The sequence below is a fragment of the Pseudorca crassidens genome, chromosome X, assembly GCF_039906515.1.
Source record: "Pseudorca crassidens isolate mPseCra1 chromosome X, mPseCra1.hap1, whole genome shotgun sequence".
NCBI classification, from domain to species: Eukaryota; Metazoa; Chordata; class Mammalia; order Artiodactyla; family Delphinidae; genus Pseudorca; species Pseudorca crassidens.
In genome coordinates this window covers 100,311,645-100,455,823 of record NC_090317.1, presented here as the reverse complement: position 1 = coordinate 100,455,823, position 144,179 = coordinate 100,311,645, and the positions used below count along the sequence as shown (strand labels likewise).

General features: G+C 41.9%; 1 protein-coding gene and 1 non-coding gene across 2 annotated transcripts; one reads left to right on the top strand and one right to left on the bottom strand.

Moving 5' to 3' along the window:
* Positions 1-47,172: 47,172 nt before the first annotated feature.
* Positions 47,173-143,950, top strand: LANCL3 (LanC like family member 3). The gene is made up of 5 exons (XM_067724638.1): positions 47,173-48,069; positions 124,291-124,414; positions 125,340-125,537; positions 133,424-133,631; positions 140,394-143,950. Exons 1-5 carry the CDS (start codon positions 47,497-47,499, stop codon positions 140,551-140,553), a joined length of 1,263 nt encoding a protein of 420 aa, XP_067580739.1. The 5' UTR covers positions 47,173-47,496; the 3' UTR covers positions 140,554-143,950.
* Positions 61,952-62,024, bottom strand: TRNAA-UGC (transfer RNA alanine (anticodon UGC)). The gene has a single exon. It is a non-coding gene; the product is annotated as a tRNA-Ala (tRNA).
* Positions 143,951-144,179: the final 229 nt, after the last annotated feature.

Sequence of the window (144,179 nt, the reverse complement as noted above, 5' to 3'; positions counted from 1 at the left end):
GACCTCCATTAACCAGTTTCAAATTGGTTAATAATTAATGCTGAGCCTCTAAGATCCAAGAGGGTATAGCACAATGGGATGATAAGCAAGCACCATGTCAATCAAGAAAGAACGTTTTTTGGAGAGAAATTTTCAAGTGTGCGGATGAACCACATTTGAAAAGACACTTTCTATATTTGCAAATGAAGCAACTGACAAAAGATTAATCTCCAAAATACACAAGCAGCTCAATATCAAAAACACAAACAACCCAATCCAAAAATGGGTGGAAAACCTAAACAGACATTTCTCCAAAGAAGGCATAGAGATTGTCAGCAAACACATGAAAAGATGCTCAACATCACTAATCACTAGAGAAATGCAAATCAAAACCACAATGAGGTATCACCTCACACCCGTCAGAATGGCCATCACCAAAAAATCTACGAAACAATAAATGCTGGAGAGGGTGTGGAGAAAGGGGAACCCTCCTGCACTGTTGGTGGGAATGAAAATTGATACAGCCACTATGGAGAACAGTATGGAGGTTCCTTAAAAAACTAAAAATAGAACTACCGTATGACCCAGCAATGCCACTACTGGGCATATACCCTGAGAAAACCATAATTCAAAAAGAGATATGGACCACAATGTTCACTGCAGCACTATTTACAATGGCCAGGACATGGAAGCAACCTAAATGTCCATCGACAGATGAATGGATAAAGAAGATGTGGCACATGTATACAATGGAATATTACTCAGCCATAAAAAGAAACGAAATTGAGTTAATTTGTAGTGAGGTGGACGGATCTAGAGTCTGTCATACAGAGTGAAGTCAGTCAGAAAGAGAAAAACAAATACCATACGCTAAAGCATATATATGGAATCTAAAACAACGGTACTGATGAACGTAGTGGCAGGGCAGGAATAAAGATGCAGACGTAGAGAATGGACTTGAGGACACAGCAGAGGAAGGGGAAGCTGGGACGAAGTGAGAGAATAGCATGGACATATATACACTACCAAATGTAAAATGGATGGCTAGTGGGAAGCTGCTGCATAGCACAGGGAGATCAGTTCGGTGCTTTGTGACCACCTAGAGGGGTGGGATAGGGAGGGTGGGAGGGAGGCTCAAGAAGGAGGGGATATGGGGATACATGTATACATATAGCTGATTCACTCTGTTGTACAGCAGAAACTAACACAACATTGTAAAGCAATTATACTCCAATAAAGATGTGAAAAAATACATAACATAAAAATGGTTTTATCTTTGTACAAAACAAAAACGTAAAATAAAATCAAAGACACTTTCTCAATACTCCTTTCTAGCCCATGCCCTCCTGCTCATTTTTACTCTAGAATTCTCAAGACATGATTCTGGACATGCTATAACCAAACACTGGGACAAACTGAGAGGGTGGTGATCAGTCTGGATTTCAGGCTGAGCTGCTGCCATTTGGTGAGAAGCCACTGGTCCAAGTTCTGACCCTCGTCTTTACAAATACATGGCTTGCTTTTTCTCAGTGAACCCAAATGTGAACAGTTCTACATGAGGGATCAGCAGGCTTTTTCTCTAAGGCGTAAATATTTTAGAATTTACAGACCTATGGTCTTAGTCACAGCTATCCAACCCTGTTACTGTAGTGTGAAAGCCACAAAGAATATGTAAATGAATGGGTGTCGCTGCAGTCCCAATAAAACTTTACTTATAGAACTAGCTGGCTGGTCAGATTTGACACACAGGTTGTAGTTTGCCAATCCCTGTTCTAGAAGATTGACTTACACCAACAGTATTTCCAAGAGTCACTCATCAGCCAGATAAGACTCACTTATGACCAGGACAGATTACCTCCCAAGAACGTCCTACCAGGAATTAGCCATTAATGTAACTCTACTACACATCAAAAGGCTGCTTAGTAAGCAGTGGGTCAGGCAAATTTTCTTGGTTTTTGTTCTTCCAGAAGTGACGCTGAGAAAACGGTTTAAATGCCAAGTATTTACTTGGCAGAAAATCCCTGGAAATACCAGTAACAAGTAGAAGTGTAAAAAGCAGGGAAGGGAAGGAAGCCAGTAAAATTTGCATCGATGACAAGGATCACTAAGGGCAACTTCCTGATAGAACAGGCCTCAGATTTATTCTACTCCTGAGGCAAGGGAGTGGGGATATTTACCCAGTAACTCCATCGGCCATTGGGTGAGGGTTGCTTCTGGGAGGGCAGAGGGCAGACAGGGCTCCAGTGTCCAGACAGAGGATTCAGGCAAAGAGTGGCAGGTGCTGGCAGCTGGAAGTTGGGCAGCATGGATGGACATGGGAGATGTCAAGGCGATATGAGTGGGGCATCAACAGCATCTGCTACTCCTTTTTTCTCCCAAGTGATAGTCACAATAAGGTAATATGAATTAATGAGTAAATTTTCTACTGTAGGAATTTTTCTGAATAAGTGGACTGGTCCTGTAGAAACCAACCAACCTTCCTCTCCATGGTGTTGGATGCGTACTAATACATATTTTAAACAGCTAACCTCTTTTCTGAAGTACGCCTCATGAGGCAACCATACTTTATGGAATCCTAACATGGAACATGTTAGAATTGTCATGATGATAGCTTACTTTTGTTGGCTTATATTTTGTTCAATGGTTTCCTTTTTGAGAATTAAGGAAACATGGAGCTTCATACAACTCAACAACAACAAAACAAACAACCCAATCCAAAAATGGGCAGAAGACCTAAGTAGACATTTCTCCAAAGAAGACATACAGATGGCCGAGAGCCTCATGAAAAGCTGCTCAACATCACTAATTGTTAGAGAAATGCAAATCAAAACTACAGTGAGGTACCACCTCACACCAGTCAGAATGGCCATCATTAAAAAGTCTACAAATAACAAATGCTGAAGAGGGTGTGGAGAAAAGGGCACCCTCCTACACTGTTGGTGGGAATGTAAGTTGGTGCAGCCACTATGGAGAACAGTATGGAGGTTCCTCAGAAAACCAAAAATAGAATTACCACATGATCCAGCAATCCCACTCCTGGGCATATATAATCAAAACTATAATGGAAAAAGATACATGCACCCCTATGTTCATAGCAACACTATTTACAATAGCCAAGACATGGAAACAACCTAAATTTCCATCGGCAGACGAATGGATAAAGAAGAGGTGGTCCATATATACAATAGAATACAACTCAGCCATAAAAAAGAATGAAATAATGCCATTTGCAGCGTCATGGATGCAACTAGAGATTATCATACTAAGTGAAGTAAGTCAGGAAGAGAAAGACAAATACCATATGATATCACTTATATGTGGAATCTAAAGTAGGACACAAAGGAACCTATGTATGAAACAGAAACAGAATCTCGGATGTAGAAAACAGACTCGTGGTTGCCAAGGGGGAGGGGGTGGGGAAGGGATGGAGTGGGAGGCTGGGATTAGCAGATGTAAGCTTTCATATATAGGATGGATAAACAACGAGGTCCTACTGCATAGCACAGAGAACTATATTCAATATCCTATAATAAACCATAATGGAAAAGAATGTAAAGAAAAAGAATATATATATATATATATATGTGTATATATATATATAATGTATAGCTGAATCACTTGGCTATACTGCAGAAATTAACACAACACTGTAAATCAACTATACTGCAATTTTAAAATATATATATATGTATATATAAAAAATAAAAAGGAAACATGGGGCTTGCTCACCAGAGGTGAGGTCAATACTTGTCCTGTTCTTGTTTGGCCTCTGTCTGTGGCAGTTCAGTACACTACGTGCTCTGTGCTGCCATGTTTATTGTAAGAGGAGACCAAAGGCTGGCCTATGGAAGAGGAGAAAGTGGACTAGCGGCGGAAGAAGAAAAGTGGGCAATGAGGCCAGGGGATGAGGACCGGAGAGAATCAGAAGCAGCGGGGTTTGGACAGAAGCAGGGCGAGCAATAGTCACTGCAGCCTAGGGGAAAAGGAAGAGATAGAAACAGACCTTTTCTGACTCCTCCAACTGATCTGTTATTAGTCATAACAATAGTGGCGGTGATGGGAGGATTGGAGGGTATTCATTTTCTATATCCAGGATCTGTGCGTTTAGCTTCTCTCCGTTGCTCTTCACCAGAGACTGCATCTTCTTTCCTTTGCTTTGGCTGTTTGGCCTTGTAGTTCCGCCCAGAGGGACTGCTTCTGATCACCTGTAACCTGTTCCAGGGGGGACCCAGGAGAAACTCCACGGTAACGGCTGAATGCAACGATAGGAAGGATCACGGCTATCTTCTTTGGCAAGTCACGTCAACCCTTGGGGGTTGACTAACCAGGCAGAGTTACTCTGGAGCAACTATGGAAAACGAAGAGTGTGTCTCTACTCTCTGGGTCCACACCCCGGGTTTTGGAACACAAGCCCATTAGAGAAGGAACTCCACAATTCTGGCATATTCAGGGCAAAAGAATGTTTAAGCTGTTCCGCTGACTTTGTGAACCACTGCCACCCTCCTTGGAAGCCAACCAACAGCAGTATAAGCTGAGCAGTTGAGAGCATAGGTTTGGGCATCACGCAGACCTAAGGTAGACTGTGTCTCAGCTACTCAGTTCTGTTGCGTGGTCTATTCCTCCAGGCATACATGTCAATACCTCATCGAGGATCCTGTGAAGAATCCACTCGCACAAGGGCAGCTGAGGGCAATGTAGCCCTTCTTAAGATTCCACAGTGGAGATCAAGAAGGAATTGATATCATGCTACCCAAAGTAATCAACTTTAATATCTCTGACATTTATCTTCTCCCAAATCCCTTCTTAGCCTTCTTTGATACAATGATTTTCTCTCTGTCCTTCCTCCATACAGTGCCCAGCGTCATTGGCTCCATTCTTGTCATCCTCACCCCTACTTATTTTCTCTTTCCTCTTGCTACGCAGAGTCCCCTCCAGATCTCTAGCTCGGCAACATAAAAAGTTCTCCAGTTAACAGGACCTTTTGAGAAGGCAAGTGGGATGACATGGTATTGGTTGCAAGAAGCAGAGGGAATTATTTCTTATGTCTCACGTTTGTGTAAAGGACCTTTCCTTAACTGGTATTTCTTTCTGTGTTTCCACTTCATCCCTTGAGAAAGAAACACATGGGAGCAACATAGCTAGCTTCTCTCTGCTCCCTTGTCCATTCCTCTTCAGGGATGAAAGAGTAACTTTTCTAATCAGAGACAGTAGGAAAAGGAACACAGTAGGTCTGTGTGGCAGCCCTGGAGGGGTGCCACTCAGATCCCCCTTCAAGAAAGAACTTGACAGTGAGTTGCAACGAGTGAAGTTAGTTGACAGCCTCCAGATTTTGAAAGCCATGTTCTTCTTGGGCAGCCCCAACCAATGACTGAACGTAGCAGGAGTGCCAAGGCCTGGCATTTCAGCCCAAGGTGGTACCCCTTTAATAGACAGTGCTTGCTGTGGAGCTCCCCAATGGGTTGGCAGACGTCCTGTCAAATGTGCATTGAGATCCCAGGCTCTCCTGCCCAATTGTGCTTTCTCCTTCTTTTATCTTTCAAAACTTTACCTCTCAATAAAATGTTTGCACTCCTGTGTCTCAGAGTGGGCCTCTCAGGAGACCCAACAAACACAGTGTGGCTCTGTAGCTTTACCCCTTCTCTGTCCGTCTGTCTGTCTGTCTCTCTCTCTCTCTCTCCTCTGCCACCCCAAAGATTCACCCTCTCTCACAAACTCCCTGTGGTAAGTTCCCCAGGAATGATTTCCCCCTGCAAGTGGGAGGCTGCATTCTCAGACATGCTGTCAGGAAGGGAGGCTCTGGGGGACTCATTATGGCCATATGTTCCGTTTCATTGTACAATTCAATCTTAGAGTGACAAAGCTGATATTTTTCCCACTTATCTGTTTGATTCTTGTGTCTTATGTCTCAACTGGTTTTTGGCTCAAGAGGGAAACAAAGAGCGGATTTATTTATTCCCTCGACTCCAGCATGAATAGAAAAAACAATTCTTACCTGTAATTTGGAATACTTGAATGATTTCCTGGAGGCCATATGGGGCATTTCTTCTACTCTTTTGTAATGAAGTCATTAAAAAAAAACCTCATCAAAGGCATGGTCTTAAAAGGTGATGAATATTTAGCAGGGTAACAGACGGAACGAGGACATCCCCAGTTTCCTCACTCTCTTGGAGGGACGATTCTGCAGCATGATCCTCCGTCTCTCAGAGGGTCCCTCGGAGAACTGAGCTCCATAGCAATAACTCACGTATTAACTCCTCTTTTATTGAATTTCCTCCCTTTCCACCGCTCTTCCCTCTCTCTGCCTCCTGTCTTCACTCCAAAAGCAGACTACTTGCATCCAACACTTTTCTTAGCATATTCTTTGGGTAGAACTCAAACTGAGACACCACCCCGATCCTACCAGACTTTCTTCAGGAAATGAGAAGAACGAGCAAGTTGATGAGAAAACAGGAAGAAGCAGACATGCGGAGTGCAGCCAAATCACAGAAATTGTGCAGCTTCCAGGGAAGGGCCAGAAACTCCTATAGTGACTGTTTCCAGAAAGGCCTTGACGACAGAACCCCTCTCTAGTTCCAGCTCCCATGAGGCTCATTGCCATGTCTGTGAGTTCGACTGCTGCTAATTTAAGTATGTTTCTGTTCCTTGCAGGTTAAATAGCTTTGACTCAACTGCAAGGCCACATAAATTCAAGCTTGCTCCAAATATGTCTCTTCAGATCAGGTTATTCTCATGTGCAGTGCAGAAACTGAGGTTGCCAGCAGGTCCCTCATAAATGACGGTCCTTTTTAACCATCACATTCTAAAATGTCGGAGAAGCTCCAGTCTCAACAGCAACTCATTATTAAATTATTTTGAAGTTGGGAAGGTAGGCCTGGAAACATGTCTGCAGAGAGCTGCTTGGTTATTTTGTTTTGATTACTGTTAGTTTCTTTTCTTTTTTTTTTTTCTTGTTTTTTTTTTTTTTTTTTTTTGTGGTACGCGGGCCTCTCACTGTTGCGGCCTCTCCCGCTGCGGAGCACAGGCTCCGGACGCGCAGGCTCAGCGGCCATGGCTCACGGCCCAGCCGCTCCGCGGCATGTGGGATCCTCCCGGATCCGGGCACGAACCCACGTCCCCTGCATCGGCAGGCGGACTCCCAACCACTGCACCACCAGGGAAGCCCTACTGTTACTTTCTGATCAGCCCCTCAAGAGGGAGAGTATCCGATTTGAAGGTCCACAGTCCCATATAACATCACCTTTCTTAGACAGCCCAGTGATCACTGACCAAGAATGAATATTTCTTGATAAAATATTCACGTCAAAACCTCTTAAACGTTATTCCAGCTTAGTAAGAGGAAGGGCAGGGCATAGGCGTGGCTAGCAGGTAGGGCCTACATCACAGAGAGGATGCTCGTCTGCGGAAGAGAAATCACAACCGTGTTTGTGAAGATTGAGTGGGGAAAGGAGGTCCCTGCAACCACAGGCACAGCTTTGGGAAACACATTCCTTTTGGTCGTTATCATTGCCCATTTCATAAATAAGCCCAAGGAGATAAAGTCAGCCTTGGTAACCAAACATCTCTACAACCAATCAATAAAGGGCTCAGGTGATGCAGACCATATGGTTTCACCCAGCTCGTGTAGTTTTGGATTTTGACATCATGCTTTGTGAGTTCCCTTCCGCTAAAGAGATATCTATGTAGTGTGGCTTCCTAGGAAAGAGACTCAGCAGGCCCCATCAGGGGTTGCCATGTTAGTGCTGCAGACTGTAGGGTTTGGCAGAAGGAGGCCTGGAGAAACTATACAAGTTGAGACCTTTGGTGAGGTCCCTCGGCTGCAGGGCTAAATCACACCGGCCAGCACTACAAGGAACCATACTTAACCCCAGCTCTTGCCAAGTTTTTATCGAGTCCAGGTCACAGAGGGATTTTAGGTACCTCCTGCTGTGCAAACTTTCTTGATCCTCCTGCTGTGCTGAAAATATCCTGCTAAGAAAACTGGAAGACCCCACTTAACCAAGCATCAAAGATGTTATTACCAGCAGCAGATAAACCAACATCGTGTGCCTCCTGATGTGACGCTCGAAGGACACAAAGCTACTTATGTAGCGTTTCTGCCAGAAGAGTACATAAACCAAATCTAATCACGCGGAAACATCAGACAAACCCAAACTGAGAGACTCCTCCACAACAGCCCGCCTATATTCTCTAAGCATATCTGTGTCATGACAGACAGAGGCCAAGAGCCAGTCCACATTAAAGGAGATGAGAGAGACAGGACAGTTAAATGCAATATACATAAACCTGGATTAGATCTAGGGGGAAAAAAGAGAATTGCCAGGAGGGCATCGTCGGGACAACTGGTGAAAATTGAACGTGGACTCTGTATGAAAAATAGCATTGTATCAAAGTTAGATTTCCTGAATTTGATACTTATACTATGGTTTTGCAAGAGAACTGCTTGTTCTTAGGTGATATTAGCTATACCCAAGTGCCTCTTCAACTTGAAATAATTAAGTATGTGTGTACACACACACATACGATGTGGAAAAATGTTAACAACCGACATATCTAGATAAAAGGTAAAGTTAGGGAGTTATGTGTATGATACATGCGATTCTTCTGTAAGTTTTAAGTTATTTCTCAATACAAAATTTTAAAGGCCAACTTTATGAATATTCTTTTATTAAAAATAAATAACATAGAGAAAGGTTTTTTAAATACCTTGATGCCACAGTAAAGTGGAAAGAGAATGGGCCTGAGAAGCCGGAGAATTCATTACTCTGAGCTCCACCGACAAATAACCGAGCATTTTGGTAGAAAGTCACTAAATCGTTCTGAGACTCAGTTTTCTAGAAAATGAAAGAGCTGGTCTAGATATTCTCTAGGATGAGTTCTTGCCCTCACACTTTGCAGGACTCCTCTTTCCACATCTTCCCTCTAACAACACCACGTCAGGAACTCTTTTGCGAGTATATTTATTCTTTATTGATTCCTTTAAGTATAGCAGCCTTCTTCCTGAAAGCAAAGCCACAAACCGGCAACACTGATTGGTTTCAATATAAATGGTCTGCAAATGCAATTTCAGGCATATTTAAATAGAATGCACTCACAGGCAGTATAATTAATTCAGAGGCATTCTTCCCCAGGATTTTGGTATAGGTTCCTTTCATCCATAGACTCAAGAGAACATAACTGAGGTATATAGAGCGTCAGCACATCTGACACATTTTAAGAGGGAAGATACAGTTGGTATCCTAAGTAAATAAAGAAATGACAAAAGAAATGAATAGTCTCATCAACAGATTATGACATTATCTGCTGGCAGTATTAGTCTGACTCCTACTGATGCAATAGAAGCCTGACGGCCAGCTATAAGAGTAATGAATCGGAGCAAAAACTGATGGCGAAATGTTCTTGGCTTAAACCTGGAGTAACCATCCTGCTGACCTAAGAGAAATCCATGCAGTAAATCGCTTCAGGAGGCATAAGGATCCAGAAAACTCTGCCTGTAAAGGGTAAAGCAGCATTTTCATTTTGAGACCTACTTTTAGGTACTAAATTCAATTTTAGATGGCCTCAGCTTTTTTCTTCCTGTCTCCAAAAGACCCAACTCACAAATTTGTCATGCTTTCAGTTTCGGAAAGCTGGCAATGGTAGTCTTTTCTCAGATGAACTTCAAGGCTTGTTCAGCTTGGTTAGTTAATTACAGTCCATTATGAAAAATACTAGGTCACCTTACTTCCATTTTTTGCAGAAGAGAGCAACGTGTGAATGTTTAGCCCGGTCATTTAGTATTCAGCAACTAACGCTTGCTTGGCGGTGACATTGGTAGAGGTCAACTGCAAAGCACTGAGCAGGCAGGACAGAGTAACATGTCAGGAATGTGACAACTGCATAGTGTTACAGCAGTGTCTTTTCCCTCAACACAAATGCACTGAGCCACTGCCTCACCCCCAATGCTGTCATCTTGGAAAAATGACCTGACTTCTCTGTCCCCAAAATGTTCTATCTGTAAAATGGGGATATGATTCTATTTCTTGAAGATCAAGGACTGCACTCTCTCCTTAGGAGAACAAAGAGGTCCTACTTCAGAAGGAACTTTGAAGCTGGTAATCTAGGACCTTCCTTTGTTCCTTCCCAAAGCTCCACTGAAACAACAGGAAATGGAATTTTTTAAAGATGGAAACCTGAAAGGATAAGTACAATAGAAGATAAGACAACAGTTCCCGAACAAAATTCGGAAACTGGAAAGCAGTAAATGATTTAGAAAACCTGGGAAATCTGAATCCTAAACTGGCAGCAGGGAAAGCTGAGAACCGATCTGATATACCCAGCCAGCACCTTGAAAAGCTTGAGACTGGGGGTGAGGGTGGGCCTAAAAGCAGGAGGATCTGGTGAAATTCTTTCTAGGAAGACTTTAGATTCCAGATCCCCTACTTCACCAGGTGCAGCATCTGATTGCACCGTCTATACTCTGGCAGTGACTGGGGTTGGTCTTTGGAGAGCATAGGAGACTTCTGGCCTGGAGAACACCAGCTACAGGTGAACTCAGGAGTACCGTATGAAACATAGGGGATTAAGTCAAAAAGTATACACTGAATTTGATACGCTACTTCTCTTAGCCGCCTTCTTCCACTCAGACCCTGTAGCGATGGCAGCCAGACTTGTGCCTCCCAGGCAGGTTACTGGATAATACTTCTTTGTGGATGTAGACATCAGAGGTCCCCCAAGGGAATATGCCAGTCGTGTCACCACGTTACCATGTCACCCACGTTCAACAAGACCCACCTACTCCCATAGAGCTTCCAGTCAGCTTCTAAGTACTTCATTCTCAAGTATGAACTGAAGAGAGCAATCTTCTAAGGAGAGCCTCTAACCTGAAAGACTGAAGTCAAACAGAACAAAATGAAACCTACAAACAGAAAAAGGAGTGTGGTGGGGGAACTGAAATTGCAGGGAGAAGAAAACTTTAAAGAAGAGAATTCCGTTAATATCCCTAAAGAGAAAAGAGAATACTGCATCCATGAAATAAGAAGAGGGTGCTAGTAAAGGAACATTCAGAGAACAACAACAAAAAAAAACGGGTATTATAGAGACGAAAATCATGATAGAGAAATAAAATGTTTGGCGTATAAAGTTGAAGGAATCTTCCATAAAGTAAAGCAAGAAGACAAAGAGATAGTATGGAAAAGATAAGAAAATTAAAGGACCAGTCCAGATGGTCCAACAGCCAATGAATAAGAATCACAGAAAAACAGAACACAGAAAATGGAGAGAAATAAATTATTAAAGAACTAGTAATAAAATGCCCCACAAGTGAAGGACCAAAGGTTTTAAAGGGCCTATTAAGCACTCAGCAAAATTTATAGAAATAGACCTACACCAACACATATCCTCACGAATGTTCAGAACCTAGGGAAAAGAGAGACGACCCTACTTGCTGCCACAGAGAGGAATAAACTGTTTCTATTCAAAAGGCCAAAGATTAGAATGACTTCAGTCCTCTCAACAACAGCACAGGAGCCAAGAAAGCAATGGGGCGATGTCTTCAAGATTCTGAAGGAAGATGACTCTCAAGCTAGAATTCTATGTAATTACCAATGAAGTTTGAGAGGGCAATGAAAATATTTTTGAACAAGTAAAGTCCCCCCAGATTGGCTTCTTTAAAGCCCCTTCCCAGGAACCTACTAGAGATGAGCTTCATCAAAATGAGGGACTAAATAAAGGAAAAGGGAGGTAAGGAAGCCAGGCAACTGTGGATGCAACTAAAGAAGCCACAGAAACTCACAGGCTGAAGGGTGAGGGGAGATCACAGCATGGCAGCTGTGCCCAGGAGTAGAGACCCAGCAGTCCAGGTTGGAGGTGGTCAGAAGACTTTAGCTTTACTCTTCAAGATGTTGAAATGGAGAGAATACCTGATGTATCAAAATTGTTAAGAGGAGATTTAGACAACTAATGGAGAGTTGGGGGGTTGAATTGGTAATACGAATGTAGAAAATTCAACAAGCAAATAAACATTGGTGATCATCAACTCCAGGTAAAAGAAAAAGTTGTGCAAAAATAGAAAAATAACCATAGTATTGTACGGGGCTCAGCTGTGAATAGAATTTACATAGTCAATGAAAATACAATACTGAACTCACCATAATTATGCTATAACTAGATGAAGATCTCTATTAGCAATGGGAAGTCTCTTCTCTCTGAAGATCTTCTGTTAGCAATGGGAAGTCAATAGATAAGGCTGAAAACTGAAAACAAGAAAGGGGGAAGCAAGTTATTTAAAGATATCAAACTAATAAGCTAAAATAATTGAAAACTGTTGCCATTGGAAGGGGAAATGCGGAAGTGATTTGACTTTTTATACCCTGTGCAAACAGAGCTTTGCTATAAATAAAAACTCAATTATAAGAAAGACGATATCAATAAGAAAAGCAACAATAATTAAAGCACATCAAATATGTTTAAAATTATGTAAGGAAAACAATTTTTTTTTTACTTTTATATATGTTGGAAATTTTCTATAGTAAAAGAAAGCTGGTAAGTTTTGAAAGCCGGAAAATAGCCTTTCCTATACACACTGTATGGCAAAGTAACCAAACGGTTGATGGAAGACATTTTCTGTTTGAGAAGTATCCCAGCAAGAAATGAAGAAATGATAGAGTTAGAATATTACCATTTTGTGACTCTAGTGAAATAATGCATCTGCAATGTGATCATCTGTGTCTTCTAACTACACAAAAAGCAAGAAAATATTATGAGCCTCATGATGGAAGTACACAACTCACATATGATGTATTGCCAAAAATTCAAATTAAACAAAACAAACCTTTAGAGAAATTTGAACACTGACTGATGATATGAAAGAATTGTTATTTAATCACGTCAATGATATTGAGATTACTTTTCCTAAGTGTTCTTATGTTTTAGTAGAGGGGTTCTCAAACTTGAATGTACATCAGCAGGATTAATTAAAAAGCAGGAGGTGAATTAAAAAACAGACGGCTGAGGCCCCATCCCCAGAGTTTTTGATTCGGTGGATCTTTGGGAGAGCCTCAGAATTTGCATTTATGACTAGTGCCCAGATGATGCTGAAGCTGCTGATATGGGGACCACAAATTGAGAACCACTGTTTCACAGATACATGGTAAAGTATTTACAGATGTAATTATATAGTGTTTGAGATCTGTTTCAAATAATCTGGGAAGGAGAGAAAGGAGTAGGTAGGGGGTAGTGCACTGTAAATATTAACCATGAGTTGGCAATTGTGGATACTGGAAGATTAAAACATGAAGGTTCATTATACTTTTCTGTTCAGTTTCATTTACGTTGGAAATTTTTAGAGTAAAAGTGTTTTTTTTTTTAAAGGAAGGAAGAAAGAAAGGTAAGAAGACAACCAAAATGAAATAAACTAAATAAGGCAAAATGTTTACAAGGATTTCCTTCAGGTGCTTTCAGATTTTTTAAAGAATGACCATGTACTACATTTAGTATTCAGAAAAATTATTAAAATTTATTCACACCTAAAAAATGTTATTGATCTGACATATTATTAGAATGAATAAAAGAGAGTTCAGCAAGGTTTCTGGATGTATAGGCAATACACAAAAATCAACTGCATTCTTACCCACCAGCAATAAAGAGTTAGAAAAGGTAATTTCCAAGAAGGACGATCAATATTACTATTAAAATATAAAGTTCCTTGGGAGGGATAAATCTACCGGAAGTTGAGTAAAACTTCTATGCCAAAAATTTAAAAAACTATTCAAAGATGATAAAGGTCTAAGTAAATGTAGAGATAAATCATATCAATGGATAAGAACACTCAATATTTTAAAGATATCCAGTCCAATATTAATCAATAAATTCTATGCAATTCCAATGAGAATTTCAACCACATTCTCTTGGGACTTTAGAAGCTGATTTTAAAATTAACATGGAAGAACAAAGGACCAAGAATAGCCAGTCTTATTTTGAAAAGAGCTAGAGAGAAGACCTTGCTTTGTCAGATATCAAGGCTTATTAGAAAGCTATAGTATCTAATACACAGTGGCATTGGTTCAGAGATAGATAGACAAATGAAACCGAGAAGAAAGAGTTCAGAAACAGACCTGTGTGTCTATAGAAACCTTAGATATGATAGAAGTAGTATTGCAATTCAGTAGGGATAGGATAAATGGCTTAATAAATGGTATGGGGCAATAGGTTAACAACAGATAAAAAATGGAATCCATACCCCATGGCATACACCAAAAACAATTTTGGGAGATTGTGGTATTTAAATGTAAAAAGTAAAACTTTAAAATTTTTAGAAGGAAACTAGAAGATAATAATGTTTTATGATTTGAGGGAAGGGGTTCTTAAACAGACATTAAAAGTATCAACCATCATGGAAAAGATTGATAAGTTGGAAAAGTTTAACTATATTAAAATTAAAAATGCCTATGCATTGAAAGATACCACTAAACAATGACCAGACAAGACCCAGATTGTGAGAAGATTTTTATAATTACATATAACTGACAGGATTAGTTATCAGAAGATATAAAAAGCTACTATAAAGAAATATGAGAAAGACAGCTCAATCAAAAGTGGGCAAAAGATGTGAACAAGCAATTCATAGACTAGGAAAACTCATTGACCAATGAATAGAGTAATGATGCAATAATGTGGGAGATCATGAGATACCATTTTATACCCATCATACTGACAAAAATTAAAAAGTCTGATAATACCATGGGTTGCTGAGGATGTAAACCACTGCAACCTCTGTTATTGCTTATAAAGATTATAAGTTGCCTCAACCATTTTGTTTAACATTAGGCATTATCTAGTAAAATATATGACTTGCGTATCTTATGACCCAGCAATTCCAACCCTACGTATAGTCCCTAAAGAAACTCTCACACATAGAAATGATTAGACATTTACAGCATTCTTTTAGTAGGAAAAAGAGTGAAACATCTCTAATATTCATCAGTGTAAAATGGATAACTATATTATGGTATAGCATGGTCATACAATGAAATATCAATAGCATACAGCAATGAAAATCAATGGACTAGAACTACATGTATCAATATAGATCTCAAAAACCTATGTTGATCAAAAAAGTAAGGTACAGGGCTTCCCTGGTGGCGCAGTGGTTGAGAGTCCGCCTACCGATACAGGGGACACGGCTTTGTGCCCCGGTCCGGGAGGGTCCGACATGCCGCGGAGCGGCTGGGCCCGTGGGCCATGGCCGCTGGGCTCCGCAACGGGAGAGGCCACAACAGTGAGAGGCCCACGTACCGCAAAAAAAAAAAAAAAAAAAAAAAAAAAAAAAAAAAAAGTAAGGTACAGAGGGTATGTACAAAATGATACCATCTGTGTACAGTTTATCAACATGTATATATACATATATAAATTATATATAGGGCATAAAGTATACAAAGATATGAATAAAAAAAAGCAAATTTAGGATTGTGGTAACCTCTAGAGTGGGAGGATACATAGTGTCCAATACGGATATAGTTTTAATATCATCCAACTAAAAATAATAGTAACAGAATGATTATAATACCATTTTCAAAATCTCACCACTGATTACTTTATGTACATGAAGTATTCAGGGAATTTTAATTAAGTGATAAAGTCACCAAGTTCTAGCCTGAGTAAAATTGTAAAAAGCCATCCCTAGCGCCCTATGAAACTAAACAATGAGAATTACTGTTCAATCTTTGCTACAATAAGAAAGATGACGATTCCTCCTTCAGACAACTCAGAGCAAAGCTGATTGCACCTTCTCTGCCAAGGCTATTTCCATCGGTTGGCTTGACCTATTTTAAGTATCTGTCCAGTCTTGAGCAATTTCTGCGTATCTCTTTGGCAGCAATCCCAACATCCAAATTAGCAACTAGATGTGTGCATAACCAAGCAAGATAAGAAATTGCTGTGTGCTAAGCCCCATTTGTCCAAAGGGAAAGTAAAATCCAACCCATTAACAATAACAAAAAGTATCCCTGTATCATAACTTAGTTGTGCTGCCATTTAGAGAGTTATATCATTTTCACATTGAGACTTCACTATAGGTCTGTGCTTTTAGAAATGAGTGTGAAAAACTAAATAAACTAGAAATGAGAGAGTATAACAGGCTAGTATAACATTTAACTTAGTTATTTAAGTTCTGCTGTGATCTATACTATGATGAACCACTCTGCCAAATAAGGGGAAAGGATATTATGTCCCATACTGACTTACAAAAAGTCATTAAACACTAGAGAAACAATAGTCTATGAATGTAGCCATTAAAATTATATTTTAAGGTACTTTTAATAGAAAATACAGCACTTTCACACTTTAAAACAATCAAGACACCTGTGTAAATGCATACAATTTATGAAAGGAATATATGAAAATGTTATAGTTCCCTAGGTGTTGGGTTATGGGTTATATTTTTCAAATTTCCTGCCATGAGCACATATTGCTTTTCTAAATGGAAAAATATTTTTACTGAGAATTCAGTATTATAATGTATGTAAGTATTTAAAGGACATACTTTCAATCCTAATTGCTGAGTTATTAATAGAAAGCCTGAATGATTGACTATTGCAATATGAAACTTCATTTGCATGTCCTGGTAATTTTTGTTCTATTATGTTAAGTGTTCTATTCCGACCAGAAGCAATGGTTCTTCCGTTTTCCAAAATCATCTCTTAACAAATGTTTTTCTCCTCTGAAAGGTACTTCCTCTACGTGCCAGAAGTTCCCCTTAGTCATTTGCCTGTGCATTTATAACTAACTGTGGTGGCTCTCAATTTGTGCTGCTTATTGGAACCGCCTTGGGAATTCTGAAACAATTCTAATGCTCAGGCCACACCCCTGACACATTCAATCAGAATTTATGTGCGTGGAATCCAGGCAGTAGTAGTTTGAAGAGCTTCCCAAGTAATTCCAAGGTACAGCCACTGCTGAGAATTAGTGAACTGGCCTTACTACTCAAAGTATGGTCCATGGACCAGAAGCATTGGCATTACCTAAGAACTTTTTTTTTTTTTTTTTTAATTTTTGGCCGCCTTGGGTCTTCGTTGCTGTGCGCGGGCACCCGCGCCCTCACCCCAAATTTTGCCTATAAAAATTTCTACGTCCAAACCATCAGGGAGTTCAGAGGTTTTTCAGCATGAGCCACCCCTTTCCTTGCGTGGCCCTGCCATAAACCTTTCTGTGCTCCAAACTCCAGTGTTTCGGTTTGTTTGGCCTCACTGTGCGTCGGGCACATGGACTTGCGTTCACTGACAACAGGAAATCAATGATTTAATTACTCTGACAACATTTATGAACCTCATCACACAAGACGTTTCACAATCAGATTCTACCTCCTCAGTTACATTCCTGCTGGACCCCAAACTCTTTCACCATGTTGATTTACAGTGCTAGGCACAGAGGAAGCCCTCAATAAACGTGAGCTAGATATTATTGTTATTCCTGCCTTCACGTGGCCAACATCCCTGACTAGAATGTCCACTTCCCTCCTTCCTCTCCTGGTATATGCAAACTTAGCATACAAATACCAACACAGACATCCTGTGTAGCATCCCCCTAACACCTCTAGTAAAGAGACGCTCCTGTGTGTGTGGCCTTCTGCGATTATAATTCATCTGCAGTGAGGCTGTAGCTCCTCGTACCCCCTGTGCTCCTTCAGGGGCGGGACCAGATGTCCTTGAACTCCTAGGGTTCCTAGGCCTGTAACCAAGCAGGACCCCATGCAGGCCTTCCTGGGACAGGCCTTCCCCCATATCCTCTGCTTTAGCTCCTCTCTGAAGTACCTAGATAATTGTATTTCATGCACATTTCCTGAGTTGTTTTGCAGATGTAAAAAAAAAAACAAGCCCTTCTCTCCAACAAATGGAAGATGTTAACTACTTGACAACCAAGAGCACATAGCCCCAGGCCTCCTGGAGCCTAAGGACTGATAATGTTAACCACTGTGACACCACCCTGCTGCCTCACCATCAGCCCGTCAGAGAACTGTGCACAAGCTGATCCCATACCCTGCGACCCTCCCCTCCCTCACCTGGCTTTTAAAAGTGCTCTGCAGAAACCCTTAGGGGATTTCGGGGCTTTCAGGGCAGGAGCCGCCCGGCTCCTCGCATGGCCCTGCAGTAAACCCTTCTCTGCTCCAAACTCCGATGTTTCAGTTTGTATGGCTTCACTGTGCGTCGGGCACACGAACTTGTGTTAACAGGCCCTCCACAAATACGTACATAATGAATCAATAATTAAAAGGTAGAACCATCTTCCCTCACAGAGATTTGCCAAGTGCATGGCAGAGGTTCTATGCAGGCAGAATAGAAAAGCAGTAGAAAGCATCTGGTTTTGAAAATGACAGGCTTATGAGATGTATTTTTTATGAGGTATTTATTGCTTAAAGGAAAAATTTTACATATTGCATTCTTTAAGTCTTGAACAATCAATAGTCTCTTATTTCATGTACAGGGCTTCAAAGGAAGCCTGCAAGTTTTCCAAGGAAAATTTTATGTTATGAGAATTGGATTTTTACCTGCTCCTTGTCCATTGATTCATTCACTCATTCATTCAACAGTAAGTCATTTTAAATATCTACTCTAAAGCATTATATGTTTTAATTGTCTACAGAAGGGCATCACAATATGAACGTATCACCCCTTAGCAGGATTAAGTATAGTATCATCATATCATAATGTCTTACAATAGCAGATGATGTCTATTTCACAGCTAGGCAAAACATCCCACACTTCCTGTATTAAGGCACAAGGATCCCTTTTTATGGATTTCTGTGTGGCCCTGACTCAACTTTGGTGTGCTTTCAACAGCCAGGCCAATACCTGCAGCTCTTCTTCTGGAAGGAGACTCCCCTCAGGCTACTGGAACTGCTTTGCAATGATTGTGGATGTGGAAGTATGAAAACAATCAAGTTGGCATGATTCTGAAGTGTAACTTACACTCCAGAGTTCCTTCATGAAAACACGTTGAAGCTACCCTCTATGAAATTTGGCCTAAAATGGAACCCTTACTTGGCTTTCTCGCTTTTCCCTTTCTACTTCTCCCACTCCCATTATTGGAGCCTTCCCCCAGCTCCCCTACTTCATCCCCCACTCTGCCATGGGAACAGGTCCTTAATAAATCACTTGCACGCAAATCCTCTTCTCAGGGTCTGCTTCTGTGAATCATGACCTAAGGCAGTTTTCTTACGCTGTATTCCTATATAAACACACACACACAGAGCTTAATACACTCAGCACTCTTTAGCCTATATTTTATTCTGCCTTTATCAATTAGTCATTTCTATTATTTATATATCTGTACTTCTCTCTGAGTCCTTGAGAATGTGAAATGCTTTATTCCCTGTGTCCCTTTATCTCTTCCCTCCCTACCCCGACAATACATCACAGACCACCCATACAGAATACGTGCTCACTAATGCTGTTTGTGTTTTTTCAAACCAGACGGGATACACATACGTTTCCTAGACATGTACGTGAAGAATAGTCCAAAAAACCTTAAACCATATGTTATTAAAGGATTCTTTTTCTAGGCAGGCAGAACATATATTTTTAAAAGTCTTATGACTTAAAAATAACCAAGTGAATTTTTCTTTAAAATGAATTCATCATCAAAAGGGATTTAAAGTCAGAAATGGTGAAAATAATTACACCACTACAGAATCTGTCTTTTGGACCATTTTATGATTAATTCCTGCTAAAATTACTCACATATAATCTGACACAAATTTTTCAAAAAGCCATAATTAGAAACGAAAGAGGGGATAAAAGGTTTCGTCTAGTCTCTTTTGCCATCCAATCCAGTCCTACCCAATGCCTTTTCCCTAACACCCTTCAGCTAAGCCCATTTGGGACACTCACATGCAAAATCCTCCCAGCAGGCAAATGAGCTCAGCAACCTGGCTGCCCTGCAAAACACCCCTTCTTGTCATCTCCCAGAAATGACAGTCCCCAGGACGAGGGAAGCGGCCCTTCCTAAGTCTGTTTGCTTTAACTCAGTTACCTGTAATGCCTTGGAATGGTCCTTCCATCAAGCAGTTGTACATTAAATTTCAGAAGTTTTCTTATTAGAGAGAAAATTGATCTCCACCTTCAACCAATTTCCATGCAAATTAGGCTTGGCTAAACATGTAGCCTGGAAAAAAAAGCTGTTGCAGAAATTCCGAAAACCTGAGGTATTTTTCATCACTTTGGCACGTGTAATAAAGAAAAGTCATTTTTCCAAGGGCTTCCCCATGGCTGAGTTGCTGCCTCATGCCAGCTCTTTACAAAAGTGCACAATTATTTCAACGTGGCTGTTGTTATTTTAATTCTGTAGTTCTTCATTCATTGTCATGGTTGGCCCTTACTGCCAAAGTTCCAGAAAGTGTTGCTGGAGGAGAACATATTTCCTAGCATTAGGGCATGTGGATAGAGGTATGAAATTCTAAGCCAAGGCCAAAAATGACGGTGCCTCTGTGCCGACAAAAGTGTTTCTCAATTTCTTTCAAGGATATCCCATGCTCTTGGAATGGAAGAATTAATACTGTTAAAATGGCCATACTACCCAAAGCAATCTACAGATTTAACGTGATCCCTACCAAGTTACCCATGACCTTTTTCACAGAACTAGAACAGATAATCCTAAAATTCATATGGAACCAGAAAAGACCAAGAATTGCCAAAGCAATCCTGAGGAAACAGAACAAAGCAGGAGGCATAATCCCTTCAGACTTCACACAATACTACAAAGCTACAGTAATCAAAGCAGTGTGGTATTGGCACAAAAACAGACATATGGATCAACGGAACAGAATAGAGAGCCCAGAAGTAAACCCACACACCTATGGTCAATGAATCTTCAACAAAGGAGGCAAGAATATAAAACAGGAAAAAGACAGTCTCGTCAGCAAGTGGTGTTGGGAAAGCTGGACAGCTGTCTGTAAATCAGTGAAGTTAGAACACACTCACACCATGCACAAAAAAAACCTCAAAATGACTTCAAGACTTAAATATAAGACAAGACACCATACAACTCCTAGAAGAGAACATAGGCAAAACATTCTCTGACATAAATCGTACCAATGTTTTCTTAGGTCGGTCTCCCAAGGCAACGGAAATAAAAACAAAAATAAACAAATGGGACCTAATAAAACCTACAAGCTTTTGCACAGCAAAGGAAACCATAAGAAATACGAAAAGACAACCTGTGGAATGGAAGAAAATGTTGGCAAATGATGCGACCGACAAGGACTTAACTTCCAAAATATACAAACAGCTCATAAAACTCAACATCAACAAAAAAACAAACAACCCAATTGAAAAATGGGCAGCAGACCTAAATAGGCATTTCTCTAAAGAAGACATACAGATGGCCAATAGGCACATGAAAAGATGCTCAACATTGCCAATTATTAGAGAAATGCAAATCAAAACTACAATGAGGTACCACCTTACACTGATCGGAATGGCCATTATCAAAAAGTCTACAAATAACAAATGCTGGAGAGGGTGGTGTGGAGAAAAGCAAACCCTCCTACACTGTTCGTGGACATGTAAGTTAGTGCATCCACTGCAGAAAACAGTATGGAGGTTCCTCAGAAAACTAAAACTAGAGCTACCATATGATCCAGCAATCCCACTCCTGGGCATATATCTAGACAAAATTATAATTCAAAAAGATACATGCACCCCTATGTTCACAGCAGCACTATTCACAATAGCCAAGACATGGAACAACCTAAATGTCCATCGACAGACGAATGGATAAAGAAGATGTGGTACATATATACAATGGAATACTACACAGCCATAAAAAGAATGAAATCATGCCATTTGCAGTAATATGGATGCAACTAGAGATTATCATACTAAGTGAAGTCAGTCAGACAGAGAAAGACAAATACCATACAGTATCACTTATATGGGGAATGTAAAAAAAATGATAAAAATCAACTTATTTACAAAACATAAACAGAGTCACAGACATAGAGAACAGACTTGTGGTTACCAAGGGGGAGGGTGGTAGGGAAAGGATGGACTGGGAGTTTGGAGTGAGTAGATGCAAACTATTACATATAGAGTGGATAAACAACAAGGTCCTACTGTATAGCCTCGGGGACTATATTCAATATCCTGGGATAAACCATAATGGAAAAGAATATTTTAAAAGATTGTATGTATTTGGATATCTGAGTCACTTTGCTGTGCGTCAGAAATTAACACAACACTGTAAATCAACTATACTTCAATAAAAAATAAATTTTAAAGAAAGAACCACCTAAATCAGAATCAGTTGGTAAGGCATATTGAAAATGCAAATTTCCAGGATCCACCTTTTGAATCCTAACTTCTAGAGATAGGGCCCTCCCTTTTATCAAGCTCCACCTGACCAACACTGATTGGCCCAGGAGTGAGCCCATCACTCAGAGCCAATCAGAGCTCTTCCTCAGAATGTTAAATTTATGGCGCCTGGACTAGAAGTTCCATGAGGAGCAGAAGCTGTTTTGTTCTCTGATGTATACCGAGCATTTCAAATACTGTTGCTTACATAGTAGGAGCTTATTAAGAGTCTCAGTTTCCCTTTGATGGTGAACATTGTGAGCTGTGAGGTTGCCATATTCCCCTAAGTTTGGAAGAAGTATAGAGACAGAATGAGATTGTTCTAGAAATACTCAAGTCCCTAATTCCAGTTGTCCCTGAAGTCTAACTGTCTCCCTGTCCTTCCCCTGGTTTTGTGAGCCAATACATTGCCTGAATTTATTGTCCAAATTTGCTTGATTTGGGTTTCTGTCACTTGCAACCAAAAGTATTCTAAGAAGTACAACCAGGATCTTAGAGTCTATTAATTTCATTTTAATTATTTTTATTATCGGTGGAGTTGGGTCTTCGTTGCTGTGCGCGGGCTTTCTCTAGTTGTGGCCAGCAGGGCCTACTCTTCGTTGCGGTGCGCGGGCTTCTCCTTGCAGTGGCTTCTCTTGTTGCAAAGCACAGGCTCTAGGCGTGCGGGCTTCAGTAGTTGTGGTGCATGCGCTCAGTAGTTGTGGCTCACAGGATCTGAAGCTCAGGCTCAGTAGTTGTGGCACACGGGGTTAGTTGCTCCGCGGCATGTGGGATCTTCCCGGACCAGGGATCAAACCCGTGTCCCCTGCATCGGCAGGCGGATTCATATCCACTGTGCCACCAGGGAAGTCCCTAGAGTCTCTTATTTGTAAATTATTTTATGATATTTTACCACACTTTAGTCTAAAGCAACCTCTGAAATACATTTTAAAAATTGAGATACAAAGAGGTTGAGAAGACTCACCTAAGGTTATATGCTAGTGTGTGGCAAAACCAGGACTAAGATTTGTATTGATGCTTCCTTCCTGGTGGAAAAGAAGAGATAAAACTTGGGAGCGATTGAGAGTTTTGAATTGTTTTTACCTCTAATGCTTTCCAATTAACTTAATATTATAGCATAACTGGTTCAGTGAAGAGGGAGGGTTTCAGCCACCAGGTACTTTCAGAAATCTCATTCTACGACACATGAAATGTTGGATAAATTCTTATTTAGCCCCAGTGGAAGTTTCATCTGTCAATGGAGAGTGAGGGTAACAAGGGAACTGTTACTTTTAATTCTAATCACAAGGAAGAATTGGCTGGTGATGGTGGTGCTATAGAAGTGTTAGGAATCTGAAGAATATTGCCTTGTTGTTTTAGAAATTGTCTGACTTAGATGACCCTGGATATATCTGTCTAGATATGTGGTGAGCAGAGATTTCAAAATTTTAACAGAAGAAAAACAGGAATAAACTCTTTTGACAGTTGTGTTATATGTGTGGGGGTGAAAGACTAAGAGATTGGGATGGATTTTTTGGCCCGGCATCCCTCTTCCTTTGCTGTGGCATCAACAAACACCCTATCATATATATATATATATATATATATATATATATATATATATATATATATATATACACACACATAAATACATATTATTTGGTCATACATATGACCAAAGTGTGGACAATCAGATTTGTTCTGGAATGTGACCCAAATCAGGCCAAAGAGAGCCAAAACCTTGAGAGAAGCACTTCTTTTTTTGGCTGAGCCACACGGCTTGTGGGATCTTAGTTCCCTGACCAGGGATCGAACCTGGGCCCCCTGCAGTGGAAGCATGGAGTCCTAACCACTGGACTGCCAGGGAAGTCCCCAGGAAGCACGTTTATTAGGGCGTTAATTTGGAGCACTTAAGCCTGTCTCCACCGTCTGATGGTGGCTATTTTGTCAGTATAAGAGCCTGCTTAAGAAGGGATCCAACATGGGGAGTGGAGAGGGTGAGAGAGGGGGAGGGAGGGGGAGGGAGGGGGAGGAAGGGGCAGAGAGAGAGGAGATATCTTAACATCATTATTTTAGCACTTGGTTCCAGCCATGCCAGGATATTTTGGTTCTGAGCCTTTTGGCAAGGCCCAGGTAGAAAGGTTGAGCTGAGTTCTGCCTAATTCAGAGGCATCTAAAGAATCCAATGGAGTTGCACAGTGCATTTGCTGAGCAACGAATATTTTAGAAAGACAAAGACACGATGGAGCAACTAACCAAACATGAATACGGAGGAGTAGCATGAAGGTCTAAGGGAGGCATCAGGAAGACGCAGAGAGAGTTTAGGTCATTAAGTAAGTGTGCAAAAATAAGATACAATGCTTTTTTAAAAATTCTTTTCTCAGCAAGAAGATATAGGAAACTATAGGAGTATGTGTTGGGTCATAACAGATGATAGAAGGAAAGTTAAAACTATTCCACTTCTGTTTCTATTGTTTTTCCATTGAGGACAATTATTCTCAAATTGAAAATGTCAGAACAACAAAGATCAGGAGAAAATGGAAACCAGGAACACTTACAGAGACTGGAGGTTATTTCAGTCGAAAACAACTTTGGCTGATTTGAACAGAAAAGTGATTTATTAACAGGAAATTGGGTAGCTCATAGAAACTCTGGAACGGGTGGAAAGCTAGGCTCAGAGACTAAAGGCAGGGACACTCACCTAAATGACCCGACAGAACAGCCTACTGAGGACTCAGCTGTCACAATCTCTGGGCAGTGGATACTACAGTTTGTGCCACAGCTACCACAGTATCGGACATTACATGCTGCCACTAGGATCCTGTCTCTGCTGCCCTGAGAACTCTATCTTGACACAACCATACTTTCCACCCAAGATGAATCTCCACAGCTATGGATTTTGTGCATGGCTGACTTCAATCCAAAGTCTGAATGGACTGACAAATGTATCTGAGTAACAGAATGTAGTTATGTACTTACATCCTAGCTGCAAGGGATGCTGGGAAAAATCTGAGTGTGGTATTTTTTTATTCTTATAAGAGGAGGTAGATTCTGCCTCTCACTAAAGCTCACAAAATGTGAATTCCTCAAGCTTTTCATATATAGCTGTTAATGTGTTGAGGTAAATTCCTTCTATACTTACCTTGTTCATAGTTTTTAATCACGAAAGGGTGTTGTATTCGGTAAAATGCTTTTTCGGCATATGTTGAGGTAACCATGTGATTTCTATCCTTAAGTCTGTTAATGCTGTATCACATTTAAGGATTTGGGTATGTTGGACCATCCTTACATCCCAGGGATAAATACCACCTGATCAGAGTGTGTGATCCTTTTAATGTGCTGTTGAATTCAGTTTGCTAGTATTTTGTTGAGAATTTTTGAATCTATGTTCATCACGGATATTGACCTGTAGTTTTCTTGAACTGTCTTTTTCTGGTTTTGTTAGCAGGGTAATGCTGGTCTCATAAAAAGAGTTTGGAAGTCTCCCCTCCTCTTCAAGTTTCTGGAGGCGTTGGAGAAGGATTGGCATTATTTGTTCTTTAAATTGTTTGGCAGAATTCACTCATGAAGCCATCTGATCCTGGGCTTTTCTTTATTAGGAAGTTTTTGATTACTCATTTAATCTTCTTACTAGTTGTAGGTTTATTCAGATTTTTTATTTCTTCGTAATTCAGTTTTTTGTAAGTTATATGTTTCTAGGAATTTATCCATTTCTTCCAGGTTATCCAATTTCTTGGTGTATACTTGTTCTCAGTAGTCTCATAACCCATTTTATTTCTGTGGCATTGGTTCTAAGGTCTTCTCTTGAATTTCTGATTTTGAGTCCTCTCTGTTTCTTAGTTTAGCTAAAGGTTTGTCAATTTTGTTGTTCTTTTCAAAAGACCAAACCTTATATTGTTTTTTCTATTCGTTTTCTATTCTCTGTTTGATTTATTTTTGCCCTAACCTTTATAATTTCCTTCCTTTTGGTATTTTTGGGCTTAGTTTCATAACTAAGCAGGACTCCATGGGGCATTCCTCGGAAAGAACTCCCCATGTCCTCTGCCTGCCTCTTGTTTGTAGAAAAACTTTACCCCCTAGGCCTTCCCCGAATTCCAACAGATAAATTTAATCAGCGGAGTAAGAAAGTACAGAAACAAAGGAAAACAAACAAGACAAAATAATAATTTAGCCATTAAACTAAGTCAAGGACCTTTAGTTCCTCCTCAAGGGCTATAGATAATATTCTGAGCCAAATCCTTTGAGCTGTTATGTTTTTTGTTTTGGGGTTGTTTTTTTTGAGGGTATGCGAACCTCTCACTGTTGTGGCCTCTCCCGTTGCAGAGCACAGACTCTGGACGCGCAGGCTCAGCGGCCATGGCTCACAAGCCCAGCCGCTCCGCGGCATGTGGGATCTTCCTGGACCGGGGCACGAACTCGTGTCTCCTGCATCGGTAGGCGGACTCTCAACCACTGCACCACCAGGGAAGCCCTGAGCTGTTTTGAAGATACTGAAACCCCCACCAGGTGGAAGAAGTTAACTATGTGCTGACCACAAGCACATAGACTTTAGACCAGTTGGAACCAGAAGGTTGATGATGTTGACTCCTGATTACCTCACCAACAACCAATCAGAAGAATGTCCACAAACTGATTATACACCCTGAAACTCTCCCCCTTCCCCCTTTTTTTAAAAAAATTATTTATTTTCGGCTGCATTGGGTTTTCCCTGTTGCACATGGGCTTTCTCTAGTTGCTGCGAGCAGGGGCTACTCTTTGTTGCGGTGTACGGGCTACTCATTGCAGTGGCTTCTCTTGTTGCAGGGCTCTAGGTGTGTGGGCTTCAGTAGTTGTGGCACGTGGGTTCAGTAGTTGTGGCTGGCTGGCTCTAGAGCACAGGCTCAGTAGTTGTGGCACACAGGCTTAGCTGATCCGTGGCATGTGGGATCTTCCCCGACCAGGGTTTGAACCCATGTCCCCTACATTGGCAAGTGGATTCTTAAGCACTGCGTCACCAGGGAAGCCCCTCCACCATCTTTTAAAACCTTTCCCTGAAGGACTTCAGGGAGTTCAGGCCTTTAAGCATTAGTCACCTTTACTCCTTGCTTGGTGCCCCATAGTAAATGTTGCACTTTCCTTCACCACAACCCGGTGTTAGTAAATTGACTTTACTGCATGTAGGCAAACTGACATTTGTTATTTGTAGACCTTTTGTTTGATAGCCATTCTGACAGGTATGAGGTGATACCTCATTGTAGTTTCCATTTGCATTTCTCTAATAATTAGTGATGTTGGGCATCTTTTCAAGTGCCTGTTAGCTGTCTGTATGTCTATTTTGGAAAAATGTTTTTGCTCGTCTTCTGCCCATTTTTTGATTGGGTTGTTTTCTGATATTGATTTGTATGAGCTATTTATATATTTTGGATATTAACCCCTTGTCAGTTATATCATTTGCAAATATTTTCTCCCATTCCGTGGGTTGTCTTTTCATTCTCTCAACAGTTTACCGTACAAAAGATTTGAAGTTTAATAAGGTCCCATTTGTTTATTTTTGCTTTTATTTCTTTTGCCTTAGGAGACAGATCTGAAAAAAAATATTGCTGTGATTTATGTCAGTGTTCTGCCTATCTTCTCTTCTAGGATTTTTACAGTTTCAAGCCTTACATTTAGAACTTTAATCCGTTTTGAGTTTATTTTTGTATATGATGTGAGGAAATATTCTAATCTCATTATTTTACAGGTAGCTGTCATTTTCCCAGCACCACTTGTTGAAAAGACTGTCTTTTCTACATTGTATACTCCTGCCTCCTTTGTCATAGATTAATTGACCATAATGCGCATTTCTGGGCTCTGAATTCTGTTCCATTGATCTATGTGTCTGTTTTTGTGCTAGTACCATAATGTCTTAATTACTGTAGTTTTGTAGTATAGTCTGAAGTCTGGGAGGGACAAATCTAGCTTTGTCCTTTTCTCTCAAGACCGCTTTGGAAATTTGGGGAGTTTTGTGGTTCCATATATATTTGGATTATTTGTTCCAGTTCTGTGAAAAATGTCATCGGTATTTTGATAGGAATTGGATTAAATCCCTATCAAAATAGATTAGATTGCTTTGGGTGGTAATGCCAGTTTAATAATATTAATTCCTCCAATTCAAGAGCTAGAGGTATCTTTCCATTTCTTTTTATCATCGTTAATTTCCTTCAGTAATTTTTTTTTTTTTGCGATATGCGGGCCTCTCACTGTTGTGGCCTCTCCCGTTGTGGAGCACAGGCTCCAGACGCGCAGGCTCAGCGGCCATGGGTCACGGGCCCAGCCGCTCCGTGGCATGTGGGATCTTCCCGAACCGGGGCATGAACCCATGTCCTCTGCATCGGCAGGCAGACTCTCAACCACTGTGCCACCAGGGAAGCCCCTCCTTCAGTAATGTTTTATAGTTTTCAGAGTATAGGTCTTTCACCACTTTGGTTAAGTTTATTCCTAGGGTTTTTTTTTGTTTTTTGGGGGGGGCCATGCCACAAGGCTTGGGGGATCTTAGTTTCCCAACCAGGGATTGAACCCATGCCCCCTACAGTGGAAGTGCGAGTCCTATCCACTGAACTGCCAGGAAATTCCCCCTAGGTATTTTTCCCCCCTGGGTATTTTAGTTTTACTTTTTGATGTGATTTTAAACAGAATTTTTTTTTTTTTACTTTCTAAGAGTTCATTGTTAGTATACAGAAAAATAACATATTTCTGCATATTAATCTTGTATCCTGCAGCTTTGCTGAATTCATTTATTAATTCTAATAGTTTTTGTGTAAAGACTTTAGGGCTTTCTATGTAATGTATCATGTCATTTGCAAATAGTGACAGTTTTACCTCTTCCTTTCCAATTTGGATGCCTTTCATTTCTTTTTCTTGTCTGACTATACAGGGAAGTATAACCATCATTTCTTTAAATTAGCTTTCTGCCTCTTTCTCTCTCCTCCTTCTGGGACTCTCATAATGCATATATTGGTCCTCTTTTTGATGTCCCATAATTTCCTTGCGCTTTTGTCACTATTTTTCCATCTTTTGTCTTTTTATTCCTTTGAGTAGATAAACTCAAATGGCCTTTTCTTCAACTTTGCTGATTCTTTCTTATGCTTGTTCATGTCTGGTTCCTCTAAGGAATTTTTTAATCCAGTTATTGCATTCTCCAGCACCAAAATTTGTTTTTTTCTTTTTTATATTTTCTCTTTGTTGAAATTCTCATTTTGTTCATAAATATTTTTCCTGAGATCCTTGAGCATCTTTATGATAGTTATCTTGAATTCTTTGCCAGGTAATTCATATACCCCTGTTTCTTCAAGGTTGATTTCTGGAGATTTATTTGTTCCTATGACTGGGCCATTTTCCCTTGTTTGTGTTCTTTGCAATTTTGTGTTGGTATCTGCACAATTGAAAAAACACTCAACTCTCCCAGGCTTTATGGACCGACATCATACAGGGAAAAACTTTCACCAATCAGCCCAGTTAGAGATTCTGGGGGCCTCTCAAACCTTTTCTGTGGATGTCTCTTCTCTAAACTTGGGCATGTAAACCGCTAATTAGAGGGATTTGCTGGTTTCTTTTTTCAGTAGTTTGTAATCTCTTGCTCCCTCTGTTGTCTGTCTGCTGTACTGCGGGCTCTTTGAAGCAGCAGCATGCTGGCCAGCTCTTTTTTTGTTCTCAGCGGCTCCCCAAGCAGTACAGAATGCCAGTTCCTGTTTATGCTCTGAGACAGGTGAGACAGAAGCTAGTCCTTGCATAGCCCCCTGAAAAGCCAGAATGTTGGATGCACACTTCACTCCTGTCCGCTGAGGGAGAGGCCACCAAGCTGTATCAGTCTTTGTCTACTGTGGTTCCCCTGGAGCTCTAGCATGCCATCCAGCTCAGCAACTCCAGGCATCTAGAGTGTGCTAGTTCACATAAGTGTTCCAAGACAGGTGAAACAGAAACCAGTACTTTGGGCAGCCCCCTAAAAGTCAGAACATCGAAAGTAAGGTCTAGTCTTCTCTTTCACTCCCCAGGGAAAAGGCAGGAGCTAGAAGTTTGATCCAAGATTGCATAGCACCATAGCAGGGAAAGAGACTACAGCAAGAGATTGTCACAGATTTTCCTATGGACTTCAGTGTGACCGGATGCATGCTTGAATCAGTATTTCCTTGGGAGGAAGGAAGCTCTGCGGCTTCTATTCTGCCATATTGCTGACATTACTCTCTATACCATTGACTTTTTTTTTTTCAACAGGACAGAGAAATAAACTTCTACTGTACTTAGAATTTTCTCAAATATATTTTTTCTTTATAAGCAGCTAAATATAATTTGAATGGATGCAGATAGATGCCTGCTTTGGATGGTAGATAAAACTAGATGAAGTCTTAAAACTTTACAAATCTAGGATGATCCAAATGTAAGATTCAAATTATTCTTCTTCTCCCAAATATTTTATGAAAAAGAGGAAATTTTAAGAAATGATGAAAATGAGAACAAACAAAACCTAAAGTCAACAGAAGGAAGGAAATAGTAAAGATCAGCGAGGAAATAAATTAAAAAAGAGATTAAAAACCAATAGATAAAGTTAATAAAACCAAGATCTGGGTCTTTGAAAAAATAAATAAGATTGACAAGCCTCTGGCCAGGCTCTCCAAGAAGAAAAGAGAGAGAACCCAAATAAACAAAATAAGAAATGAAAAAGGAGACATATCAGCTGATACTACAGAAATACAAAAAACCATAAGGGAATACTATGAACAATTATATGCCAACAAATTTGACAACCTAGAAGAAATGGACAAGTTTCTAGAAACATACCGCCCACCAAAATTGAATCAAAAAGAAACAAAGTTTGAACAGACCAATCGCTAGAACTGAAATAGAATTTGTAATTTAAAAACTCCCTACAAAAAAAAGTCCAGGACCAGATGGCTTCACGGGTGAATTCTACTAAACATAACTTATACCAATCCTTCTCAAACTCATTCAAACAACTGAAGAGGAGGGAACACTCCCATGGACATTCTATGAAGCCACCATCACCCTGACACCAAAACCAGACAGACACCACCAAAAAATATTAGGAAACTGGACCCAACAACCCATAATAAAGATCACACACCAAGACCAATGGGATTCATCCCAAGTTCACAAGGATGGTTCAACATATGCAAATCGATCAATGTGATACACCACATAAACAAAAGAAAGGACAAAAACCACATGATCATCTCGATAGATGCAGAAAAATCATTTGAAAAAATTCAATATCCATTCATGATAAACTCTTACCAGAGTGGGTATAGAGGGAACATATATCAAAATAGTAAAAGCTATTTATGACAAATCCACAGCCAATAAAATACTCAATGGTGAAAAGTTGAAAGCCTTCCCACTAAAATCTGGAACAAGACAAGGATTCCCACTCTCACAACTTCTCTTCAACATAGAATTGGAAGTCCTAGCCACAGCAATCAGACAAGGAAAAGAAATAAAAGGTAACCAAATTGGAAGGGAAGAGGTAAAACTGTCATTATATGCAGATGATAAGATACTATACATAGAAAACCCTAAAGACTCCACACAAAAACTACTAGAACTGATAAACAAATTCTGCATGGCATCAGGATACAAGGTTTACAGAAATTGGCTGCATTTCTTTACACCAACAATGAAATATCAGAAAGGGAATGTAAAAAAACAATACCTTTTAAAATCACAACCCCCAAAATAAAATACTTAAGAATAAACCTCACCAAGGAGGTGAAAGACTTATATGCTGAGAACTGTAAGATATTAATAAAGGAAACTGAAGGTGATTCAAAGAAATGGAAAGATACCCCATGCTCTTGGATTGGGAAAATTAATATTGTTAAAATGGCCATACTACCCAAAGCAATCTACAGATTTAATGTGATCCCTATCGAATTACCCATGACCTTTTTCACAGAACTAGAACAAATAATCCTCAAATTTATATGGAACCAGAAAAGACCCAGAATTGACAAAGCAATCCTGAAGAAAAAGAACAAAGGAGGAGGCATAACCATCCCAGACTTCAGACAATACTACAAAGCTACAGTAATCAAAGCAGCATGATATTGGCACAAAAACAGACATATAGATCAATGGAACAGAATAGAGAGCCCACAAATAAACCCACACACCCACGGTCAATTAATCTTCAACAAAGGAGACAAGAATATACAATGGGTAAAAGACAGTCTCTTCAGCAAGTGCTGTTGGGAAAGTTGGACAGCTGCATGTAAATCAATGAAGTTAGAACATGCCCTCTTACCATAGAGAACAATAAACTCAAAATGGCTTAAAGACTTAAACTAAGAAATGGCACCATAAAACTCCTAGAAGAGAACATAGGCAAAACATTCTCTGACATAAATCACACCAATATTTTCTTAGGTCAGTCTCTCAAGGCAATAGAAATAAAAACAAAAATAAACAGATTAGACCTAATCAAACTTACAAGCTTTTGCACAGCAAAGCAAACCATAAAAAACACGAAAAGACTACCTATGAAATGGGAGAAAATATTTGCAAACGATGCGACCGACAAGGGCTTAACTTCCAAAATACACAAACAGCTCACACAACTCAACAACAACAAAACAAACAACCCAATCAAAAAACGGGCAGAATACCTAAATAGACATTTCTCCAAGGAAGAAATACAGATGGCCAATAGGTACATGAAAAGATGCTCAACATCACTAATTATTAGAGAAATGCAAATCAAAACTACAATGAGGTACCACCTCACACCAGTCAGAATGGCCATCATTAAAAAATCTACAAACAACAAATGCTAGAGAGGGAGTGGAGAGAAGGGAACCCTCCTACACTGTTGGTGGAAATGTAAGTTAGTGCAGCTACTGTGGAAAACAGTATGGAGGTTCCTCAGAAAACTGAAAATAGAATTACTATATGTTCCAGCAATCCCATTCTTGGACATATATCCAGAGAAAACTATAATTCAAAAAGATACATGCACCCCTATGTTCATAGCAGCACTATTCACAATAGCCAAGACATGAAAACAACCTAAATGTCCATCAACAGATGAATGGAAGAAGAAGAGGTGGTACATATATACAGTGGAATACTACTCAGCCATAAAAAAGAAGGAAATCATGCCATTTGCAGCACCATGATGCAACTAGAGATTGCACCAATGCAACTAGAGATTATCATACTAAGTGACGTAAGTCTGGAAGAGAAAGACAAATACCACATGATATCACTAATATATGTAATCTAAAATATGACACAGATGAACCTATCTATGAAACAGAAACAGGGACATACAGAATAGACTGGTGGTTGCCAAGGGCAAGGGGGGCGAGAGAGGGTTGGATTGGGAGTTTGGGATTAGCAGATGCAAACTGGTATATATAGAATTGATAAACAACAAGGTCCTACTGTATAGCACAGGAAACTGTGCTATTCAATATCCTGTGATAAACCATAAGGGAAAAGAATATGAAAAAGAATGCATATATATGTACGACTGAATCACTTTGCTACACAGCAGTAATTAACACAACATTGTAATTCAACTATACTTCAATAAAAAATTTTTAAAAAGAAATGTTGTAAACGCATAAAAGTGTAGTTCCCAGGGAAGCAATTCCTCCTCTTTGATTTTTTTGTTGTTTTTACCCATAGGAAAATAATGGCTTTCATGCTGTTTTGGTTAATTAGGAAGAACAGGACAGACATCCAGATGTTAATCCCTCCTACTCCACATCTTTCTTTGGTCTGGAAACTAAGTCTGCATCAGAAACCCAAGTCAGCTTGTATTAAAAAAACGGTCTGATTTTGTTTATACTTAACCACTTGGTAAATGAAATAAAGCCATTAGAAGAGATAATAGACCTCAGATTTAAAAATAAATGTTGAGACGAGATAAATATCTCTGCTTTTCCATGACATTTATCTGGCAGCAGGAACCTATTAGACTGTCATGATATTCTATTCCACTGACTTATTGCCAGGCTCCCTTTTACAGAAGGCCAATCTTTCAGGTGCCTTTACACTCCTCATTTATATATACTTACCTATTTATCTCTTTTGCATTTGCTAGTACTCGGTATCTGAATTCCAATTTTGTACATCTCATGCGAAACTTAAAGTCCAAATGTACGGTGTTCTTGACAGAAAAAAGGCTAAATGTCCCCATCTGAGTAAACACCCATTTTACTGAGTAGTGGTGGCCTGAAGGTTCAGTTACGTGGAGGTTCTAATTGTGAATTTCAAGTGACCATGTAGGAGCCACTCTCACCCGCACGTTCAATAGAAAGAGAATATTGACGGTTTTCTAGAACATTTAATTGAAAGAGAAAATATAATTAAAGACTGAAAATACTGATTTCTTTTCTTAACTAAGTTTGTCTTGTACAACTTCCAGCCAATAATAAAAGGAAATTTCTCTATCAATCTTTCCAGAAGCAGCTCAAATAACCAAAAAACCAAAGATATCTTGCAGGTTTTCTTTTAAAAGTTGTGAGACAGTGATAAAGTAAGGAGAAATGGTGGAAATCTTCCATTGTATTTAAAAGATTGAAAACCACTGAGTCAAATATCCCCCTCATGTAGTGCCCGCCTACCCCTCTTTGCAGACATGCTCACCAGCATGGCTTTATGTCACATATTTTTACTTTCCTGCCCACTCGTACCACTGTAGAACCAGAAAACCTCAAAAAGGATTTGTATTCTGTCTTATGCATTAGCAACAAAATTTGTCAACTTGAATCTTTATTACCGGCGATCACATCAAAGCTGAAAAACACGGCATAATCTCTCTTTTCACCTTAGAAGTTGAATTTGTCACACTAAAAAAAACCACATTCTTTAAGCTTGTAAATGGAACATGTTTGATTTAGGAATCATTGAGAAAGAATAAGCAAAACAACCCCCAACCGCTGCCCCATGACTCTCTTCTAAGGAGAACCAATTTAGAACAAGACAAAGATACAAGAGGTTAGGTGGTAAGCAGGCAGTGGGAATTCACTTTTTGAAGCAACTACATGCAGAATAATGATGACTGTGGACAAATGCTAACATGTATTCAGTGTTAGACAACAAGTTATACCCTTTATAAGCTTTATCCTAACCGTTTTGTGAGGCAGATTCTATTATCACTGCCAATTTCTAGATGAGAAAACTGAGGTTTAGGAAGGTTAAATAACTTTCCCAAGGTCACACAGTTAGATTTGGCGGAGCAGGAATTTGACATCAGGTCTGAATGCAACACCTCCACTGATTCATTTCTCAAGAGCTGTTCTCAAAAAGCTCTTATTCTCAATCATCTCCTCCAACATGACTTCTACAACTGTTCCAAACATTTTCCCTTGCTCCTCTCCCTACCTCCCCAGCTTCTCTAAACAAATCACGGCAAACTACTTTAAATGATCAAAAACCCGAATCAGTCCAGACCCTTTCTTTTGCAAATGACAGTCACCCACTTGAGCAAAAGAAAAAAATGTACTGGGCCTTATAACTGAATAGTCCTTCAGATAAGGCCAGGTACAGGCATGCCAACAATGTCATCAGGTCACACTTTTTGTCCTTTACTCAGTTCTGCTTCCCACTGTGTGGCTTTATCCTCGGCTTGGTAGGATGGCCACCAGAAGCAGCAAGTTTAATCCTTTTACTTTAGCAATCCCAGCTTTCCCAATGTTTCTAGCGGAGAAAGCTCAGAATTACTTCTCCTAGAGCAGGCCTGGGATATATGCTTCCCCTTGGGGACATGGAAATCGTTTAGCTCCACTCAAATCACACGTTATGGTAATAGGGGATGGTTGTCTTTCAAAGGAAACTCAAGATATTATTGATAGAATGTAATGGAAGCTGGGTTGGCGAGCACAACAGACCTCGTTCTGACGTCTAGCTGCACGCCTTTTCCCATATTGTCACTATATTATCCCATTTCCAAAGCTTACCTCCATCAGCCTCCTTTAGTCAGGCTTACTGAATTTTGAGTGCATCTTCAGGACTTAAGTGCTGACATTTTATATCTATATATGTCCCATAATAAGACTATAAAGTCATACTCAACAGTTTCAAAACTGTATTCGCCATTGTCCTTCCCCTCCTGCCCCATGCCTATTCTACTACCTGTACCCTTTGGCTTGGTGTAGAGCACCTCCATTGGCCCAATTGTCCAGAGCAGAAAACAGCCATAATCTTTGACTCTTATCCTACATTACGCCCACATCTAGTTGGTCATCAAACCCTGTAAATCCTATCTGCATAATATCTCTTGACTCCTTCTAAGTCCCTCCATATTTCCTGCTACACACCTAGCTCAGATTTCCTCATTTCTTGACTCTTCTACTTACCATCCCAATACATCTTACTCCTTTCAAATATATTGTCCAATTTTCCAGAAAAATAATCTTTCTAAATCACAGATATGATCCCATCACTCTCCTCTTTACAACCATTCAGTGACTCCCTGTTGTACGACTGCCAGGGATCTCAGTTTCCTTATTGTTAAAGGAAAGGATTCAATTAATGATCTCTTGGATCCTTCCAGCTCCATAATTCTTTTCATCTTTGCCAACCTAAAGCAGTTATTTTTCTTTGGCCATCTGGCAATGGCTTTTTCTGCCTTTTGGATTATGGGCTAAGACTCAGGTTCTTTCTGGGTATCACTCCTTACTGTACCTCATAGGAACGCTGGGTCAAGCTATCTTGAGAAGTCATCTCACATTGAGAACAGCTGGAAAAGTGTAAGCATGGGCAGTGCAGAGTCAAAATCAATATAAATTATTTGAGACATATCTGATTCTTAACGACCACCACTTACATTCATGAAACTGTCTACAGATTGACTGTCTAAGAGAATAAACTATGTTATATTTCTGATATTGGAACTTCTTCCAACAATGAGAACTATATCGATGCAGAAGTAGAAATATTGGTTTATCATAAGATGAAGAGCAGAAATGTTAATGCATTATTCATTACTACGTTATTATTTGACATCTGTTGAACTATACCACCATAGAGATCTTTAATCACTCCTTTCCTCCTAATATCCTGAATATTGGAGAAAACCTTGGAAATGACTACATGTAGGAAACTGTTATAACTTTCAAGTTAAAAGAATTTATTCTAACCAAATGAACACCTCCATCTCCACTTGCCGATTTAAGGTAACAACACAGATTCATCAATTTAAAATAGAGGCATACAGGGCCTTCCCTCATGGTCCAATGGTTAAGATTTTGCCTTCCAATGCAGGGGGGGTGGGTTTGATCCCTGGTCGGGGAGCTAAGATCCCACATGCCTCGTGGCCAGAAAACCAAAACATACAATAAAAGCAATATTGTAACAAATTCAATAAAGACTTAAAAAAATAATAGAGGCATAAATTTGCTGTACACCTGAAACCAACAAAACACTGTAAATCAACTATACTCTAACATAAAATAGAAATTAAAAATAAAATAGAGGCATACCTGTTTCAGCACTGCCCCATACAGCAATGATTTACTATAGTACATTCAAATCTTATATACATACACACACATTATAGTACCCATAGAAAAATAGTGAACATATTTTTCTCACGTCCAGTACAGTAGGGTGTGCATTATTACTTGCTCTTGGCCAATATGACTGATCAAACTGGGCTGCCCCTCCTTCAGATGGAGCAATGAGCGCCAGTCCACGTACTTATTGCACCTGGTTTCTGATTCTGCCATTCCAGTGTGTGATTATGTTTGACTTATAACGGCTAAAAACAGCTTCAAATTGATAATACTGGAGCTACAGAAAAAGAGACAAGAATCAAATCCTATGTTAAAAATGCACGTTTTTATGGCCGCCTGTGCAGAGGAGCACAATCAGGAAACCGGTCAAGAAAGCAGGCAACAAAGCTCAGCCATCAGTCAGGGATCGGTGGAAGTTTGTGATATTATCAAGGGTACCACAGACATCAATAAATATCTACTGAGCAAATACTCTGTGCCAGGCATTAATCTAGATGCTGGGGATAAAGCAGGGAACAAGACAGATGAAAACTCCTGCCCTCATGGGGATGACATTCTAGTGCCGGGAGACAGAAAAGAAAAAACATAAATCAGTAAAAATGTTTGGACACTAAGTAAATACCTTTTAGACACTAATGGTTGGGGGAAGGGTTGTAATTTAAAATAAGAAGTCCGGGGACTTCCCTGGTGGCACAGTGGATAGGAATCTGCCTGCCAATGCAGGGGACACGGGTTTGATCCCTGGTCCGGGAATATTCCACATGTCACAGAGCAACTAAGCCCGTGAGCCACAACTACTGAGCCTGCACTCTACAGCCCGTGAGCCACAACTACTGAAGCCCACGTGCCTAGAGCCCGTGCTCCGCGACAAGAGAAGCCACTGCAAGGAGAAGCCCATGCACCGCAACAAAGATTAGCTCCCACTCACCACAACTAGAGAAAGCCTGTGCACAGCAATGAAGACCCAATACAGACAAAAATAAAAGTTTTTAAAAATGATAATTATCCATTCTGTGTAACAAAATTTTTTTAAATAAATAAAATAAAATAGGAAGTCGGGGAATACTTCATTGAGAGAGATTTGAAGGGGCAAGACATGAGTATAGCTTTTGAAGAGTATATCAGGAAGAGAAAACTGCAAAGGAAACTCTCTAAGTTAAGGCTATGACTAATACGTTTGAGGAACATCAAGGCAGCCAGTGTGGCTAGAACTGAAAGAGCAAGGGGAAGAGGAAAAAGAGGAGAAGTTGGGGAAGTGATGAGGCCATCCTATGGACTCTGAATTTAGGCCATCCTATGGACTCTGAAATTTACTTTGAGGGACATGTGAAACGTTGATATCATCAGTTAGAAGATGATATGGCTTATATCATTCTGGCTGCTACTTTGAAAAGAGCCTAAAGAGGATGAAAGAGCAGAAGCAGGGGAAATCTCCAATTAGGTTGCTGAGCTAAAAGATCAGAGATGTGGCCCCCGGTTTGGGCTGGGAGGCAGCCCCAAGGCCCCAGCTGGGCTGTCCCAGGCGGCAGCTGTCGGTGTGCCATGGAAGAACTGAGAACGGTAAGGTGGCTGCACCACGCTCCATGGCTCTTAGACGCCAGAAGACGCAGATCTGAACAAACCACTTGACCGGAGGGTGGAGACAAGATGCGGAGTGAGCTCATCCCCCATCATGAAAACACCAATATCACTACTAACTGCTGAACAAGCATTGATTAAAAAAAAAGGCTGAAACCTATCAAAAAAGATATCCTACATCCAAAGACAAAGAATGAAACAGTAGGAGGGGTGCAACCTGATAAAATCAAATCTCATACCTGCTGGGTGGGCAACTCACAAACTGGAAAATAATTATATTGCAGAGGTTCTCCCACAGGAGTAAAAGTTCTGAGCCCCACGTCAGGCTCCCCAGCCTGGGGGTCTGGCATTGGGAGGAGGAGGCCACAGAGCATCTGGCTTTGAAGATAAGTGGGGTTTGATCACAGGAATTCCACAGGACTGGGGGAAACAGAAACTCCACTCTTGGAGGGCACATACAAGGTCTTGTGCGCACCAGGACACAGGGGAAAAAACAGCTGCCTCCTAAGAGCCTGGGCCGGACCTACCTGTTGGTATTGAAAGGTCTCCTGCAGAGGCGGCGGTGGCTGTGGCTCACTGCAGGGGCAAGTAAACTGGCAGCAGCACTTCTGATGAGTACTCATGAGAGTGAGCCCTCTTAGAGGCTGCCATTTTCTCCCCAAGACCTGGCCCTACCAGACAGCCTGTAGGCTCCAGTGCTGGGACACCTCAGGCCAAACAACCAACAGCTCCACCCATCAGCAGACAGGCTGTTTAAAGTCTTCTGAACAAACAGCTGCCCGATAAACACATTCCCTGACATGGCCCTGCCCATCAGAGGGACAAGACCCAGTTCCACCCACCAGTGGGCAGGAACAGGTCCCTCCCACCAGGAAGCCTACACAAGTCTCTTAGACCAGCCTCACCCACCAGGTGGCAGACAGCAAAAGCAAGATGATTACAATCACAGAAAGTTAGACAAGACGGCAGAAGAATACGTACTAGATGAAGGAACAAGATAAAACCCCAGAAGAACAGCTAAGTGAAGTGGAGAGAGGCAATCTACCTCAAAAAGAACTCAGGGGCTTCCCTGGTGGCGCAGTGGTTGAGAGTCCGCCTGCCGATGCAGGGGACACGGGTTCGTGCCCCAGTCCGGGAAGATCCCACGTGCCACGGAGAGGCTGGGCTCATGAGCCATGGCTGCAGGGCCTGCGCGTCTGGAGCCTGTGCTCCACAGCGGGAGAGGCCGCAACAGTGGGAGGCCTGCGTACCGCAAAAAAAAAAACAAAAAAACAAAAAAAACAAAAGAAAGAACTCAGAGTAATGATAATAAAGATGATCCAAGATCTCGGAAAAAGAATGGAGACACAGACCGAGAAGATACAAGAAATGCTTAAGAAAGAGCTAGAAGATCTAAAGAACAAACAGAGATGAACAATACAATAACTGAAATGAAAAACACACTAGAGGGAATCAATCGCAGAAAAAATGACGCAGAAGAACGGATAAGTGAGCTGGAAGACAGAATGGTGGAAATCACTGCCACAGAACAGAAGAAAGAAAAAAGAATGAAAAGAAACGAGGACAGTCACAGAGAACTCTGGGACAATATTAAACACACCAACGTTTGCATTATATGGGTCCCAGAAGGAGAAGAGAGAGAGAAAGGACCTGAGAAAATATTTGAAGAGACAATAGCTGAAAAATGCCCTAACCTGGGAAAGGAAACAGTCACTCAAGTCCAGGAAGCCCAGAGAGTCCCATACATGGTAACACCAAGCAGGAACATGCTGAGACACATATTAATCAAACTGACAAAAAGTAAATACAAAGAAAAAATATTAAAAGCAACAAGGGGAAAGCAACAATTAACATACAAGGGAACCGCCATAAAGTTATCAGCTGATTTTTCAGCAGAAATTCTGCAGGCCAGTAGGGAGTGGTATAATACATTTAAAGTGATGAAAGGGAAGAACCTACAAGAATACTCTACCCAGCAACGCTCTCATTCAGATACGATGGAGAAATCAAAAGCTTTACAGACAAGCAAAAGTTAACAGAATTCCGCACCACCAGACCAGCTTGCCAACAAATGCTAAAGGAACTTCTCTAGATGGAAAAGAAAAGACCACAACTAGAAGCAAGAAAATTATGAATTGAAAAGCTCAGCAATAAAGGCAAACATAAAGTAAAGGTAGGAAATCATCCACACACAAATATGATATCAAAACCAGGAATCGTGAGAAGAGGAGAGTACAAATGCAGGATACTGGAAATGCATTTGAAATGAAAAGACCAGCAACTTAAAACAATCTTGTTTATTTATAGACTACTATGTCAAAACCGCATGGTAACCACAAACCAAAAATCTACAATAGATACACACACAAAAAAGAAAAAGGAATCCAAACACAACAGTAAAGTTAGTCGTCAAATCACAAGAAAACAAAAGATGAAGGGAAGAAAACAAGACCTTGAAAAACAAATCCAAAACAATTAACAAAATGGCGGGAATTCCCTGGTAGTCCAGTGGTTAGGACTCTGCACTTTCACTGCTAAGGGCATAGGTTCGATCCCTGGGCCTTTGCACAGCAAAGGAAACCATAAACAAAACGAAAAGACAGCCCACAGAATAGGAGAAAATATGTGCACACGATGTGACCAACAAGGGATTCATCTCCAAAATATACAAACAGCTCATGCAGCTCAATATCAAAAAAATAAACAACCCAATCAAAAAATGGGCAGAAGACCTATATAGACATTTCGCCAAAGAAGACACACAGATGGCCAAAAAGCACATGAAAAGATGCTCAACATCACAAATTATCAGAGAAATGCAAATCAAAACTACAGTGAGCTATCACCTCACACCAGTCAGAATGTCCATCAACAAAATGTCTACAAACAATAAATGCTAGAGAGGGTGTGGAGAAAAGAGGACCCTCCTACACTGTTGGTGGGAATGTGAACTGGTGCAGTCACCATGGAGAACAGTACAGAGGTTCCTTAAAAAACTAAAAACAGAACTACAATATGATAAAGCAATCCCACTCTTGGGCATATATCCAGAGAAAACCATGGTTCGAAAGGATACATGCATCCCCAATGTTCACTGCAGTGCTGTTTACAATAGCCAAGACGTGGAAGCAACCTAAATGTCCATCGCCAGATGAATGGAAAAAGCAGATGTGGTACATATATACCATGAAATATTACTCAGCCATAAAAATGAATGAAATAATGCCATTTGCAGCAACATGGTTTGACCTGGTGATTATCATACTAAGTGAAGTAAGTCAGACAAATATCATATGATATCCCTTATAAGCGGAATCTAAAAAAATGATACAAATGGAACTATTTATAAAATAGAAACAGACTCGCAGACCTAAAACACAAACTTATGGTTACCAAAGGGGAAAGGTGGGGGGAGGGATAAATTGGCAGTTTGAGATTGACATATACACACTACTATATTTACAATAAATAACCAACAAAGATCTACTGTATAGCACAGTGAATTCTGCTTGATATTCTGTAATAACCTAAATGGGAAAAGAATTTGAAAAAGAATATATATATATGTAACTGAGTCACTTTGCTGTAAACCTGAAACTAATACAATATTGTAAATCAATTATACTCTAATATAAAGTAAACATTTTTTAAAAGTCAGAGATGCATCTCCAAAGAGAATGTGCTATAAGGACTGGACATAGCACTGATTCAGCTATCTAAACCATCTTCAAAATGCACGCTTTGAGCAAAACTTTGGAAAACTTTCTGAAGGTAATTTTAAGATGGTTTATCCCATAAAATGTACTAAACCTTACATGTTGAGGTTTGACAGTTATACAAAGACTTTTTTTTCATATTCACCCTTAGATAGCAATGATTTTCATACGAGAAGCCCTTTAATCTTAATATGTTTTTCCTGGATAGTTTTGCATAATTTTTACATGATTTCCTTGATGAACCCACTAAAACTATTTTCCACCCATAGTTTTGCATAATCCATATACTAAGGAAATACTGAGGAAGAGCTAGGAACTGGGCAGTTCAGCAGGATCACAGAAACCACGTGCTGGGAGCTGCCTGTCAGCAAATGCTGCTAGAGATTCTGTAAATATCAGGAAAAATCCTGCAGGTAAGGGCAAAATAAATGGCTTTGGCAAGTTTTGTATAGGCTGCATATTTCTTGTGGGGTCAGTGCTGCTTCTAAAGAGTCCAAGTAGACTATTTTGGAACACAACTTTCTGTGTGCCTGCATACTTGCTGTCTCCCTGCCTAGATTCCTCCATAAAAAGCCTCTTGAGTGCACTGTTGATTACAGGGATTTTATGGCATTGGATGATGGGAAGCTAGCAGGATGTTCTAGTTACCATTGCTGAAAAACAAATTATCTTAAAACTTAGTAGCTCAAAACAACTATTTTATTTTGTTCATGATATTGTGGGTCAGGAATTCTGGAAGGGTTTGGGATGGGGTTCTCATGCAGCTGTAGTCATCTGAAGGCTCAACTGGGCTGTATATCCAAGGTGGCTCACTCACATAACTGTCAGTTGATTCTTGCAGCTGGGCTGTTGATCCAAGCACCTACAAATGGCCTCCTCACGTTGTCTGCGCTTCCTCACAAAATGGCAGCCTCTCTTAGATTCTTACAAGGTGGCTCAGTGCTCCAAATATGAGAGTTGCAGCATGTAACCCGGAAGCTGTATCTTTTTTTATGACCTAGCCTTGCATGACATGCAGTGTCATTTTGATCACATTCCATCGGTTACAAGTAAGTCATAAGCCCACTCAGATTCTGGAGTCATAAGCCCACTCAGATTCCCACTCAGATTCTCAGCCCACTCAGGGGGCACATACCTTACCTCCTGATGAGAGGAGTGTCAAGGTCACATTGTAGAGGACCATGTGGCAGAGCAGATATTGTTGGGGCCGTAGTTGGAAAATATAATCTCCCACACAGGGTTAGTTATTAAAAATAGAATGTGTGAAGTCACTGAATTCAAGGTAGAGTATAGAGGTCACCAGACTTCGTGGAGAAACAAAGTAAGGAGGCAGAAACTGCAGAATGTTTACATCCTCACATTCAAAAGAGCAAAAGGATCCAAGAAAACAGTGGGAGTTTAATCAAGTCAGGCTAAAGTTTCAATAAAGGCTTCACTGCATGCTACACCCCAGGTGACCTTGCTAACGGTTCTCTTACGGCAATTCATTCATCATTTCACAGACTTTTAGTGAGTGCCTACTCCATGTGCCAGGGACTATTCCAGGCTCTTGGTACACATCAGTAAATTAACGTGGCAAAAAGCCCTACCTTCACGGAGAGTATATTCCAGTGGAGTCATGATATTAAAATCAACAACACTGCTTGCCAATTAAGTAAATGACGATTAGAGGCGAGGCTTCACGTGGTCTGACTAGCTAACTTTGCCCTGAAGAATGTTCTGTGCCGAGAATTTGCCAGGTAACTGTGCAACAAAGTGGCAAGGTCTTTGGGAAAGACGTTTACAGGTAAAAGGGTTAATTTCTCCTGTGAGTTTAAGAGGGCTTCTAGATACCACTAATTTCTTGCTTCTCCCACCCCAGGCTGTTTCTCATCCATCTTGTGACCTTTGTTCTACTTGTGGGCATCACTGCAGAAAAGAAACCCCTAGGAACCCTAATACTTCACCCCACCCTGTCTACACACCCTTTGTCATGTAGCTTTGGAATTACATAAAGACACCTTGTATTTCCTGAGGTAATTTGCCAATAGAATAAGGCAGACAAGAGCGTGTCAGCTCTGAGACCAGACCTAAAGAAGTCTTGCATGTTTCCTCTTGTGCTCTGGCCCCTCTGCCATTGCCATGCAGTCATGCCAGCGTTGAACTGCTGCAGGATGAGACACGTGGACCACAGCCCAGTCAACCCAGTCTCCCCAAGCAACAGCCAGCCCACCCCCAGAGCGCAGCCAAGATCCCAGACGCGTGAGCAATAAACTTATTATGATACGCTACAAGATGTTGTGATTGCTTGTCATGCAGCATTTTTTGGCGAGAGGTGGGAGGGGAACACAACTTGGAAAAAAGCAGAGCTCCTTCTCTCGGACACCTGCTTCCATTTTATTTTGAAGGCAATCAGCCCAAGTCCCTTTCATTGCTGCTGCTGCTGCTGCTGCTACCTTGGTGCTGGGCTGTGTGGAAGGATAATCAGAGCCAGAATGAACAGAGTTGCCTCTAGATTCATGACGAGGGTGAGGTGGGGAGGAATAAAGTAGAATAAGGCTTCATTTCTGCTTATGCAGGTTTGCAGTTGATGACTCCTTGCCCAAAGGGGCAAAAATCACTCCTAATGCCTACTACGACTGAGGGATGAGCAAGAAGCCCCAAGGAGAAATAGAACATTCCAGATGCTCCTTTGATACCGTTAGCCCATCACACTCCCTGCCTAAAAGTGGACTTAGCTTTTTATTATTATAATGAAAAATGAACCTGTTTCGGCACGTTACAGGAGAACGGAGGCCATGCCATCCGCTCTATGGATGTGTCAGTCCTGGCGGTCACCTTGGCAAACTGAACTTCTCCAGAATACATCAAGCAAGGACAGAGGGGCAGCCTATTTAATCTCTGCTTCCAAATCATTGCGACAATTAACACTTTTCAGGAAAACAATTACCTCCAAGCAAAACTGGCCTTTCAAGTAAGTGGAGTTGCTGCTCTCCCAACAAAGTGTCAGAAACTTTTCCAGGAGTCACTCATTCTTTTGGGTCTTGCACCGTCCCTATCAAAATGCAAACACCCCTGCGAAAGGTGAGCTCTTTGGCCTTCACTAGTCAACACTTTGGGAAAGGAAGAATTCTTTCAAAACAGCTGACCAAAAGAAAGGCAATTCATGTGTTTAATTGTTCATTTTCTGTCTTTCCCACTGGACTGTAAGCTCCAAGAGGTCTAGGACCATGTCTATTTTGTTTATCCATCTATTTTCAGGGTCCAGGACCCATACGAGACACTCAATACGCCTGCGGCGGGTGGGGGGGGCGGAGGAGCAGACGGGAAGAAACATGGGAAGGAAGGAAAGGAGGGAAGGAAGTAACTAAGGACACACAGAAAAGGGTCAAAACGCCTAATTAAAATTCTCAGCAGCGTTTACCCTTATATTCACTAGTTAATGGCCTCAAGACATTCATGGGGCGCTCACTACGCATGAATGGGGGTCGGGGGCGGTCTCTAGAGTAGGAGAAAGACCCCCATCCCTTACCTTATCCTGGTGTGGGTCTTTGAACTTTTACTCCTGGATAGTCCAAGAAAAACAACACGACGGCCAAGGCCGAGAACAAATTACCCTATGGGGCATTTCACCGTTTTACTGCACGAAACGTGCGTGATGCATTCAAATCCCTCAGCCTTGGGGATGAAACACTCAGAATGAGAAAGCCAAGTTGACCAAGACGAAAAACAAGTTTCAGGAGGGCGCTCAGTTTTTTCCCAGTAGCCTCTACTAGTTGCGTGGCTTCTCGACCTTTACTGTGCATGAGAATCACCTGGGGATCTTGCTAAACATGCTGATTTTGATTCACTAATCAAAGACTGCTGGGGTGAAGTCTGAGCTGCTGCATTTTTAACATGCTCCCAGGTGATGCTGATCTGCTGACTCGAGGAGGGCCACGCTGGAGTACACGAGGGATTCGAGGTCTTCACCTCCGCCGCCAGGTGTGCGTATACCCAGCCTCAGCGTTCCGGATCGGTGTCCCGCGCGTTCCTGGCCTTCCGCCGAGAGGGGAGGAGCCGGGGGCGGAGCGAGAGGAGTGGCGCGGCCCCCGCGTGGGTCCTGCCGGAGATCACCTCGGCCCCTAGGAGAGGCGGCCGAGCTGCGGCGGCGCAGGAGGGGGCGGGTTCGGCAAGGGCGCGGCCTCTGTGAGGGGAGCGCGAGACGCGCATCCCCCGCGCTCGCCGGGGCCACTCGGGAGCCTCGCGGCGATCCGGTGCCCCACTTGGCAATCCGCTCCGCGCTCCTTCCTCGCGCCCGCCTCCTCTTGTCACCTCCCGTCTCAGCCTCCTCGCTCCATTCCGGCCGCATCCACCGCCATCCGAGTGCCTCAAAGAGCGAGAGGTGGTGCGCGGGACCGCAGGGCGCGCCCTCCGGCAGACCCCAGCCCGGCCTTGGCGGGCACGGGCGGCAGCATGGACACCAAGCGCTGCTTCGCCAACCGCTTCGATGACTACCAGGGCAGTCTGCTGGCGGGCCAGTGCGAGGAGGCGGTGGCGCCCTTGGTCACCGCCACCATCGAGCGCATCCTCCAGGAGCTGCCCCCGCTGGGGGGCGGCGCTGAGGGCCGGGGGGCGGCGGCCGCGGCCAGCAGTTGCCAGGGAGGGCTGTACGGCGGCGTGGCCGGGGTGGCCTACATGCTCTACCACGTCTCTCAGAGCCCGCTCTTCGCCGGGGCCCGGGAGCGCTACCTGCGCTCGGCCAAGCGCCTCATCGACGCGTGCGCCCGCGCCGAGGAGTGGGGCGAGCCGGACGCCGACACCCGCGCCGCCTTCCTGCTCGGGGGCGCGGGCGTGTACGCCGTGGCCACGCTTGTGTACCACGCCCTGGGCCGGTCCGACTACGTGCAGCCGCTGGGCAAGTTCCGGTCTCTGTGCGCCGTCTGCGCGCCGGTTTCCTTCCTCGAGTGCGGCTCCGACGAGCTGTTCGTGGGCCGCGCGGGCTACCTGTGCGCCGCGCTCGTGCTCAAGCAGAAACTCGCCCAGGAGGTAAGAGGCAGCCCCGGCCGCGAGGCGGCGCTCGCCGCCTGCCCGGCCCTGCCCCGCCTCCCTGCCCCGGACTCGCGGCTCCGGGAACAGCGTCCCTGGCTGTTCTCCACCTCTCTTTGTTACTCTTTGTCTGACACTGTCGTTTCTTGAGTCCCTTCAGGTTTATCTCCTGGCCTTTTCCCTCTCCCTCTTCTCCCCCCACCCACGCTCAGTCTCTCGGTTGGGATTCTGAGCCTTCGCGCTTTGCTCGTGTTTTACGGCGGACGCGGCACCTCCCCAAAAGCCTCTTTGCCCAGTAATTTTCTGGAGGCCCTTTCAAGTGAGATATTTTTTAATCCCAAATGAAAGAGATTTCCTTTCCTTTGACCCTCCTGTCAAAAGCTGAAGCACCCTCGAATGTTAGAGTACTAGAAAATAATAGAAGTTTGGGGGGCTGATTATGCTATTATTGTTTCCATCATTAAGGTGAAGGTAAGTGGCTTCTGCGACCCCCAGGTCTGTAACCCAGAATAACTGCCCAGCTATAGGTCTGATGTGCTTCCTGTGTTGCTTTCTATTCAGTTCATTTTATGGCTCTCATAAAATGCATATCTGATGGGGTGTCCTCTTTTAAATAAATGTAGGCAGAATTTTACCCCATTGGAATCGAATGTGTTTTGTTTTTCTCATTTTCAAATGCGTCTTTAGGATTGTCAAGACGACAGCATACTTGACAGGGCAGGTTTTCTTAATGAATAGCTTTCCAGTGGCTCCTTGAAGTGAATTGGATTTCACAACTACATATGGGGTGTTTTTTTTTTGTTTCGGATTCACTTTGAATACAGCCTGTGGATATTAGAAGAGAATGTGCCAGTTCCTATAGAGTAGGAAAAAAAAATCCTCCAAAGGATCATAGTAACTAGAACTGAAAGAGAGGTACTTTCATTCATAACCCACTGGAGCCAAATATTGTTCTAGGGAGGAAGTGACACATTTAACTTGGCTCTGTTTGGGCGAGAGCGGCGTTTGAAGAAAAATTAAAGGCACACAGTGTTTTTAAAGTGTAATTAACTTAGATAACTTCTACGGAGGCAGGCTTGATTTTTGTTTTAATTTATAGCAGGTTAATTCAAGTGAGAAAAAAGATTACTAAAGACTGCACTGTGCTAGCAGGGAAGCAAAGGGCTGTGTGACAAAGTTGTCTTGAAATAGTTCACTCTGCTTCTGAGTCATTGTTATCTGCTGGCGGTTTCCCAAGGGCCCTTCCAGTTGTATAAAACCTTTGAGAAGGCCACAGGGCGATTTACATATCATTTACATTATATTTGCATCTGCTTCTCAGACCTTGCTGTCTGGCGGCAGGCAATTTTCAAATTGTGCGGGTTCCCCCCCCCCCCAGTTGTTTTCCTTAAACTTGCTGCTTTCCCTTTCTTTGCTTTTCTCTGGAATGGAATGGCAGAGTGGGAGACCCATCAGGCTACGCAGGTGGCAACAGATCAGAAGGACTCCTTGCCCCAAGACTGGTGGCCCAGGGCCAGTCTGCAGTGCTGATCCACAAAGACATTTATTAAGACCTCTCTTTTGCCCTGCTGCCAAACCAGATCTCTCTTCTTATACTAATCAAGTTGAGGTGCTCTGGCCTCTGCTCCCAGGACATAGAACAAGCGCTGAGAGTAAAACAAAACAAAACCCATCTCTTAGCCTGAGCAAATCAGCTAGTCTCAGTGCCAGCCTCAGCTGTGGTAACCCCAAAAGTTCAGGCTTGAAAGGCGCAGGGCAGAGGCTAAGCACGCCAGGCTGGAAGCCCTTTGAGGGGAAAATACAAGTTTTCTGCACCATCCCCACCCCCACGTCCTAGCCTGCATATGGCTTTGCCCTCAGTAGATGACCCATAAGCCTTGAGTAAATTGAATTGTGAACTTCTCTCATTTCTCTATAATGTGTCATTCTGTCCTGGGTTTCTTTTCCTCCAATGTCATTTATATTGACTTTCCTCTGGCTCGGTTACCACCCTAGTCTAGCTCGGCCCTACCGTACTAGGCACATCTTTGCCACCTCATAAGTAGCTGAATGAATGAATCACCCTATAGTGGGATCAGTGCAATGTATGTACTCTGAGCTGGCTTCTCTCACTCAAGCCGTTCCACGTATCTCTGAGACCCTAGGTTTCTTTAAAACACTTTTCATTATGTCACTACCCTGCTCAACATCCTGCAGTGGCTCCCTATTACCTTTTCTCTAGTGGCTGCTCATCTCACTCGCCGTTAGACCTAAGATCCTTAAAATGGCTGACGAAGCCCCATGTGACCCGGCCCCTGCTTACCTATTCTACTTTTTGCTCACTCGGCTTCAAGCAGACCAGCCTTCTTGCTGTTTCAGGTATTTATTGTCTCAGAGTGTTTGTACTCTCTGTTCCCTCTGCTTGGAATACTCTTCCTCTAGCTATTTTTATGGTTAGCTCCCTGACCTTGTCCAAGTTAGCTCCTCAATGAGGCCTTCCCTATCCACCCTATTTGAAACTGCCACCTGTCCCCTGACTTATGCCCCTTTCTTACTGCATTTTACTTATTTTGTTTATGTCGTTTTTTAAAATAACAGAACATACTTTATTTTTTAAATTTATTTATTTTTGGCTGTGTTGGGTCTTCGTTGTGGTGCGTGGGCTTCTCACTGCGGTGGCTTCTCTTGTTGCAGAGCACAGGCTCTAGGCGCCCAGGCTGCAGTAGTTGTGGCACGTGGACTCAGTAGTTGTGGCTCGCAGACTCTAGAGTGCAGGCTCAGTAGTTGTGGCGCACGGGCTTAATTGCTCTGTGGCATGTAGGATCTTCAGGACCGGGGCTCAAACCCGTGTCCCCTGCATTGGCAGGTGGATTTTTAAGCACTGCACCACCAGGGAAGTCCCTGTTTATGTCTTCTTAATTAGAATGTAAGTTCCATAAGAGTAGAGAGTTTTTGTTTGATTTCTGTACTTAAGCATTAAGACAGTGCCTGGTATATATCTGGGTACTCAACTTGCCTTGTTTTGGTGGTGCAAATATTATCTACTCTGTGGCTTGCTTCATCACTCAGTTTTAATGGCGTCCCATTTATCAATATCTTCCTTTATGGTGGTGCTTTTGGTGTTAATGTTTAAACAAATCCTTTCCTATTTCAATAAAACTTTAAAAAAATCCTTTCCTACTGCCAAGATAACAGTAAATATTGGTTGAATGCGTGAATAAATGAATACTAGTTTCGTACAAACTTGACCTCAAATCAAACTTAACCACTAGACCAGTGTTTGTTCAACTTTAACATTATAGGCCTCACCTGCAGATCTTGTTAATAAAATACAGATTCTGATTGAGCAGGGCTGGGATCGGGCCTGAGATGCCGCATTTCTGACAAGTTCCCGGTGATGCTGATGCTGCTGGTCCAGGGACCACACTTTGACCAGCAAGGCAATACAGTGCTGCATAGATTTCGGCATTATACCAGCCACGTCTATTAAGACACCGTTTTGTGAAGCTTGATATATTTATTTATAAGGTTTTAGTTTAGAATACTGATCACTATATCCTACCATGCTTTCATTATAAGGATCCGCAAGAGGAATTTCTGTCAGGGCTTCGAAACAGGAAGAGTTGAGCTCCTCCTGGAAATGGATTGAATTTTTTAAATCTCCAGGATAAACTGTGTAACTGATTGTGTTTCTCACTTTATGGTGGCTACTAGGAAGCATATGGTAGAATCGTGGTCCAGGTAGCTTATGTACAATACCTTATCACGTGTATTTTTGCATACTAGACTTTGCCCTGGGTTTATCTCATTTTTTTCGTCTTTCATTTACAGTTTTCTGAATTTTCTTCCTTACATTTGATTTTATTATTTTTGTTTATAAGATTCATACATTAAAGAAAGTGTGTGTATGTAGAGAGAGAGACAGACAGACAGAACGAACCACTCTCTCCAGGTAACATACTTTTGGTTAATTTGGCCCTCCTGGAAATACTCAAGGGAAATAGCTTAGCGGGTTTGTTGGGCAGATAGCCTTGAGCAACACAGCACTAAAGTCTTAAGAAATCACACCATAAATACTTGCATTGGGTCTATTCTGCTTTCCAGATTGGTGGAAATGTTGCAGGGAAAAGGAAGTTAGAAAGTATGGTGGAGGGATTAAGGGGGAGGCCTAGGGACCACAGTTAAAATAATAACTTTTGCCCCCTGGTGACCTTGGACAAATAATTTAACATCTTGGAGCCTTAATTTCCTCGCTTGTAAAATGGATTAATAATAGCTTCCTCCTTCGCTTAGTCGGTCATTCATTCATTCAGTGAATGTCAGGTTTCCACGTGTGCCAGGCACCTTGCTAGGTGCCAGGATTGAGCAGTGAACAAAAATCAATATATAGTTATGTTGTCAGAAGGGCTTGGAAGGAGGTAAACAGGAAATAAGTGCAGGTGGGGCGGGAGAGGGGAGGGCTGCCGCCTGGCATACATTAGCAGGGAAGCGTTCTCTGCGGAGGTGATGTCCTAGCTCACCACTGAAGCATGAGAATGAAGTGGCTGCCTTAAGGGCAGGCATTCCAGGCCTTGCTGTTCCTAGGGGACAGCAAGGACAAAGCCCCTGAGGTGGGAAAGTGCTTAGAGATTTCGAAGAAAAGGAAGGTGGCCTGCCCAGCTGGAGCAGAGTGCGCAAGGGCTAGAGGGCTGGAGACCAGGTAGGAGCTGTGAGCAGGGGAAAAGCAGATCCTGCAGGGCCGGGGCAGTCCAAGTTAGGAGTTCGCATTTGTTTCAGGTTGAAGCGGGAATGTCTTCATCTTATTCACCTTTCAAAAGAAGATTTCCCTGGTTTTCTGTGTAGATAATGGGTTGACCAGTATTAAGAAGGGTCACAAGGGGGGCTGATTAGAGGGGGTCTAAACCCCTTTTGTGCCAAGGACTCCTTTGTAAATCTTGTGAAACCTACAATACCTCTTTTTCAAGGACATTTTTAGATGCATAAAATACACAGGATTACAAAGGAAGCTAATTATATTAACATTCGGTTACCAAAACATTTAAAAAATGTGTGATGCAGTAGCATACGTGCTGCTTGATTAACACATTCAATAAGGTTTTGCAGCGGGGTCTAAGGATGATTGTACACTTGTATCATGAGGGTCAATGATATTTCAAGATATCTTCAACAACTGCAGCGTGACATGAATATATCTGTGATTTCTATAGGTGGCAAAGTCACAAGTACTCCTGGGTGGTTCGTGGTCTGCATTCATAATGAAAGGAAATGTCAAGTTGTTTAAATAAGATTGGAGAAAATATAGATGTGATTTTCTTTTCCCAAAGGGGACTGTTCTGGAAGTTGCTGCAATGACTCACCCTAGATAAAGTGCCTAGTGTAGTGCTTGACACAAAGTACCTGCTTAATGAGATCAATGGTATTTCCCTTTGCACTACTAACAAAAAATCAAAAGTGATTCTGAACATCACATAGAAAATTATACCCAATACAAGGAATCTATCTTACTGCCATGATTAAAGGAAAACACCTTTTGCCAGATTGTTAGTTGTGTCCTTAGCTCATTGCTAAGGCAGGTGGTTGGCAGCTGTCTAAGCGGGGATGCCTTTAGCTGCAAATAATGGAATGTCCAGTGGAAAATGATCTAAATCAGGTAACCGGGCCACACAGCAGGGGGTGAGCGGCGGGCAGACGAGAGAGCGAAGCTTCATCTGCTGCTCTCCATCGCTCACATTACCACCTGAACCATTCCCCCCCTCTCCCCCCCACCCCCGTCCATGGAGAAATCGCATTCCACGAAACTGGTCCCTGGCGCCAAAAAGGTTGGGGACTGCTGATCTAAATAATGGGAACAGTATTACCTCACTTGACAAGGAGTGTAGAGCTAGGTCATTCCAGGATTGGTTCAGCAACTCAGGAAAATCATGAGAACCCAAGCCCTTTCTGACCTTTTTCTCTGCTATTCTGGGTGTCTGAGCTGTATCACTCTTCAAAATTGCAAGATGGCTGCTGCCATTCCAAGCATTGTGTTCCCATACAACTGGGTCTGAGGTTTTTTTCTTTGAATTTTTTTTCTTATCGTATGGAACATTCTATCCTTGAAGAATTTCCCTTCTGCCTCATTGCCCAGCAGTTGGTCAACAACCCAGCAATGGCCACTTCTGGTTTCTGGGGATGCCGAAAAGGCTAATATCCTTCATTTCTAACCTCTGACCTCTAGTGGATGCAGGTTCTGACAAGAAGAAAGGGGAGGGCAATGGCTGTTGGGTCGTTACCAAAGTGTCTGCCCCTTGGCTCCCTTACCCAGGTCTGTCTCATGACCTCCCACTTGGCTATTGTCAATAATGCTGCAATGAACATGGAGACGCAGATATCTCCTCCAGATCCTGTTTTCATTTCATTTGGATAAATGCCCAGAAGTGGGAATTCTGGATCATATGGTAGTTCTAGTTTTACTTTTTTGAGGAACATCCATACTGTTGTCCGTAGTTGTCGTAGCAACTTACATTCCTGCCAACAGTGTACAACAGTTCTCTTTCTGCATCCTCACCAGTACTTGTTATCTCTTGCCTTTTTGCTGATAGTCATTCTGACAGGTGTGAGGAGATACCTCATCGTGGTTTTGATTTGCATTTCCCTGATAGTGATACTGAACACCTTTTCATCCAACTGCTGGCTGTTTGTATGTCTTCTTTGGAGAGATGTCTGTGCAGTTCCTCTGCCCATTTTTTTAATTGAGTTGTTTGTTTTGCTATAGAGTTGTATGAGTTCTTTATATATTTTGAATATTAACCTCTTATGGTTCACAAATATTTGCTCCTATTCCATAGGTTGCCTTTCCTTTTTGTTAGTAGTTTCTCTTTGCTGTGCAGAAGCTTTTTAGTTTGATGTAGTTCCACTTATTTTTGATTTTGTTGCTTGTGCTCTTGGTGTCATATCCAGAAAATCACGGCCAAGACCAGTGTCAAGGAGCTTTTCCCCTATGTTTTTTCCCAGGAGTTTTACATTTTCAGGTCTTATGTTTAAGCCTTTAATCCATTTCAAGCTAATTTTTGTAAGTGGTGTAAGATAGGGGTCCAGTTTCATTTTTCTGCATGTGGTTATCCAGTTTTCTCAATGCCATTTATTATTGAGACTATCATTTCCCCGTTGAGTATTCTTGGCTCCCATATCAAGTATTAGTTGACCATATATGTGAGGGTTTATTTATGGGCTTTTGATTCTGTTCCATTGGTCTGTGTGTCTGTTTTTATGTCAGTATGATACCATTTTGATTACTATAGCATTGTAATATAGTTTGAAATCAGGAACTATGATGCCTCTAGCCCTGTTCTTTTTTCTCAAGATTGCTTTGGCTATTCGGGGTCTTTTGTGGTTCTGTATGAATTTTAGGACTGTGTTTCTCTTTCTGTGAAAATGCCATTGGAATTTTGATAGCAATTGGATTGAATCTATAGATAGCTTTGGGTAGTATGGACATCTTAATATCATTCCTGATCCACAAACACAGGATCTCTTTCCATTTATTTATCTTTAATTTCTTTCATCCAAGTCTTAACAGTTTTCAGTGTATAGATCTTTCACCTCCTTGGTTAAATTTATTCAGAAGTATTTTATTTTGATATTATTATTATAATGGGATTTCTTTATTTTTCAGATAGTTTTTTTAGTGTACAGAAGCACAACTGATTTTTGTATGTTGATGCTGTAACCTGCAACTTTACTGAATTCATTTATTCTAGCACTTTTTTGGTAGACTCTTTAGGACTTTCTATATATATGATTATGATTATATCATCTGCAAACAGACAATTTTACTTCTTCCTTTCTGATTTGGATACCTTTTATTTCTTTTTATTGCCTAATTGCTCTGGCTAAAACTTCAGTACTATGTTGAATAAGAGTGAGAGTGGGCAGCCTTGTGTTGTTCCTGATCTTAGAGTAAAAGCTTTCAACCTTTCACCATTGAGTATGATGTTAGCTGTGGGCTTGTCATATATGGTATTTATTATGTTGAGGTATATCCTGTCTATACCCAATTTGTTCACTTTTTATCATTAAAAGTTGTTGAATTTTGTCAGATTCTTTCTTTATCTGCATCTATTGAGATGATCATTATTTTTATCTTTCATTATATTAATGTGATGTATCACGTTTTCAGAGGAAAACATTTTTTTATTTACTCATTCAGTTACTTATTGAACAGACTGTGTGCCATGCAGTGTCCTTTGTACTATGTATTCATTTTTATTTTCATTTTTTCAGCTGTACTGAGGTATAATTGACAAACAGAATTGTAAGATGTTTAAAGCGTACATCATGGTGACTTGATATATGTAAACATTGTAAAAGGATGCTTACCATATAGTTAATTAACACATCCATCACCTCACATATTTGCATTTGTTAAACCATCCTTGCATCCCAAGGATCAATCCTACTTGGTCCTTGGGTATGATCCTATTAATGTGCTCCTGAATTCAGTTTGCTAGTATTTTGTTGAGAATTTTTACATCTCTATTCATCAGGAATATTGGCCTGTAGTATTCTTTTCTTGTAGTGTTCCTATCTGGCTTTAGTATGAGAGTAATGCTGGGCTCATAAAATGAAGTCGGACATGTTCCCTCCTTCTTTTGGAAGAGTTTGAGAAGGACTGACATTAATTTTCCTTTCAATGTTTGGTAGTGTTCACTAGTGAAACCATCTTGTCCTGGACTTTTCTTTGTTGAGAGGTTTTTGATTACTGATTCAATATCCTTAGTCATTATTGGTCTGTTTAGACTTCTATTTCTTCATGATTCAGTCTTCGTAAGTTGTATGTTTCTAGGAATTTATCCATTTCTTCTAGCTTGTCCAATTTTTTGGCATATAATTGTTTATAGTAGTCTCTTATATTTTGTATTTCTGTGATATCAGTTTTAGTGTCTCTTTAATTTCTGATTTTGGGTCTTCTCTCTCTTTTTGTCTTAGTCTAGCTAAAAGTTTGTCAATTTTGTTTGTCTTTTCAAAGAACCAATTCTTAATTTCATTGATTCTTTTCTCGTATTACTCCTCTTCTCCATTTCATTTATTTTGGCTCTAATGTTTGTTTATAATTTCCTTCCTTCTGCTAACTTTGGGCTTGTTTTTTTTTTTTTCTTTTTCTGGTTCCTAGAAGTGTAAATGTTAGGTTGTTTGAGAGTTTTTTTCCTGAGTTTTTCTTAAAAATTATTACTGTCATACTCACAAGGTAAACACAAACAATAAGAGGATACAGAAAGATATACAGGCATACCTCAAAGATATTGTGGGTTCAGTTCCAAACCACTGCAATGAAGCGAATGTCTCAGTGAAGCAAGTCACATGAAGTTTTTGATTTCCCAGTGCAGATAAGTTATGTTTACTCTTATATTGTAGTCTGTTAAGTGTGCAATAGCATTATGTCTAAAAAAACAGTGTACACACCCTAGTTAAAAAATGCATTATTGCTAAAAAATGCTAACCATCTCAGCCTAACATTAGCGAATCATGATAGTAACATCAGAGATCACAGACCATCATATCAAATATAATAATAATGAAAAAGTTTGAAATAGGGGGAGAATTACCAAAATGTGACTCAGAGGCACAAAGTGAACAAATGGTGCTAGAAAAATGGCTCTGATACATTTGCTTGACACAGTGCTGCCACAAACCTTCAATTTGTAAAGCAAGAAAAAAAAGGCAATGTCTGTGAAGCACAATGAAGTGCATAAAACAAGGTATGCATGTTTAAAAAAATGTCTTCTTTGAACATTTTTAAAGAAATATTCTGGATATATAAAATACCTATATTTTTATCCATTTATGTGATATTCTGTATGTGTGTGTGTGTGTGTATGTATGTGAGTGTGTGTGTGTATTGGGTTGGCCAAAAAGTTAGTTTGGGTTTTTCCATAAGATCTGATGGAAAAACCAAACGAACTTTCTGGCCAACCCAATATATACATACACACGCTACAGCTTGTTCTCTTATGTGCCTTGTGCACCTTTGCACATTACTGTGTAGAGAGATCTCATTCTTTATACTGGTTTGATTTAATAGCTGTACCATAATTTAACTATTATTGATGGACATTAAGTTGATTCAAACTTTTTTCCTTTTTCGCTATCAAAATTAATGCTGTAAAGTATACACACTACTACATATAATGTGCATATATACGTATACAACATTTACATATACATACATACATATGTCTGTATATGTATCTTTGCCTTCTGTTGCAAGTATATATGTAGGATAAATTTTTAAAACCCAATTGCTGAGTCAAAGTTTATAGATATTTTTCTCTTGATGGAGATTATCAAACTGTTCTCCAAAAAGGTTACATCAATTTCCATTCCCTTCATGAGCATTTGGGGGTGCCTGTTTTCCCACATTATTTTCTCTTTTCTTTTTTTTTTTTACATTTTATAATCTAAACTGTTTTTTTGAATATTATTTAATTTTTATGCAGCAGGTTCTTATTATCTATTTTATACATATTAGTGTATACATGTCAATCCCAATCGCCCAATTCATCCCACCCCCACCGCTTTCCCCCCTTGGTGTCCATACGTTTGTTCTCTACATCTGTGTCTCTATTTCTGCCTTGCAAACCAGTTCATCTGTGCTGTTTTTCTAGATTCCACATATATGCGTTAATATATGATTTTTTTTTTCTCTTTCTGACTTCACTCTGTATGACAGACACTAGGTCCATCCACCTCACTACAAATAACTCAATTTCGTTCCTTTTTATGGCTAATACTCCATTTTATATATGTGCCACATCTTCTTTGTCCCTTTGTCTGTCAATGGGCATTTAGGTTGCTTCCATGTCCTGGCTATTGGAAACAGTGCTGCAGTGAACATTGGGGTGCGTGTGTCTTTTTTTTTTTTTTTTTTTTTTGTGCGGTACGCAGGCCTCTCACTGTTGTGGCCTCTCCCGTTGTGGAGCACAGGCTCCGGATGCGCAGGCTCAGTGGCCATGGCTCACAGGCCTAGGCACTCCGCGGCATGTGGGATCTTCCCAGACCGGGGCACGAACCCGTGTCCCCTGCATCGGCAGGTGGACTCTCAACCACTGCGCCACCAGGGAAGCCCACATGTGTCTTTTTGAATTATGGTTTTCTCTGGGTATATGCCCAGTAGTGGGATTGCTGGATCATATGGTAATTCTATTTTTAGTTTTTTAAGGAACCATCATACTGTTCTTCATAGTGGCTGTATCAATTTACATTCCCACCAACAGTGCAAGAGGGTTCCCTTTTCTCCACACCCTCTCCAGCATTTGTTGTTTGTAGATTTTCTGATGATGCCCATTCTAACTGGTGTGAGGAGATACCTCATTGTAGTTTTGATTTGCATTTCTCTAATAATAGTGATGTTGAGCAGCTTTTCATCTGCCTGTTGGCCATCTGTATGTCTTCTTTGGAGAAATGTATATTTAGGTCTTCTGCCCATTTTTTGATTGGGTTGTTTGTTTTTTTAATATTGAGCTGCATGAGCTGTTTATATATTTTGGAGATTAATCCTTTGTCTGTTGATTTGTTTGCAAATATTTTCTCCCATTCTGAGGGTTGTCTTTTCCTCTTGTTTGTTGTTTCCTTTGCTGTGCAAAAGCTTTTAAGCTTTATTAGGTCCCATTTGTTTATTTTTGTTTTTATTTCCATTACTCTAGGAGGTGGATCAAAAAAGATCTTGCTGTGATTTATGTCAAAGAGTGTTCTTCCTATGTTTTCCTCTAAGAGTTTTATAGTGTCCGGTCTTACATTTAGGTCTTTAATCCATTTTGAGTTTATTTTTGTGTATGGTGTTAGGGAGTGTTCTAATTTCATTCTTTTACATGTAGCTGTCCAGTTTTCCCAGCACCACTTATTGAAGAGACTGTCTTTTCTCCATTGTATATCCTTGCCTCCTTTGTCATAGATTAGTTGACCATAGGTGTGTGGGCTTATCTCTGGGCTTTCTATCCTGTTCCATTGATCTATATTTCTGTTTGGGGGCCAGTACCATATTGTCTTGATGACTAGCTTTGTAGTATAGTCTGAAGTCAGGAAGTCTGATTCCTCCAGCTCCGTTTTTTTCCCTCAAGACTGCTTTGGCTATTTGGGGTCTTTTGTGTCTCCATGCAAATTTTAAGATTTTTTGTTCTAGTTCTGTAAAAAATGCCCTTGGTAATTTGCTAGGGATTGCATTGAATCTGTAGATTGCTTTGCGTGGTATAGTCATTTTCACAATATTGATTCTTCCAGTTCAAGAACGCGGTATATCTCTCCGTTTGTGTCATCTTTGATTTCTTTCATCAGTGTCTTATAGTTTTCTGAATACGGCTCTTTCACCTCCTCAGGTAGGTTTATTCCTAGGTATTTTATTCTTTTGGTTGCAATCCCACATTAGCTTCAGTACTAGGTTTCATGAGACTTTTTAGTATATGACAAACTGATGGGTAAAAAATGAGGATGGAAATTTCTCAGATAGGAAATGTGTCCTCTTTTCGTTCCATTCAGCATTCACTGAACAAAATGCATATGCAAGATTTCACGCAGTCTGAATTTGAGTGGTCCCTGGTTTGTAAGCAGCAGTGTGTTGTTCATTGCATAAGTAAACCCTGCAGTTTGGCTTGAAATGACAGCAGGTTGGGGAAACTGGACCTTTGTAAGCTGAATCCAGTTCATAATTGCTCGATTATAGACCTATCAGGGAATGGGGCACTTCTGTGGGCTGCATCTTAGATCCTTTGTTACTCTTGATCCAGAACCCTGTGATGGCTGAAAGGACATAAGAGCTAGCACTGCTTGATCCCTTGTTGTGCACACTGTTGTAAGCACTTTACAGATATTATGTCATTTAATACTTATGACCTAGGCACCAGTACTATCTCCATCCTCCCCAGTGAAGGAACCGAGGCACAGAGAGGCTGTGGAACTTGTTCCAGGTTACACAGCTAGTCAGCGGCAGAGGGGGGTTCCATCCCCACAGGCTGGTCGCCAAATCTGTGCTTTCAGTGCGCGCTCTTCACACTTTAACGTGCACGCAGATCTCCTGGGGATCCTGGTAAAAATCAGGTTTTGATTCAGCAGGTCTGGGGTGAGGCCCAAGATACTGCATCTCTAGCAAGCTCCCAAGTGACGCTGCTGCTGCTGGTTCATTGAGAAGATTTGAGTAAAAAGCTTGAAGTCACTATTTTTTTTTCAATTTTATGGGATTGCCTGTCAACAGATTTGACTGATCCCCCCCCCCCGCCTCCGCCAAACTTCATGATTTTCATCGTTTGTCCTTTGTACTGAAAATGATTTCTTCCACAAATGCCAGAATATCAGCTTTCCAATTCGTGGGTGACGCTGAAGGAAAGAATCCCTGCCTGGCACATCTTCTTGCAGGTTTAAGGACTCTGAGTGACTACATGGATTTCTTTTTTTCTGATAAATATAATTTTGCACTATATACACAAGGATTTTGTTGTTGTTTGTTTTCTACATTTCTTTAAAGGCCCAAATAGACCATGCTCCAGCAGTTTTAAATCCTTTCATAATAAGAGACACTATCATTCCCAGATCAGATCGAAAACATGATGCTCATAGAACTACTCCCATTTTAGAATCATTCACTTAAATTTACCTGTGTGACATAAATTAAATTGAAGATGCGTAGACTTTTTTCCTTTTTTTTCTTCTGATACAGTAATATAACACAGAATAATGTGGATTTCCTTGGAGATAACTTGTTTACCCCTTTTAATTAATCTACTAATATACATTCCACTAAAACCTAAACTTATCATTTGTATTGTAATTACTTGGAGAGAGCATAGTTCATAATTTTCTTATTACTGAAGAAGTAAATTGGGGAAATGTGCATAGTAAAAATTATTTTTTTGCTGCACCTCGTGGCACGTGGAACTTCCCCAACCAGGGATTGAACCTGTGCCCCCTGCATTGCAAGTGCAGAGTCTTAACCACTGGACCACCAGGGAAGTCCCAAAATTATTTTAAATGTACTGAATTATTTGTTTTGCCAATAACCTGACCTCCCAGTGTTCCATAAGAAGGTGGTTTTAATGGAATTTCACTATATTTATTGACTTCTGAATGTGAAAATGATAGATTGTATTAATTTTTTATTAACTTGGCTAATTTCCTCTTTGCTGGTTAATGAGAGATGTTTGTCACTCGACTGACTCCTACACAACACACAGTGGATTTCCTCCATGTGTGGAGGGGGTCCTTTAATATCCCCATGCGGTGATGGTCTCTTGGTAAACTTGCCATGATGTGTCCAAATAAGCATTTCTCTTCGTGATTCACTTTTACTGATTACTGTCTGACCTACATTCACTAATTAAGTACAGTGCCTTGGACGTTGGATGTTTGGTTTGTCTCAAAAACATGTTGTTCTCATGCGTTATTTATATATATCTAAGTACCTCTTATCGTTTCCTAGTTACTTTCTTTATGGATTTAGCTACTAAGGAAGCCTACCAAGTTAACAGACTCATTATTCTTGGGGTGCTAGCCACTTGGACAAATGGAATTTTCAAGAAGTCATTTGATCCATTCTTTGTTTTTTTTTTGTTTTTTTTTTGCGGTACGTGGGCCTCTCACCGTTGCGGAGCACAGGCTCCGGACGCGCAGGCTCAGCAGCCATGGCTCACGGGCCCAGCCGCTCTGCGGCACGTGGGATCTTCCCGGACCGAGTCACGAACCCGTGTCCCCTGCATCGGCAGGCGGACTCTCAACCACTGCGCCACCAGCGAAGCCCCTGATCCATTCTTTCTTTTAGCAAGCTGAACAAAGAAGTGTTTTGTGTAAGGTCACATTTCCTTTTCTGAATAGCTTTACACATTCAACAACCCAGACAAATGAATGCCTTTGACACTGTGAATTGTGAGCATTGCCTCCTGGGCCATAAAGAAGCTGTTTCCCAGATGAGAGGCAGTGTTACAGACTTCATGGGTGAGAACATCATCTGAATGAGAGGTGGCAAAACAAATATTGGTCATAGCGTTATGTGAAGTTAGCTGTTACTGTACCCATCTACTGGCTCCATTGCTTTGCATAGAATGGATTCCCCCTGCTCAGTGGTGTATTGAAGTCTGGTGTCCATGGCAACCGAAGCATCACCAGTCTCAAAGCAAATACTATGGGGACCAGCTGAATCTCCACTCCTACAGTGACTTTAGGAGGGAGCCACATTCCTAACAAACTTTGCGGCTATCTAAGGCTGAAGAGAACCAGTGCTCAACCAGAAAGGAGGTATTGTTCTCATGCACATTTCAGTAACATAATTTTGCTATTTAAAATGTTTCCTCTTTCCTTGTAAGACAAAGAGAATTGCGCGTGTGTCAGTTGCAGCTGTTGAAATAGGTTAGCGTCTCAATGAAGGTATTAAAAGGTGATGGTTAAGAATAGGGCTTTTGGGACTTCCCTGGTGGTCCAGTGGGTAAGACTCTGCACTCCCAATGCAGGAGGCCTGGGTTCCATCTCTGGTCCGGGAACTAGATCCTGCACACATGCCGCAAATAAGAAGTCCACAGGCAGCAGCTAATGAAGCCCAGGGCCGCGTACCGCAACTAAAGATCTGTGTGCTGCAACTGAGACCCAGTGCAGCCGAAATTAAATAAATAAATTAGTATTTTTTTTAAAAAAGAGATTACTTAAAAAGAACAGGGCTTTCAGTCATATAGCCTTGGGATTGAATCGTGGCTCCATCACAGTAGCAGGTTGACCTCAGCCATGTTACTTAGCATCTTTGAGGCTTGATTTCCTCATCTGCAAAATGTAACACAAGCTATTAAATGCACCCACTTCATAGGTGTGGTATGAAGATCCACTGAGAATGTGCGTGTAACATGCTTAGCAGAGGGTCTGCTAGGCACAGAGTAAAGACTCTGTATAAGTCAGTCCTTGTTTTATTAGTATTTTGAGTATTATTGTCATTAATGTAAGTGAGACCCTGTGTTAACTAAATAATACAAGTATGCTTTTTGGACATTCAGCCCGTCTAATATTCCCTGTGGTGTTAGTCAGAGCTGCTATGCCCCTGATCACATAAGCAAGGCTTTGAGATCTTCAAACAGAGGCCATAAAGGGCTGGAGGGAAATATCCTCTGCTCTGCCACACAGGAGATTAAGCTGAGCAGCTCACAGAGATTGTGTCAAAGTAAATTGAGTGGCTGGTCATCACGCCCGAAACCTGAAGCCATGCAAGTTACCCTTTGCACTTTGCTTCCTCCAGGAGGGTGTTCTTTTCTCTTTTTAAAATTTCAGGCTCCTTGAAGACTTAATCTAGGAATTGGCTTTCCTGTGTCTGATTTGTACTTCTCAGAGTAAATCACCTAATTGGCTTTATCGGCAGTAAATTGCTATGCAGGTGATGTTGGAATGTTTGTTTTTTGCTCTCTTCCCCCAGAACCTGAGTGGTAGATTCAAGGACCTCTTTCCTGCTCTTTAAGTTCTCTTCTTTGCTTCTAAAGATCATTTGCTTGCATGGCGCTAATTCAGAATTTCAGACAAATTTCAGTAGTTGTGTCTCTGGCGAAATGACAACTTCAAATGAGTTTTCCTCAGCAAATGTTCCCGATCATGTACAGTTGGTAGCTTGTTTCAGAAAAGGATTAATACAATTAAGGATTCTTCCAAGTGTTTCTTCAGCTTCTGGGCCCAGAAATTATGTTTTTCTTGCATTAATGCACTTTTCTATTTGCATTTCAAGGCTATGTCATATGGACTCACTGTCAATTTTACAAACTTAAATCTATGTTTTACTCTTCAGCTGCTATTCATATTCATTTATGACATGATGATCTTGATATGTATAAACTATACTACTCTATTAGTAGAGGCATCATTGAGTTCTTATCCCTAATCATTGAGGTGTCATGTATAATCATTAGTTCTGCTTACAATCTTCAATACCATACCAAGTGGTTCTAGGTCTGTGGCCTTCATCTCCACGGGGGTCTATTATATCTTTCTCTGACCTGTGGCCTTAGGTCAGTGTTTCGCACACTTGAGGGTGTATTAGAGTCCCTTGGAGGGCTTGTTCCATCCCCAGAGTTTCTGATTCCGTAGGTCTGGAGTCGGGCCTGAGACTTTGCGCTGTTAACAAGTTCCACTGATGCTGCTGCTCGCCTGGAGACTACTTTTTTAGAACCACTGCCTTAGACCATACCCTTAACCTTGGCCGAGCGTGTCTGACATGTGGGAACTGGGTGAAGGCATGTGGTGGTAGTACCACAAACTTATCACCACCACCAGAAAAGAACTCAAAAGACAGGACTCAGATTTTCCTGGTGGTGCAGTGGTTAAGAATCCGCCTGCCAATGCAGGGGACACGGGTTCGAGCCCTGGTCCGGGAAGATCCCACATGCCGCAGAGCAACTAAGCCCGTGCACCACAACTACTGAGCCTGCGCTCTAGAGCCCGCGAGCCACCAACTACTGAGCCCGTTCGCCACAACTAGTGAAGCCCGTGCGCCTAGAGCCCGTGCTCCGCAGCAAGAGAAGCCACTGCAATGAGAAGCCCATGCACCACAACGAAGAGTAGCCCCCAGTCGCTGCAATGAAGGCCCAACGCAGCCAAAAATAAAATGTAAATAAATAAATATATATATATATATATATATATATATATATAAAGATAGGACTCACTATATTACAGGCACTGTGGTTAACATATTATATCCATTTCAGGGGAGAAAACTGGGACTTAGGTTCAGTAACTTGCCTGTCATCACACAGCGGGTCAAGCAGTTAAAGCCACAGTTTTCAGACTACAGAGCTTCTTTTAGAGATTTAAGTCAGGTTAGATTTCTGCATGTTTTTCTAGTAATGTATACACTGCCAAGAGGAGAGTGAGTTGTACCCCAAGCCACATGGAAGGATAGTTTTAACTTGGCTCTCTGAACCTCAGGGTGTTTCTGAAGTTCAACTTAAGATTGAATAAAAATGGCAGTACAGGAGAGGGCTCTACATTGGTCCCAAAGTTCCAGAAGCCTGTAAGACTCAACTTCAACTTTGTCATTTACAAGTTTGATAGAGTGGTTAGACTCCGGGATCCTTTCCCAAACTCGAGCAGCTAGATGATGGTCTTAGGCCAGGTTCTCCAAAACCTGACTCAGATATGGGCACGCTCCATTAAGGAAGAGTTCTCAGGAGAAACCAGTATGGGAGTGGGGGAAACAGTGAAGGGTCAGAAGCCAAAACAAAGGTGTGATTTTAGGCTAAGCCCCAGCTTTCTGTCTCATTCTGTAGGGGAGCTCCAGAGTGTAAATCACATCTCAGAATTTGTCCTGACTGGAGGTATCGCTCGCCCACCAGTAATTCACTACAGCTGCGTGTGTGTGGGCGTGATCCTCCAGGTACTTCAAGGCTTCTGGAACCGTGGGGCAAATGTGAAGCCACATGAGTTGCTGGATTTAAGGGGCCCACCAGCATGTTGGATGGAAAAAGAATAAAAAGAGATTCTAAAGGCTTCTAAGAAGAAAAACAAAACTGCTTCCTTAAAAGGATTTGCACTGGACTTTGAATAGCAACTTAAGAAGCTACAGGAGAACGGAGCAAGGCCCCCAAAGTTCACTAAGAAAATTCTCAACTAGAATTCTATAGCAGCCAAAATTATCAAATGTGAGAGTAGAAAAAAATCTTTGCAAGTTCTCAGAAAAACAGAACATTTTTTTTCTTTCAAAAGCATGAGGCAGAGGTAATCTAGCTTCACAGAATGTGTTAAAAAAAACTTAGGGGCCAGACGTTCCAAATGAACCAGCCACCATGTGGAACACTGCAAGAGCTGGTAAAACATTTTTAAGGGGGGTCCAATGCGATGGGAGAATGAACCAAGAAATAGGAAAATATGAGATCTCAAAACCTGGAGCTCCAATGCAGGTGGGATCAGAAAACTTCGAGAGTGATGGTAAGGGACAGCCCGAGATGACAGCTCGGTATCAGGCCTTGAAGGCAGCTGGTAAGTACTGAAGCAGAGCTACAGCCTGGATGATGCTAAGAGAAAAAACAAAAAATAGAATAGGCAGCTTACCTGATATGTTTGGCTGTACCTAGGGGAGTTTTGCAAATTTGTTGGAAAGTTTGGGCATGAATTTGGTGTAGACAAAATAGAAAACTGAACAATATTATAAGAAAAGGAAATTGGGCTTCCCTGGTGGCACAGTGGTTAAGAATCTGCCTGCCAACGCAGGGGACATGGGTTTGAGCCCTGGTCTGGGAAGATCCCACATGCCACGGAGCAACTAAGCCCGTGTGCCACAACTACTGAGCCTGTGCTCTAGAGCCCGCGAGCCACAACTACTGAGCCTACGTGCCACAACTACTGAAGCCCACGTGCCTAGAGCAACAAGAGAAGCCACCGCAATGAGAAGCCCATGCACCACAACAAAGAGTAGCCCCCGCTCGCCGCAACTAGAGAAAGCCCGTACAGCAACGAACACCCAATGCAGCCAAAAATAAATAAAAATAAAATAATTTTTTTTAAAAAAGGAAATTATTAACTTGTGCGGGGGGCACGGGGAGAAAGGAAATGGTAATCACTGCAAATGGCTTTGTTTAATGGATATTGATTTAACCTCATATTGTTTGGGAAAAAAAGTGATATAACTGTTTTGGGTATTTGGGAAAGGAAATGTATGTGTGGAGAGATTATAAGAGAGCTAAGTCTTCATCTTCCATGTTAGGAGATTAATAGATAACACCTTTGATGGAAAAGTCAAGAAATAGCTGTACAAGCATCTCATCTAGAAATATGAAGATAAGTAGCTAGACAAAAATGCCCAAAACAATGTTTTCAGTTTTTGCCTTGGAGGAGTCAGAATGTGGATGGGGAGGGGTGGGGCGGGAGCCTGCTATTATTTTAAATAACTCTTCACTTTTTAAGTTATGCACATGTATTTCTTTGAGAAATATAAATGCCAAGAAAATAAGAACTATTTTTCTTAATCTCACCTGTGCTTTTTAGCTGTGATTTCTCCATATTCTCTTCTTCACATATATCTTATTCCTGCTCGATGATTGTTCTCAGAGAACATCTATGGAATGTTCCTAATAATAGAATTGATGTCACATATAGATAAATTTTGTCAACAGATATTTCCCCATCAAAAATATAGCTGGATATATGCGTTTTATTCTTATAAATAATACTAAATTAGGATTTAGTGATGACATTGTATTAGTTTGAATGGTCGAATAGCTCTGTGTCAATTAAAATCTTCATATGGTTTAATTTAAATAGTTGTGCCTTCCTTAATAAAGTATTGAGTAAAATCATGAGGATCAGAGCTATATTTATTAAGCTGCTACCCAAGAAGAAGGAGGAGAGAGCCCAGTTAAGATAATTAAAAGTGAAAAGATAGATGGTTAGAATACAGTGAAGACTGGTGGAACCACTTACGTAAAGCAGAATAAGAATAATTTTTTTTTTCGAGGCAGTAGCTCTAAGCCGCTCCAGGATTCTAAAATGCTTCCAAGTCATTGCAGCCAGTGGTAACTAATTATTATATAGAACATTAAGTCAGCTAAGTACTTTTTATGTAAGCTGTCCCATTTAATTCTCACAATATCTCTTCGAGTTACATATTATTACTACTACCATCTTCTGAACAGAAAATAGAAAGCATTGCAGAGAGGTTGAGTAACTTTCCCGAGGACGCAGGGTCGAGGAGTAGGATAATAACATTTATTGCCCAAGCAGGATACTTTTGGTAGGAACCAGCCAGTTGAGAATCTAACACAAGAGAGAGAAACCAAGACTTACCTATGGGACTTACGGTCCCCGATTGATAAGGGGTTACATGTAGTCTAGAACTCAAGTTCTTCTGCAAACTCATGCTCTTTCTGCTACCTTGGGCTGGTGGTACCCTTAGTGTTAAACAAAGTTCCCCATTCCCTAAATACACCGATAAATGTTGACTGATAAATGGCAAATTATTTCTGTTGAGAGAACCCTCGAGGGAGTAGGTAGAGCTTCTGAATCAGTTCTGGGGCTTCAGGACCAAATTAGTTGCTCACTCTCACCCCAGATTCCACATAGTAGCTTGAAAACTCAAAGAGAGGAGGTGTCTGGAAGGCATTCAGTTACAGGTGACAAGTTCCCAGATAGAACATGGTAAAAAAGAAAACTGGGGGTGTGATATTGGAGCCAAGCATGGATGATTAAGTGTGGGGATTGAAAGTGGATGGCAAACTGTGAGAGAAAGGATGCTCAGCAGGAAGTGCCTAACACCACCTGAGTTTCTTTTGTTATTTTCCCTTTTTTAAAAAATTATTTATTTTGGCTGCATTGGGTCTTCGTCACTGGGTCTTCGTTGCTGCGTGTGGCCTTTCTCTAGTTGTGGTGAGCAGGGGCTCCTCTTCGTTGCAGTGCGCGGGCTTCTCATTGCGGTGGCTTCTCTTGTTGCGGAACTCGGGCTCTAGGCGCACGGGCTTCAGTAGTTGTGGCGCGCGGGCTTCAGTAGTTGTGGCGCGCAGGCTCAGTAGTTGTGGTGCACAGGCTTACTTGCTCCGCAGCATGTAGGATCTTTTGTTATTTTTCTCACAAGCCTTTTTTCTCAATCGATCCCTTTCCCCGGCACCTCTGGCTGCCCGTTTTGGATGTACTGTTCAATGCACATATCATGTTTGTTTCCATCCTACATGTTTCCTAGGGAGCCTTGCCTGCAGCATGACTGGGGCAGCTCTAAGCTCTTCATCTCCACTCTGTTTTTACTACTACTGAGCTGAATAATAGGCAGACTCCCGGCAAACAGAAGATTCTTAATACATATTCACGGAAGGAAGGAAGGAATGAAGATGAACTCTTTTTAATTTCATGAAACTAAATAATCCCCTGTATTTGAGGCTCAAGAAGGGACAACCCACATTTTAAAAGGAGCTCCTATTGAAATGTGTTTTAGCTTTTTTGGGTTTGACAGAGCCACATAGGATGAAATACCTGATGGACAGGATAGTTGATTGGTCGTGAATATTGTCATATTTTCGTTTGCAGTCAGCCTTGTGATAGCCAACAGATGGTAAAATTCTACCACTTTTACATTACAAAATGAGAAGAGTGCCCAGCTTGTGACAGGTCAAAATGATCCACTTACGCATTTCTGTGCTGACACACAGAACTCTCCGATTGTTAACATTTAATAGACTTTTTAGGAAACTCTTAAGTCTGGACTTGTACAGTACGTGACATCTAAAAAGGCTTTTGTTTTAAAAATAATCTGTTACTTTTATATTCATGCGGGTGATAAAAACTTGTGTGTGTTTCTCAACCTTTATCTCTCTCTTTAAAACTTGCATTCACTCTTGATAAATTAACCATTGACAGATGTAGACACATAATCAGCTGTTAGAATTTCTTTTTTGTTTGTTTGGAAGGACTTATGCTTTTCCAGCAAAGGAGAACTGAATGTAGAAAACTATCCCTTTAATTGCATATCAAAATACCGTTCCTCAAACAACTGTTAAAGTAAATATTTATGAATAAGAATACATAGGGGAGTAGAAGAATCAAAGCCAGTTTTCAGTAAGTATACTTTTACTACAGCTAAGAAATGAATAGCTCATCACGTCTGTCGCATAGTGAATAAACAAATACCTGAAGAGATAACTAAATCAGAAATTAGAAGGAAAAATGTACCCTCAGCATTTTTCTACAGCATACTGTGACTTAATAGTTCTCTTCATCTTAGACAGCATGAGCTTTTAATTAGCAGGGCGATACCCTATATGGCACAGCTATTTCTGATTTATACTATTGAATATTGACCAACACATAACTAACTCCCCATCAGTATTTTTAGCAGTCAGAGAAAAGTCCCCAGTTCTTCTTGGTGCAGGTGACTTCTTAGAGATTCTAACTGAAACTGTGTAAAATGGCTTTTGACATTTAGCTTTCAAGCTTGAGGCATTCTTTTTTCTTTAGGCAAGCCGTGTTCCTGGCCAAATGTGAATCAAAGACAGAACAATACTCTTTTGATTTCTGTTACTGCCTAGTGTTTTGTTTTTTCTAGAGATTTCAGGCCAAAGGTGCTACCTTCTGAGTAGTCTCTTCTCCTGATGTTCTGGCAGTTAAGGTGCCATGATGCTTTCAATGTGTTCGCAATGCCCTCTGAATTTTGATTGCCAGGGATTTCCTTGTTTTGGGCTATCTGCAGTTTCACCATAGTGTGTCTAGAGTAGATTTCATGTTAATAACCCTCCTTGTTATAGGTTGTGCTTCTTATATTTATCGATTTGTGTCTTTAATCAGTTCTGGAAATTTCTCAGTCATTGGCCCTTCAAATATCACCTCTTCATTTTTAACAATTTTACTGAGATATAACAATTCACACATTCGAAGTATACAATTCAATGGTTTTAATGTGTCCATACGGTTGTCCACAATTGATTTTATTTATTTATTTATTTTTAACATCTTTATTGGAATATAATTGCTTTACAGTGGTGTGTTAGTTTCTGCTATATAACAAAGTGAATCAGCTATACGTATAACACAGTCAATTTTAGAAGAGTTTCATCACCCCAGAAGGAAACCCTGATGCCGTTAGCAGTCACTCCTCTATTCCACCCAACCCCTCCTCCTAGTCCCACTGCTCTAGGCAACCACTAATCTACTTCTTTGTCTTTATGGATTTGCCTGTTTTGGACATTTCATAGAAATGGAACAATAGCCTATGTGGTCTTTTGTGATCGGCTGCTTTCACTTAGCAAAATGTTTTCAAAGTCCATCCATGTTAGAGCATGTATCAGTACTTCATTCCTTTTTATTACCAAGTATATTTAATTGTATGGATATATCACATTTTATTCATCCTGTTCTGTGTTGCTGGACATTTGAGTAATTAAAAGTTATTGGCTACTATGAAAAATGCTTCTGTGAACATTCTTGTGTAGGTTTTTGCTGTGGACATCTGTTTGCAATGTTTTCACTTCTCTTGGGTGTATACCTAGGAATGGAATTGCTGGGTCATATGGTAATTTTATGTTTAACATTTTGAGAAGCTGTCAGACTGTTTTCCAAAACAGCTGTGCCGTTTTCCATCAACACCAGCAACATACAAGGGTTCTAGTTTCTCCACACCCTCACCAACACTTACTATTATCAGACTTTTTGATTATAGCCATAAGCGGGTGTAAAGTGGTATATAATTGTGCTTTGATATGTATTTTCTTGATGACTAATGATGTTGAACATCTTTTCATGTACTTATTGGCACATCTTTGGAGAAATGTCTTTTTAGATCCTTTGCCCTTAATTAAGTTATTTGTTTTTTATTATTGAGTTGTAAAATTTCTTTATATATTCTGGATACAGATCCCTTATCAGAAATACGATTTACAAATATGTTGTACCATTGTGTGGGTTATCTTTTAACTGTATTGATGGTTTCCTTTGAAGCACACACAAAATTTTAATTTTTATAAAGCCTTATTTATCTACTTTTTCTTTTGCCAGATGTGCTTTTGGCATCACTTCTAAGAAGAGTGACTAAATCAAGTTAGTGATCTTCACCATTTTTTTTTATATTAGTGCTTCTCTACCCTGGCTGCACATTAGAATCCCCTGAAGAGCTTTAAAAATTCTGAAGCCCAGGCCATGCTCTAGAACAATTAAATCAGAATGTCCTGGGTGGGACCTAGGCATCAATAGTTTTATAGCTCCACAAGTGCAGGTAGAGAACCCCTGCTCTACATCCTTCTGAGATCCAGATGCACATATATTCCATCTTTGTATCACTTCATATTGCTTATCCTCTCTTTTATGTTCTCCATTTACTTATTTCTTTGTGCTGCGTTCTAGGTAACTTCATTAGATCTATCTTCCAGTTCACCAGTTCTCCCTTGAGCCATGTTTCACCCGCCGTTAAACCCATGTGTTGAGTTTTACATCTATCAACTTTATTTTTCTTTTCTGTAAGTTCCAGCTGAGCTTTTCTCATGGTTTCATATTGCTTGTTAAGTTTTGTGATTTGACCTTTTTTGGGGAACATTGAATGCATTTTTTGGGGGTACTTCATATCTGGTAATGTAAATGTTGGAAGTCCTTGATGGTGTCATTTCCTTGTTTGTGGTTTCTGCATACTGTCACTTATGGGGGCTTGTTTCCTTGGGTCCTTGATCTTCTACCATGCACATATATTTGGTTGATTTTAATATGTGGTGTCTAAATTGAGGATGCTTCTTTGCAGAGATCTGTGTTCGCTGCTTCTGGGATTCAGGAATACTGCCAGCCTGGAACCATTTTAGCCTTTTTCCTTGGTGTCCCCAGCTTGATGCAGGAGAATGCAACATTTGCCCTCAGGGCGACCTTGTCTGGCTTATCACATGTGGTTCTGCTCAAGCTTTTTGTTTCATTTTGCTTTTTCAGGGGGACTTGGGGCTTCCCCTTGCTGTATTTGAGCCTAACTATATACTGGTAAATAAGTCTCATAAAGGATATGCGGTATTTAATCAATTACAAGATTCTGCCAAATTAAGATGCATTTTTTATGTACCAGTAAGAAAAAAAATGGTCCATTAAACTGACATAATACTTCTTATCACTAGCATTTTACACTTATTGAAAGAGCTTGTTTAGAGTTATTTAGACAGTGATTTTTTTTATCATATATCACTCTTGTGTATACCTAGAAGAAAAATGTAAGCAAAATAAATTGGTTCATGATATTCACAACGCTTTCTTACATTCATACTCCAACAGGCTTTAATTACTTTCTCCTTAGAGTCGCTAGCATCTGTGATTTTTCTGCAAAATATCATCCTCTGTGCTGTGAAAAGCACTGGTGATGCAGCATTTCTTTAAAAAGTGTTCCACTTTGTCTCTGGCATTTTTCCAAGTGCTTGATACCCATTTTGGAGGTTTTGATGCACCGTGCACAGACCAGGAGCGCTAAGTCCTACTGCCTCTGGGCAGATAGTGATTTTGAGATACATTTTAATTACAGCGATATTAAAATTTTTAAAAATGGTGCATCTTAGGATCAATAAAATTATGCAGTTCCTCTGTTATAGGGAAAGACCTTTCTGAGTATCCAGATGAGTGCTACTGAAAGTGTGGCTTGCAGGCCAGTGCCATTCTGCAAATTTGTTCCTGGTCTAAAAGGATATAAGTACAGAAATGGAGAGTTAGGCATTTAGGAACTTTTTTAGTAATTATACCAAGTAATTGTTTTGTCAGTTGGATCTAGTAAAAAAAATTGGGACTCATATTTCATATGTCTTTTCCATTTCATTTTCTGGCAATATATCAGTATGTTATTTTACAGAAACATCAGCCCATGATGTATTAGAAATAAACAAAATTGGTCTTTTCACCAAGGATAGTTAGTAGATAGCCTTGATCTTAATGGGTCTCAAAGTTTAACTTCCGGCAGAATCACCTGGAGGGCTCATGAAACAGGTTTTAGGTGGGTCTGAGATAGAGTGTGAGAATTTGCATTTCTAACAGGTCCCCAGATGCTGCTGATGCTGCTGTCCTAGGGACCACAGTTCCAGAGCCACTGCCCTAGACTCCTGTATTGCTGGAAGCAGAAATCTTATTGCCAAGGATTTCCGGCTTGGTTTGTAGGACAAGAAATCCTGATGCTCTCTTGGAAAGTTCCTGCTTCCAGTGATCACTTTTTTTTTTTCAATGAATTTAGAATAACTGCTCTAAACTTCAGTTTGTTTCATCTCCATTCCTTGGTACACCGTTCAGAACACCACTGACTTTCAGGGCTGTCACAATCAATGTAGGCTGCAAGGTATATGTGATCGTATTTGGTTAGATGTTCACACTCTCCTTAGAAGAGCAAAATGTGCATTTTATTTTTTCAGTGAATTGATGCCATGGTTGGGTGTAAATAAGCTCCCAGTTCTTTTGATAATGCCATGGACAATCCACTGACAGCATTCTAGGGTCTGGTCAAATAGCACCAATGCCCAAGATAACCCTTTCCAGTGTAAACCAGACCGCACACCAGACTTCTGAGCTATTTGTGTTGCCTTGTTGAGGTGACAGGAGGAAGCATCTTCATGAAAAATTGGTATTGCATATCCACTGCATAGTTCCCAGCAACAACTCTTGTTATCACTGTCATCTTGAAGAATATAAATTAACCTCAGAGACCTTGATAAATGACCCTTTAGGGGAAAATTAATATCTTTAGGTGAGTCAAATATATTAATCATTGGTGGCATGGGCAGAATAAATTTCCTTCTTGCTGCCACGGCAAGTGCTGTAAATCCTTGCAAGGTCCACAGGCAACATTTATGGCCCTCTGAATATTGGGCAATGCCTGCCATTTGCTGGGGTGGGAGTAATTAACATCTCCTGATTTGAGGTGTTATAACATGTTAGGAACATTTTTAGTGTTCTAAACCAGTGCTTTTCAAACTTTAATGTATCTGAATCACCTGGAGAATCTATTAAAGATCTGGGATGGGGCCTGAGATTCTGCATTTCTTAGAAGCCCCTAGGTGATGCCAGTGTTCCACTGAGTGGTCCTTTGCTGAACACTTTTGAACAGTGTGCTTTCATAGAGTACCCCTTCTTGCAAACTAGCAAGTGGGGTACTGATATAGCTCTTCACCCAGAAGCTCAGCCTGGTCACCTAAAGGCATTACCTGCTTCTTTATGTTCATTTAGTAAAAAACATTCTGCTTACTCCGTGGACAGTATTCACATTAGCAACTACTGCTTTTATGTCTGTGTCCTTTAAGAACTTTTTACCTTGGTCATTAGAAAGGTCAACTTTATTTTCATCAGAAAATTTCAATCAGAAAATCAGAGACTTCCTTGTGGTCCAGTGGTTAGGACTCCACGTTTCCACTGCAGGGGGCACGGGTTTGATCCCTAGTCAGGGGACTAAGATCCTGCAAGCAGCGCCGCACAGCCAAAAAAAAAATGCTGTTGAGGGAAGAGTTGTCATGAATGTCATATTGAAGGTAATTCCATAGCATTGTAGCAGAAGAAAACCCCAAATCCCGAGGAGAGAGATACAATGCAGACTCTGTGCTGTGCCGTTTAATGATGTCCTCAGAAGGGCACAGCTTTCCTTTGTAAACTTCAGCTTGTGATCAGTGGTGCATGAGACCGAGTATTGCTTTAATAAAATGGTTTCATTGCTTGCTTTGGTCTTGGGTGAAACAGGAGTGATGAGAGATATTATTAGAGCTTGTGTGCGGCCATTGCTTACTGCGAGGCACTCATATGTTTCTATTCCCAAGGAGCAAATTACCATAACCTAACAGGGATTATTTCAAACAACGAAATCGACTCAGATCTGAGGGTGGAAGCTGGATTCCTTTCCTGGGCAGATGTATCACTTACCAGTGCTTTTAGCTGTAGGTGACAGAAAACCTGACTACGGTGGCTTAAACAGATTAGGCTTATTATTCTAACATGTAAAGAGGTCTGGCATTAGATGGCTGCTGGTATTTGTAAAATGAGTTGATGCTGTCAGGGTCTTTCCCAGGTCATAGTTGCAGAATCTGTGGGGAAGCTCCAGACACCATGATTTATATTCAAGGCAGGAAGCAGAGGGAAGGCTGTACTAAGTATGTCTGAACTGACCAGGGAAGCAAAAGCTGTCCAAGACATCACCAAATTTCTCCTTGTATCTGTCGAGCAGGGCGGTTGCATGGCCACACAAGGGAGACTGGGAAAGCTTTCATTTATCTGGGCCACCTTGAAAACTGCTGGGTTTCTGTTAGGTAGAAAGAAGGGATAAATGGATATTGGGTAAGCAACTAACTATACGCCACACCTAAAGTAACTAGAAGTAAAATGTCCCTGCCTCTGTCATTCAACTGTTCTTAGCAGAATCCAATATTCACTACTAGGAGAGAGAGTCAGTGTCTGCTGGGGGTAGGGGGTGGGTTTGGTAGAGTGAAGAAGCAAAGGTCAAACAGCCTTTCAACATCCAAACTCCGTTTCCTCCGAGTGAGATAAATATACATATTGGGTTTTGAAGGCGCAAATTACACCTAAAATCAAAAGGAAAGGTAATAGACATCACACTGTACACACAGAGTAGTTTGGAAATTCAACAACAGAATTTCCAAAGTCATAAATATGGTGGTACCCGTTATCCTGCAATTTTATTAGACAGTTCAGGTATTAAACAGCTTCTGTTGTCAGCTTAATGAATCCCTAAAGATTTTGAAAAAAAACCCTTGTACTATTAATTATAATTAGACTGCCTCTTGGGACACTTCAAGATTCAGTTCTTGATAAGGAGAAGTCGATAAGGTCTTTTGATAAAGAATGAAGCAGCATGGAACACGAACATCTTGGGGGGTATTATATTCCTTTTAGAAATGTCCTTTGGACATTGATTCTTAAATAATGACTATCTTTCCAAGGATGTTACTGTATATTTTCTGTTGATTTTTAGATGACCTTTTGCATCAATTAGAGTTAATTAGACCTGCATTAGATTAGGGTTTTGCCCACTGTGGAGCTGGGTAACTGCTTTTTTAATTCTTCTTCATTTAACCTTATTAAAATAATTTAGTTGCTAGGAGTTCACTCTTATTTTGAAGATGAAGGAAAATACGGTTTGGTGGGGGAGAGGGTGGTGTATTTCTCCTTCTTGATTAAAAACAGTGCGTGTATATGGTCAAGATCAGGCCTTTCAGCTTGGCTTTGTAACATTTTGAAGGTGATTGCCTTGTTTAATCCTCTCTCTCTGTGCTTTCTGGCTCTGAAGTAGCTCATACATTTTTATCTGTAGCCTGGTCACTGGGTGAGAGGGAATGATGATTTGTGTGGTGCAGGTTTTAGAATTTGGAGGAGAAAGGTGCAATAAAAGACAACTTTTCATTTTGTTTCATTCATCTAAAGGCTATAGAAGTGTTTCACAGATTCCCATAGAAAGTCTGGCAGAAGATGGAAATTGGGAAGAGAGATGGGTGCGCTTCTTTTGCTCTGTCTTGAATCAGGAGATGAGTTCTTACACAGACTTCCCATTCCTGCTTTCCAAAGAGAATGCGGAATAGCTTGTGTCAGGGTCTAAAGGCCCGTTGGGGTCCTGGTGGGATTGTGTGGCAGAGATAAGACAAAGTAGAGTTTTAGGGTTTTCCGTGTGTACCTCCAAGTGGATGGCCTGAACTCACACACCCTGGGAGAGGTGAACGTTGGAGTGCTGTGCTCTGATTTCACATCGGTGCCTCCGCCCTTATTGACAGACCCGTAAGCATGACTCCCTCTTTTGTGTTTGCCTAGAACCTGGAACCTGCTCCTATCATAGCACTTGGCACTTTGTGTCCAGAGCTCTGCCAGGGCAGAGGGCTCTTTGAGGGTAGACCCAAGGCCTCAGACTCCAAAGGGCAAGGAGTGTGTCGGTCTTGCTTCTCACCGTGCGTGGTACCAAGTAAACGGACACAGGATTGAAGCAGCCCACTGTGACGCTTCGATTTGAGTTCATCTCTCATCTTATGATCCCCATTTTCAAGGGAGCGTTATGGCTGCTTCCACTGTACTTCTTCGGCTCATGTTGAGAGAGTTCTTGGTGTGACTTCAAAAGGCACTCAACATATCTTGACCTTTTCTTTTCAGAGCACAGTGATTAAAAGGGGATACCTGGTGCAGCAGTCAAGCCCCCCCAAAAAAAGTGGGGAGTTGAGGAGAATGAAAAAAGCATGGACGTTGATGGGCATGGATACATTCAGGTTTTCAATTAACTTGACATGTCGCTGCCCAAGAAGCATACAGTGAAGTGGGCAGCTCTGTTATTCTTGGGAGATGAGAATATTCTCTGAGCTCTACAAAATGAGGCTGTGATATTGAAACGCTGCCAATCTTCCTGCTGGGCAGCTTGCCTGCATTTCACCCAGGCCTTGAGTTCTTTCTCAGCTGCTCTGGCGTCTGTGCCCTTCCTGCTGTTCCCCGCTTTGCCAAAGGCCAGTCTCCCTGAGCTGGGAGAGAATCTGCCCTTTGTTGTACTTGAGCAGGGACTGTTTCCAACATTTCAATTGCTCTTCTCCTGGGGAGCCAGAGAGAGAGGGAGAGGGAGAAGCCGTGTGACAATTGTTTGACTCTCAAGCCAAAATGTAAGGGTTTTCCCAAAGCGAAGCATCCCATCTTTAAAGTGAGTGGCCACCCTCCAAGCCCTTCCGGCTTTGAAATGGTTGTCAGACCTGCCTTTGTCCTGAGAGAGCCCGTGAGGGATTCTGCAGTGATTTCAACTTTGAAGCCCCTGTCAGGAGGCATCTGGAGAGCTTTTGCAGGGACATTCAGGCTTGGGCATGTGTCTCAGTTATCTGTTGCTGCCAAAGAACCTTAAAACTTCCTGGCTTCTGTTTTGGTTATGATTTAGTGCTTCCGAGTCCATCTAGTGGTTTGGCAGGTCTGGGTCAGGCTTGGCTGATCGTGGCTGGGCTTGCCCACGTGTCTGCACTGAGCGGAAAGGTCAGCTGGAACTGGCTGGTCTGGGGTGACCTCACTCGTATGTCTTTCCATTGGCTAGCTGATGGCTGAGGTGACTGGGGTGACTGAACTCCAAGAGTGAGGATGGAAGTATGCAAGGCCTCTGGAGGCTTTGGTTCGGAACTGCTGCATCACCACTTCCGTGCCTGTTGACTGAAGCAAAGTCACATGGGCAGTCAGTGTCAAAGGGTAGCCAGCTGGACTCCACCTCTTGATGAGAGGAAGTACAAAGTAAAACTGCAAGGGCCTGGATGCAGAGGGGGAGAGACTTTGGCCAGCCTTGCAGTCTGTCAGTGTGCGATGTCAGAGGCAGCATGAAGTCGTGTGTTGGCTGTGGATGTGTGTTCTCAGGGTTCTAGGCTTTGGGGAGGTGTGGGGAGGCAGGTGTGCTGGAGAGGGGGCGGGGCAGGTGCTGAGGAGCTTTCCACATCCCCTTGCCTTCAGCATCTCTCATTAGGGCTGCCGTAAACAGTCCCCAACAGCTTCCTTCACCTCGCGGGTATCATAGACCCTTTATCCTCCTGCCCTTCCCAGAAGGCCAGTGCTAGGTATTAAATGTGTATAACTACAGAGTGAGGCCAGAACAGTGTGGTGGTGTTCAGTAATGTGCTTTTGCCGTTTGCCGTTCACTTGAAGAGCCGAAAATGGATAGTGATTATTTATCCCAATTATTAAGCAATTACAGTTGACCCTTGAACAGCGTGGGGGTTGGGGGCAGTGAGCTTCTGCGCAGCTGAAACTTGGCATTATAACTTTACAGTCAGCTCTCCATATCCGTAGTTCCATCTCCATGGGGTCAGCCAACCTCGGATCATGTAGTACTGTGGTACATATTTATTGGGGAAAAATCTGCATATAAGTGGACCTGTGCAGTTCAAACCCATGTTGTTCAAGGGTCAACCCAATATGGTTGCTTTTGCCATAGTTCTTGCCTTAAGATTGAAATACAATGACTCAACACCTGAGATTTTTTTCCCCTCAGACCAACCCAAATATACAGCCTACTTACCAACTATGAAGGTCCATGGTGTACATATTTTTGTGTAGTTACCCCACCCTTGGCTTCATCTTAGTTATCCTGCTTATTTTTATTTCTTGTTATCTTCATGGTGGCCTACAAGGTCCTATATGTTGGGCATCCTCCCTTCCTGGCCTCACCTCTCTGACCTCATCTCCTGCCTATCTCCCCCTGCCTCTCACTGCTGCAGACACACCGGCCTCCTTATACTGTTCCTTAAACACACAGATACCCTCCCACGTTAGGGCCTTTGCATGAGCTGTGCCCTCTGCCTAGAAAACTCTTCCCTCACACATCACTTTGGCTAGTGTCCTCACCTCTTTCAGGTCTTTGATCAGACGGCACCTTTTCTACGAAACATGCCCTGACCCTCCTGTTTAATACAGAATACCGTACCCCTCCCTACAACCTCCCAAACCTCCTTCCCCGCTCTACATTCTCTTCTCTCCGTAATGCTCATCACCTTTTAGTATACTAGATACTCATTTATCATATTAATTGCATGTTTTCTGAACCTCTTCCTCCTGTGTTTTGGGGGTCCCCAGGACCACGCTAGGATTGATGATGCACTCAGAGAACTCAAAGGACTCAGCACACAGTCATAACCACGGTTATGATTTACTACAGCGACAGGACACAAAGCAAAATCAGCGAAGGGAGGAGGTGCCAGGAGTCAAATCTGGGGGAAAACCAGGCACTGGCTTCCAAGGGTCCTCTCCCTGCAGAGTCAAAAAGGACACACTTCATTCCCCTGGCGGCTAGTTGCGACAACACATGGGAGATGTGGTTTGCCAGGGAAGCCCATTAGAGACTCAGCACTCCGGGTCTTTACTAGGGGCTGGTCATGTAGGCGCCCTCTGCCCAGCATGTATCAAAATTCTAGACTCCCAGAAGGAAAGCAGGTGTTCAGAATAAACTATATTGTTTGCACAAACAGTTGAGGCACACCTTTACTCGTCCTGGGCGTGGTTGTCTAGAAATCCAAGTTCTCAAATGCCAGCCAAGGCCAGCCTTGCAAACAGGCCTCTCTAAGAATGGCAGTCTCGGGCCTGCTGTGATAACTTTTTTCTCCATACCACGCAGGAATCTAAGCTCCTTGAGGACAGAGATCTTTGTTTTGGGCCATCATGCGCCCCCTAGAGCAGTGTCTGACACATAGTAAGTGCTCCAAGAGCTTAACAAATATTTATTGAATGAAGAGGGGGAACACAGGCCCTTGGGTGGACCATTCCCTGTAGCAGAAATACCTCACAAAGGAGGAATAGTCTCCTGATTTACCCCTACGGGGCTTTACCTGAAGCAGCAGGCCCATATACGTACGGCTCCCATCCAGACAGCCCCTGTCCAGGGGACCTGAAACCAGCCTGGCCTCCACACCCTCACAAGTCCATTTGTCCAGGAGCAACGTGTTCAGAGTAGTTGCTTGGTGAGGATCCAGGTCTTTTGATCCTGGTTTTCCTCTTCCCATGTTTGTTTTTTGCCATCCCACAGTGCCGAGGGTTGGAATGAAAACTGGCCTAGTTGTGGACCATTTGACTTGACCTGCATCTGGTTGTGACATTTATGCAAGCAATGTCTTAGTTTCTTCTTCTAGTGTTGATTTTTAAAGGCAAAAGGGCCACGTGAAAGGACTTTTCCCTCACACGATGCACATTTCCTCCTTCTCTGTTTCCAGATTCTGAACCATGTTTCACTGTGACTCTGTAAGCTCTGTAGTTTTACCTATGATCAGTGACTCTTCAGGGTAAAAACCTCAGTTTTTCATTCTCCATTCCCTCAGTAATTGAAAGATTAAGCTAATTTCAAAACTACTTGTGTCAGGATTTCATCCCATCTGGAAAGTCTGTTTCATAAAAGGCTTGCTTGTCTCATTCTGAAGTTTGACAAATTGATGGAATGAATCATTTGTTGAAATTCAGCAAAGAGCGCCCAGCCCCATATTCTATGTCTCAGCTTAAGATTGGTCTCAGCTCAAAAATACTAAATTGCATTTATCAGCAGGAAAAAAAAAAGAAAGGTTTTTAAAATGCATATCATAGTACCATCTGAGAATATAAATCTCATGTAACATTTGTCATCAAAATTAAGGTTTAATATTATTGCACGAATTTGTTGACCCATCATTCCTACCAATAGAATAGGCTAGGTTGGCATATTAATAACAATTCTAACTAATGCTGAGTCACTTTTGTATAGGGAGAATATTCTTCTGAATGGAAGGAATTATGAATCTACTCTTAAAATATGGGCAAATAAAAAATGGGCAAATAAAAAATAATTGCCCATCAAGATTGCCGGACTGATCAGATGAATTAATATTTCTGGCTGAGAAATGGTAAATTCTGAGGGAGAAAACTGTCAGGGAGCATTCACCAGCGACTTTAACAAATGACTTGGTCTTGACAGAAACATTTTAAATACAGCTTCTAGATGTTTAAAGTATTTAGTCATCTTGACAAGATTGGGTTAGCCTTTCCTGAAACTAAAAAAAAAACAAAACAAAACTGACATGTTAGAAAAAAGGGAATCATATGGCAGGATGTTACAGTACTCGGCCAGTGCTCTTGAGGACAGTGACTTTGTTACTTTCTGGAGCTGGTAAGGACCTAAAAAAATTTCTGATCCATGTCCTTCATTTTTTTTTTTTGCGGTACATGCGCCTCTCACTGTTGTGGCCTCTCCTGTTGCGGAGCACAGTCTCCGGACGTGCAGGCCCAGCCGCTCCGCAGCATGTGGGATCCTCCCGGACCGGGGCACGAACCCGTGTCCCCTGCATCGGCAGGCGGACTCTCAACCACTGCGCCACCAGGGAGGCCCCATGTCCTTCATTTTATAGGTGAGAAAACTGAGGTCCAGAGAGGTGCAGTGACTTGATGAGAACCACACAGTAAACTAAAGCAGAGCACAGAACAGAACTCAGGTTCTTTCACTTTCAGATTGCTGTGCCATTCTGATCCAATGATATGGTCTAAGGCAGGGGTCCCCAACCCCCGGGCTGCAGACCGATACCAGTCCGCAGCCTGTTAGGAACGGGGCCGCACAGTAGGAGGGGAGCGGCGGGCGAGCGAGCAAAGCTGCATCTGCCGCTCCCCATCGCTCACATTACCGCCTGAACCACCGCCACCACACCCCTGCCCCCATCCGAGGAAAAACTGTCTTCCATGAAACTGGTCCCTGGTGCCTAAAAGGTTGGGGACTGCTGGTCTAAGGCAGGGGTTCTCAAAATCTAGGGGCATCAGAATCACCTGGAGAGCTTGTTAATACACAGCTTCCTGGGTCCTACTTCAGAATTTGTTTCCATAGGCCTGGGATAGGGACAGGGAATTTGCATTTCTCTCGAGTTCCCAGGTGATGCTCTTGGTCCTGGTCCAGTGACCACACCTGGAGAACCCCTGGGCTAAGGGCTGGAAGGGATAGTGAGGAAACTAAGAATAAATGTGGAATTTTCTGCAGGGGAAGAGGGAATGACCGACCGATTGATTTTAGCTACTCCTGAGTATCTTCATACTCAGAGAATAGAAGGTCTGTTAGTAATTTTACGTTTCCTATTGTACTTGTACTTATTGTTAAATAAGGTTCCTACTATTAGCCCAAGTGGTAAATTTCTTTCCTGACTCAGAATTATGACCCATTGTGGGCCTGGATAATGGGTAAAGGGGACCACAGCAAGTCAGTGCCAAGGAAAAGAAAATCCCTAAGAGGTATTTTAAAATACGGAATAATGGTTGATTGTAGACACCTCTTCAGAATCAAAATCATTACCAGGAAATCATCGAGTTGCCTTTACTCATCTTGAGCATTCCCATTAACATAGGAAAAAAGAGAGCCAGAAATGGTGACCGCAGACAAAAAAATTGGTTAATTGAGTTGACAAAGAGAGTTGAACTTAAAGCAGGAATTTTATCGCTCCAAATTTTGTTTTTCTGGGCCAATTAACAGAAATGTGCTTTACGTTTCCGTTGGTGCTACAGAATGTGAACACTGTCTGATAGTAAGATGATGTCTAAAAACCAAGTTCTCATGGTAGATTCTAAGCACATCTTTTCATTAACATAAAGTTTATCTTTATTTCTTCTTTTTATCTTTTTGTCGGTATTCATTAGCTAGTTAGATTGAAATGGATGCTTTATAATACATTGAGACAAAATCAAAATTGTTGGTTGCAACCTTTCCTCCTGCCTCTTTTCAGAACTCTCCTACCTGCTAAAAAGAAACCCCTATTTGCCTGCTCAGAATCCCTCTAAATTGTCCCCTTCACCTTCCTAGAGTAGGAAGAAACTATTCCTTGCTGGCCTAGAGAATAAATCAAAGTTTTGGGAGAAGGGGAGAGAAGACAGAGTGGAGAAAAAGAACCCAAAAGGATTCTGGGGCTCAACAGGTCATTTGTGTGTAAAAGGTTCCAAAGCAACTGTGAGGGACAAAGGAATTAGTGATTGGGGAAGGGGTTGAGAAAGTGTTATGTGGGTTATGAAGGGATCTCTGTTACTATGTTTTGAAAGACAAAGAAAAGAGCTGCTTTTTCGACGGTCTGTAGCTACTAAAAGAGACACTGATCCAAGGTTAGACCACATGCGTCCTTGGATTTATTAAGTTTACTGAAAGTACCTACGATTCAGTCTTCGCTCTAATAAAATTTGTTTGCAAGAGGGAGTCAAGGGAATCCATGGAAAATTAGGTTTCCAAGGAAACCAGCCTGGATGGGATAAGAGGAACATTATGCCTATCTATCAATTAACGAATATTTACAGTCACATGAGGGCTCTTGCTGTTGGTGAGAAGGCAAACATTCCACACTGCTCCAGCGGAAGTGGTGAAAGATATAGGGGCATGGAGGTACAGGGGAGAACTTGAGACTACAGGCCTCAAAAAGGGAAAAGTATACTGTGGTTTCAGAAAAAAAAAAAGGTTCTAGTAAAAACTCTGAGTCACCTTTCCATTCTGGGGGAACTGAGTGTATCAGTTACCTATTGCTGCGTGACAAACTGCCTCAAAACTCAGTAGTTAAAAATAAAAATCTTTTACTTTGCTCAAAAATGTGCAATTTGGATAGGGTTCAGCAGAGAGGGCTTGTTTTTTCTTCTGCTTTTGTCGGCTGGGAGGGCTCAACTTGAGGCTAGAGTAATTATTTTCAAGATGGCTCACTCACATGGGTGGCAAGTTGGTGCTGGTTCTCTACTGAGAGCTCATCTGGACTCGGAGCCTTGGTTTCTCTCCCCATTGGCCTTTCCATGGACTGCTTGGGCTTCCTTACAGTATGGTGGCTGGATTAAGTGAGCATCCTAAGGGAATATGACAAAAGTGCATGGCATTTCATGACCTAGCCTTGGGTGTCATATACTGTCACTTCTGAAGTACCCTGGTCAAAACAAATCACGGTGTCCTTTGAGGCTCAAGGAGAAGGGGAATGGAAAGGCCCTGGAAAAGCATGTGGATGGACATTTTTGGGTGATCTGCCACACAGGGAAACCTAAGGCATGGTCTAGGCTTTGAATTGGTGTTTACAAAAGTCAAACACATGTCTCAGTGCTTCTCACCTTGCTTCTTTTCCTCCTTTTATCCCTGTAGACAGAATGCTTAGCCCTTACTAAAAGTCCAGTCCTAGAAGCAGCAACCCTAATCTTCTCCCATCTTTTTTTAAGAGGACAATTTGGGCCATTTTTAAACATTTCAGGTCACAGAGCTGGGAAGGAGAGAGTCAAAAAGAATTACACAAGAGAAGCAGAAGTTGCAAGTGTTAATCAGCAGCCTTTCCAACCAGCAGTGGCCCTCCCTAACACACTAAGAGATTCACCGATTCTGGAACTTCACCTGTAGCGGGCACTGTGTTAATTGTGTATACTCCTTGTCTTAGTTTGCGTTTCACTAAAGTGCACCCTGGGACAAGGATTTGGGAGCAAGTAGTTTACTCGGGAGATGATCTCAGGAAGCACAGTGAGTAGAAAGTTGAGGGAGTAGAAAGTAAGGGAGGGAAGGGAGGAAAGCCAACGAAGTGTATGATACTGAGCCGCTTCCCCCGTGGGCTTCTGGGACACAGTCCCATGGGGACTTTTGATAGATGGTGTAGAACACACCCCAGAGCTGTCCCTTAGGAGGAATGAGGAGAGTGGAGTGTTCACCAGTTCCTGTCCCTCGTTTGTTGGGGGCATTAACCCTGACACTTCTAGCCTGCCCCGTGCCCAGACCAAACACACTCACGAAGCCAAAGGAGGGCTTCGGCAGACAGTACCCATCTTGACATTGTCTCCCGCATGAGACTGTGCTTCAGCCCAAGACTGAAAAGTAAACTGCTGAATGCCGACTAGCTTTCTCTCCCCCTCTTCCCACGCAGCACCCCCAGCCCTTGTGCATCTCCTCTGCTCCACGGCTCTGGTGGTTTCCTTTTTTTAAAAAATTTTTTGTCCCCCATCCCAAACCATGGTTAGAAGGATGCCTTTGCTTACCTATCTCACCATGGTTTATGTCATGTTCCATCCTTCTCATGGAGGCAGGCCTAGTCATCCTCTCATTTTTTTAAAAATTTTTATTGGGGTGTAGTTGATTTCCAGTGTTGTGTTAGTTTCAGGTGTACAGCAAAGTGAATCAGCTATACATATCCACATATCCACTCTTTTTTAGATTCCTTTCCCATATAGGCCATTACAGAGTATTGCGTAGAGTTCCCTGCGCTATACAGTAGGTCCTTGTTAGTTATCTATTTTATATACAGTAGTGTGTATGTGTCAGTCCCAGTCTGCCAATTTATCCCTCCCTCCCCCCTTCCCCCCCCCCCCCCCCCCCCGTAACCGTAAGTTTGTTTTCTACATCTGAGTCATCCTCTCATTTAAAACAAAGAGGACAGGGCCTGTCGCCCGTTCCGATGTGGGAAATGGAAGGGTTCCTTGAATGGCCAGGGTCAAGGTCATAGTAATTATAGCTAGAGGATGAAGGAGTTGAAGAAGACTGATACAGGCCAGTGTTCTTAAAGTGACACTCCTCCAGCACCAATATACCTGGCCTGCTTGGTGTGAATACGTGTCGGGTGGCAATAGACTGGGGTGCTTCCAAGCTTTGGGTCCAGTTGCCTGAGTTTGAATCCCAGAGTTCCTCACTAGTTGTATGACCCTGGGCAGGTTACCTGAGCCTTCTGTGCCTCATTTTCCTCCTCTATAAAGGGTGTCATATGATTGTTTTGTGGATTAGCTGGGAGAGAACATGAAATGCATATAGAATGATGCCTGGCAATTACTTAGTGCTCAGTGGTGCTTGTTGTTTTTATTATCATTCTTGGCCATATCCCAGACCTAGTGAATCATAATCACCAAAGATAGAGCCTGGAAACCTTCATTTCAAACCAGCCCCTCGTGTGTGATTCAGATACATCCTGAAGTTTGAACACCCTTCTCCAGGCTGAGAGACGGAGAGAGCTATCAGGTGATGTCAGGGCAAGATTGATTAGCCCAGGAGCACCTCATTTCCAGCAACTTCAGGAAATGAGGAGTTTCCTGTAAGTCAGTTTCCCAGATGTCTGGAGCTTTTCTCTTGTTTTAAACACCCAGTCATAAAAGTTAAAACTTGATGTATTATTCAAAAACTTGATGTATTATTCAGTCTAAATTCTAGTACACGCTTGCACAGAGAATTCTGGAAATAGTAGTGTTGTTAGCAGTATTTTGGGAGGAGACAGTCATGCAGATAGTAAATATTTATAGACGGCCTTGCTGTGTCCCCTTAGTGTGGTAGGTGCTGAGGATACAGTGACAAACAGGACCAAAACCCTGCCTTCAAGATGCTCACCGTCTAGTGAAGGAAAGGCCAGGAAATGGTGCAGCAAGAGGGGTGATAGGACAGAAGGCGCTTTTGAGCTTTGTCACAGCGATGTCCTAAAGGCTGTGGAAGTGGGAGCGGGGGGTATGTGGCCCTCATGCTGGGCCCTCTCAGTGCTTGGTCCTGCCAGTTGATGCTCCTGCATCCTTCCCTGGCTGTCAGTTGACACTCCTTGCTTCTGTCAATTTGCCTGCCTTCAAATGACATTCCTGTCCTCATCTAACGCACTGCTTCTAATCTGCTGTGGGCTGGAAACTGGATACCCTGAATTGGCTGGAACGTTGTCCTCTCAGAAAGGCCTTCTCTGACCTTGCCGTCTAAAATAGTGTGCCTCCCTCCCCCCGTCACGGTCGGCAGCCCCTTACACAGATTGACTTTCCTTCGTGACATTTGTCACCTCCTGATGACACTTTACATGTATGCATTTGTGTTCGATGGTCTGCCTTCTTCACTAGGATGTAAGTGCCAAAAGGGCAGCTTGGTCCACCTCTGCATCCAGCACCTGGAACATGACCTGGCTCAGAATAGGGTTTTTTTTGTTTTGTTTTGTTTTGTTTTTTGCAGTACGCGGGCCTCTCACTGTCGTGGCCTCTCCCGTTGCGGAGCGCAGGCTCAGCGGCCATGGCTCACGGGCCCAGCCGCTCTGCGGCATGTGGGATCCTCCCAGACCGGGGCACGAACCCGTGTCCCCTGCATCGGCAGGCGGACTCTCAATCACTGCACCACCAGGGAAGCCCAGAATAGGTTTTTAATAAATATTGACTGAGTAATAATAATAGCAGATAAATTTCTTTTTTTTCTCTCTTTTTTGTCAGGGTATAACTTGCACTTAGTAAAATGCACCCATCTTACGTGTTCGACTCAACGAACAGGTGTACGTGCATGCACACATTGTAACCCCACCCAGAGCAGGATACAGCGCCTTTCTGGCACCCACCCAGCAGTTCCCTGAGACCCCTCCCAGTCAGCACCTCCTCCAGAAGGTACCCACTCTTCTGACTTCCACCAGCATTGATTAGTTTTGCTCATTCTTGAATTTCATGTGAATGTAACCATGTAGTCTGTGTTCTTATGTGTCAGCCTTCTCAACACTATGCCTGTGAGATTCATCCATGCTGTTGAGTGTAGCGGCACCTCATGCTTTATTTCATTACTTGCAATGTTCTGAGTGAATTTATTGCAATATATTTAACCCATTCTGCTCACATGTGGATTGTTTCCGGGTCTGGCTGCTAAGGAAAATAAGTTTTGAGAATGGTCCTGCAAAGCTCTGTGAGTTAGAGGGCATGAATGTCATGGCAACTTTTTTGGATGGTTTACTCTTACCCCATTTTCTCAGTCCTCCATTTCTGGAACTCTACCCCTCCTCTTATTTTGTCAGGGTTCTGATTATGCTTGGACCTGTGATGTCTTCCCGGAACTCAGTCAAATTTACAAAACCGCTACTTGGCCCGGTAGAGCAAAGCCACATTCCTGGTGGTTCATTCCCAAGACATAGAAGCAAAACGCTATTAGCTATCCCTCCTGGTGGCCTTCCCTTCTCTTCCTCTTTTGTCCTTGATTCTTGTTCACTTTCTGCTAATTCCCTCCACTAACTGGGGGCACCTTTGGGCCTCATGTGTGTTATAACAGGGGTTCTCAACCACAGCTGCACATTACAATCACTTGGGGAACCTTGAACGCCACCATGCCTGAGTCCCACTCCAAAGCAATTAAATCAGTGTCTCTGGAGGGGTGATGGCTGGGTGTCAGCGTTTTAGATACGCTTCCCAGATGATTCTAATAGCCAGCCAAGTTTGAGAACCGTTAGAGGACACATCTTATCGTAGGAAATGGTGCAGATGTGTAGAATCAGCTCAGCCCCTTTCCCCCCATCAGACAGAACCAACTTGTTTCTATAGGACGTACTAGATAGGGCTCGTTTGCATGTTGTCAGCTTTATAAATTGCAGGGAGCAGTTTATATTAGAACTGCTTAAAAATGAGGAAGTCAAGGAATGTGGCTTTTTCTCCCACCATATTAGTCACCCCATAGTGTCTAGAGCAGTATTAATTCAAGTTTGGTTCGTGTATTACAATTGAGATCCATCATTTAAACTCCAGGCTGTGGCAGAGACGCCTTGAGTACCATTGGATGGGTACTTCTGAAAGACTGTTACTTGTTTGTTTGTTTGTTTTTTAATTTATTTTATTGACGTATAGTTGATTTACATGTTGTGTTGATTTCTGCTGTGTGGCAGAGTGATTCACTTATACATACTCATTCTTTTTCATATTCTATTCTATTATGGTTTATCACAGGATATTGAATAGAGTTCCCTGTGCTATACAGTAGGACCTTGCTGTTTGTCCATCCTACATATACCATTTTGCATCTGCTAATCCCAAACTCCCAGTCCATCCCTCCCCCACCCCCCTCCGCCTCAGCAACTACCAGTCTGTTCTGTACGTCTGTGAGTCTGTTTCGGACCTGTAGATAGGTTCATTTGTGTTGTATTTTAGGTTCCACATATAAGTGCTATCATATGTTATTTGTCTGAAAGACTGTTATTTGTGATTATTTTTAAGTGGACACCACATGTAAACAGAATTAGTACCACCAGGTCAGAAGTGTCATGAGGTCAGGGTCTATTTTTTAATCATCTGTTTCCTGACAATACCCAACAGTATTTTGTCCACTGCAGCTAACATTTGTTATTTACTGCACTCGGCGTTTAAAACTGAATTAATCCTCAACTGTAACAACAGCCTTACTGAACACTTATGCACTGTCCCCCTTTTTTTTTTGTTTTTTTTTTTGTTTTTTTTTGCGGTACGTGGGCCTCTCACCGCTGTGGCCTCTCCCGTTGCGGAGCACAGGCTCCGGACGCGCAGGCCCAGCATCCATGGCCCACGGGCCCAGCCGCTCCGCGGCATGTGGGATCTTCCCGGACTGGGGCACGAACCCGCGTCCCCTGCATCGGCAGGCGGACTCTCAACCACTGCACCACCAGGGAAGCCCCACACTGTCCCCTTTTCTAAGCTCTTTGCATGCATTCATTCATCTACTCTACTCAACAGCCCTATGAGTTGAGTTTTTAGTATTATCTCCATCTTATGGGTTAAGAAACTGAGGCACAGATTGGTTCAGTTCCGTACCAAGGGCTCACAGCTGGTAACTGGTAGAGCCAGGATTCAAGAAATTTGGGCTCAGAGGCTGCTTCCTTATCATCTACCCAGTGCTTCTCAGATTTTAACGCATGTAGAAATCACCTGGGGATCTTGTTAAAAATGCAGACTCTGGCTCACTAGATCTGGGGTAGGACCCAAGATTTTGCATTTCTAACAAGCTTTCAGGTGGTGTCGATGCTATAGGTTCATAGTCCACGTTTTGAGTAGCAAGGACATGCCCTGTGAGATCGTTTCTACTTCTGTCCCCACTTTCAGGTGAGTACTGTGAGGCTCAGAGAGGAGAGTGGTTTCACCAGCTTCTCACAGAAAATATACAGTGAAGCTATAATTAGAATTCATGCAATGGGGTCTCAAAGGTGGTGTTTTAACCAATATGCTTGGATCCTTGGTATACAGCTATTGAGTGAGTAAGTAAAGGTATAACTTGCACTCAGTAAAATGCACCCATAAGTAAGCATTGGGTGCTAGGTCTAACAGATCACCACTGTGTAGCCAGAGGTTGGAATATAATGAATAGAACCCAGGTAATCACGTATCTTTCATCGGTACTTTTTACACCTTGGAACTGAATTCACGATCAGCTTTTATCTTGACCGCATTTTCTTCTCATGGCCTAAGCAGGTCCTTGCACCTTTGCTGTTGATAGAACATAAAGAAAACAGCTCAGCAAGTGTTCGTTGGGGTTACCTTTCCGTGTGTCTGTTGCTTTGGAAAAAGTGGCACAGATCTGGCATCCTGCTGACATGAATATTTCTTACTAAACTGAACAGCAGTGTCAGTAGATGTAGAAGCAATATTCATTTGGAAATAATGCCACTATTTAAGCTTTTGTCATCAGCAAAGAGATTGTTTTCCACTTTTTGGAGGAAAGAAAATATTTCCACGAATAGCCTTGACCCCTGCCTGCAATTGCACAGGAGGCCCAGTTCAATTGTGCGGTGGATGAGATTCAAGCTCTCACCAGCCACTCTGTCCTGATAACAGAGATTTACTCCCTGAGGGGCCTCCTGAGAACAAGGCCATCGGAACAAAATAAGAATGAAATTTCATGTTCCTTGCAACAATTCAACAGGTATAGGTTCCGGGAAGAGCTCTGTGTGCACTCCCACCACCCTGGACAATGTTTTCCAGCTAGGTAATGCATCCAGTCAGCCCTGCGTATCCATGGGCTCCATGTCTGCTGATAAGGAGGGCTGACTGTAGGTAAGGGACTTGAGCATCCTCGGATTTTGGTAGCTGTGGGAGGTCCTGGAATCAATTCCCTGTGAATAGCGAGGGATGACTGTATATGCGACAAAGAGGCTTTGCCTGGAAGAAAATTTATTTACTTATTAGGTTATTTTAAGAGGCACTTCTTGGCTCAGAACTGGAGGGAACAAACTGTGTAATAGAAAATATGTGACTTATAAAAAATATGTGATTTCATGCAACAGAAATCAGGGGTGAAATCCTAGCATCTCTACATTGTAATGGGGTCCAGTGTTAAGAAAAGGACTCTTGGCTGTATTTTATTGACTAGAATTCTGAAGCTATTATTCTCTCTGCAGAAATGTCAGTTGAGGTACTAGTTGTCTCATATTAGTCACTGCTGGGAATGAGAAATTAGACCTGAAGATTAGCGGCTGTGTTCACTTCACTCACTCACTCATTCATTCATTCATTCATTTCATTCATTTACTCAATAAAAGTTGTTGAGTGCCACTGTGTTAGGTACTCTGAAGGTCCCAAGGAACATAAAACATGGTGCCTGCCCTCAAGGCGTTTACAGAATTACTGAGGATACTGTACAAAAAGGAAAGAGGTTAACAGCAAGAGCTAGTGTGTGACAAGGATAATACAAAAGGTACACAGTGTCACAGAGCAGTGTTTCCTCAAAGAATGGCCCTGGACTGTGCAGCAGCAGCATCTGGGAGCTTGTTTGAGATACAGTTCTTGGGCCCCACCCCAGGCCCACTGAATCAGAACCTCTGTGGTTGGGACCCAGGGATCTGTATTTTAAGCAAGATCCTAAGGTAATTTGTAGGCACATTAAAGTTTTAGAAGCACTGTTTTAGAAGATCACTTGTAACAGAGGAAGAACACACTAAGGTCTTGTCCTCAAGGGTCTACAATTTAAAGGAAAAAATGCAATTTGAATATGAATGATCGAATGTGATAAGAAGGAACATTAACAGATGTTACATGACTGTGGGAACAAAGGAGGACGGGAGGTAGCGAAATTTTGCTTGACGGCAGGTGGGGAAATCTGTTTCCTGGAGAGGGCCTTGGAGGATAGGAAATGTATTGGCTAGGCAGGCCCTGGGCTGGCAGTAACAAAAGCTGATTGAGAGTGAGTTAAGGAAGAGGGGTGGTTCTTTCTTACAGAAGAAGTAGCCTGGAGGTAGGTGGCCTCCAGCGCTGATTCAGGTACCGAAGGGTGTCTGCCCTCTTTTTTTTTCCCCTTAGGGTCACAAGATGACTGTGGCAAGCTAGGAATCCCATCTTCACCCTACTGTATTCAGATGCAAGACGCAGAGGGCCATAGGGCCTAAGGATTCTCCGTCTGCTTTCTTATCAAGGAGGCAGCTGTTTCCTAGAGGCCTCCTGGCAAACTCTCCCCTCGCCCCATTGACTAGGACTGGGGCATATGACCACAAGGGGCTGGTCTACCCTCCATGGCTTCTAGGAATCCTAGCCCAATACTTATGTCGAATTGGGCTTGTTTCAAGCAGGGAATAAGTACTTGTAAGTGGCAGAGCTTTGGAGTAATCCGCCAACACTGTATGGCACAGGAGGACTTCAGTGGGTGAAATCAGGAGTAAGGGCGTTCCCAGGAGAGGGAGGCATTAACAGAAGCACGGAGAGTGGAGGGTGTGTGAAGAATAGTTACCGGATGAGTTTGACTGAAGCGTAGGGGTCTACAAAGGAATTTCCAGACATTTATTTTTATTCTGTGGAAGCCCAATTCACAGAGGAGAGGAGAGCATAGCTGCTTTGATCAGAAGTAGGATGGGAGGCCTGGAGCTGGCCTGCTCAGCCTCTGGCCTACCCCAGCTGAAAGAGGGCTGCTGCTGCTTCCCCCCCTCAGTTTTATTGAGATATAATTGACATACAGCACTGTTTGAGGTATCCAGCATAATGATTAGATTTACATATATTGTGAAATGAATACCACCACAGGTTTAGTTAACATCCATCACCTTGTATAGTTACAAAAAAAAAAATTTGTTTCCTTGTGATGAGAACTTTTGGGATTCTCCTCTCTTAGAAACTTTCAAATATACCATACAGCGGTGTTAACTATAGTCACCGAGTGTTGTACCGAAAGGGCCTCTTGAAGGCCAGACTGAAAAACGAGGCCCTGCTCCTTTGACCCTGCCACGCCCGAGGTTCCATGGGGCCCTCTCCTTGCAGGAGACCATGAGGTACAATTAGCAAGGTCCCTTATCTGGCCTCAAACTGGAACTTCACAGCTATGTATGGGAAATATAATGATCCAGCCTGGGTCCACGTGCTTGTTTTTTTTGGTTTTTTTTTTTTTTTTTTGCGGTACGCGGGCCTCTCACTGTTGTGGCCTCTCCCGTTGCGGAGCACAGGCTCCGGACGCGCAGACTCAGCGGCCGTGGCTCACGGGCGCAGCCGCTCTGCGGCACGTGGGATCCTCCCGGACCGGGGCACGAACCCGTGTCCCCTGCATCGGCAGGCAGACTCTCAACCACTGCGCCACCAGGGAAGCCCACATGTGCTTCTTTTTATGGTGGTGGACTTTGAAAATGCCACATGGGGCCCCGCACCTCTCAATCCTCTTCCTGACCCTGAATCACTAAAACAGGAATTGAGGAGAGCCTCGTGAGGAAATGGCCAGAGGAAGGGGAGCTGTGTTCCTCGTGGGAAGTGGCTTGCCTCCTCGCCTCCTGCCCTCACCAGCCTGTATTAGTTTCCCAGGGCTGATATAAGAAAATGCCACAAACCATTCTGGAGGTCAGAAGTCCAAGACCAAGGTGTGGGCAGGATTGGGTCCTTCTGAGGACTGAGAAGGAGTGTCTGTTCCAGGCTTCTCCCCTAGCTCCTGGTGGTTTTCTGGCGGTCTTTGGCGCTCCCTGGCTTGTGGATCTCTGCCCTCATCTTCACGTGGTGTATTCCCTCTGTGCCTTCACGTTGTCTTCCCTGTGTGTGGGTCCATCTGTATGTGAATTTCCACTTTTTAAAAACATTTTATTGGAGTCGACTTGATTTAGAATGTTGTGTTAGTTTTAGGTGTACAGCAACGTGATTCAGTTATACATATACATATACTCATTCAGATTCTTTTCCCATATAGGTTGTTACAGAGCACTGAGTAGAGTTCCCTGTGCTGTACAGTAGGTCCTTGTTGGGTATCTATTTTATATATAGTAGTGTGTATATTTTAATCCCAACCTGCTGATTTATCCCTCCCCCCCCCCACATTTCCCCTTGGTAACCATAAGTTTGTTTTTGAAATCTGTGAGTCTGTTTCTGTTTTGTAAATCACTTCATTTATATCATTTTTTAAAATTAGATTCCACATATGAGTGATATCATATATTGGTCTTTCTCTGTCTGACTTACTTTGCTTAGTATGAAAACCTCTAGGTCCATCCATGTCGCTGCAGTTGGCATTATTTCATTCTTTTTATGGCTGAGTAGTATTCCACTGTGTATATATGCCACATCTTCTTTATCCATTCCTCTGTTGATGGACATTTACGTTGCTTCCATGTCTTGGCTGTTGTGAATAGTGCTTCAATGACGAGTTTCCACTTTTTATAAGAACACAGTCACATGGGATTAAGGCCCACCATAATGACCTCAACTTAACCATCAATTTCTAAATAAGGTCACACCCACGGGTATTGGAGGTCAGGACTTCAAAATCTATTTTTTGGAGCAATATAATTTAGTCCATAACACATCCCATATTCCAAACCCCCACTTCCCTTTCTCTGGATCCTTCCCCTCCCACTCTTGTTCCCAGTGGTCACAGTCTAGTCACTTAATTCTTACACCAGTGGAATTTAGTGGGGGAAGGTGGGTGATTTCAAGGAATATTTCAGCCTGACTGTTCTGTTTGAAGGGATGATTGTGTAGAATAGTCTATTAAAAGAAACTCTGGGACTAAATTATATATCTATATTCAATCTTGTGCATGGGATCCTAAGTTTGAAGAAAAAAGAATGGAATCAAAAGACTGAATAGGGCTTCCCTGGTGGCACAGTGGTTGAGAGTCCGCCTGCTGATGCAGGGGACGCGGGTTCGTGCCCCAGTCCGGGAAGATCCCACATGCCACGGAGCAGCTGGACCCGTGAGCCATGGCCGCTGAGCCTGCGCGTCCAGAGCCTGTGCTCTGCAACGGGAGAGGCCACAGCAGTGAGAGGCCTGCGTACCGCAAAAAAAAAAAAAAAAAAAAAAAAGACTGAATAATAATTATTATAATTTTACCACAATTATCATTTGTATAGCGCTTTCACACATTCTCATTCGGAAACACGTTCCTTTTTTTGCCAGTGGTCAAGATCCCTTGTTCCCATCCCCTTTTACCTCATAATAAGTTCTCCTTGAGGATGTTTTCTGACAGGATTGTCTGCAGAAAACCCTTTACTTAGAGATGTAACCGGATCTTCCTAAATTTAGCAGAGTTCATGCCACACTGAGCTGAAACCCAAGTAAGGGAAGATGGAGAGAGAGAGTAAATGAGACACTGAAGAAATGTGAAATAGAATTTATAGAAAAAAAAACTTTTTTTTTGGTAAGGGCACTGACAAAGGTGGGGTCAAAATTTGGTTGAGCCAAGTTATTTTTAGGTTATATGGTCCTAATTTGGCGACATGCTTTATTTTTTAAGCTTGGAAACTTGCTAATTAAATACTAGTTACTAGTGACAAAAATCTGCCCTTGATCAAGGAAGCAAAAAGGGGAAGTTACGACACTAGCTTTGGTCTCTCCACTTTCTTGCGTTTGACCAGTTGTCAGATGTTACGATCATTTCCTCTTACTCAGTGGAAATTTCCTCTTACCCCATTTTCTCTGCAAATGAAAAACAGCTGCACAGAACCTCCATTCAGCCCTCCCTGTACTCAGAGATTCTTATTCGTATCATCACGTCTTCTCTCTCCTTTATCCCAGTCCATCAACAAGCTCCATTCATTTCTCCTCATCAGAGCACTTGACGCATGACACCAAACCATTGCTTACACTGTCATGCCTACCTAGAATGCTTTTCCCTCTGAATTTTCTGCCAAAATCTCTCCTTTCTTCATTGAATACTTAGCCGAGGAGAGAGTTCTGGAGCACATCTAGGAAGCCATAAAATGGGGAAGCCCCCAGAAAGGCAGGTAAACACATCCTGAGGTGATCACGCAGCTTGGCTTCCTCATCTCTCCCTGTAGCCCTCCTAATCGGTCATGCCTCAAGTGCTCATTGTTATCGACCAGTTGGGGTTTTCCGGATCTCTACTTTCCTAAAACCCAGCTAACTTCTAGGATGAAATGCAGTGTGTTGGAGTCTCCAGAGAAAGAAGGCCCGAGGCGAAAGAGCAGGTGACTCTTGAGGTCTCAGACACGGGAAGACAACTACAGCCAACAGGGCACACTTGTAGGTTTGGGTACCACTTGGCTGCTGAAGGATGAAAGCTCTCCTAAGGAAGAAAAGGAGGCAGATATTCAGACCTGTGATAGAGTCAGTGAATTTCATCTACCCAGTTCCCATCAGGTCCAGGGAAACAGGGACCAGCTCCAGAGTCTGTGTGGTCTTACAGAAGCTGGGGCAAGTTGCAGAGAAGTTCCAAGGACTTAAGTCCAGTGTAGCCTGGATTTGGGTACCACTGGAACACAAACTCTTGCCTGCCCATGCAGTTCTTAATTGCTGGTGGCCCCACGTCCATAACCAGAGATCCCAGCATGCCTATGGCCATTTTGCATCCAAGTGCCGCAGGGCACTTGAAAATGGGGCCAAGACTGTAGAACTAACCATGAGACTATGGCCAGGACTGAGGAGTCCAGCTATATTCTTCAACACCTTCAGAGCCTTGATAGCAACTGTTGAAAACTGAGAAATGAGATCTTGTCTCCAGTACAATCATTTGGATCCTTGGCTGTCCTTTAATGTTGAACCCCACATGCCCGACTTAAAGGAGTGTCCTTGCCAGAGACGCTTGAGATGCCCTTGCCATCACACGAGTTCTTCTAGAGCACTCCTGGAATGACCTAAAAGGGCCGGTGAAGTGGCACCGACCCTTAGCTTACAACTTCTCAACGCTGATCCCCACAGATCACATCCTAGTTTCTGTCACATCAGTAGCTCTCCTGTCTCATTTAAATCCAAATGAAGAAAATCTTAATACAATCTTTCATCGTTTCCAGATTGGACCAGGCCGGCTTTGGGTATCTCAGTAACAAGTACCTTTGTCCTTTTCAGTCCATTATTTTGCTCCTGAGGCAGTGTCTACAGCTCTGGTACAGTATTTGTGTAGCCCTGCCCCTTTTGTCCAATTATACATGCTTTGAGGTCATGCACTGTGTCTTTTATTAATTTTTCAGACTCTACGCAGAGCTCGACACAGTATTTGCCAGACACAGACATACTATTGCTTAACATGTAAATTCAAGGTGTTTGGTTGATTCTGAAGAAGATCAGTTATGTAGTCTTTCTCTAGCTGTAGGCATTAAGTTCCAGAAAACCCAGAGGCTAAAGGAAATCCTGGTTGAAGGTCATCTTTACGGCAGAGGTAAGGGTGGGTGGATCAGTGGCAACCCATTATCAGATATTTTCACATTCACTGAAACAAAACATTAAAACCGGCATTCTAAATAGGATATTAATAACATTTTATCACCTTCAGTTAATATTTGGTGATTTTTTTTTTAATTTTCCTCACCTCGCGTGAGAATTATGTCTTCTCTCCAATTGCAAGAAAATGATTTGCTTTCTTGCAGAAAATATTTGTGTGTGAAAAGCCAGTTTTGGCCTGTGTCTGGTCCTGTGTCCAGCATTTCAGTCCTTCTGATTTTAGGACTTGAACTTGTTGACCTTGAACTTCAAGTGGTCCACCTTAGTGAGCCACCGTATCCCAGGGGTGTGGAGGCCCGTGGAAGCTTGAGATGGAAAAAGCTCTGTTGGGGTGGATCTAGCTCAGCTCCTGCCGCAAGCCCCTTAACTGGTGGGATCCCTTCGCCCCCCACCCCCACAAGCCCAAGCCAGAGCACCTGCCATCAGCTCCTCTCACATGCGTCTCTCTCCGGTGCCCCTAAGGAGAGTTTCCAGTTCTGAGGTCAAGGCTGATCTCATCTTCCTTTGTCTTTCCCAAGACATCATTTCTAGAGCCCCTGCTGCTTCACCATCTGTTTTACCTCCTAATTCTCAGCTCCCTCTTTATTCTAAGAGCCACCCCCCCTCCCAGGATGGACCTCCCACATGGCATCTCACCAGTTCTTAGGGTGGTGAAAAGGCGTTAGATTGTATGTATGTGAGAGGGGAACTCAAGTTGGGGAGAAATTTGGGTACTCATCATGGAGAGCTTCCAAAGTTTCCATGTCCATCCTGTAACTCAGGGGTCCCTAACCCCCGGGCCATGGACCGGTACTGGTCTGCAGCCTGTTAGGAACCGGGCCACCCAGCAGGAGGTGAGTAGCAGGCGAGCGAGTGAAGCTCTATCTATATTTACAGCTGCTTCCTGTCGCTCGCATTACCACCTGAGCTCCGCCTCCTGTCAGCCTTATGGTGAGTTGTATAATTATTTCATTATATATTACGATGTGACAATAATAGAAATAAAGTGCACAATAAATGTAATTCGCTTGAATCATCCCCAAACCATTCCACCCCCGCACCCCGGTCTGTGGAAAAATTGTCTTCCACGAAACCGGTCCCTGGTGCCAAAAAGGCTGGGGACTGCGGCTTTAACTCATTTTACAAGCCATAGTTTATAGACCTTGTCCTTGGATCCCTTCCTTTCTCTGGAAGGGGTTCCCCATTGCCTCCCTGCTGTTCCCCAGAGTCGTGATATAATTGGAGGTTGTGCAAAAAGGGGGGCTTTTGGTCAAATATTTTCTTCGCAAACTTTAACCCACTCTTGGAGACCCATACTACACTGAGAAACTCTGCGTTGGGGGAAAAAAACCTCACTTTTTTTTAGCTTAACACTTCTCAACTATTTAACCACAAAGACCAAGACCGTGCCCTCCCCCTCCACCATAGATCATCTATTATCATCGAGTAGGACAGAATTTTGCAAACACTAGGGTAATACATGAGTTGCACACTTCTGCATGGTTTCCAAGCCTCCTGCAAAGTGGACTGAGCTTCTCTACTCAGCCCAAATGTTCTCTGTCTCTCCTTCAGAATGTGATATACTATGCCACCGGGGGCCATTTTCTGCATTTGCTGGCGCTCCACCTCTAGGCCTTTGCTCGTGCCTTTTTACCCACCTGGATCCTTTTACCCTTAGGCACAGCTTATGTTCCAAATCCCGTGTGAAGCCTTCTCCAGCCCTCCAACTGCCAATACGCTTTGTCTCCAGTCCTGCACCAAGTGAAGGCCTAATTCTCTCCCAGCAATGAAACTGTACCTTCCCATTAGGCATGACCGTATCACATCCAACTGCACCGTTTCTCCTTCGCTTCTTTTGAGGATGTAAAAAACGCACTAACCACCTCTTCGTTGACTGATGGATAACAAGGTACCATACAAGTGGCACCTTTTGATCTGCAGTTTTGGGAGCATGGAGTGTGGTTTCCTTAACCAGGTACAGTTCAGTTCTTCCCGAGAATGCGGCTACCCTGTATTTACCCCCATGAAAGCCTAGCATACTTATTTCTACTTTATTTTAAGGAGAGAATGAATGTTATGGGGTTTTTTCCCCCTGATTTAACAGCAGTGACGGCTTAGAAATTTCATAATGGCTCCGTGCCTAAGAAACACTTCAATTCTCCCTGGACCAGTCATACCACAGTGGTAACTTGAGGGTCTTGTTCCTTCCACCTCTCTGCAGTAGAAGTTGAGCCATGACGATAATGCAGACATTGTCTTTCATGTGTCCTCAGAGTTATGTAAATGACCCTACCTTCCTTACTGACTGAAAAACTGTCATTAGTTTGCTTTTCAGGTCATTCTCTGTCTACTGAATGAAATTCAATAGTCCTTGGGAATTCAGACTTCTGCAGTCTAATCACTAGATCATTGTTTAAAAAAAAAGCTTATCCTTTTAAATGCATCAGTTTTTCTAGAGTAATAGAAAGGCAGTTAGGTTTTGTTTTGTTTTTCCTGTATACCTTTAGGGACTGTTCATTTTTTACTTTTATTAACTAGATTTTCATTTTTAAAAGTATTGCATGTACCTGGTAAACACACACATCCAAGTGTACAAAGGGTACACATTGGGCCCTCTGTATCCTCAGGTTTCTCGTCCACGGATTTGCAGATCAGTTGGTTGTACCCGGGGATGGGAAACCCAGGGATACAGAGGAGGGCCGACCGTATTTTTTGTACTACACCATTTTATATAAGGATCTTGAGCATCTGAGGATTTGGGTATCTGCGGGGTCCTGGAACCAGTCCCCTGCAGATACGAGGGACGACTACATAAAATGAAAAGTAAGTCCTCCTCTCACCTCAGATTCTCAGTCTCCAGTTATCCCCATGAGTGAACAGTTTTACCTGTTCCTTGTAAATCTTCCCAGGAATATTTTAACATCTCCACCACACACATGCACGTGTGAGTGGAACATGCTACAAACACTGTTATACACTCTACTTTTTTTTTAATCCAACCAGATAAGTTGGAGAACTTTCCATATCAGCACACATAGATCTACTTTATACCTTTCATTACTGAATAATATTTCATTGAGTGGGTGGTACCACAATTCATTTAACTAGTATCCTGGTAACAGGCATTTTGGTTGTTTGTAGTTTCTTGCCATTGTATATAACACTGCAGTGCATTATACATATATCTTCGAACACCTGGAAACGAATATTTGTTGAAATTGTAAGACAATTTTTGATCAGTGTTGTGAAGTTCCTTCCCAAGCGGCAGCACGTATTTACTTTCCCCCTTAATAGTGTATGAGTGTTTCCCAACAAGTTGCCTGTGCCACAAATTTTACTTACCCGTTTCTGCCCCTCTACTAGGTTAAACATGGTATCTAATTTTAATTTGCATTTCTCTGATTATATGCAAAGATGATCTTTGCATAAGTTTTATTAAGTTTTTTGCATATCATTATATGCAGATTCTTTGTTCATGTCCTTTTCCTTTTTCCTTTGAATTGTTACTCTTTCTCTGACTGGTTTGTGAAATTTTAAGTGTTAATATCGTCTGTCATATATTTTGCCAACATATGTAAAATCATTCCTAATGTGTGTTCTTCTACAACTTTTCTGATTACTTTTTAAATGTTGTCTAAATTTTTTATCCATCTGGAAATTAGTTTATTATACTAAATGATTGTAAGTTCCATGGGAATAGAGGCCAAGTTTTAAATTAGCCGTTGTATACCTAATATCTCACACATTATTTTAGTACCAGTTTTGGCCAAGATACAATGGGTAGCACATTTCTGGCATTTTCTTTGCTCGTTTTACCAACTTTCTCTCAAAAGATTCTCTGACCTGAAGTTTGGGAGGGATAAGCCATACCATACCACACTTTACCGAAATAGCAGCAGTTGGGCAACAGCGGTGGAGGTGATGGTGTTGATTAAGGAGTCGACCTCCACCCTGACCTCCATCACTTCCTCCTCATGATGGGCCTTGGATAGCACCCAGAAGTGTATCACCCCACATTCAGCACTTTCCTGGCACTCCCATGTGAGATTTGGTCACCTTCAACTGTCTCTGAGTGGAGGAAAACTCACAGTACTGTATACCAGTCAAACTGAGGGCAGTGGGGAGAGGGGGATGTCCTAGAAGATTCTTTGGAATGTGCTTTGACTAAGGTAGCTACATGCACTGCCATGTGCAGACTCCCCTGGGTGGTTACACATCGGAGCTCACCTCTAGCATTAGTTTGGAGTCTGGAATTGATAGCAAGTTGGGGCTGAATGAACTTCTAAACATTGTTACCATTTTAAAATTTCTTACAAACACCCCTAAATCGCAGTGGCTTACAATGACAAACATTTATTTTTCCTCACTCCTGGGGCAGCTCCGTGTGGGTTCAAGTTGGCTCCATGTGTGTCCTCATTCTCCTTGGGCTGTCAGTTACCTGGAGGATGTTCTTCTCATGGCAAGTGCAAAAGGACGGGCCAAGTCACATTACCATATTGAGCTCACCAAGGTCAAGTTGAAGGGATTTCCAGGTAGCTTCTGCCTACCTCTGATAGAACACAATATAGGGAACTGGTGAAGATAATGGACATTGGAGCCTGACAACACTGGGACGGCAGACACTGTTGAATGCCTGCTCAAAAACTATCTCCTCTTCCTTCCATGCTGGTGGACACTAGTTCCCACAGTACGGACTTATAACGCCAGATACTTTTCTAGCCTCTCTTGCAGCTGTAGGTAGCCGTGTTACACAGTTTTGGCCAATGAGACATCAGGAGAACCCTGCTGGGTGCCCCTGGGAAATTATTTTCCTATTTGAGTAATCCACTTAATTTCTCAACTCCTCGACATTATCTGCAAGTTGGGGCTAGATATATTTCACAGTGTTGTTGTATTAGTCCGATTCACTTTGTAACAAACAATCCCACATCTCGGTAACTTACAATAACTAACATATATTGATTTTTCTTGCTAATGGTCTGCAGGTTATCTGGAGGGGGTGGGGTGGCTCTGCTTCAGGCCATGAGTAGGATTTAGCCCCACTTCATGTGTTTCAGAACAAGACAAACTATGCAAGCATGTTTAAAGCTTCTACTTATGTCACTAACATTCCTCTGACCAAAGCAGTTCACATGGCCAAGACCATCAATAAATGAGGCAGCAAAATATGCTCTGCCCACAATGGGAAGTACTGCAGTTATGTGACAAAGGTGTGGGTGTATAATCCTGTAAGAGTAGAATGAAGATTTAGAATAAGAATCCAACCTCTCGCACTTGCTAGACGTGTGAGCATAAACAAATCACTAGCTTCTTAGAACCTTCGTTTCCTCATCTTCCAGATGGCACAGGGCTCTTTGCTCTGGATTGGTATGAAGATTAAACATAGACCATGTACCGTAGGTGGCCCTCCCCTGCCCCCACAACCAAATTCTGATTGTTCCTTAATGAGTTCCTCCCCCAAGTCAGGTGTGGCGTGTGATTTAATGTTGGCTTCCCCTGAGGTTGATGAATGGATTGAGAAGTCAACATCAAGGCTCCCTGCGGGAGGAGGCAATCCGTTTATTCACTGAATACCTGGAACCATCATTTCAAGGTCATTGTCATGCTTTCATGCTTCAATAAACCGTAACTTTTTTTTTTCTTTTTTTGGCACATGACACTTAATTCAGTCTGACAAGAGCATACAAACACTGGTATTTTAGGATTGATCTTTGGCTGTTTCATAGGCTCCCTCTGCTGGAGTAAAACATCAGGTTTTGTCCTCAAGACTTGAACATCCTTTCCCTTTAATTGAAAGCAAATGTAATCAAAAATTTGCTGCATGGCTAGACTGGCTTTTCACACAGTGCTTCTGCTGCCACGTCCTAAATTTACCTGCCACAGAGCTGTAATACCAACCGGCACTCTTGCCTTTTCAAAACAGAGCCTTACAAAAGAGACTGACTTTAAAGAATTTGCCAGAATTGTGAATTGTTAATAAGAAGCAGGTTCTTGTTTCCTGTGAGTAATGCCCTTGCTACTTCAATTTCTAACCTTCTCAGTTTTAGAACATCTGGGAGTATTATGGGAAGGCTGTGACAAGCCTATTTAGAGGTGCTTGCTAAAAGGAAATTAGCCTGAGTCACCAGGTTTGTTATGTTATGGAGGTAGACTATAATTTTGTGTAGAAAAAGTGAGGATTGCTGCAAAGCCAGCACTGGCCCCTGCCAGGGGCGGGAGCCACCCTTTCTCAGGACACACATGTTTCCAGGGCCATCAAAAGGAGATTTCATGTGAATTTATTTTTTTTTTATAAAGCCACTGTTCACTGCTTAACGTTTATGGAGTTCCACTTTATTTCTGGCTTGGCAGGGTGCCAAATATGTCGTCTTCTCCTTTTTCACCTCTCTATCTTTTGGGAGTCACGTTTTGGATTTAAATGACTTAGTAGGGTATTCAGTGAATTCTGAATCAGTAGACTCAAAGAAGCTTCTGTGTGATGGTATTTAGAGCAGAGGGGACTCTCACAGTAATGCTGACTCCAAGGTATGTGTGGTAGTGTTGGCACCTCCATTTCTGCCCCAGCCAAAAACAGTCTTCTCCGACAGTTCTGGAACTCCAAGTGTGGTCTGAACCAGCGCCACCGGCATCACCTGTGGACTTGTTAGAAATGCAGAAAATTCAGGCCTCACTCCAGATCTACTGAATCTGACTCTACACGTTCACAAGATCCGCAGGGAATCCAGATGCATGTTTAAATGCGAGAAGCGTTGGTCTGGAGTAAGGGGACTCACACAGTAATGCCAAGCCTGAGGTACGTGAGAGTGCAGGCGCCTCAGAAGCTGCCATGGGCAGGAACACCTTACTCCTGCCCTCATCTGAGGTCTGTGACTAACACCCATGGGTCCAAGGCCAGCTCCACCCATCAGCTTTATAATGCCAGGCAATGAGCCCATAATCCCTGCCCTGCAATCAGTGTTTACGTTCCTTGTTGACCGGCGCTTGCCAACTTTGACCTCGTGGACTCGGACTTCCTGGACCTATACCTGTCTGCTCTCCACCGACTTAGCTGACTCAGATGACTCCTGGAGTCTGTTTAACAGCTGGTCTTCTTTGGCCCAGATGCCTAAGTTCTGGTCCTGTCCAGCTGGGATGTAGCCAGGCCTAAGTGGTGACACACCTTACTGTTGAGACAGTATTAAAAGAGCTTGTGTGTGTTCAGCACACACACAAGCTCTTTTAATGCTGTGTGTATAACTTTTAATACTGTGTGTATAACTTAAAAAGTCTCAGTGGAAATTGGTGGAAATTCAAGTTGAAGTAGCTTAATTCTAAAAGAGTGGAGGTGGGCACCAGTATGGATCAAATATCATGACATCACTTCTGGGAGCTTTCTGCCCCCAATACATAAGTTGAATCTGATCATGAGGAACACTGTACACATCCAGATGGAGGGCATCCTATAAAATAAATTGCCCGTACTCTTCCAAAATGTCAAAGTCAAGAAAGACAAAGGCAGGCTGAAGGTCTGTTCTAGATTAATGAAGTCTAAAGGGCATGACAACTAAATGCAATGTGTGATTCTGGATCGGATCCTGTAACAGAAAACACACACACACACACACACACACACACACACACACATATATATGTATGTGTGTGTGTATATATATATATATATATCTTTCAGGGGCATTAGTGGGGTTATTGGAAATTTTTAAATATGGACTAGAGATTACATAATAATATTTGTATCAATGTTGAATTTCCTGGTTTTTGATAAATACACTGTAGTTAGGTAAGAGTATGTCCTTGTTTGTAAGAAATATACACTGAAGTATTTGGGGGTAAAGGGGCATCCTGTCTGCAACTTACTCTAAAATTCCCCCTTCGAAAATAAGCAGTGATAAAGCAAATGTGACAAAATGTTAACAAAAGATGACTGTGGGTAAATGGTATATGGAAAATTTTGCATCATTCTTGTAATCCTTTGGAATTCTATACTGAACATTTACAAAAATAAAATTAAAAGGGGGTTTTATTAACAGAATCCTGGGGAACTTCACAGAATTAAATGAAGAGATGTCAGACTCAGGGCAGCATGGGGACCTTGGGAACTTGAAGTGAAGCCACCAGAGCAAACTCTGACCTTGGTAAGTTTCTTTAACGAAATGATAGAAACCTGGAAATTTAGAGCAAGAAAGGGCTCTTAAGGTCCTTTCATGTCTCCATTTCCTGGATGAAAAAACTGAGATCCAGACAGCAAAAGTGATTTGCCCGGGGAATCACAGATGATTACTTCCGTTTCCAACTGTAGAGGTTTAGAATTCCTCTTCATATTGGTTTATAAATGGATCCCCAAAGTTTCTTCTTTTCCTTAAACTTTGAAGTTAGGATATGAGTTGATGTAAGAACAAGGTTAACATATATAAGTATGCAGTAACATGAATGTAGGTTTTATGAACAAATATCTAAACAAGATTTCCCCCATGATTAACATGATTCTCCCCCAATTTTGTCATTACATGTATATACGATAAATACAGTATTTAAACATAAAAAGCAATGTCGTTGTCTTTGAACACAATTCTATTTGTATGTGAAAATCAGCTAGAATATTTGAATTTCTCCACTCGCCATGTGGGTAGGTACATTCTGTCCTTTCCCATGCCCCTTTTCTCACCTCATAGAATACATTGTCTGTCGGTGGAAAGGTAACGCTAATCGACACTTGGTTCTTGGAAATGTCCCTAGTGCTTTGGAGAGACTGTGATTGCCGACCATTTAGAAAGCGTAATATCAGGCATGTAGGGACTCCTAGAAGTCATCTAGTCCCACCCATTCCTTTGAAAGGTGAGCCTGCCTGCGGTTGGCTACTCACTCTCACCTCAACTCCTACACCTGTTTCACACTAAGGAACAGATTTAAAATGGAATAGGATCTATTTGCATATACCGAAATAATTATCTTTGAGATCACTTCTGAAATAGTATAATTAGAGAAAGCAGAGCTCCTTTAATCATGCTTCCTATAATCCTGTATTGTCTTTTGGTGTCGAAAAGGCATTTGTGTAGCGCTTGGACCGTTAGACTGGGAGCTGATAAACCTGCCTTGACAGCTTTTGAGAGAGAATGCATATCCTAGCCAAAGGATCCTAGGTGGTGGAGTGCAAAATCGAGTGGCTTAGCGTGTGGTGAGAAGCAGTGAATTTTTTTAAAAGAAGGAATTAAGTGTGCTTTCCATCACCTGTGTTCAGACGTGATCATGAATGGCTAACATAAATTTTTCAGAGAATGTGGATTCCTATAGTTCATTCTGGTGCCAGACACTGCTGCCTGCCAGATATTCATTTTCCATGTTGTCTTTACTAACAAAAGCCTAATCTTGTTTGGCATAGCAATGTTCTCGGATAATTATTTGGTTTTCCAACTTCTCTGTCAGGGTGGCTGTGTCAAACAGTACTAGCTAATGACATGTCAATATAAGTCTGCTCGGGAGTTTGGGGAAACCTTTTGCTTTCCTGAGAAAATGGACATGACTGGTGCTGGCTTCCACATTTCTTCCTGCCTTGAATATAAACATGACGCCTGGAGTTACAGCAGCCATTTTGTGCCTATGGGCCAATATGAGGGAAGGAAGAGAGAATTGTGACATCCTGGCTGTGACGTCACAAACCAGTAAACATTATCAGCAGTCAGCCACTTCTAGACTTTCTTTCATGTGAGAAAATAACCTTTTATTTGATTAAGCCACTGGAAGTCGGATTTTCTAGTAGTTTAAGAGTGTAGTAGACCCTTTTAGGGAAGTCTGCCTAGCTCAGAATAATCCCAGTTCTTTGTGAAACACCATCCTCCTCCCTCTCTGGGTGGATCTTTGCACCCATATTGATGCAGTTGGGGTGAATGCACCTGACCGAGGCTGAGCCAATCAGATTCTCTCTCAGGGATTTGAAATTAGGTTTCAGTGGTTCTGGTTGATCCTGAAGTGTGACTAAACCTGAGGGACACTATAAGACTTGCAAGCTGGTGTGTATCATGGTGTGCTGGAGGTCACCTTCAGCCATAGAGAAGGAGAGAAGATGGGTCTGTAGAAGGTGAAAGAGACAGGCAGAGAGCAGTGTCACCAAAAGAGAGAACACTGCCTGGGATATGGCAGCTTTCTGGCTTCCAGTGTGACTCCCTTCTCAGGCCTGGCTGCCCTCAGATCCCTAGCTTCCTTCCAGAGGAAGGCAGCCCTGTGTGACTGGCAGGGCTGTGCCCTGCACAAGGGCACCTGGCCAAAAGGGCGAGGGAAGTGAAATCCAGCCTCAGTGTCCTGGTCACTAAGCCTTGGCCTGGGGCTGCATCAGCCCAGAGGTAATGTGCCACTTTATGCAATTCATCTGCCTGGAAGGGAGACCACCTTTTTTTTTTTTTTTTTTTTTTTTTTTAATTTCACACAAGATTTAGGAAGGCCCTTCTTTAGGATACCTAGCAAAGTTGGTGTCTTCTGACCAAAGGACCTTGACATTCAGACAAAATGTGTTAATGAACAGCTAAACCATTTGTTCTATCATTTGATAGATAAGCTGTTCAATACCTTGATTTATTTTGCTTTTTAAAATTGAAGTATAGTTTACATATAGCAAAATGTATGAATCTTAAGTGCATAGTTCAATGATGTCACTGTGACTCATATATTTATTACCCAGATTAAGAAAAAGAACATTTCCATCATCCCAGAAAGTCCTTTTATCCCAGTTAGTACCACTTGCCTCACACACACACACAAAAGATACCGGAGGAGGGACTTCCCTGGTGGTGAAGAGGTTAAGAATCTGCCTGCCAGTGCAGGGGATTCGGGTTCGAGCCCTGGTCCGGGAAGGTCCCACATGCCGCGGAGCAACTAAGCCCGTGCGCCACAAGTACTGAGCCTGCGCTCTAGAGCCTGCGAGCCACAACTACTGAGTCTGTTCGCCTAGAGCCCGTGCTCCGCAACTAGAGAAGCCACCGCAGTGAGAAGCCCGCGCACCACAATGAAGAGTAGCCCCCGCTCGCGGCAACTAGAGAAAACCCGCGCGCAGCAACAAAGACCCAACACAACCAAAAATAATTAATTCTTTTTTTTTTTTCTTTGCTGTACGTGGGCCTCTCACTGTTGTGGCCTCTCCCGTTGCGGAGCGCAGGCTCAGCGGCCATGGCTCACAGGCCTAGCCGCTCTGCGGCATGTGGGATCTTCCCGGACCGGGGCACGAACCCCTGTCCCCTGCATCGGCAGGTGGACTCTCAACCACTGCACCACCAGGGAAGCCCTAAGTAATTAATTTTTTTTAAAAAGATACTGGCGGGCTTCCCTCGTGGCAAAGTGGTTGAGAGTCCGCCTGCTGATTTAGAGGACGCGGGTTCGTGACCCGGTCCGGGAGGATCCCACATGCCGTGGAGCGGCTGGGCCCGTGAGTCATGGCCGCTGAGCCTGCGCATCCGGAGCCTGTGCTCCACAACGGGAGAGGCCACAACAGTGAGAAGCCGTGTACCGCAAAAAAAAAAAAAAAAGATACTGGAGTTCACCACTCTTCTGATCTCTATCACCATAGTTTGATTTTGCCTATTCTTGAACTTCATATAAATGGAATCATAGAGCAAGCACTCTTTTGTGCCTGGCTCCTTTAGTTCTGCATGTTCATGAGATCCACTCTCTGTTGTATGTATCAGCAATCTGTTCTCTTTATTGTTGAGTAGTATTCCATTGTGTGAATATTCCAAATTTATTCATTGTCCTGTCGATGGACATTTAGGATGTTTCCAGGTCTCATGAATAAAGCTTATGAATTAAGCTGCTGTGGACATTCTTATACTAGTGGACCTAGGTACTTCTTTCCTTCGGACGCTGATGTACTGTAGTAGAAGTCCAAATTGTACACCTTTCACAGTAAATCTGTTTATCTCACATGCATTTATCACGTGGATCAGTTTTGTCTGGAGTTGTTCCGTCATCGTGTAGTTGGGAGACCTTATTTTGTAAGTGCCTCTTCATAACTAATTATATATTTAATGTATCTCCCCCCTTTACATATTAAACATGGGGCTCCTCTCTCAGTATCACGGAGATACGTGCTTTTGAAAAATTGGTAAATGGTCAGTAGTATTTTGTGTTACAACTAATGAAGCATATTTATAGAGATGGTTCCTGGCATCGAGCTTATAATTAAGTCTAGTCCGTGACCAGGAATAGCAGCAGCACAGCTTACATGAACCACATAAGATTAAGCTGAGTTCCTTGTTCCAACCACCCGTGCTATTTGCAATACTAAATCATGCTGGATTTGCAATGTAAAGCAATGTCTGTGTCCCAGCATCCTGAGTGGAGCTTTTGTTAAAAAAAGATGAGTGTTCAGTCCTACCTCCTATAAAATCTTGGTATAGACTGGGAGCTCTGTTTTTAAACCTTTCCATGTAACTATCTGCTATAGCAACTGGCCAGCTGGCCATTTCTGTCCTATGTACATCCTTACACTTTTGGTGATTACCCTCAGTTGAACATCGGAGCCTGTGAATGGATTTCATCTCCTGTTAAATTTTCCCCAGGCAACCTGAGATGTGGCACACAATTTACTTAACATTGATTTCTTTATGAAGGCAGCCCCATTAAAATAATAACAAATTATGGAAAGTGGCCGCATAAGATATTGGGGGCAATAAAATATGGAGCACAATATGCATTTATTCAGACTGGAATGTCACCTCCACAATGGCAGAGGTTTTTCTCTCTTTTGTTGACAGACGTTCTCTGAGTGAGCCATAGTAGGGCTTGATTAACATTTACAGGATGAAGCTTATATAAGACAAAGGCCTTAGTTACTAACTTACAAGGTTGTAAATCCTGCTTTGCTTAGTACTGGTTATATAACCCGGTGATTCACCCCAGCCTTTGTAAGGACCAGGAAGAATCCTCCCTAGCTGTGTTCATTCCATAGCAACCACGTGGAACTTGTGGATACTGAAATCTAAGGAAGTGGCTTTGGGGAGTTCGGTGTCCTTAACAGAGCAAAGGTGTCGATTTACTTCACTCTTCTCTCCTCTCTCCTCTTCAGCCACAGAGCCAGCTCCTCCTGAGACCCTCTCTTCTTCTCCTTCCCCTAGGCCTAAAATGAAAATTGAAAGCAGCCACAGAGACTCTTTTGTTCATCCTGGCTGCCTGGTCCCTAATGGGGTGGGGTGGGGGGAGGGTGGGGGGTGGCCACTCCCTTCAGCGTACCTGCATGCCCAGGTCACCTCCAATCTCCTTTTTGGATATGTTGTTTATATAGAACGCGATTCTTTCGGAATCTTATAACCTAGCTCTCCTAAAGACCCCTGGCTACAACTGTTTCCGAAAAGAAACCAGAAAACAAAAAACCAGAATCATTTTCCCTTCGAAGTACCTGAAAGCATGGTGTCACCATAACGAAACTACTTTGGACAGGATCACACAGAGGATTCCCTCCAATGCCTCAATGAATACAAGAGGAGGAAGGAAAGTTCGATACATACTTATAAACCATCATGAACCAGAAAGGTCTCGGGAAGTTACTTGGTCACCTACCTCATTTTACCAATGAAGACTGAAGGCAGAGAGGTTACATCACTTGTTCAGGGCCATATAATGACAAAGCCAGAAATTCCAAATTTCCCAGCCACGGTCACCCAGTCCACCCCCCGCAATAGGTTTAGGTTTTATTTTGCAGAGAAGGTACTATTCAGGGCCTTAGCTTCCTTTAGCCCCAAGGAACACTTTTTTTTTTAATTGGAGTATAGTTGGCGTTACACTGCTGTGTCAGTTTCCACAGTGCAGCAAAGTGAATCAGCCATACGTATACATATATCCCCTCTTTTATGGATTTCCTTCCCATCTAGGTCACCACAGAGCATTGAGTAGAGTTCCCTGTGCTATACAGTAGGTTCTCATTAGTTATCTATTTTATACATAGTAGTGTATATATGTCAATCCCAATCTCCCATTTCATCCCACCCCCCCGCCAGGAACACATTTATTAAAATGTATTTTAAGGTATTGGGGGAAAAAAGAAGACAAAAAGGTGTAAGCCGTTTTAAAGAATCTCCACCACTTGTGACCTTCAGGGCACCCATCAATCCCACAGGCAATGGAAAGGAAACCCTCCTAGCTTATTTTGTCGAAAATATCTAGGTGAAAGAGTTATTGAGCTTTAAAATGTCGCAAATGGCTCAGATATTGTTCTTCTAGGACCATTTTCATGACTAGCTCTCTCAAGTGACAGGGCAGTTAGTACATAATACTGTCACTTAAGTTGAGGTGACAGCGGTTCCTGGTAAGGAAGAAGATTGCTTCACAGCACTTGTTGCTGAGGCTCCCACAAGTCTCCTCTCTGTCTCCCCAAATCGACTTTGAGGATTGGAGGATCTACTGTCCTGGGGGCAGATTGGAGAGTGTCCCTTGTCCCTGACCTGGAGCAAGATAAGTGGAAGGAGTAGGAAGGTCACCCAGGGCAATGGCAGCAAGGTAACAGTGTGTTTGCCAGGCTTTGTCTCCGGGCTCTAGGATAGCACTTAACAAGAAAAATCAATCACAACCTTGTGAGTACAGCCAGCACTGAAAACTGCATTTGAATTTGTCCACTCAGGCAGTCAGCCTCACTTTAAAGAGCTCCAGAACTAGAGGTTTCCATGGAAACAGAGAAATATGTGGGCAAAAATTGCTTTACAGGGAAACGAATGCTAGCAGTGCTGTTAGGTTGGCACTTTACAGCTGCCCAGCTGATGTGAGTTTGTAAGTAATCCAATGAACAGTGACTTTAAAAAAGGAAGTACTTTTTCTCTCATAACAAGGGTCTGCAGATAGGTGCTCCTAGTTGTGGTACAGATGCCCAACGATGTCCACAACCCCCAGGATCTTTTTCCTCTATCTTTCTGTGAATGTTAGTGTTTCATCCACAAGCTTATTGCCTCAGGATGTAAAGTGGATGCTACAGCTCCAGGCCTCACATAAACATTCAAGGTACCAAAAAGAGGAAAGGCAGGTAACAGCCAAGTCTGTCCAGTTTATTTCCATTTATCATGAAATCAAAAGCTTTCCAAGAAGCTCCCACCTCAGCAGATTTCTCCATTGATCAAAGTGAGGTCACATAGCCAACTCGAGCTTCAAGGAAGGCAAGGGACAATAGGATTGACATGACTGGCTGAAGCTCATATTCACTATCACCTGGAGTTAAACACAATTGTAAGCCTAATAAAACTGAGATCCAGTTAGCAAGGAATAAGGGGAGAACTTTCCAAGTAAGAAAGGCATTTACTTGATACCTGACTGTCCACAACTACTCATCTCTATATTCCTGTAGTCTCTAGCCCAGTGTCATGCACGCAGCAAGCACTTGAAAAATGTCCGTTGAACCATGGTTTGAGACTAGTGTAATGACATAACCGTGGCTTAGAGGAGCGTCTGACGTGAAATGGTCAATTACGCATCAGGCCTTAATAACGTAGTCATTCGCTTTGGAGGCATCGGGAGACAAAGACTCCAGTTAGTCAACTAACCAATGCCAAGAGGCTAAAACAACTTCTAATTTCCTAAGCTTTCTACTAGGAAGAAAGCACATAAGAGAATATGCATCTTTTTTTTTAGTAAGAAGTTACTACTTTTTTTTTTTTTGGCATCACGCGGGCCTCTCACTGTCGCGGCCTCTTCCGTTGCGGAGCACAGGCTCCAGACGCGCAGGCTCAGCGGCCACGGCTCACGGGCCCAGCCGCTCCGCGGCATGTGGGATCTTCCCGGACCGGGGCACGAACCCGTGTCCTCTGCATTGGCAGGCGGACTCTCAACCACTGTGCCGCCAGGGAAGCCCTGGAAGAAGTTATGACTTTTTTATTGAAGTATATAGTTGATTTACAATGTGTTAATTTCTGCTGAACAGCAAAATGATTCAGTTATACATATATATACATTCTTTTTTATATTCTTTTCCATTATGGTTTATCACAGCATATTGAATATAGTTCCCTGTGCTATACAGTATGTCCTTGTTGTTTGTCTATTTTATATATAGTAATATATATCTGTTAATCCCAAATTCCCAATTTATCCCTCCCCGCTTTCCCCTTTGGTAACCATAAGTTTGTTTTCTATGTCAGTGAGTCTACTTCTGTTTTGTAAATAAGTTCATTTATATAATTTTTTAGATTCCACATATAAGTGATATCATATGATATTTGTCTCTCTCTGTGTGACTTCACTTAGTATGATAATCTCTAGGTCCATCCATGTTGCTGCAAATGGCATTATTTCATTCTTTTTTATGGCTGTGTAGTATTCCATTGTATATATGTACCACATCTTCTTTATCCATTCATCTGTACCTGGACATTTAGGTTGTTTCCATATCTTGGCTATTGTGAATAGTGCTGCTATGAACATAGGAGTGCATGTATCTTTTTGTATTATAGTTTTGTCTGGATATATGCCCAGGGGTGGGATTGCTGGATCACATGGGAGAATATGCATCTTCATAAAATAAGATGCCTAGAATAGAGGTCAAGTTAAACATGCACTATAATCTCATTGCAAAGGGCTTTTTGCCTAGCCTGTAGAAAATGAAACCACTGAAACATACCATCCCATCCGCATCCCAGAATTAATGCCCAAATAAGTATTTATAGATTTGTAAAATGGTTGTCATAAAGTGTTGAATCATAAAATGACAAAATACTATTGCTGGAAGACACATTAAAGACCACCTCAGCTTAACTCCTTGTTTTTTCAGGTGAGGAAACTGAGGACCAGAGAGGTTACGTGATTGGTCTAAAGTAACAAAGTTAGTGACAGAGACTTGTCTAGAAACCAGGTAAACTTGAGCAGTAGTTTTGAAAGAGCAAAGCAATGTAGTTTGGAGATAGTGGGACAGTGAAACGCCCGAAGTGTGATGAGGAAAGAAAAGTAAATACACAGACATGAAGAGCCATACGTTACTAATCTATGACTTACAAGTTACAGTGACTTAGGAATGCAAGCTGACACAAGCTGGTCCTTGGATGGAAGATGGGATGTGGGAGGTGAGCAACAACAGCAGGGTTATTTTTTGAGGGAGATTCCGAGCACAGACCTGCAAGGCTTGTGGTGCTGAATGGTGGGGTTGAGTCGCTGCTGGACTTGCAACGTCTATCTTAACCCCAGCTTACTGCATCGCGCACGTGCCTCATGGCAGGAATTGTGCTAAGTGTCTTATATGGAATTCTCATAACAATCCAGTGAGATAGGGAGGTCTTATTATCGATACTTTTTACAAATGAGTAAACTGAGGCTTAGAAAGTGTAAGTAACTTGCCTGAATCCACACTGCTAGAAAGTGGTGAAGCGAAGTTTCTCAGTGATTCTCAAACTTGACCGCACTCTGGAATCACCTGGAGAGTTTTCATAAATACTGATGCCTATGTCCCACACCCTGAGAGGCTGATGTCATCGATTTGGGGTGTGGTCAGAGACTAAATTCATGTTGTTTCTAGCCACCAAGTTTAAGCAGCAATAGAAAGCCAATATAAAAGTTAACAAGAAAGTAAAGTACTTCTTTTTTTTAATTGAAGTATAGTTGTTTTACAATGTTGTGTTAATTTCTGCTAGCAAAGTGATTCAGTTACACATATATATACATTCTTGGTCATATTCTTTTCCATTATGGTTTATCACAGGATATTGAATACAGTTCTCTGTGCTATATAGCAGGGCCTTGTTGTTTATCCATCCTATACACACTAGTTTGCATCTGCTAATTCCAAATGGGAAGTGCTTTTTTAGTAATAGTCTCACCATCACCTGAGGAGGTAGGTGGGGCAAGTCATTGTGATCCCCCTTCTGTAGATAAGGAAACTCAGGCTCTGAGACATTTCGTGTCTTGCAAGAAATAGAACAGGAAATCATCTAGTGACCCTTGGTGCAGACTGGGTTACCAGGTACTTGTAATAAATCTTTCAAGCCAGCAGTCAGTCAGCAAGAATGGGGTAAAACCTGTTTTTCTTTTCTAGTTTCCATTGTTTTCTTGGCTTGGGTTTCTTGACATGAGAAGGGAAAAGAAACAACTTTGAAATGGTATCTGGGACCAAGTGTTTATAAGTGAAATTCTCTGTTGAATCCCTCTAAAAGATTGGAAGATAATCATTAAGTAGAGCAACCCCCTTCTGATTCCTCATCGCCCAGCATAATGATGGTCAGGGAGCATCAGGAAAACCAGATGGAAGGGACTTGCTTATTCTGCACCAGCACATGCGCCCCATTTGGAGACTAGTTAAGAAAATAAACTTGGCCACATTGGCTAAGAGAGCTCCCCACTGGGTTTTGCAGATTTAGACACTTTTCCTACGCATGGCCTATTGGAAGAGAATTTCCCATTGTTGCCACTTCTCTTTTCTGGGTAATCTGATCATTGAAATTATGGTGTGCGGTGTTCTTGCCTGGTGTTCCCTCCTGCTTCCTTGAATGTCTTTGGGAACTTCCTACAGTTCCTTCCAAGTTCTCACCCTTCCCAAGAGAAATCCTCTGCTGCAACCAGCCTCTGTGCGCCCATAATCCCATCGCTTGCTACTTCAGGTGTGGTCCTGGGACCAGCAGCAGCCTCGCCTGGGAGCTTGTTAGAACTGTATTCTCCTGGCCCCGTCCCTGACCTACTGAATCAGAATCTGCATTTTTAACAAGAGCACCAGGTGATTTGTGTGCACATTGCAGTGTGAGAAGCATTGCCCTAATACACAAGGTTTTCCCCATCAGCCCGCAGCTTAAAATACCCTCTCTCCCTCCCATCCCCCGCCACTTGCATTTATCCACTTCCTCATTGTCCTTCAGAGCTTAAGCTCATGTCCCTCTCCCTCTGTGAAGCCCTTAATATTCACTCCCTCCACCTTACCCCTATAGATCATAACTTTGAGAATTTAAACAAATGCGAAATACTTCATTATTTAAATGATTCACCTCTTAAGTCTATTTGTTAAGATGATATCATCTCTCAAAGGGCCTGGCACAGGCCTGGCACATAATATGAACTGTCTGATTCATCAAGATCTGTTTCCTATTTGAAAGCCTTCCCTTAGCCCTACTTTATCTCTTTAAGCCTCTTCTGCATCAAAGCAGCTCCCCTGAGTTTTTGTCTTCTCAACACCTGAAGTACCTCTCCACCCACTTCAGAGATTTCCTGAAGGCCTGGCCCTTACCTGTAACCTAGTGGCTTCCAACTGAATCTAAGCCCCAAACAGGCCTCAAAAGTAAAACTCTAACCGTATGTTTATATTGACTTTGTACCCAAAAAGTTTCCCTAACTTTTAAATTTGGGTAGTGAATTTTTTTAGAAAAATTTACTTTAGGGTGTGGGATGTTTTTCTGCTCCACCATGGTACCCACAGGAAACTCAGGATTGTCTCTGGCTCTCTTGTGGACATGCCGTGCAGCAGTATCTCTGTTACTGGCCCCAGACCCTGAGGCAAGAGCCACATCTTTGAGGCTGCCATCTCCCCAATTCCAGGTGGGAGTGAGGGACGCACATCCTAACTACCTATAGATCCCCAAACCTTTTCGGGGGATTATAGGATCTCTCCTAATGCTTAGCGCAAGGGAGTAGGGCTAGGAGAGCAGGAACTCCACACTGACTTTCAGTTTGCTGGTTTCGCCTCTTTCCACCTTGAACAGATTTAGCTCCATCCTGACTCTACATATCCTTCAAGTCTGTTGTTTGTATTCTCAACTTCAAGTACTAAAATACCCAGTTTCTACAACTCAACAGCCTTTTTTCCTCAGAGCTATTATCTCCATGGGTCTCAACAAAAGAATGAATATATGTATATGTATAACTGAATCACTTTGCTGTACACCTGAAAGTAACACAACACTGTAAATCAACTAGACTCCAATAAGATTTTTTTTTTAAAGTTAACCTAAAAAAAAGTCGTTTTGATGTTCATTGGTCATCAAATGGCTTTTTTCTCTCTCAGGCAGAAGCTTGTGCTACCCCCAGAAAGGCAGGGCAAAGGAGTGGATGAAATAAATTGCTGGAGGAAATCACCTAAGTTAATGTCAGATTCTTGCTCTGTTACATGTGTGTTTGGCATGATATTGGAGTGACCTTCTGCATTCCATCTGAATGGGCAGTCACATACTTTGGGCATTTTGGACTGCTGCTTGCTAATGCTGGCGGTGGTTGATATCAAGCTAGCAAAGACTGCCACTTCAGAGGGCCTGTGGGCGGGACACTTAACCCTGGAAAGGGGTCTGTGGTGAGGCAGGCTTTCTGTGGCTTGGCCCATTTCATTCATTTCCTTAACAAAGGTCCTCTCTCCTCAGCAGGGAGTTGGTTCCATCAGAGCACAACCTTTAGGCGGGGCCAGGAAACACAGAATGGGCTTTATTACTCTCTCGTCTCTTCATATTCAGAGCCCAGCCCAATGGGACTACTTCACAGCAAACACCTCCGTTCAAGGATCAGCGAAGGGAATCGATTAGACTAATGAAAATATTTACACCAAACCACCAGAGACTTGCTTTGTATTTCTGAGATATCTTAATTTATTTCAATTCAGTGTAAAAACAAATTTTTATTTAAAGAACCAAATCCAAATACCATATGATATCACTTATATGTGGAATCTAGTGAGGTGGATGGACCTAGAGTCTGCCATACAGAGTGAAGTAAGTCAGAAAGAGAAAAACAAATACCGTATGCTAACACATATATATGGAATCTAAAAAAAAAATGGTTCTGATGAACCTAGGGGCAGGACAGGAATAAAGATACAGACGTAGATAAACAACAAGGTCCTACTGTATAGCACAGGGAACTGTATTCAATATCCTGGGATAAACCATAATGGAAAAGAATATTTAAAAAATGAATGTATATATGTGTATAACTGAGTCACTTTGCTATACAGCTGAAATTAACACAACATTGTCAATCAACTATACTTTAATTTAAAAAAATTTTTTTTAAAAAGAACCAAATCCATCCAAGACATCAACACATGCATAGCCTTATGTGCTACAGATACAGGAGAGGGAATTTGGGTTTGTCCCGATAAAGGCCTAATGCACAGGGAGCCGCTCTCTGCCATCCCCAGTTACTTTTTTTCCCCAGTGGAAATGCCATTTCCTCATTCCCAAGGCCTCAGAGTGTTTCAGCAGCACGGAGGCCGTCTTCTTGGAAGTGTGTGCGCTTGTGTGTTCCTCTGTGCTGGGAGTGCGGCCTGGAGGGATGTCTGAGAGGGCAGACAAATGGGAGAACACGAAGCAGCCCCTGCCCCGTGTCTCATCTCCTTTCTTCCTAACGTACTGTGTGTTGGGCGGGGACCAGTACCCTCTTCTTCAGTGCTCTCCTCTGCACACTTTCATGTACACTGTTTTTCCCCTTTTTATTTGCTGATCAATAAAGCCAAGGGTAGGTCTTGTCTGTTCCCAGCGATAAAGAACTGCACGCATAACTAGTCTTTATCCGGCCCGACAAGCGCCGTTTCTCTTTGTTTTTCACAGTGTTTCTGCGAGATAAGAGGAAACCACCCAGACATGATGCATGACCGGGGAAGTTTTGAAATATTTTATAAACTCATTCTCTATTCTGAGCTGTGGATCAGGGATGGAAAGAAAGAGGGCACCGCATAGAACCAAAGTTGATTTTCCTTTTCTGGGTTAAAAACAAGCAGGTGGGGCGGGGAGAGAACGGAGACATGAATAAATGTTCAGCTGAGGAAAGAATAATCCAGTTTTCAATTATCAGCACAGAAGTCAAATAGGGAGAATTCTAGTCATTCAAATGAGTACGTACCCTGAAAATCCAGTGGCCTTTTCCTATCACAAAAACTGCCTCTGTCACATGGATTCAAGACCAATAGTGGCATACAGGACCTCAGTTCAGGTGAAGAGCCAGATATATTCCCAGGAAATTATGGGATGCGACCAGCATAGACTCCTCTTAAGTTCATGCCCTTTGAGGTTCTTGGCAGGTTTCTGAGAGTAAGCCAGGATGGAGGGGTCGATATGAGGCTGATGATGCAAGATATTACATAGAGTAAGACTAAATGTGAGGTCAGTTGGTGCTGATAAAGGTACAGAGAGAGTAAGATGTTGTCAGTGGCAAATGAAATTTTGGTAACAATTCGAACGGATGCAGAGGAGGAAATCATTTAGGAGAAATGTGCCGTCCATCTAAGGAAAGACCCGAGGCTGAGCCCTGAAATGACGGTGGGAAGACGTGGGAAGATAGGGTCTTTAGGATTTCTAGGCAGAAAGGAGGAGTAAACCCAAGAGGCAAAGATAGGTACCTAATAAAAGGGAAACTTAAGTTGGAACCCATGACGTAATTGTTTCTGAGCAACCAGATGGAAAATGAGGAGATGATGTCTTAGTGAAGCTGATGTGTTAAATATTCTGCATTACTGTTTCTTTCCACCCCTGCCTGGGTTCATGAACTTTTTTTTTTAATTAAAAAAATTTTTTTAATTGAAGTATAGTTGATTTACAGTATTTCAAGTGTACAGCAAAGTGGGTCAGTTACATATATATATGTGTGTATATATACACATATATATATATATATTCCTTTTCAGATTCTTTTCCCTTATAGGTTATTACAAGATATTGAATATATTTCCCTGTGCTATACAGTAGGTCTTTGTTGTTTATCTATTTTATATATAGTAATGTATATCTGTTAATGCCAAATTCCCAATTTAATCGCTCCCCCCCTTTCCCCTTTGGTAACCACAAGTTTTTTTCTATGTCAGTGAGTCTATTTCTCTTTTGTAAATAAGCTCATTTATATCATTTTTTTAGATTCCACATATAAGTCATATCATATGATATTTGTCTTTCTCTGTCTGACTTACTTCACTGAGTGTGATAATCTCTAGTTCCATCCATGTTGCTGCAAATGGCATTATTTCATTCTTTTTTATGGGTGACTAATATTCCATTGTGTATATGTGCCACATCTTCTTTATTCATTCATCTGTCAATGGACACTTATGTTGCTTCCCTGTCCTGGCTATTGTAAATATAGCTGCAGTGAACATTGTGGTACATGTCTTTTTTTTTTTTTTTTTTTTTTTTTTTGCGGTACACGGGCCTCTCACTGCTGCGGCCTCTCCCGCCGCGGAGCACAGGCCCCAGACGCGCAGGCCCAGCGGCCACGGGCCACAGGCCCAGCCGCCCCGTGGCACACGGGATCCTCCCAGACCGGGGCACGAACCCACATCCCCCGCATCGGCAGGCGGACTCCCAACCACTGCGCCACCAGGGAAGCCCCATGTCTCTTTTTGAATTATGGTTTTCTCTGGGTATATACCCAGTAGTGGGATTGCTGGGTCATATGGTAGTTCTGCTTTTAGTTTTTTAAGGAACCTCCGTACTGTTCTCCATAGTGGCTGTACCAATTTACATTCCCACCAACAGTGCAAGAGGGTTCCCTTTTCTCCACACCCTCTCCAGCATTTATTATTCGTAGACTTTTTGATGATGACCATTCTGACTGGTGTGAGGTGGGCTCATGAACTTTAATCACTCTATTGTAGACTTTTGTCTATGTCTATCTCCAGTGCTGGATAGTAAGTTCCTTGTAGGAAAAAAAAAAATGTGTCCTAGGCTTTCTAGAGTTTCCCCCACAATACCTACTAGAGGGCCTCACTGGAATAGTAGCTCAGTAATGTTAACTGGCAGAATTAATTAATGAACAACTTCCTCTTCTTTATGTGATTATTTTTCCAAATTAAATGCTGGATTTGAAGGGGCCACAACCTGGATTATATTTTGCCCTTCTAATGTTGCGTAAATCAGAGGAGCAAGTTATGACTTAAGAAATCATTAGTTATTTCAAAAGGAATGGGTGAGTCTAATGGCAGATATCAGGTAGGAAAATTTGATGTGTGAGTCTTCGGAGAAAGGCCAAAATCCAGTAGATTGTTCCTTGAGCCCAGATTCATCCAGTCAGGCCAAGGCTGAACTTCAGGTGATTTCTTCTTCCTTTGGTTACTCTGGCTGGTACTTTTCCTGTGTAGGTCTGCCTTTTTGGAAGGTTGGCTTCATGAGAGTAAAGGTCTTGTCGTGTTGTTCACTGTTGTGTCTCCAGCGTCTAGAACAGTCTTTCCTGCTTATAGTAAGGGCTTAAGAAATAATTGTGGAAGGAAGGGGAAGAGGGAGGGAGGGGGTGAATAAAGAAAAGGGGAGAGTGGGGCTCTGCTTTTCATGGCAGTCCACCTGGCACTTACTCGCTCATCAGTTACCAAAGGCCCCCTCGGGCTCAGAGTCAGGAACCAAGGATACCAAAATGATGAGACATCACAGTCTTTGCATCTGATCATCCAGTAGAGAGAGACAGAACGCAACAGGTGACGAGTGCTGTGCCAAAGGGAGCATCCAGTGTGCCCCGAGGTAGACTGGCAGACAGAGAACATTGCAAACGTGAGCAGCACCCTAATAAATGCAGTGATGCTGTGTAGGCTTGAGAACATTTTAACCTGTATAGCCCTAAAACTTACGGTACCTAGATTGAATAAAATATGGGAGACGGCCTTTTAGCCATTGTCTATTCAGCATGATTTTGATAGTAAAAGTTCCTTTGCCTTGGTCCTTATTGGACTTAGGTTTCCTTCATGGACTGCAAAAGGCTCCAGCGGGTCTGTCATGCAGCAGCTTGTCATAGAATTGTGGCTTTATGAGCACAGTCGAAATGACACAAACTGAAGGCCCATTGTCTGAGCCAGACCCGTGCCATACATCAGAAGTAACAGCTTTGCCAAGCATGGTCGCTTAGGACCAGTCTTTGTTCTTTCCTGAGCAACTTCTTGTTCCTGTGACAAGGATTAATGATATAACAGCTGTTAGGTGGTCTCTGCCATTTGTAAAAACCTATAGCAGTAAAGGTGTGTGTTTCCCATCAGAACTGCAAATTTTCTGAAGAGGGGAGATAAACTTGACAACGAAGAGAGAATCAGTGGTTTTAAAAAAAAAAGGTATGGTGGGCTGAGCTTATTTACAAATAGGAAAAGGACTGGGGGGGATATGCTGATGGACTTTTTAAGCAAGAAAATCCAGTGTCTGAGGAATAATGATGATCCTGACTTGACTTCTGCCTCTTTTCCTTACTCAGGTGCTGACCCCAGCACAGATCAAATCAATTTGCCAGGCGATCCTGGACTCCGGGAAGCAATATGCCATGAAAAAGAGGAAACCATTCCCACTGATGTATTCTTACTATGGAACCGAATACTTGGGTGAGTGAGGGTGTTGGCAAAGGCCTGGAGGAGAAAGGCATTCTCTAACAGCAGCATTGGCTAAAGACTGGAAGATTTTGTTTTTGACATAGGTCATCACTATTGCTTTCACTGGGAACCCTTTGAAAGGCCATTTAAAAACAAATATTGACGGATACTACAAAGCACAATTTCATATTTGTTTTCAGAGTCTACCTGTCAGAAGTGGAGCTATTTGGGTGGGAGGGAGACGCAAGAGGGAGGGGATATGGGGATATATGTATACATATAGCTGATTCGCTTTGTTATACAGCAGAAACTGACATGACATTGTAAAGCAATTATACTCCGATAAAGATGTTAAAACAAAAAAGAAAAAAAAGGAAAAAAAAGAAATGGAGCTATTTTAACAATGACTTTCACTAAAGACTCAAATCCTTTATTCTTGATTGTGAATTCACTGGCCTAATTTTGCTGAAAATTAACAGCTTATATGCTCACTGCCAATAGTACCTCTGCACAGGGAAGCAGGATTCAGCCGCTGACAGTTTCAAGTTTTTAGTGTTAGTGGATTAATAACAGACTACTGAATCACAATGACTACATTTGAGATATGAGGCTTGTAAAATGAAAGTTAGTTACTACCCCTTTGAATCCTTCAGTGGTTCCCCATCACTCCTTGCAAGCATGACTTGCAAGCCCCTTTGCAGATCGCCTGCCTCCCTCTCCGAACTCAAGCTTTATCTCTCCCTTCCCTGGTTCACATTTATAAAGTCTCCAGCAGGCAAAGTGTTCTCATACCTTTGTAACCTTTGTGCCTGTTCGTTTTGCCTAGAATGCCTGGCTTTCCCCAACCCCTTCATCAATCTGTAATACTTACGCCCAGACTTCAGACTGGTTCTCCTCCCAATTATGTGAATTAATGATGCTTTGCTTGTCTGTATAGGAGCAGCTCATGGCCTGTCGTCCATCCTCCAGATGCTTCTTTCTTACCATGAGCACCTTAAGCCCTCAGATCAGGAGCTGGTGTGGCAGAGCGTGGACTTCCTTATGGAGCAGGAACAAAACTGCAACTGGCCACCTGAGCTCGGCGAGGCCATCGAGAGGGAGAACGAGCTGGTGCACTGGTGCCACGGCGCCCCAGGTCTCACTCATGTTATTATCTGATAGCATTGCCTTTCATTGGGCTTAGCCAAAGACGGGTGCCTTTTCTGAGAAGTGAGGGTATTTCTTATCTTATGCCATTACCGTGGGAGATGAAAAGGTCAAGATGAAACTTTTCAAAGCCAAGAAAGTCTCCATCAGCAAAGGATGTCCAGAAATGATCCTGTGTTTAAAAAATATATGATCTTTATCTACAATATTTGTATACAAATTAAACTAGTGCTGTCCAACAAAATATAATACGAGCCACATATGAAATTAACTTTCTAGTAGCCCTGTTTAAAACATAGAAAGAAACAGGTGAAATGAATTTTAATAATAGATCTACCCCAATATACGCCAAATATTATTTCAACATGCAACAAATTTAAAAATCGAGTGACTTCATATTTTTTAAATATCCAGTCTTTGAAATCCCGTGTCTCTGTTATACTTACATCCCATCCTGATACAGACTAGCCACGTTGCAAGCGCTCAGTAAGTTCATGGGACAGTGCAGATCTGGAACCTGGCAGTTCAAAACGTGGTCCCTGGACTAGTGGCACGGGAGTTTGTTAGACATCCAGAATCTCAGGCCCCACCCCAGCCCCACTGAATCCGAATCTGCACTTCAACAAGATCCCTAGGTGATTTGTATGCACATTAAGGTTGAAGATGGACTATTCTGTAATTCTTCTCCAAATGACGGTTTCCATTATCACCTAATGAAAAGTCTAGAGAAATGAGAAGCCATTTGCAGTGAACTCTCTGGAATCGAGCCTGGAAACTTATCAGACCCCATCTTTTCCTTTTTTTTTTCCCCCAATCCCATTACACTGCTAATCAGGCCTTAGAGAAGGGGCAATTCAAAAAAGACAGTGCATTTTGGTCGATTGGCCAGAGGAGAGACTTAAAATACCAAAATAACACACACATTTTTTTTTATAAATTTATTTTATTTATTTATTTTTGGTTGTGTTGAGTCTTCATTGCTGTGCATGGACTTTCTCTAGTTGTGGTGAGTGGGGACCACTCCTTGCTGCAATGCACAGGCCTCTCACTGCGGTGGCCTCCCTCGTTGCGGAGCACGGGCTCCAGGCGCGCGGGCCTCAGCAGCTGTGGCACACAGGCTCAGTTGCTCCGCAGCATGTGGGATGCTCCCAGACCAGGGCTCGAACCCGTGTCCCCTGCACTGGCAGGCGGATTCCCAACCACTGCGCCACCAGGGAAGCCCAACACACACATTTTTGATTAGGAGTGTTATTTAATTTTCAAGGCTATGCTTCAGTGCCATGAGTACAGCTTTAAAATATATTTGATTTCTCTTTCATTTGTTACCTGATTTTTATTACTTCCTTTCCCCTCCTTACCTAATTAATGTTCTTCAATCCAACTGGAATTTCATTTTTTCTTCAGTGCAGTTTGAGGTGACAAATAATAGAAGTGTTAGTCCTTCTATTTTTATTTTCTCTGCCTTCCATTTTTACTTAAGGAAGGACTTCAAAGGCTCCCGTGTGTGCTTGTACCAGCGCCAGGGCATTGTGCATTATGTCCAGGCTAATTCCCACCAGTGATCATTTGAGCCCACCTTTTTCTTGCTTTGAACTTTCTGAAGAAAAACAGCAGTTATTTACCATTCTGGAAATGATATCTCTTCATGTTACGCTCAACACTCCCATTTCCTATTCCCTTTCATCATTTTCAGTGAAGGCCTTTGGGTATCCTCCAAGCACCCCAGGATCCTTGAATTTTGGAGATGTTCCAAATTAAATACAGCATATTTTGAAAGGATTCAATGTATAGTAAAAGCCCTGTGAAGAGTGGGAAGATAATTTACTAAAATGAGTGGCTGGGTCACTTAATTGATGTGGGGTTCTTGAAGGGCGGTTATTCCATTCTCTCTGTACATCACATCCCATCTGTCTTTGTAAATCATGGACCATAACAGTACAGCATAGTATTCATCACCTTGGGGACTTTATTTATCCTCATTTATCATTCATGTTCAGTATCTTGGTTAGATTAAACGCAGGTTGCAGGGCAAAATCATTCAATCCTCATATTCACTGGACTGCCAAAAAATAAACGAATTCACAAATGAATAAAGAACCAAATGGAGCCCATTATGTCTGCCAGCCCGCACTTCCATCTCAAGGGTATTGGTCTTCCTTTTAAGAGATGTGCTAAAAATAGCATCAGGAGTGATTATAAATCTGGTAAGTGCAGGTTAAAGACCATGAAGATGCCTCTTAAGTTGGCAACAGTAAGCTCTCCAAAAATTCTAAAACAAGAGATGACCTAGAAAAATAATTCTCACTTATGTGAGAAGATTTTTTGAGAGTAGATTTATGAACAGTGCAGATGGTTTGGGGCGGCAGACTGATTCTGTGATTAAAAACCTGCCAGAAATAATCCACAGTGTGGAACTTCATCAATGATACCTTATCTTCATCAATGATACTATAATTGTTTCCTATTGACTTTCCTTCAACCCACCTCTACAGGTGACAGCCTTAGTTATCATTTATGCGCTGTGAATATACTTCTGGACTCTTAAGTTAATAACTCCGGGTTCTAATTATAGTTCAGACACTAACCAGCTAAGTAACCTTGAGAAAACCACTTTGTTTCTTTTGTGCCTTTGTTCATCTGTGGAAGGAGTGCATTGAGGTGGAGCAGTGAAACTCAGTCTTTTTTTCACCACAGACCCCTTTAATCCTGTGGACCCTTACCGTTCGTGAGGGATATGGCCCAAAAGATTTGCAGACACCCACGTTCATAAATACCCAGCGCGGCGTAGAGTTTTTCTCACTAAATACAACGAAGTATAGCAGGCAGATTCACCTGACCCCTTCCTAGCCTTAAAGATTCTGTAATACAGGACAAAAGTCATTTACAAAATCATTAAAACAAATGCTGTGGCTAAAAGAAACTCTAGATCGCATTATGTTACATCATCTGTGGTCACACTGACAGCGCATTTCCTTTACTCTGGGTGAAACACAGGTGTAGCTATATTTTTTTAAATCATTTCATGAGGGCTCCTGGGTAAGTGACTTTGAATAGAGAACAGTAAGTACTTGTACAGTGCAGGTGTCTTTGGTCACTAAGCTTTGTAGTGCACACCGTACAATGCGTGCTTCAGTGAAATTCCGGATCCCAGAATGGACCTGTGCGCTGATTCTCTAGGATGTTGAAACGAAACGTGCCAAGTCTGGCTATCACGAGGCTCTGCTGGGTCACATGTTTCCAAGATTTAGCCTCTCAAACCATACTTCTTAAGTAATAATTCATTTTCCCATTTGTATTTGACAAAGACATATATCATTGCTGCCTCCGGGTTTCATGTCAATGCACAATAATCAGTGTTCCCAGGATGAAATGACACCGTTCCCAGCAAATGCAAAGAAATCCAACGTCCTTTCCTTTTAGGTTAAGCCACCTTATTGTGGATTTCATTAGGTTAGGTAAGGAGACAATAGGTGTAGAAGTTTTTCAAGGTCCTGTCCATGTACCATTCCATGATCCAGGCTGCAGGAAGAGGCCCTTTGTCTCTGGCCAGAGCCATAGGATCAATACCCATTAAGCTGCCTGGGGCTAATGGCCTGGTTTAGCAATTAGACCATCTCAACCCGTCTTCCTTCCACATCTTTCATCTCCGCTTCAGCATCGGCCTGCGCTGGGGTGAGAAATGGGACATTATAGGGTCAGCAGACATTTGTGGAGTCCTTGCCATGTGTCAAACACCATGCCACAGATTGGGGAGCAAAAATGAACAAGACAGAGTACCTGCCCTTGGGTAGCTGGCACAATACTAGGGGCGGCAGCCATGAAAACAAGTAATTTCAACAGACTTACAGATATAGAAAACAAACTAGTGGGTACCAGTGGGGAGAAGGAAGGGAGGAGGGGCAAGATGGGGGTAGGAGATTAAGAAATACACATTACTGTGTATAAAATAGATAAGCAACAAGGATATATTGTATAGCACAGGGAATTATAGTCATCTTGGAATAACTTTTAATGGAGTTTAGTCTGTAAAAATACTGAATCACTATCCGGTACACCTGAAATGAATATAATATTACAAATCAACTATACTTCAATTTAAAAATTATTTATATTAAGAAACAGGTAATTTTAATATGATACTGTGTGAGTGCTAAGGCTTGTATAAGGAGTGATGGGAGCTCAAAGGAGGGATTTCTGGTCCTCCTCCAGGTTCCGGGAAGGCTTCCTGGAGGAGGTGATGCCTGAGATAAGTTAGACTAAGAAAGGTGGGAAGTTTGTTCCAAGAAAAGTCAGTCAGAGGCATGGAACCACATGGTAAAGGAAGGGGAACTGTGGGGTGGTTTGGTTTCACTGAAGTAAACGCTTCATGGAGGGCATGGGGGAGAAGTGGCAGGAGGACAGAGTAGGAGCTGGGTGGCAAAGGGCTCTCTGTGTCTCACCTGGAGAGTAGCTTCACCTGGATTCTGGGTGGTGGTGGGGAAGCTAAGAAGCACAGATGACACCACAGAGTTGCTCTGTCTTGAGGCAGCCAATCATTGGCCAAAACCTTCTGGGGGAGGTGCATAGCATAGCCACCCCTTTGGCTGAGGCCGTATCTCCCAAGAAGAGGGCAGCAGTGAGCTTTGTCAGCAGTCAACTCACAGCAGCTGGGGGATGGGGCACCTGCCAGTAAAGTAAAGGGATCCGATAGAGCACCAAGGGCTCCGGTTCACCTGGCCTGTTCCTCCTCCTCCTTTGGTACCCAGGTTAGATGGTGTCATTTCACCAGTGGGCCTTTCCTACCTCCAAGTGTCGGTTAGGAGCCTTCCTCTGTGCTTCCTCAACGCCTCTCTGTCCCCTCACGTAGCCTAATGAGTGCCCCAGTTAGGTTGTAAAGACTAATGAAGGCAGGGGCTTTTATTTATTTTTTAAACCATCTGCTTCTCTTTTTTTTTAATAAATTTATTTATTCATTTATTTAATTTTTGGCTGCGTTGGGTCTTCGTTGCTGCACGCGGGCTTTCTCTAGTTGTGGTGAGCGGGGGCTACTCTTTGTTGCGGTGCGCGGGCTTCTTATTGCAGTGGCTTCTCTTGCTGCGGAGCACAGGCTCTAGGTTCACGGGCTTCAGTAGTTGTGGCTCATGGGCTCTAGAGTGTAGGCTTCAGCAGTTGTGGCTCGCAGGCTCTAGAGCGCAGGCTCAGTAGTTGTGGCACACGGGCTTAGTTGCTCCACAGCATGTGGGATCTTCCCGGACCAGGGCTCAAACCCGTGTCCCCTGCATCGGCAGGAGGATTCTTAACCACTGCGCCACCAGGGAAGCCCTGGCAGAGGCTTTTTAAAAACTTAGTACCTACTACTGTCCTGGTATATAGTAGGTGCTCAATTAATATCTAAACAGCCATCCATCCTGCGAGCTGTCTCTTTCATTAGCCTCTTTGCCATCTTTCTGCTGACACGATCAGCTCATAGCTACCCTATTGCCCTTCTTTCAGTCTTGGTTGACCCCACAGTGGGGCATTTTGTCTATAATACTAATCACATCATTAAAAATATAAACCAACCAATTCACAACAAAACAGTCCCACTGGTTCCCTACTGCCCACGAATACAGTCCAAGCTGCCCATCTGGACTTGTAAAATCATCCAATATGCGGGCCCAATCTACCCTTCCAGCCCATGGTCCTGTTGCTTAGAACACTGCCCCACTGGTCTTCATGTGACTTGTTTATTGTGGCTTAGAAACTTTGCACTTGCTGATTTGATGCCTGGAATGCTCTCTCTCCATCTCCTCAGGCCTGCAGTTTCCTATGCATCCTACACAGTCCTGAAGAAAGCCTTACTTCCATCAAAGCTTCCCCTGACTGTCTCCCTCAGGGAGCTTCCACTTTTCCGATCCCTCTAGTATTATTTTCAGGGCCATTCATTTTATGTCCCCACAGCATCATGAACTACATATCTTATTATGTATCAGTCAAAAGTACATAATTTTCTCTCCCTTTCTAGGCAGTGCCTTCCTGAAGGGCAGGAATCGTGTTTAGCGTTTATTTTATGTCACCCAGGGCCAGAACTGGTGACATAATTTGGGGGACCCAGTACAAAATAAACATGCAGACCCCTTTTTAGAAAATGATTAAGAATTTCAAGATGGCAACAACAGAGCATTCAATCCAGGGTGGGGCCCTTCTGGAGGCCCTTTGTGAGGCTGTACAGGTCACATGCCCATGAAGCTGGCCCTGCCTAGGGCTGTGCCTACAGCAGATCATCAATGAGCACTTTCAAATGAATGGATACAGTGAATGAATGAATGTGTAACTAACTAAGTTCAATTCTTTTAAAAATCATTCTTTGCGGGAATGACACTTTCTTCCTAAAACTGAAGGACAGTGCTATAGGTGACCATTGTCAGTGGTTGACTGGAAAGCACTGGCTGAGGAGAGCCCGTTGTTGTGTGTTCATCATAGGGAGTGTTAAAGGATACATTTTTTTTTTTTTTTTTTTTTTCTGTACGCGGGCTTCTCACTGTTGTGGCCTCTCCCGTTGCGGAGCACAGGCTCCGGACGCGCAGGCTCAGCGGCCATGGCTCACGGGCTCAGCGGCCATGGCTCACGGACCCAGCCGCTCCGCGGCATGTGGGATCTTCCCGGACTGGGGCACGAACCCGTGTCCCCTGCATCGGCAGGCAGACTCTCAACCACTGCGCCACCACGGAAGCCCAGGATACATTTTTAAAAGAGAATAAAATCATGACTCTCATACAAACATAAACATATGTCAACAATTTTAACTCATACATTAATGAGGGAACCACATAGGTATTACAACTGGTTCAAAGGAAAATCCAAAGAGTGGACATATTTCTAGGCTATTAGGAACGCTGACATGAATTTACTTAATAGATGCAGAAACTAGCTGCTTCCACGAAGACTGAGGGAAGTCAATGCAGCATCTACCGTACAGAATGTGAGTTTCCAGAGACAGGTATTATTTACATCACTGTCAGTTTTCTACAAGGTAATTTCTGTCTTTACACAGTTGTAAAATAGGCTAGTCAAAGACAAAGGCAGAGGTAACCTTGATGGATGAGCTAGTCAAATTATCTACTAAATTCCAGTCTTTCCCACTTTCTATAGAGAAGGGTAGGCGAGGCAGGAGAGAGAGTGAGCTTCTGTTACTAATCTCCTCTCTGAATATGAGCACCTGGAATGTGGAGGAAATTGTTTCTATTAATAGCTGTCGCTTCTCTTGTTTCCATTCCTGCCTGTGTAATTGAGATCGCCTTGGCCGAGGAGTTTTGAAAGAACGTGTCTTTCCTTGGAACAATCAAGTGGGGAGGGCCTCACTTCACAGCTGAAGCCAGAGTCTTGGCCAGGTCACTTGGGATCATTGTTGTTTTTGGAAGGACTCCCAGTTTGGCTCTTAAGAAAGGATGTGTAGTTAGAAGTACTTTAACATTACGAATTCTGAACATCCGTGGGGGGATGGGCAAACTGTGTAAACATTTAGCCATTCCAAATAGCCACATATGCATAATGCTCACCAGGGTGTGTGTCATCAAATATTAACCCATTTGTAAATTATGGATTTTATCAATCTAGATACTTGTTGCTCTTTCTCTCAGGGCCAGTATCAGCATACAATTCAAACAACTTAAACTAAATCTCACAGGTAAAATAAGACTCCCTTGGAGAAGATCCTATAGCCTTGCTACTCAAAATGTGGTCCCCGGAAGGGCTGTCATTAGAAATGCAGTATCTCTGGGCCCACTTTAGACCTACTAGATTAGAGTGGGTATTTTACCAATACATTGGTGGTTTGTGAGCCTCTGAGTTTGCGAAGTTCCTCTCTATAGTATTAAGCCCTGAAAATCACCTCTAATGTCTTTGATGTTTTCACAGGAATTGCCTATCTGTTTGCAAAAGCTTATCTGGTTTCCAAGAAACCACAGTACCTGGACACATGTATCCGGTGTGGGGAACTCACGTGGCAGAAGGGCCTGCTAAAGAAGGGGCCAGGGATTTGCCACGGGGTAGCTGGCAGTGCCTATGTCTTTCTGCTGCTATACCGGCTCACGGGAAACTCTAAATACATCTACCGAGCCCAAAGGTCAGCCTTTCTTTGCATGTTTTTTTTCCTCCAAATGTTAATACAATTAATGTTCGGAACAGGTAATAGAGTCACATAGTTTTAAAGTGTAAAAAGAAATACTTCCACTGTGCACTATAGCAAGTTAGTTCACTTCCCAGGAGACAGTCAGTTACCAGTCTCTTAGTTATCTTCTCAGGGATATACATATCTGTATATATACACAAGCAGATAGGCATATATGTAATATTTTGTCCCTCTTTTTTGTTACAAATGGTAGCACTTTGCTATCTTAACGATCACCCTAAATCAGTAAATAAAGGACTTTTCATTTTTATTGCTGCATAGTATTACATCTTCTGAATGAGCCATAGTTTATTTAACCAGTCCCATATGGAGGGCAATTTGGATTCTTTCCAATATTTTGCATTACCTGTGATGCTATGATGAAAAACCTTGTACATATATCATTTTGTTCACGTATGGGTACATCTGTAAGTAAATCCCTAGAAGTGGAATTACTGGGCCAAAGGATATGTATTTTTGTGATTTTTTTTTTATTGTGGTGAGAACACTTAATATGAGATCTATTCTCTTAGCATATTTTAAAATGTACAGTAATATCTTGTTAGCTATAGGCACAAGGTTGGACAGCAGATCTCTAGAACTTATTCACCTTCAGTAACAAACTTTATACCCATTGAGCAAAAACTTCCCATTTCCCCTCCCCCACCCCAGCCTTTGGCAGCCCTCATTGTATTCTCTGCTTCTATGAGCTTGACTGACTTGTACATTCCTCATGTAAGTGTTATCATGGAGTATTTGTCTTTTTGCGACTGGCTTATTTCACTTAGCATAATGGCCTCATTTATCATTTAGAACAGTGCCTGGCACATAGTAACTGCAATGTAAGTGTTCACTGTTATTATCACTAACAATTTGAGTTATATCATTCTAGACATTTCTCTATGCATGAATGTATGTTCCTATATATATATATATGTATGTATTATACGTACATATTAATAAGATCCAACAATTATGTATGTGTAACAGTACTATACATAATGTTTGCAGTTTATAATTTTAAATAAACAATTTTTAAGGGACATCCTTTATTTCAGTTTGTATAGATCTATCTCATTGTTTTAATGACTATATAGTTATTTATTATAGTTGTACCATGATTAATTTAACCAATCTTTAAGTAATGGACACTTGGTATATGTGCAATCTTTACTAATACAAACAAAATTGTCCCAAATATCCAATACATACCTTTCTGTGCACTATGAGAAAAATTTTAAATTGAAGTCGTTAAATCCAGAGGTATTTTAAACTGTCTTTGTCTTTTGCCCATTTTTTCCTATTGTGATGCTTATTTTGAGGACTGTAACTCTTTGTCAATATATGCTGTAAATATTTTTCTACTTTGCCATTTTTCTTTCAACTTATTTCATGGTCTTTTGCCAGACAAGAATTTTAAGTATTTTTCTTTATAAAGTTGTCAACTTTAAAGATTTCTGGACTTTGTGTTATAGTTAAAAAGACCTTTCCCTGGGCTTCCCTGGTGGCGCAGTGGTTGAGAGTCTGTCTGCCGATGCGGGGGACGCGGGTTCGTGCCCCGGTCCAGGAGGATACCGCGTGCCGCTCCCGTGAGCCATGGCCGCTGAGCCTGCGCGTCTGGAGCCTGTGCTCTGCAACGGGAGAGGCCGCAGCGGTGAGAGGCCCGCGTACCGCAAAAAAAAAAAGACCTTTCCCATTCTAAGATTATAAAAATATTAATTTACATTGACTTTTAATACTTTTATGATTTTATTTTCATTTTTAAAATAAACTTGTACCCCTTCACCCATTTCTCCCACCAATTTAGAAGTTACTTTAACTTTTAAATCATTGATTAGTTTAGAGCTTACTTTTTAAAATAGTGTCAGATGGATATCTATCTTTGTGTTTTTTAATGAAAAAACAAAACTTTCCCATAACATCTGTTGGCCAATAACCCCAATCATCTAAAATTCCAGTTTTATCATAAACTGAATTTATATAAATGTGTGGGTTTGCTTCTGGACTTTCTATATTTCATTATTCATTTATTTCTAGTTTTTCTTAGCTGTTCTCTCTCATTTATTCTTCCAGTTGTATTTTAGAGTCAATTTTTCAAAAATTAAAAAATCCTATGGACATTTGATTGGAATTTCAATGAATTTATATGTTACTGAGTGAGAAGTCACATTTTTAGAATATTGAGTTTTTCCATCCAAGAGTATGGTATGTTTTCCCTTTATTTAAGTTTGTAAAAATGTCATTTGGTAAAGTTTTGATCTTATGAAGAAGGACTTGTATGTTTCTTGTTAATTTTATTACTATGTATTTTATGTTTCCAGGATTGTGAGTGGAATTTTTTCCTCCCTTATGTTTTCAGGTCATTTATTACTGGCATTTATGAAGACTTAAAAGAACGTACATATTATTGCAGTTTAGCAATCTAAGACACCCTTCTCTCATATAAATCTGCATTTATCTTACAAACATCTTAGTTTTGATAAATATCAAAATGATATATCTGGCCACCTTACTGAACTCCATTAATCTATTAGATTCCATTGGGTTTTCTAAGTAGGCACACATATTATCTGCAAATAATTATAGTTTTGTTACTTCCATTCTCAACTATATACTTTTTTTTTCATTTCCTATCGCACGGGTCAGAATCTCCATAACAATGTTCAATAAAAATAAGGATAATAAACATCCTTGCCTTTATGCTTATTTCATTAAGAGTGAGTCTGTGTTTCACCGTGATCTTTTTTTTTTTTTCTTTTTTTTGCGGTACGCGGGCCTCTCACTGCTGTGGCCTCTCCCGTTACGGAGCACAGGCTCCGGACACGCAGGCTCTGGACGCACAGGCTCAGCGGCCATGGCTCACGGGCCCAGCCGCTCTGCGGCATGTGGGATCTTCCCAGACCGGGGCACGAACCCGTGTCCCCTGCATCGGCAGGCGGACTCTCAACCACTGCACCACCAGGGAAGCCCTCACCGTGATCTTTTAAATTTGCTTCTTATAATGTGTATCATGTCGGATTATGACACTCCTCTGTTCAGGATAATCTGATGGCTTCCCACATGAATCAGAGTAAAAGCCAAAGTCTGTTCTCTGAACAAAAAGCCCTCCAGGATCTTGCCTCCCATTACGTCTCTGATATCATGCCCTACTTGTCTTGCTCCTGGTTCTTTGCACCACAGTGGCTTCCTTGTTACTCTGTTAAGATGCCAGGTACAATGTACCTCAAGGCCTTTGAAGTTTTTGTCTCCTTCACCTGTGATGTTCACTTTCTACGTATATGTCCCAGTTCTCTCACTTCATTCAGACCATCACGCAAAAGTCATTTTGTCAGAGAGGTCTTCCCAAGGCAATTTTTCTAATATTCGATCTTTAAAAAAAACCATAAACTACCCTTTATGATATTTGCATGTATGCACAGAAGGAAAAATACTAACATATGTGAGTCCCCCATTTGTAGCTCCATTGTTTTAGAAGTCTGTTATTATATTTTGATTAATGGCTCCCTAATCTGTTTAGGTTGCAACCTGACCCTTTATTTCCCAAATATAGGGGAAAAAAGTCCTTGGGATCTTACTTAGGCTAATGTGATATCACCTTTGGAATAAATTTCATCAGGGTTGTCATTCTCTAGAAAGCCTATTAAAAAGAATCAGAACAACCCCTCTATTTTTCTGGGACACTGGTCCTAGTTTACAGAGTCTTAATTATAAATCTGGGATTACAGGGCCCTTCAGACAACTTAAATTTCTCACTTACAGGTAAGGACTGAAAATGTGCAGGTAATATCTGAATATTGTTTGGGCATTGCATTTAATTGTTTAGTGTACTGAAATTTCCACTTCATCATAACTCAAAGTTAAATATGGTGTGGTCCAAATTGGGGAGACATCCTTTGGCCGTTCCTAAAACAGGAAAGTCAAACAATATGTACCTTCCTGGAATAAACATTACTTGGTCATCGCCTACTACTCTTTTAACACAGAGTTGGAATTTATCTTTCCAGAAAAATATTTGACCACCTTTTCAGTTTCCTCTATGATTATTTAATTATTCAGGTTTTCTACCTCTTTTTGAATTATTTTTGGTAGTGAATAAACTACTATAAAAGCATCTAGTTCATATGTATTTTCGAATGTTTGACATAAAGTTCTAACAGTATAGTTCCATGATATTTAAAATTTCCCATGTCTGTGATTACATGCCATTTCACATTCCTAATGGTTTTCCTTTTTGGCCAGACACACCAGCATTTTGTCTATGTTGCTTACCCTTTCAAGGAACTGGCTTTTGGTTTTTATTAATTATTTTTGTTTTTCTCTTTTGTTTTCTAATTCATTGTTTTCTGCCTTTATTTTTGATTTTCCAGTGTTCCTTCCCTTTATTTTGTTATTTTCTACAGTTTTTAAAAAGTGCTTAATTAGAATACCTTCCATCTTTATAACATCAACAACAACAACAACTCAGATCAATGAATTTTCCTCTGAGTTCAGTTTTGGTCATAGTCAATAGGTTTTGATATATAATGTTATCAGTGTCTATAATTCTTTTTAGTTCCATAATTACCATTCTGACTTCTATTTTGACAGAGTTTTTTAGAAAAATGAATTTGTTTGTTTGGATTTTTCACCTTTGGGTAGTTTTTGGAAACAATCATTTTCACTTTAGTATGATAACATGCTGTGCAGGTCAGAATACAATGAAACTGCCACTCTCACACATTGCTGGTACTCTTGTAAATTGCTATATATCATTTAGAAGTTATTTTGAAAAGCACAAAAAATGTTTATCATATTTTAAATAAAAAAATATAGGATACTAAATATTATAGACTATGATTTCAATAATGCAATAAATAAATCTAACCCTAGGGGGGAAAAAGGTCAGAGGAGGGAGCAAAATTAACTGTGGATTTCTCTTAAAATGTGGTGGGATGGTTCTCTCTATTTTACAAATATTCTGCTATACTATGTTTTTGTGAAAAAATTCTGTTTACCGTGTATCGAATGCTTGCTCTTTGCTCAGAGCCCTAATATATGGCACCTTTGATCTTTACAGATGATCTTATGCAATTCTGCAACTTCACCGTTTTAAAGTCAGATTAAGAAATTTCCCAAAGGTCATCAAACTTGAAATTATCAGAGTTGCATATTGCAACCCCACAGCCCTTCCTCTTCCTGCTACACCAGGGCTTCGCAATCTAGGATTGGTGAATTTACTTGAGAAAAGTATTACGTTTCAAGCTGAAATGTAGCATTTCTTTCAATTCTGAATTCGCAGTAGCTGTGACTCTGTCACCAATAGATGTCGTAGATATTCTCATGTTATTAGTCTTGTTGCAGATATTGTGAAATATATTTTACTCCCATCACTACTTAGAAATGTCAGCAGTTATTAGACCCACTACTAGATCTTGTTATTTAATGTGTTAATAAAGAATCCATATATCACTGTATCACAAATTCGGTTGAAAAATTTTTGCTAACCATGCTTTAACATAATTAATTTCCTTGGGAATCCTGTGTATTTTTCTTTACATATTTGAAGACTTTTTTTTTTCTGAGGAGTCCAGGCTGCCAAATGATCCACAGCACTGAAACAGTTAAGATTCCTTGAAACTATACCACGAAGTTTCAGTGTGTAATTACAAATTTTGAATTAACTCTTAAGATGCGTCATTATTCTACTGTTTAAAATTTTGACTTCCATTAAAAATTGTTGCATATTCAGGAAAACGGTTGAGAGAAAAATTGTCCCAGACAGAATTGCAGTATGTTTCCTGTTGATTTATTTTAAGCTACCATCAATTCAAAGAGCCCTGAAAAGATAAAACAAGTAATTACTCTTCATAGGACCCCCTGTGTAGTAGCAATAATCTAAATTTATGGCAGAATCAGCTGTCAGGCCTTTTCAACCTGTGAGCTCTTGCCTCTGAATTGGTGATTATGTTTGTTGTTGATGGGAATGGGTAGAGCAAGTCTGTAAAGAGGTGACAGCACTTTAAAACCTGTAAGCTACTAAAAATGTTACTCATTATAAATGATTTGAATAGGCTTTGTGGCAAATACAGGTAAAAGAAGAAAAGATCTCCCATAGAGAATTTGGAGGTCAGTGATTTATTTTTAAGGCAGGTGTCCTAAAAATAATCTATCTTGTAGCTGAGTTTGCTGTTTGATGTCATGATTATAAAATGTTGCTTGCCTTTTCCCATTCATCTCATTCTTTTGTTTGCCCAAAGCACAGATTGTATAAAATCTTGCCCATTTATTTTCAGTCTCTGCTCTCTGTCACATATAAATGAAACCTAGCTCAGAAATGATATGCCTGCAGAAACACAGCATATTTACTTTTTTTAAAGGCAGAGACCTATATCAGCTTGCTTCTCTTCAAGATAAATAAAAGTATGGCTATTTATCTGTCTTTTTTACTTTTAATTATCGGATGACAGAAGGAATGAAATCCTCAGAAACTGCTTTGCTTTGCAAATGCTGAAAATAGTTGAATTTGCTTGCCAACATGATCTATTGTGAAACATACACAATGGCATAATGGCTTCTCCGTTTTTTAACAGGGAAGAAGGCTTCCTTAAGATATTATACACATCTGGAAAGAGAATGATGCTAAAACTTGAACTTAGCGGAGAGGAGGAAGAAGCAACCCAGGGCCAATAATGTGGAAACACTCATGTGAAAACTGTTCATATTTTCTCCTTCTCTTAGGTTTGCTGAATTTTTATTTACCGAGGAATTCAAGGCTGGTTCCCGGGTCCTTGAAAGTATATACAGCTTGTATGAAGGCTTCTCCGGGACGGTGTGCTTTCTGATCGATCTGCTGCAGCCCAACCAGGCTGAGTTCCCTCTCTTCAGCGTCTTTGTTTAGAAGGCTCCGTGTCCCACCGTGGCCCTGCAAGAAGGTTCCTAAGATTTCCTGAGCTTACTACCTGAGGCAGTTTCCACATAAGCCACATTCAATGGTATCACAACCATGAGCCTTAACATTGCTGTCGGAAGGGAGGGAGCAAGCAGGTGAAGGCAACATGATACCTGACTGAAGGGAGAACAGCGTGAGAACCTGCAAACATAAAGACACCACAACTCTTCTAAAACCCCTAGAGATGGAATAGTTCAGGGAATAGATGTGAGACCAGAGATCAGAGGAAAAAGGGAAAGAGAAATCATCTGTCTTTCACTTGCGGGATAGAAAACAAAATTGAAATGTGGACTATGGCAATGAAATGCCAAAAATACCTTTGCAATTGGAGAGAGAATTTGACCATTGGTGGGTGCCCTCCACCCCTAAATTCAGAAATAGAAACGATCAGAAAACTAAAGTAATTGCCCAGCTAAAACTGCTAGGAGGGACGTGTCAGGTTGCCGAAGGACAAAAAGGGAAACTCTTGGTTGTCCTTTGCCTTTACTTATTGAAATTCATGATTTTTAATGAATGGAGAAATTTGCGTATGAATCTCTATTTTTTATCACTACCCTGGGCACTTTAAAGAGGTCATATCATAACTTAGTTTAAACCCCCAAATTCCAAGTTCCCTTAGGTCTTAGAGCGTCTCTCTTCCTGGGTTCCTTTTTCTTTCCGAAAGCTCAATTAGAATAGCAAAATTCACAGGCTAGCAAATACCGTAGCAAGTGTTATACTGTCAAGTGTTTTTCTCAATTTGAAGCATAAGCTGTGTACTGTCTATTGTGAGTAATTTTTTAAATGCTTATGTAATCCCTATGAAGCTATTAGCTGAACTGTAAAATATACTCATGGAAAAAATCACTCATCTCAAAGATCAGGGTAACCACTATGAAGGTGGGTCATTTCCGCCTTGGATGGAATACTGTGTCCCCTGGGACAGGCACACAGTGGCCTAGAAAGGGACCAGTGATTATGAAAAGAACACCGCTCAATTTTATACTGTAAGATTAAGAGATGCGTGAACTCCCTGGCTGATCACCTTACCCTCCAAGACACAGGCTCCACTAGAATTTGTCTACAATACCCGGTGAGCCAAGTTGTCATATTAAATTCAGCCCTGCCATAAACACATAGAAGCTGTAAAACTACTTCAAGTAAATAGTGTTTCCAGAACGTTGTGGGAGCATCTGTCACTTCAATACTCAGAACATGAGTTTATCCATTTTCTAGAATTTGGTCAGTGTCAATTACATATATCAGAGTGAGGAGGAAATTGCATACTGTATAAGATTTAACAATTATTTAAATAGTCATTAAATACTTGGATATATGTGATAGATGTAGAACATGTATCATTAAGTGCTTAGGTTTACATCAGGATGTATATATATCTAGATATGTTATCTAGATAGATAGATAGATACCTAAGCGCTTATTCAGTTCAGTAGTTCCTAACTTCTTGATTCATAGATGAACTTTGGGAGGAGTTGGGGAATATTTTGTTGCCTAAAAATGTGTGTGTGTGTGTGTGTGTGTGTGTGTGTGTGTGTGCGCGCGCGCGCGTGCGCATACACGTGCTCTTTTTTTTCTGGGAAGAGGATCTCTAGCATTCACAAGATTCTCAAAGAGTCTGGGGCTGAAGAAAGGTAAGAACTGTCTGGATATTTTCTGACTTCCTTTATGTTTGCACTCATCAGAACAAACTAGAACAAAGTGGTTTTGAAAAGCATGTATGTTTGTAGCTCATTGTTTCATTTTCACATCCTCAGATATAAGTATATAAAATTGGCCTCAATTGTTCATCTTTGAACATACTCAGATTGGGGCAATAGCAGCTTTCAGGTGACTCCCAAAGTTGGGTTCTACAAGTTCTTTCATGAATGGTCAAGGACCTCTCAGAAAGCCTTAAGACAAAATGCCTTCTACAAAGTAGTCTCCTTTTGAAATGATAGTGGTAGCTGCTTTCCACCATCTGGATTTAAATTCATTTCATCTGACCCCTATAGGCTGACGGTAATAAACATTCAATATACAGGGCTTTATAGAACGCATGCGTTTTTCATCGTCCAGCAACCCTTCAAGGTGATTTACGTAATTGATCCAAAGTCTCACAGTTAGGAAGGGGCAGAATGAGGATTCAGACCCAGGGTTTCACTTCCCACGTGTATGTATTTGGTATTCTAGACTAGAACCTGGGGATACAGCAGTGAACAAAATACCCTAGGAAGTTAGCTTCTGTTTCTGTTTGCTGATCCTTCCACCATTCATCCTTAAGACCTAAGCACTAAGAAGTGATAATCTAGCTCAACATACCAGTTTCATCTCTAGGAACTTCAGAAAAACTGGACTCATTTCTGCTCACCTGCCCTTCTAAGGTCCAGTATGGTAACTATGATGTTGTTTTGCTAATCGTTGTGGAAAGGCAACCATTTTGTCAAATCCAAGAAAAGGCCATGTTTGTGTCTTTATGAATTGACACCTCAGTAAATTAGAAACAAGGGTAAGCTTGTTTAGCACTTAAACATGTTGATCGTTTTTATTTTCCTGAGAGTAGAATTACAAGTTTGGGTAGGTCTTCTTCTATCTTGTTTTCCCAAGAAGTGGGGAAAAGACCCTTTAGTGTTGCTGTAGAAAAGTGTGGCATGTCACTTCTTGCTTAATTAACCAACCTGTTCCGTTCAATGTATTATCCTTTTTTGAATAGCGCTGAAGTGTGTTGCCTCTTGAAGGCTATGAGGGTATTTTCACCACCACTAGTATAACTTTAATGTTATTTACTATATGTGATACGAACAATTATAAACCTGAAGGTAACAGTGGAAATTTGAGGATAGATTGAAAGACTCTCTCAACAATGGGGGAGACTGCCTTATACTTGGAGAACAGGAAGTTTTGGAAAATATTACAACTCCGTGTATTTTGTTTCATTAACAAAATTATGTATCTTCTCTTTCATGTACCCCCCCCCATGTATCTTTATTTTGCCATTTCAGTCATCAGATTTTACTTTTTTATTCCATTTGTAACCTGGTAACTGAGAACAGAGGTTTGAGAGCATATATTCCCCTGTGCTTCTTTAGGTAATTGACTACACTATTAAGATAATTGTATTCACTTTCTGATAACTCTGAGAAACAGAGTCATTTTCTTGGCCTGTGCTAAATTGGAACTTTTCCATGGCAATTTGTATCTTTAACTTTCTTTGACACACTTAAGGTTTTAATCAAGACAGTGTTCAAGTTGTTTCCATTTCTGTAGAGAGCAAATCTCAATAATTTCAATGCAACAAACGTAAGTTTGTGATTTATAGCCATGTTCAGGGAACACATGATTAAAAGAAAAAATACTAGTAATGCAAAGAGCCCTGTTTTGGAAATCTCAAATCCTTGCTCGGTGACCTCCATGGGCAGCTATAATCACCATCATCATCACCATCACCCTCTCCACCTCACAGGGTAGTCAGTGATAAAATGGATATAAGAGAGTTTTATAATAGGCAGGTCCTTTATATGTTTAAAAGGAAGGCTATATTTTAAGTACCTATTACGTGCATACACAACCATGCTCAATTATGACTTCAAGTAGGCATT

What these genes read in the sequence shown, in the direction of transcription:
- LANCL3 (XM_067724638.1), top strand. Translation starts at nt 47,497, where the DNA reads ATGGACACCAAGCGCTGCTTCGCCAACCGCTTCGATGACTACCAGGGC. An exon ending in AGCAGAAACTCGCCCAGGAG is followed by an intron (nt 48,070 to 124,290) that starts GTAAGAGGCAGC and finishes TTCCTTACTCAG; the next exon opens with GTGCTGACCCCAGCACAGAT. An exon ending in CTATGGAACCGAATACTTGG is followed by an intron (nt 124,415 to 125,339) that starts GTGAGTGAGGGT and finishes TTGTCTGTATAG; the next exon opens with GAGCAGCTCATGGCCTGTCG.